This window comes from Harpegnathos saltator, unplaced genomic scaffold (assembly GCF_003227715.2).
Source record: "Harpegnathos saltator strain DR-91 unplaced genomic scaffold, Hsal_v8.6 scaffold133, whole genome shotgun sequence".
Classification (NCBI taxonomy): domain Eukaryota; kingdom Metazoa; phylum Arthropoda; class Insecta; order Hymenoptera; family Formicidae; genus Harpegnathos; species Harpegnathos saltator.
Window position 1 is genome coordinate 262652 of NW_020229910.1, and position 144179 is coordinate 406830.

General features: G+C 40.6%; 4 protein-coding genes across 7 annotated transcripts in view; 2 read left to right on the forward strand and 2 right to left on the reverse strand.

Annotated features, from left to right (window-relative positions):
- Positions 1–7214: 7214 nt before the first annotated feature.
- LOC105184924 (uncharacterized) lies at positions 7215–12573 on the reverse strand. Of its 2 annotated transcripts, none has more exons than XM_025307968.1 (3): positions 12197–12573; positions 11646–11747; positions 7215–8592 (listed from the first exon to the last, which is right to left on the reverse strand). In XM_025307968.1, the coding sequence occupies exons 1-3, from the start codon at positions 12251–12253 to the stop codon at positions 8236–8238; spliced, it is 516 nt and encodes a 171-aa protein (XP_025163753.1). In that variant the 5' UTR covers positions 12254–12573; the 3' UTR covers positions 7215–8235. The 2 variants fall into 2 exon arrangements, with proteins under 2 accessions (XP_025163753.1, XP_011142354.1); XM_011144052.3 differs by having other exon boundaries at positions 12207–12571.
- Positions 12574–22441: 9868 nt separating this feature from the next.
- Positions 22442–31825, forward strand: LOC105184918 (serine-rich adhesin for platelets). Its single transcript, XM_011144042.2, has 3 exons — positions 22442–22566; positions 24707–27113; positions 29893–31825. Exons 1-3 carry the CDS (start codon positions 22495–22497, stop codon positions 30843–30845), a joined length of 3432 nt encoding a protein of 1143 aa, XP_011142344.1. The 5' UTR covers positions 22442–22494; the 3' UTR covers positions 30846–31825.
- A 7977-nt stretch (positions 31826–39802) lies between these two features.
- On the forward strand, positions 39803–103111 carry LOC105184910 (uncharacterized). Of its 2 annotated transcripts, none has more exons than XM_019842172.2 (4): positions 39803–40318; positions 72227–72361; positions 81359–81571; positions 99679–103111. In XM_019842172.2, the coding sequence occupies exons 3-4, from the start codon at positions 81387–81389 to the stop codon at positions 102209–102211; spliced, it is 2718 nt and encodes a 905-aa protein (XP_019697731.2). In that variant the 5' UTR covers positions 39803–40318; positions 72227–72361; positions 81359–81386; the 3' UTR covers positions 102212–103111. The 2 variants fall into 2 exon arrangements, with proteins under 2 accessions (XP_019697731.2, XP_025163780.1); XM_025307995.1 differs by lacking the exon at positions 39803–40318 and adding an exon at positions 45180–45805.
- Positions 103112–111049: 7938 nt separating this feature from the next.
- Positions 111050–144179, reverse strand: part of LOC105184900 (probable glucarate transporter) — a 59095-nt gene continuing 25965 nt past the window's right edge. The window contains exons 2-10 of one of the 2 annotated variants that reach the window (XM_011144021.3): positions 131879–131995; positions 126406–126529; positions 123958–124110; positions 123704–123814; positions 123448–123610; positions 121235–121436; positions 119426–119704; positions 113272–113469; positions 111050–113082 (exon numbers count right to left, since the gene is read on the reverse strand). In XM_011144021.3, the coding sequence (XP_011142323.1) occupies positions 112877–113082; positions 113272–113469; positions 119426–119704; positions 121235–121436; positions 123448–123610; positions 123704–123814; positions 123958–124110; positions 126406–126529; positions 131879–131984 (1542 nt within the window). In that variant the 5' untranslated portion in view covers positions 131985–131995 and the 3' untranslated portion in view covers positions 111050–112876. Of the gene's footprint in view, positions 113083–113271; positions 113470–119425; positions 119705–121234; positions 121437–123447; positions 123611–123703; positions 123815–123957; positions 124111–126405; positions 127157–131878; positions 131996–144179 lie in introns of those variants that run through there. The other variant, XM_019842157.2, reaches the window with a different exon arrangement.

Here is a 144179-nt window from a genome sequence, read left to right on the forward strand (position 1 = left end):
ACATTTTTTAAATATTCTTTTTCTGATTGGGAATACAGGATTTTCCTGTCCAGTTTGATTCACACAAGCATTGCCTTTTATTAATTTTGCCTTTTATTAATATTTTAAATTGTTCTTCTCTCTTGTAAAATCGTTCTATTAGAATTATTGTACTTTCTAAATAATATATATTATTAAAAAAAGGAAAAATACATTATCTCTTTTATAAAATACCTTTCTATTATCTTACATAAAATTAATTTAATGTATAATTAACAAGTTAATTATTTAAAAAAACATATAGCTTAGCATAATTAATTTTTAACCTTAATAAGTCAATTTAATTTTTTAACTTAACTTTTATTCGATTTAGGCCAGTATTCATAGTCGAGTCTTATATTTAAGACTGTCTTAAGTTCACCTTCAGATATTCCGTAACCAATGAAATAATTTGTACAGCATCTGAAGATGAACTTAAGACAGTCTTAAATATAAGATCCGACTATGAATACCGGCCTTGAGTAACTTTAAATGTGAACTTAATTGATGAATCATTTAGAATTAACTTAATTCATAAAAAAATTAACTTATCTCTAATCCTGTTAAGGCGTCATTCTATCTTTATTATTCATTACAATAACAAAGCATTAATTACAACAATAGTACAACAAAGATAGAATGTGCTAATGTGGTGATAGCTCGCTCCCCCGAACGCACCCGCATGCATACGCTCCTGTGCCGAGCCTAACGTCCTGCGGCTTGACGGTCAGGGACTTTATTCTCGAAAATTTGTGAAAAATATCGTATACGATATTTCATCAATGGGACAATTTAGTCCTGGTCTACAATATATGTCGTAAGTCGTAAGAACTGACCAATTATAGCCGATTATTTTTGTAATAATCGACTGTGATTCGTCAATTCTTACGGCTTACAACTTACGATACGTATTATAGATCAGGCCTTAATTAGCTGAGAATTGTGATATCTAGTAACATTCATGAAATATCGTACGTGATAATTTTCAAAAATATGGTCTCAGTTCGTCGTGTTGACGAACGCGATCGTCAGATGTCGTTAGCTAACATTTTCGACAGCCTGTGAGTGAGCGCGTAAGTCACTTGCTCATGAATTCTCGCGGACGATCTGCAGCTGCAGGGCGAAAAACCCCAAGAACTCACCGAGAATAGATTCTCGAAAGGTGATTCGACGGCAAGCTCGATAAGTCAATAAACATGGCAGACAATAATAGCATCCTTGTGAGAGCGTCCGCGTGATATTTGGAATGGTGAAGGTTGTCTGAGGTTGTCTCTTCGCACCTCACTCCGTTTAGCTCGTATTATCAATTATGTAGCGACATTTGCGATCTATTTAGGGACGAAGCGAACAGTCGTACAGTGAGGCCAGATGACATTCTTTGGTTCAAAATTCTCTAGAGACCTGAATTTCCAACCGATCATCGACACCAATGGATGAGGTTGATCCTAAATAAATTCCGAAGAGATCTGTCTTGCCAAAATTAAAAAAAATTTTTTTTCTCGAATTATTAGCCCCAAAAGAGGAAAACTTATCGTTAAACGCGAGAAACTTGCGAAATAATCATTATTCGACACTTATTTCTATCTAGTAGCGTATTCGACGGATTGAAACTATGAAACCAGTCAACAGATACCTCGAGATTTATCGATCTTGAATCAGAAACCCATTAACCCAAAACTCATATGCCCAAAATACAAAAACATCAAATATAGACCCGTTAAACACAAAACCGAAAGATTTTGAGTCTTAATTCATCCCATCAACCTAGGAATCTATCAATCCGAGAACTTTTTAGTTTGTGGATGCATAAAGCCGTATATATTAAAAGCCTCAAATAGTCCAAAAACCCAATCTAGCCATAGCTCGAGAACCTAATAATATTCGACGTTGAATATTCAACTATAAAACATTAAGTTCGAGCCTCGAAACTTTTAAGACAAACCCTAAACCCATGAACCCTGAACCGATAATTTTTCCAAATTTCGGCTAGACAGATCTCTTTGGGATTTATTCAGGATTAACCTCATCCATTGGTGTCGATGATCGGTTGGAAATTCAGGTCTCTAGAGAATTTTCAACCAAAAAATGTCATCAGTGGTGCGATTCTGTAACTCGTTATTGGAGTTAACGACACTTTCGTTATTGTTGCGCAGCTTTTGTATACCGTAGAAAAGCTGCGCAACGATAACGAAACTGTCGTTAACTCCAATAATGAGTTAAAGAATCGCACCACTGGCCCCACTGTGCGTCGATGGTGGATCGCGACACCTAAGTCGCGCACATAAAAGAGACCAGACGTGCGCGCGCGTTTCGCTGAAAATTTAACTTAAGATTTCGCTCCTGCGTGCATTCTCGGCTCTGTTGAATCGATCTTCTTTTCCTCCCCTCTCTCTCTCTCTCTCTCTCTCTCTCTCTCTCTCTCTTCTTTTTTTTCTTCTTCGCAAAATAAGTCTCGGTCTTTGACAGTGTAATCAGATATTTAATTACAAAATAGCGTTACACAGATATCTTCGGAATAACAATGACATTAGCGGTAATTATGTTATTACATCCACGACGGAATGCGTTGCTTAGAGTATTCATTGTACGTAGCTTAAAATATAAGTTCGTTTGTCTAGAAACAACGTTGTTATTAGAAACGTGTGTATCTCGTAGCATGGTGGATTACATCAGATTAGATCGCTTCTTGCGACGTATTGTTGCAGTAGGGGAGAGTTGAAACGTGTGTCCGTATGTGTGTGTAAGTACATATAGCAGAAGAAACGAAGCTTGTAACCTCTTTGCAGGGATTAACATCGTTTGTGTACAACACATCGTAAGATCAATTCTCTCTCTTACGTAATAAATCCAACGATCGTGTCGGAGGGTCGACGGAGACAACGACGTTGTCTATCTTTAAGGACGTACTAAATTTTATTCGATTTTCACCACGGGCCTGCTTTCGAAAAAAAGTTACCTACGCCTGATTTGTTCGGAAACGAGAATAATTTTTTTCCGAAGGATAATTTCCTTTCCGTAGGGGAGACTGCGGATGCATCGAATCGCTATGCCTCACGCGAAGGGATAATCGAAAGCAAGGCACTTAATATAATTTATTGCTTTGAATTGTGCAACGAGAAATGCAACGAGAAACGGCGAATATATGTATACGTGTATATCGACTTACAGATAGCCGCTATCGCTAATATTATTGATACGACGTTGCTAAGTTTAGGCAGAGACAGAGAGAGAGAGAGAGAGAGAGAGAGAGGGGGAGAGAGAGGGAGAGAGAGAGAGAGAGAGAGAGAGAGAGAGAGAGAGAGTGAGAGAGAGAAAGGAGGGGGAGAAGGAAGAAAGAGAGGGAAGGGAGAGATAGAGCAAACTATATTCGATAATAAAATATAGTCCTTCGCTTTCTCTACACGATATTTACGCGATGTCGAAACTTATCAGTCTAGAAAAATAGAGCGCAAACTATTCGAAATAATAAAATATACACAGATCGTAGGAGGTCGTGGAGTGCGATCCCTAGATCGATGTAAAACAATTATCACATTGTTCAAAGAGTAGGAAAGTTTATCACCGGCTCGAGTCGTGTGCGAGCGCCTCTTTTCAACAACCTGTCCACTTGTATCTCTTACACCTGATATGTCGATATTGTCAATGATCCAAGCACAAAGCCCCGATATTTACCGGATATATAGTCGGTACATCTACATAACGATACTAGACTCGTCAACAATATTCGTATGTATATATACATACATATGTATATATGTATACATATACAACACACGTATATTATTGTAACAATATTGGGCTCTTAGCGACAAAGGGAACGTCGCGCGACATATACAGGTTGGCTCATTTTAATTTATCCACTCAAATATCTGAGAAAAATATAAAAGATACGGAAAAATGTTTCAGATAAAAGTCTGGTTCGAAGGCGGACACAAGACAGCGATTTATATTGTAAATGGCGTCACTACCGAGATATTCACTAATCATCACTTTTCTTAAATGGAACCCCAATTTTTTATTATATCATCTTTTCCAACTGATTAATTTGAACAACTTTTGTCTGAAATATTTTTTATTAGCCTAATATTTTTTTAGATATTTACCCAGATAGACAGACATGTTGGCAATAGCATGCATGAATTTAATGTATATTTTATGATACCATTAAAGCGGCATAACATGTTTGTAATATGCTTGCTATAAAAAATATATATTTATTATTCCATACTTTGCAGCAAAATATCAGTTCGTTTATATTGCTGATTAATTGTGTCCTCTTGCCGGCACAATTGTGGCAGGTGCCGCAATTTTCATGGTATCAGATTGCTTCTTTTATATGCTACTACAATGTTTCTTGTATGAAGATGCATTTTTATGTAGTTATGCTACTATTTTAAATCTCGAATTTAGTCTCTGTGTAGATAATCTGCCGAAATTTGTCTATCTGGGTTAGGGAAATATTTGGTAACTTTTTCTATATTTAGTTTAAGATATCTCGATAACTATTTGTCGGAAGGAAAAGTGGTACAAGACTTTTTTATTTTATTTAATCTTAAGAATATACTGTTACAATAGTGCTTTAACATTTGTTAACTTGATGATTTTGAAATTTCTAAGAGTTAATAAGTTAGGGCATTATTGTAACAGCATATTCTTGAAACTAAATGAAGTAAAAAATCTAGCACTTTTTCTTCCGATGAATAGAGATATCGTAAGTTAAATACTGAAAAAGTTACCGAGTTCTTCTTAAATATCTCAAAAAATATTAAGCAAATAAAAGAAAATGTTTCAGACAAAAGTTGTTAAAATTAATTGGTAGAAAAAGATGATATAATAAAAAATTGGGATTTCCGTTTAAGAAAAATTATGATCGGTGAATATCTCGAAAGTAGCGCTATCTATAAACAAAATAATATCGCTGTTCTATATGCTCCTTCAAATCAAGTAATTTTTGTCTGAGACGTTTTTCCATTTTTTCTTTTATATTTTATATTTTTCGAGATATTTAAGCGGATAATTTAAAATGAGTCATCTTGCATATATAGATATATATCTATATATAAAAGAATCAATAACAATCGTCCGCGATAGTTGCTCGCCCGTCGGCAAAAATATACCGCGGTAAAAATATTCGGTTCGTACTCGACAGCAACAATTAAACTTTACACGCGCAATGCGACGCTCGTGACTCGAGACTTCGCAACGAACAGTTCTAGGTTTTTTACGACGGCTCTTTATCTCGCGAACATATGAAGTTCCCTCTTCACATCGCTGTACGCGTTTTCATCTACGTGAAACGCGACAGCTTCGTCGTTAACTTAATCATTCCTCGGGTTTTTTAGCTGTTAACGTCGAATCGACAGAATCGAGGACAGTCGTCCGCGACAGTGGCTCGCGCGTTGGCAAAAATATGCGACGATAAAAATATCACGATCGATATGCGATAGCGACAATTCTACTTTATGTACACAACGTAACGGTCATGACTTGAGAATCTACTAACGGACCGTTCTAGTTTTTGGCGGCACTCTATTTGGAGGTATTGCACTCTTTACATTGCTATACGCGTTTTTTCACCTGTGGCAAAATGCGACGAACTTGTCTTTAATACACTCGAATGAAAAGGAAGAAGAGCTAACGCGTGGGTAAAAAATATACACACATACATGCTATACAGAGTGAGCCACGCAATTGAGATGGGTTATATCTCGAGTTTGGTTAGTAATACAAAAAAGTTGTGGAGAGAAAAGTTGGATGATTTAGGGAGGTCTATTTTCCTACGAGTTTATGTTTTCATAAATGCAACGATGTATCTAAAAGATGCAAATACACTCTTTTTTAAAATAAAATTACATTTTTTTTATGTAAATAGGTTGGTTCTCCGGAACAACCTGCATAAAAAAGTATTGGGGTAAAATTGTATGAAATAATTTAAAATAATTAGTAAAAAAATTAATAAGTCGCGAGATATTTTGAATTTTTGATAAATCGCATGTTTCATTGAAGATGTCCCGTAAATTGTAAATACTTGCAAATATCAGCGATCAACAACATTCGATTGTTTAAGGATATAAATTTTACAAGATCAACAATATTCTATTAGTTATAAGTAATTTATCGCCACAGGAAAATCTAATTCATACAGAAGCGAAACTATCATGAAAATGTTATTATACTAATAGTGAAAAAGTAGATACTTGTTTACTTGTTTTGTGTTCTGCAAGAAAAAAGCATTCTGTCGACGCTGATGCAAGATTGATAATGATATGTATCTTGAACGTGTTTAACCTATGTGACTATATTTTCATAAGCTTTTGAACATAATAAGGCATACGACTTACTAAAAATTTGTAATATCTCAAGTTTTTAAATTGCAGAATTTTTTTTTACATTGTACCTTAATACTTTTTTACGCAGGCTGTTCCGAGGAACTGACCTACAAAAAAAATGTAATTTTATTTAAAAAAGGAGTGCACGCACTTGGACACACATACATTTGCATTTTTAGGTGCACCGTTGCATTTATGAGAAAAGTAAATTCCTAGGAAAGTAGACTTTCCTGTACTATTCAACTTTTTATTCTACAACCTTTTTGCATTACTAACCAAACTCGAAATACAATCCGTCCCAATCGCGTGGTTTACTTTCTATATGCGTATATACAGCGTAGATCATTTTATTCAATATACACGCGAATATCTTGGAAAGAAGTTTTTAAAAAAAAGTTTCAGACAGAAGTCTTATGGCTTCGAGGGGGAAAGATGATGATATTATCAACTTAATTGTAAATGGTGCCACTTTAGAAATTTTGACATGACGGTTATTTTTTAAATGAAAATCAATTTTTTTCTTGAAATAAAAATTATAGCTAACAATGAAATGAGTACAATGGTTGTTTTGTTTTTTGAACTTCAACTTTTGTTTTTTGAATCATTTTTTAATAAGTTACAGTGTTCCAAAGTTTATAATTTAAAAGCTTCCATCCCCATACAGTGTGTGTATACGTTTTGTGACTCTAACCACCCTCTACTTCTCTCTTTTTCTTTCTCTCTTTCTCTCTCTCTATGTGTGTATGTGTGTATACGCGCGTACGTGTGTGTGTGCGTGTGTGTTGTTTCTACTCGTTATCTGAACTGATTTTATTTGATAGCACACACGCACACGCACGTGCGCGCGTATACATATATATATACACACACACACAGAAAGAGAGGGAGAAAGGTAAAGGATAGAGGTAGAGAGAGAGGCAGTTTGGAGTCACAAAACACATACGCACACTATATGCGGGTGGTAGCTTTTTAATTTAAATTAAATTAATAAACTTTAGAACGCTGTAACTCACTGAAAAATGATCCAATTTCAAAAAACAACAAACCATTGTACTCGTCTCGTTGTCAACTGTCACTTTTATTTCAAGAAAAAATCGAATCAAAAATTTCCATTTACAAAAAATGGCCACCATGATGAAATTTCCAAAGTGGCGTCATCTACAATTAAATTGATGATATCCTCATCTTTCCCCCTCGAAACCATAAAACTTTCGTCTGAAATATTTTTTTGAAAAACTTCTCTTTTTCAAGATATTCGCGTGTATTGGATAGAATGGTCTATTCTGTATATTTGCTGTCTTTCATTTCAATCGCAGAGCGTTTTTACAAAGAGAATACGGTCTCGTCTTACTGACACACACACACACATGCATATATACGTTCTATCCGCGCATTTACCTACCCTCTTCTCATTCAGAGTGTTAATGACGAGTCCGTCGCATTTAAAAGAAATCGCACATAGCGATGACAATAAATCGCGATACGAAATAAAGAGTCGTCGAGCACTAGAATTACTCGTCATAGATCTTCTAATCATGATAATGACAGTTGAGTAAACAAAGCTGAATTGTTGTTATCGAACATCGAGCGGATATTCGTATCGTCGCGCATTTCTGCCGACGGGCAAGCGACTGTCGCGGACGGTCGTCATCACCGATTCGCCGACTCGTCATCAACGGTCGAATAAGCTGACCGATTTACGCGCGGAACGCAAGTACCAGAAAAGACCGTCTCGTCTCCTCTTTGTAAGAGGTCTCTACGCTCGATACGGGAGATAAAAATGGACCTATGCTGACGATCGATCCCGCGTTCGTTCGAGCTCGTCGTGGTTCATTCAATCAGCGATGTAATTCTTTAAGAGTGTCGAGCGCGCGATTCGGCGCGACCTTTACTTATTCAAGAACTTGCGCATCTGCTTCGTCTGATGCTGCATGCTATATTGAGCGTTTTCAGCCTTCGAGATCAGCGAGTCCAGCTTGTCCAGGTGGGAGCCCATCTTCTGATTAAGGTCGATAGGCTTGGGATTGCTGTTCGGCTGGACGTCGCTCTCGGCAGCACACGTGTTACCCTCTATGAGCGTTTCCACCGCCATCACCTCGTCCGTCGCCGCAGGCTCTGCGGACCTCGGCTCCTGGAGCTGCTCCTGCTTTGCGTCGGGCTCCAGGTCCTCCGGCTTATGATGTGGCGTGCCGCTACGGGAGCCAACCTTCACTTTGAGCAACGTGCCGAGACTGCCACAGACTGTCTGCGAAATTTGCCTTACTTCAGCCGAAGATCTCTCTCTTCATCGTCGCTCTCGCGACGAAGGCGAATCACTGTTGAAGTGCGCGTAGCGGCGGTTTGCTCTTTTCCGAAGAACTCTCCGAACTGGTGCACAGCCGTGCGATAGGTTGGAACTAATTATGCTCCCGTCATAGCTTCAAGATCACAATGAGATAATGATCACACCGAAGCCACGGTGACATTTAACCCATTAACGTCCAAAAGTCCTAAAATATTAGTCTTACTTTGCAACTGTATTTTATGTAGAGAAACATATTATATAAGGTTGGAATAGCATTTCCTTGTGTTTTCGGGGTCGTTCTACAAGATTCTGGCATCAGAATTCGTTTAGATTCACAATAAAATCCAATATGCCGGAATTTTTTGAAAAAAGTCGTGAAAAATCGACAATTTTATTTTTTATAAGCTTGATTTCGTATCAAAAATATTACTTTGATACAAATACAAGTGTCACATCTTGTCTAAAAAATATTGAACTTTCAAGGTATGCATTGGTGAAAATGTGAATTCGAGATGGCTGCCTCAAAATGACGGTTTGAGCGAAAAAACTTAAAAAATAATATATTTTTAGAATAACTTTGCAAAATCCTAGTATTTAGCATCAATTTAGTATCCAGGGTATCCTGATTTTAGGATATTTGCTGACAACTAATTCATATTAGAGAATCTCAAAATGGCGGATCCAAGATGGCGACTAAAAAGCAGTAATAATCGTGAAAACTTCCAGATTTTCATGAATTTTCTTCTATTATTTTCATATTCATGAATTATTTTCGAGACGTACACACGCACACATACAGGGTGGGTAATTATAAACTTACAAACTTTATAAAAAACATAAAAAATATCGAGATAAGTACAACGGACGGGAAAAAATAAAAATCGACTACGTAAAGTTTTGAGAAAAATTGCTAAATAAATGAACGAATAAACGCTCAGTGGGCATGCGTTGTGGGCATCGCAGGCATACTACTCCGCACGGCTTGGGCCGGATTGGCAGGCATAACAGCGGACTGGCGCACGCCGTTGTTGCCTGTCAATCCGGTCCAAGCTGTGTGGAGTGGCAGGCCCGCGATGTTCGACCACTGCGCATTTATTCGCTCATTTATTTAGCAATTTTTCTTAAAACTTTACGTAGTCGATTCCAATTTTTTCCTGTCCGTTGTACTTATCTCGATATTTTTTATGTTTTTTATAAAGTTTGTAAGTTTATAATTACCCACCCTGTATGTGTGCGTGTGTACGTCTCGAAAATAATTCATGAATATGAAAATAATAGAAGAAAATTCATGAAAATCTGGAAGTTTTCACGATTATTACTGCTTTTTAGTCGCCATCTTGGATCCGCCATTTTGAGATTCTCTAATATGAATTAGTTGTCAGCAAATATCCTAAAATCAGGATACCCTGGATACTAAATTGATGCTAAATACTAGGATTTTGCAGAGTTATTCTAAAAATATATTATTTTTTAAGTTTTTTCGCTCAAACCGTCATTTTGAGGCAGCCATCTCGAATTCACATTTTCACCAATGCATACCTTGAAAGTTCGACATTTTTGAGACAAGATATGACACTTGTATCTGTATCAAAGTAACATTTTTGATACGAAATCAAGCTTATAAAAAATAAAATTGTCGATTTTTCATGACTTTTTTCAAAAAATTCCGGCATATTGGATTTTATTGTGAATCTAAACGAATTCTGATGCCGGAATCTTGTAGAACAACCCTGAAAACATAAGGAAATGCTATTCCAACCTTATATAATATGTTTCTCTACATAAAACAGTTGCAAAGTAAGCTAATATTTTAGGACTTTTGGGCATTAATGGGTTAACCCTTTGTTGCACGTTTTTTTCTAGTGCATATAATTTTGTGAAACCTGTTACCCGGAAGTTTCTGAGGTCGCTAAGTACGAATCCAGTTAAAAAAAATACAAGATTCAAAATAGCGGATCCAATATGGCGGATGTAATTTTCAAAGTCAATCGGATCCGCTTAAAACTTGTCACTCGAGGGATTTTGGGGTCTCTGATTACGAATCCTATGTTAAAAATACAAGATTAAAAATGGCGGATCTAATATGGCAGATGGAATTTAATTTACGGTCTGTCATTTTAAATCCGCCATTTTGAATTTTGAGAATTTGATAGCAGATTCGTAGTCGGAGATTCAAAAAACTCCAAGAAACCAAATTTCATAGAAATTGGAAAAACTCTTAATTTATGGTCTGCCATATTATATCCGCCATTTTGAATTTCGAAAATCAGACAACGGATTTATAATCAGTGACCAAAAAACATGAATATATACATTTTTCCGTAAATGTTTATTACCAAATTTTTCCAAGAACGATTTTTGAAAGAAAAAATATTTTTGCAATTATTTTGTTTATAACAAATAACTAATACAAAATAATAGTTGTACGACATGATGTATGCAAAGAATAATATCCGAGGATCCCGTAAAGACTTATTACATGATAAGAAACCCTTAACCTAAAATTTAAGAGACATTAAACGATGGCTAAAAAGGTGTCACATATATGTTGACTTGTGCAGCAAAGGGTTAACATCGCTTTATCATCAGTGTGATGTCTCTGTGTCATCATACTGGCGACAAAGCGGACATTCGCGCATTACTATGACCTCGGTGTAACCTCACTGTGATCACTGCGACGTTGATGCTGCGAGGTTTGCGCCTCAGTCCGACTTACCGCAGCGGCGTGCACCGGAAGTTGCAAAATTCGGCAAAGGACTTCTTTCAAAAGAGAGCCGCGAACGCGAGCGGCGTGTGACAATTTGTCTAGGCTGATCGATATATAGGCGCAGCAAAGTGCAGCGGCGCGGAGAGCAGCGGGGTTATGAATTTGAATGGCGTAAAGCATTCCATCGCCGTGGTATCGGCGTCGTAAATGCGACGCGAGGCGAGCGCGTTACGACGGAAATAATAATTAGCTCTCGGCACCGAGAGTGGATCGATCGGAAGGTGTGCGATTAATTAGGCCAAGTCACCTTGAATCTGTTGAGCTTCTTCTGCGTGGTGCTCAAGATGCTGTTCAGCTCGTCCAGCCCGCCGCCGATGCGCCCGGTCGCCTCGTCCGCGTAATCCAAGTCCTGGGAGATAAGACGAAGCGCGATGGAGGAATGACAGCCAGTCCCGGCCGCCGATGAACCCGCGCGAGATCGGCCGTGTCGGCGATACGTTTTCCGACGACCTAGCTCGCACGTGGACGCGCAACTCGACTCCGCCGCCGCGTCGAGGTAACGCGAGAGCGCGGCTGCCGTCGCGTGCGACGGTGCGTGGACACACGCACGGAAATCGCCCGCGGAGGCGATTTACACCTTTTTCCGACAACGCACGCACTTTTGACAGCACCTTGACGGCCGAGCGTCTCTCGCACGGTCGTTCATTCGGCCGCTAGATTCCAAAGAGAGAGAAAGAGAGAGAGAGAGAGAGAGAGAGAGAGAGAGAGAGAGAGAGAGAGAGAGAGAGAGAGAGAGGAGGAGGAGAGACGCGCGGTTCTCGCGATTCTCCCGGCGGGCAGCGGAAGCGAACTACATACATGATTATACCTGCAATGCACCGTTGTTTTCGTCGTCGTCGTTGCGATGGCTTTCATCGTCCGCCGCCTGCGCCTGCTGCCACTCCTCCACGCTCGGCTTCGGCAAGCCGAGTAATTCCGCCCTCTCGCAAGCGTGCTGGTAGTCCTGGGACATCACGCGTTCTTGCCTTTTCGTCTTCCAATGACGGTGTCCGCTCGGCACCAGCCGGTCCGACCAGGTGGAACGCGATCTCGTCGCTCGACGTGCTCTCGGGACCGAGTGCTTGTGTCCGCGAGCAGCCCTGGACGCGAAATTCCGTTAAAATCGTTGCACCCTCGGCCGAGGGCGTGCATCGCTCGGGGAATCCATATTGGGCGAGGGACTGCGCAAGCTCGGCCGACGGCGAGCGCCGCCGTCGAGGTGAGCAGAATTCGAGATGAGGCTCAAGGAGGGACTTTACACCGCGCGACCCGTCGCGCCAAGGTCGATCGCGACGATTAATCCCATTCGCGTGTAACTCTTTCCGATAGGATCACTACGCGTACCGATCTGCCTTCGCGTGGCGTATTCCCTAAAGGATAGTCGCCGGCGCACTAAGAAAAAGACTCCTTGTTGTCGTAACAACCACCCAAAAAAAGTAATTTCAGAACAAGTGGCATCATTCAAATTTTAGAAGATTTTATTCTTATATATGGACTCAAGAGGATTCCTCTAAAATTAAGAGGAAAATATTATAAACACATTATTCTTAATGTTAGATAAATTATATCAAATTTTCCAAAAATAACGGATCCTCCTCCTCCCCCCTATCTCAGAAGCTATGCATTATAACGAAAAATGACAGAACAAAAGTTTTAGGGTTCATAAAGTTCTGTTTTTTGTGACCTCAGATTTGACCTTGACCTCGACCTTGAAGGTCATTTGAAGGTCAATTTGCGGTGTTTAAATGGTAACCCCTATTTTTTATTACACTGTTTTTTTCTACCAATTAATTTGAACAACTTTTGTCTGAAAGATTTCTTTATTCGCCTAATATTTTTTTAGATATTTGAAGAAAACTTGATAACTTTTTCAATATTTAACTTACGATATCTCGTTAACTATTTGTCGGAAGAAAAAGTGATACTGGATTTTCTTGCTTTATTTAGTCTCAAGAATATATTGTTATTGTGCAATAGTGCAATTTGATGATTTTGAAATTTCCAAAAGTCAGTAAGTTAACAAAAGTCAGGGTGCTATTGTAACAATATATTCTTGAAACTAAATAAAGCAAGAAAGTCTAGTACCACTTTTTCTTCCGACAAATAATTAGCGAGATATCGTAAATTAAATATTGAAAAAGTTATAAAGTTTTCCTCAAATATCTCAAAAAATATTAGGCAAATAAAAAAATGTTTTAGACAAAAGTTGTTCTAATTAATTGATAGAAAAAACCGTGTAATAAAAAATATCCCATTTAAAAAACACAAGTTGATGTTCAAATGACCTTCAAGGTTAAATTTGAGGTCACAAAAAACAGAACTTTATGAACCTTAAAACTTTTGTTCGAGTCATTTTTCCCTATAATGCATAGATTCTGATATAGTGGGGGGGTCTGTTATTTTTGGAAAACTTGGTATGTTATATGTATAATGCAAATCTTATTGATTTTAATATAAACTTCCTTTTATACACAGATTACTTAAACATTTTTTAAGAGGATTATTATTCGTTTTTACTGTACCTTTTTATTCTTACTGGTTATACTATTAGATTATATTATTAGTGTGAATTAATTCGGTCCGTTTTTTTCTTCCAAAAAAAGACTTTAATATAAAAAAACATGAAAAAGTACACTAATCAAAGTATTTGCCATCGCTTGCTATAATTTTTCCCATCTGTCTGACAGTTGTTGCATTCCGTGACGGAAAAACGACTCGTTCTTCGAAGCGATCCATTGATTGAGTCATTTCTCTATTTCTTCATAATTGTTGAAGTGCTGGTCCGAAAGCCCATGTGCCATCGATCTGAACAAGTGATAATCGGATGGAGCAATGTCTGATGAATACGGCGTGTGAGGTAAAACGTCCCAGCCAAGTGCTTCCAAGGTAGCCTTCATAATCTTTCCAACATGTGGCCGAGCGTTATCATGCTGGAAGATCACTTTGTCGTGTCTCTTTGCATATTCCAGCAGCTTCAATGCGTTGTTTAAATGGATCAATTGTTGTTGGTAAAGTTTGGCAATGATGATTTAGCTCTGTTTTAATAGTTCATGATACACTACACCCTTTGGTCCCACCATATACAGAGCATTATTTACTTGCCGCGAATATTCCGCTTTAGTATCGATGTGGATGGTTTTCCTGGATCGCTAATGGATTTTCTTCGTTTGGGATTATCGAAATCCATCCACTTTTCGTCTCCAGTCACAATACGATGCAAGAAACCTTTTCTTTTTTGCCTGGCAAGCAAGATTTCAGACATGGCTTTTCGCCTCTCGATGTCTCTTTCTTTCAGTTCGTATGGCACCCATCTTCCTTCTTTGTAAATCTTTCCCATGGCTGCCAAACGCACAGAAATTGTTGATCGATCAACATTTAACAATTGCGCGAGCTCATGTTGCGATTGACACGGATCTTCATCGATTAGCGCCTGCAATTCCTCGTTCTCGAACTTCTTCAGCAGATCTGGACGAGGTTTGTCATCGACACTGAAATCATCACTTTTGAAACGTCGAAATCATTCTCTGCATGATTTATCGGTGGGAGCACTTTCATCATAAGCTTCTGCGAACATTCGATGAGCTTCAGCGGCATGTTTTCTTCAAATGAAAACAGAAAATGAGAACTTCCCGGAAATGATGTTTTTTTTGGTTCGAATTTCGATATTTTCGAATCAGATAAACACGATGTTATTGTTACAAATCCAAACATTTATCAACTGAATATTATTGACAGATATCAAAACTAAAAAATAAAGCCTTTTGTAGACATTAGAGGTTAGAAAATTACATACTACAGCAATTGACCGCTAGATGGACCGAATTAATTCACACACCTAATAGTTAATTTGAAAAAAATTTATCGTAATGTATAGCGAAAAATAATACATATATAGATGTACTTCCAGCTCCAGTTCTACAATAAGTAGGCACGGATGAAATTAGATTATCATAACAAACAAAGGATGGGTCTCAATAAGGCCGTTTTTTGGGCCCTCTTTGATTGGCTTGATACTATGAGAAATTATTACTGTTGACGTATCTCACAACCCCCTGAAACCCGTTTTTCGGTCGATCAATTAGAATCGAAGATAGAGCAGTTTGAAGATTCTCGATGTGCTACACTTTAATTCAGAATTCGTCATAGTTCTCTAAATTATTAATCGATCTTTTCTAGGTTCTTCTAAGTTTTTCTAAGTTATTAATCAATCTCGGCCATCAAACTTTTTCAAAAACTATGATGTTGATGAATAGTATGAAACGCGATGAATAGTAGATTGCTACTTTTTTTTACAAACCATACATTTCTTCTCAGATATAATACATCTTTTTATATTTACCGCCACTTTTGCAGAAGTTAACGGAATATCTTGCAAGTCTGAAGATTCTGACATTGTAAGTACTTTATTAGCATCGTTAGTGTAGTTTTCGAAGAAAAATCAGTTATTGCTTTTTCCTTGACTTTAGTACAAAATGTCGGCACTCGCGCCGAATAATTATCAATCGTTTGAATATACTATTATATTTTCTTTTCTTACAATATCTACATTAAGAATGGATCGACCAACAAGAAGTTCAAAAGTACTTTTTACGTACTTACCACATACCAAATAAAATACTTTTCTTTTGAGTGACTGAATGTTTGCTGTTTGCTAATTGTACCGGGGAACAAATCAAACATAGTTACCGCGACAAATCATTTTTCGTTATTTGTAATTTTAAGAAATATACGTCACCGGGGATGCAAATCATATATCAGGTATGTAAATATGAAACCGGAATTTTTGTATAGAAAATATACGATTATTGTATGAAAATGATAAAAAATATGTCATTCGAAGTGTTGCCCATCGCTAGCTATACATTTTTCCCACCTGTCTGATAATTTGTGGATGCCACGGCAAAAAAACTGTTGCTCTTTTGAGGCAAACCAGTCATCGAGCCATTTTCGTACATTTTCGTAAGAAGTGAAGCGCTGCTCAGCAAGTGCGTGTCCCATCGATGCAAATAAGTAGTAATCGGACGGAGCCAAGTCTGCTGAGTAAGCCGCATGCGGAAGTATTTCCCAACTAAACGCCTCAATCGTTTCCTTCACCAGTTTTGCTGTATGTGATGGTGCATTATCATGAAGCAAAATCACTTTGTGTTGCTTTTTTTGATATTCTGGTCGTTTTTCACGCAAAGCTTGATTCAAATCGATCATTTGTTGTCAGTAGCGTTCAGTATTAACGATTTCGTCAGGTTTTAGCAGCTCATAATAGATCACACCCTTCTGATCCCACCAAACACAGAGCGTCTTCCGTCTTCCGTCCATAGCGATTTGGCCTTGCAGTCGATGTCGATGGTTCGCCTGGAGTTACCCATGATCTTTTATTAGGATTCTCAAAATATATCCACTTTTCATCGCCAGTCACAATTCGATGGAGAAATGACTTTCTTTTGTACTTGGCGAGCAGCATTTCGCAAGTGGTTTTTCGGTTTTCCTGCTGTCTTTCATTCAGTTCATGTGGAACCCATTTTCCCATCTTCTGGATCTTTCCCATGGCTTTCAAGCGTATGGAGACAGCTTCTCGTGTCACATTTAATTGATCCGTGAGTTATTGTTGCGTTTGAACGTCATCCTCATCCAACAATGCTTGCAATTCGCTGTCTTCAAACTTTTTCGGTGGTCTTCCACGTTCTTCGTTTCTCACGTAAAAATCGCTACGTTTGAATTTTTTAAACCACTCAAAACACTGTGATTTACCAAGAGCATGTTCACCGTAAGCTTCGACAAGCATTCGATGCGATTCTGTAGCAGTTTTCTTCAAATGGTAACAGAAAATCAATGCTGTCCGCAAATCGTAGCTTCCAGGCACAAAATTCGACATGTTCAACGCTATTACAAACTATGCTGTTGTATGAAACTTGTATTGTTGTGAGTTGAAAATCTTTGTCAGATGTCAACAAATGGAAATGGCGCCAATGACGCGGTTTGACGGTAACTACATTGACAGCCAGGGCTATCTGTGGGCAAATTCCGGTTTCATATTTACAGACCTAGTATGTTTGTTGGATGTACAACTTCTAGTAAAAATAATAGCAACGTCGTAATAGCGTAATATACACAGGGTTCGGGATCTTTTAGAAACGACTCAGGCAGAACAGAAAATGACGAGAAAATGACCGAATCACCGAACCGATGAAAAATAAGTTTTCCTCATCATTTTGACGTCATTTTGATGTCATCATGATTTTCTATTCTGCCTGGGAAAAATTGTGAAGATTAATCAAATCAAACTAAGAAGAAAAGTAGCATTTTGCACAAATAGCAATAGTTATTAATGGTTGAAAATGACCACATCTAGAAACTTTTTTAATTGATAAGTTGAAAATTTACGTACTTATTTGCAAAATGGTAAAGGACTTTTTTGTTCAGAATGACTTAATCTACAATTATACGACGGCTATTGCGTCTAGCAACAGGTTCAAGATTCAGGGTTCAAAGTTCAATATACTCATATCTAACGCTAGACACAAAAGTCGTCATATAATTGTAGGTTAGGTCATTCTGAACAAAAGTCCTTTACCACTTTGCAAGCAAGTACGCAAATTTTCAAGTTATCAATTAAAAGACCTTCCAGATGTGGTCATTTTCAATCATTAATAACTATTGCAATTTTTGTAAAATAGTACATGACTTTTCTTCTCAGTTTGATCTGATTAATTTTCACAATTGTTTGTTTTCAAAAGATTCCAGGCACCCTGTACATAGATGTGTGTGTACTTTTCTGTGGTCTACATTCTGAACTCTTATATATAGGTAAAAGTATCTCTGAAAGTGTTATATCAATAAGCTTTTTTTAAGTAGCTACGAACTACTTTTACAGACTTTTTTTTTTATAAAAGTAGATTTGCAGTACGAGCCTTTGTATGTATATCCCTCTTAACCTTACTTAACCTTATCTAATAGTTTATTAATTTTATATAATATGTTGTGCTAAAAATAAAGATTAATGTAATAATGCGTTACTTTATTTCTTTCTCTGAATTCCTACAAAACACACACATAGAATTATTATTTTGTTAACCCTTCTTTACCAATGTTTGATTAGATGTAATGAAGCTATATTTGAATTATCTGGTAATTATAATACGCGCTAGTATAGCCTCGCATATATGGTTTCAAAGTAAAATATTTACGTATTTTGCTATATCTTATACATTAGTGAAGAAGAGTTAATAGAGTTAGGTGTTTCGGTTAATTTTGAGGAATTTTTTGCAAAAAGAAGACATTTATTTTTGCGAGACATTAAATTATATTTTATTCAAAATATTTTCCATCATTAGCTATTACTTTTTTCCACTTTTTGAACAACAAGTGAATTCCGCGATAAAAGAAATGTTTGTCCTTCGAAACAATCGACTCATCGAGCTATTTTTGTATCTCTTCATATGATTTAAAACGCTGGTCAGCAAGGCTGTGCTCCATAGATCGAAGTGGAAGGAGCATAGTCTGGTGAATACGCGGCGTATGGTAGGATCTCCCATTGAAGTGCCGATAACGTATCTTTAACTGTTTTTGCAACGTGCGGTCGAGTATTGTCATGCAACAAAATCACTTTGCGTTTTCTTTGAACTATTATTGGACGTTTTTGATTTAAAGTATGATTCAAATCGATTAATTGTTGTTGATAGCGCACAGCAGTGACTGTTAGATTCGGTTGTAGCAACTCATAAAATATGATGCCTTTCATATCTCACCAAATACACAATAAAACCTTATTTCTGTAGATGTTGCGTTTTCGGAGTCGATGTCGATGGTTGGCCTGGACTTATCCAGGACTTTTTATGGTTAGGATTATCATAGTAAATCCATTTTTCATCTCTAGTTATAATTTGATACAAGAACTGCTTCTTTTTGTGACGAGAAAGCAATGAAATGCAAATGGTTAAAGGATTTTGAATAGGCAATTCAGATAATGTATGTGGAACCCATTTGCCATCTTTTTAAATCTTTCCCATTGCGTGTAAACGATCTGAGATGGTTGATTTGTCAACCTTTAATGCTTCAGTTAGTTCTTGAAGCGTTTGAGCTGAGTTTTCATCCAATAATGCCTGTAATTCGGCATCTTCAAACTTTTTCGGTTGACCTGAACGTTCTTTGTCTTTCAAATCCAAATCACCAGGCCGAAATCGCCGATATTAGTACTCGCATGTTTCAACCGATGGAGAAAAGTCAGAATAAGTTTCTGAGATGAATCGGTGGGCTTCAGCAGCCATTTTCTTCGAGTCGAAACAATAAAGCAGTAAATGTCGAAAATACTCCTTACTACTTGCTATTTTCAACCGCATAAAAAAGTGTGGTTATGTTCACGAATGCACATGCCATGTGTCAAATTATTTGTAGAAATGTCTAAGCTTTGAAATGGCGCACCAACTTTCAAAACATCTCTAGTAGATTTGTAGCTATAGCCATCTGTATTAAGCCCTCAAAACTAACCGGAAAGCCTAATACAACTGATTCGCTTGTACATAATTTCTAACCTTTGCTCATACTCTATATCGCCAACAAATAAAAAATTCATGATTTGTTGGATTAACAATACCATTTGTTCCGATTGTAAGGTTGTCGGTTGGAGCAACAAATTATATAAGTAAAAAATAATTTGTTCCCACAACGGAGTCATTTGCTGTCCCACGTTAACAAGCCGTTTGTTGCGGTTACTGGCGTTTTGTTAACCCGACAAAACCTTTTCTCTCCGTGCAGAAGTGGGGCATTAGGAGCCGCGGTATATAAATAGAGCTCTCACGAAGATGGGTCATAAAAATAGTATCGAGACTCTGCATCCCGTGCGAGGAGACGCGAGGATGAAGCCGAATGTCACGAACGGTTGCCCTCCAGCGAACTTAACAGGCGGAATATTGTACGGATTATTTTTCCGTCGTGGAGCGTGACAAAATGGAGAGGAACTCGATTTTCCGTCGCGACGTTTGTACAGACGCTGGATCGTGCGTCACGCGTCCGGCGGAGTATAAATTGAAAAGCGTGCGTTCTCGCGCACGCACTCGTAAACTGCGCGAAAGCCAGTGGTATCAGATGGCGAGAGATGAGAGGGAGAGCGGGAGTTGCGCGGTTCTGTCTCAGGGCGGCGCACAGTGAGGTGAACGCATCAGAAATCGGATATTGGACAAAAAATTAAAAATGCATAATTCGACTTTGTGACGAGTGTTTTCTTTAATATATATCATGAACTATAAATAAATTTGTTTATAAATGATTATATGCCTCCTTCTTTCCTCAGAATGATCCGATGATGTGTGGCATTTTCGTAAATATAGAAATTCCGATAATAAAATAGCTTACCTTCTAAATTTTTTGTAGAAAGCACAACTGCAAATATACCATAAATGCTTATAAGAATTTGTTTATTAGGTTTTAAAGAATATATTTATTTTAGACTTATATCATTTGAGTACTATTATGTATTAATAAATATATGACGTATTCGACAGATAAAAAGAAACTCTTACTCCATTATTCGAAGATGGAGAAAGTTTTTGGAATGGGATGGAATGAGATGAAGTTTTTATCATTTGTTAGAGCAAAGTATCTAATTTCTTAATATGCTTGATATGTATCCCACTTCGTCCCCCTTTTGTAAAAACATGTATAATTAAAGTTCATTCGATTTGGTCAAAAGTTCTTCATTGAACCATTCTCTCAGCAATATTCCAAATAGGAACTAAATATCGACGTTACTTCGTTTGCAGTATTGTATATATCGTTATTTTGTAAGAACGATATGACAAAAATTTTAGTATAACACCAATATAAGATATCTAATGTCGCTATCATATTATCCATATTATATATCCATATTATAGAAGATTTAATAGAGCATTCCATCTTGTATATTGGTCTTGTTAAAGTAAAAATAATACATATAGAGAGGTTTAGCAAGAATTGTATACAAGGTAGGATATTCTATTTTCGAAACTTGCTTTGCTAATAATTTTTTAACAAATAATGAGCGACACAGCTAACTTTTTGAATAAACCTAGTCGATTTGCATTGCATTGTTTTTTTTTTTTCAGTAAAAAAGTCTTGTACTTTACTTTGTATATTTCATTTTTTTGTACTTAACTTTTTCCATTTTCATATACGTCTTTTCAATAAAGGCCTTTTTATAACTCTCCTTTCATATTTTGCCTAAATAGTACTTGCCGTTCTATGCAATGCTTAAGGTATTATAAATAAACATTGGTTACATTGAATGGAATTTTCTTTTTCGAACGAATTTTAATTCCTACTTCTTCACGTGTACTTCTTAATCTAGAAATTTCGCAGATTTCTCCGAACGATGTAAAAGAATCACAACTCAAAAAATACGAAATACTCCGGAAAAGATCGATTTTATCACTCAAAAAAAGTTTAAATCTTATGATGCTTTTATGAGGATACTGTTCAGAAAGATCCAGAACATGTAAAAAAATGAGATAATTTTGTGAAAAAATCGAAAGTGGAACAGATTTGATTATTAAAAATTGCACTAAATACCTTTATATTTGCAAAATTAACATGCTGTTAATGCAATATTACTCGTGACGTTATGAAATTTACTTCATACTGTTACAGAAAATTATCTATACTTTTTATCGATAACAGTAAAAGGCATGAACGTATATGAACATAGACTTATTGAAGACAGCCGCATTTTTCTATATATTTGACGGCGTGACATTATTGTGCCACATAATATAGATGATTTTTATTTTATACACTAAAAATATATCAATTGTACATTATTTGTATTAAATTTCAAGTAATTCCATTGAAAAATGTAGGAGTTATAAGCAAATGACCGAAAAATGACACATTCGCCCCACGGTGCGGCGGCACCGTGTCGTCATGGCCGGCCGGCCGCTCATAATTAATTTCAATCTCATCGATACCCAGCGGCCCATACAAATACCTCTCTCTCCCTCCCCCTCTGTCTTTCTCTCTCACCCACGCGTAGGTCGTAAAGGCGGACGGGTGCGCTTATATAAGCTACGCGACAGCATGATCGGTTTGCATTGTTGTCGCAGCGAACTGCATCGCCTTGCGCGAGCGACGCGCGAATCACGGCATTGACAATGTCGTCCGGAATCGCGACGCGACGGATCGGCTGCACCTTGTTGAGCCTGTTGCTCGTGTTCTCCGCGCAGGTGAGAGAGACGGGGCTGTCCTGGATTCATGGCGAGAGGAAGTTGAGAGGACCTGCCGGAAGAGGCAGATCTTTCCGTCGCGATTAGCGAAATCGCCGTCGTGCGAATGGCGTCTTCAAACGGGTATTTCCGCAAATGGAGGACTCGAGCTTTCTCGGGTTTCCGGTTGCGGAGGTTAGATTTTTTATGCCACACGTTGATCGCTACGGAATTCACGGTGACTAGGCTTGGGAAGTAACTCGTTACTTGTAACGAAGTTATGGTTACAATTATTTTTTTATGGTAACTGTAACTTAACTTCGTTCCGTTTTTTCCATCTGTAACTGTAACTTACTTTAGTTACATTTGTTTGATAACTAGTAATTAATTTAATAAATACTTTAATAGTTACTTTATATATTTCAAACTTAAGTTTCTGGTAGACCAGCATGATAAAGCGATGTGCGATGCTTGATATCCAATAAGCATACAGTTATTCTGGCTGTATTTGGTAAACGCGCTACTACGTCATCTATCTTTATCGTTCATTAGATGTAAAATAAGGATAAAATGACGCAATAGCGCTAATAGTCTCCTCTCCGAACGCAACCTGTATTTCTTTCAAAAAAATTGTACGCCTATTGGACATTTCCGTTGCGCATCGCCAGTCTTTATTTATTAACATAACCTACGTTCAGCGTAAAGTGCGCTGTGTGGTTTCAGTTATATAAAAAATTCAAGCAATGGTTAACATTTCAATTTTCGGAGAAGGATTGAAAAATGCCATGGCCAGTATATACAGAAATATTCGAGTTGCAGCAAAAATTTGGAAATAAGAACAACTGGGCAAAACATGCACCGGCAAAAAAATTATTCATGCAAATAGAACTTCAACTGCAAATTTAAGAAAATATATGAGTGTAGATCTTTATTTACAAAATATATTTTTTAATGAGTAAAATCTAATTTTTCATATTAAAATTACTTTTAATATTTTTAGTATTTATTATCCTCATCAAATTCATTCACTTTCTTATAATTGTTATTAATAGTCTTAAAGAATAAAAGTGAATTGCTTATTTAAATTAATGAATCTAATTTGTAAAAATTATACGAGAAATATAATAATCAATAAATTACTTTCATATAAAATTGAAGGAATTTATACAATTACGAAATTTAACATAATAGCACAATTATTGTAAAAAAGTAACTGAAAAGTAACGACTCGTTACTTTCTAAATAACTATAACTGTAACATGTTATTTCTGAAGGTCAATAACTTGTAATTGTAACTGGTTACTTTTTCAGTGAAAAAACTGTAAATGTAACTAGATAGTTTTGCAAAGTAGCTTTCCCAATCCTGACGGTGACACATTTTTTACGGCTACATTCGAAATCCGGTAATCGCAACTTGTCGTTTGCCTATTTCTCAAGATTCATTCTGTTGTTGGTCAAATTAAAGAGAGAGAGAGAGAGAGAGAGAGAGAGAGAGAGAGAGAGAGAGAGAGTGAGTGAGTGAATGAAAGAGTGAGAGAATGAGAGAGTGAGAGAGTGAGAAAGTGAGAGAGTGAGAGAGTGAGAAAGTGAGAGGGTGAGAGAATGAGAGAGTGAGAGGGTGAAAGAGTGAGAGAGTGAGAGTGTATGTGTGAGAGAGAGAGAGAGAGAGAGAGAGAGAGAGAGAGAGAGAGAGAGAGAGAGAGAGAGAGAGGGAGGGAGGGAGGGGGGTGGAAGGCAGAGACCAGCTTCTAGCATTATCGCGGATTTCGGCGTGAATTCGGCAGTAACAATGCCGCCAATATCCGTACGATCGCTCCAATATTGCGGCGTGTTGTCGAGTCGCCCGGCATCGGGAACGATGCTCGCGGCGCGAGTCGTTAAGTTCTCCGTGACCTTCGCTACAATGAAAACGCCAAAAGTGATCGCGCGGGCCTGGGGATGCAGAGAGACAAAGAGAAAAAGAGTCGCGCTCGCGATTATCGCGCTCGCCACGTGTAAAACGGATAATTTTGTTCTCCGACTAGTTCTCGGCCGGAAGAGGGAAAAAAGTCCGCTGGCGTGCGTGCGGAGGAAGGCCGAGCGCTCGGACGGCGCTCGGGCGAACTCCGCGTTCCTAGCTAAACGATAAGTTTCTCACCAAGGTGCAACGTCCTTTCTCCAGGCGCTCGACCACGACTACGAGGCGTACTGGCGCGACGATCGGATAAAAACGCACCCGAGGAACGATACGATCCTGAGCAGTCGCGAGCTCCTCCTCGAGCGGCTGATTCACGTGGAGCCGAAGGCGAGCTACGGCCTGCAGGAGGCGACGGAGCAGCTGCTGCACTACGGCGCGCTACTGCGAACGCAAGTCTTGGACACCTTCGGCAACCTTCTGTACATCCACTACGACGACTTCAGCGTGCGGGAGGTCGAGGCTGTGCGCAGGGTCTACCGGGAGACCCTCGAGCGGCGCTACAACATATTCCAGCTGGCGGTGAGCATGCTGAGGAAGCCGGACATGAGGCCTTGGAGGATCTGCGCCGATATCTACGCGGAAGCGGAAGCCTGCCTGAGGAGCAGCGCTGATGTATGCCGCGGCATCAGGAAGCGACATGACCTGTCACATCCCGACGACCACCTCGTCATGCACGCCTCGAATGTCACGTACTTGGTGTTCCGTTCGTCCAAGATTGCGAGGCAGTACCCTGGCGGGTTCTCTTTACCAGCATTGTTGACATTTCTGCACCGGGGAGTCCTGTCGATCACGCCCGGCCTGTTGTCTGGGCTTCTTCATCACGTGAAGTACGACGATTATGACGCTGACGTTCTCCTCGCCGAACGGGAGCTCGTACGCCATTTAAACGAAGTTGCGAGCACCAGCAAGCGTAGTTCTCAGGCCGTCCTGGAGCCGATGTCGCCGAAGGACCTGAAGAGGCACCATAGTGTGGCGTCCTTGCTCAGGTACTACATCAGTATCCACGTAGAGAGTCTCGCGAGCAACGAGCTGAGGAGGCACGCGCTCCTCATCGTCAAACACTTGATCGACGACATTGGCGTGATCGATGAGAATATTCACCTGCTCGGCAACGTCTACGAGAACGGCACGATTCACGTCGGGTATCTCTTCGACCTGGTGTTGCCTGACGACGTGCTGCACGACGACGTAATCGAGGCTAAAAGATACCTGGTAGATAAGCTGAACGAGCTCGACGTAGTCGAAAGGTACCTCAGGGTGTCCAAGTATCAACAAGCCACACCAGCTCACCTGCTAATGGAGATCACCGGCCAGCTGCAGGATGTCGGCTTCGCCGAGAACATCGCGATGGCTCTTCGGATACATGCGAGATTCTGGCGCAGGAGTTACATGGTCGAAAGTCTGCACGAGCTGCTTAGGCTGTTCGACGCGTACGAGAACCTGCGACGGGTAGCGCGCTACAAGGACATAATGAGGAACCTCGACAAGATCAGACAGAGTCTGTCTGATATGCAGGACGTGCCCGTCGAGATCCTCTGTAACGCGCCGCGAGCTTGTCTACGGAACGGCCTGCGGATGCTCTTAGATTGCAAGCTCGTAAGCCCCGAGATCAAGGAGCTCATCGGGGATTTTCTCAAGCAATTATCACCCAAGGGCGCTCCGTTGGATGACGTGTGCCTGACGAGTTCCATGAAAGTGATAAAATTCCGACGCACGACGGATATCCAGGACGTGGATGTGTCGGAAAACAGCCTCCCTGTGGAGAGCTCCGAGGCTCACGCGGAAACACCGGACTTGGACGATATATCCGAGTTGGAAACGACGGAGATCGACACGACGGAGCAGGAAACGACGACTCGATCCACTCCACGGAAAGAGGAGGACGATCTCAGCGCGGCCATTACGCAGAAATCGGAAGAGAGCTCAGAGTTACTCGTTGAAAACTCGGATGAAACCACGGAGAGGCTTTCAGACGAGACTGGATCGTCTCTGGAAGAGAGCGTGGAATCTCCGAGCACGAAGGCGGCCGAGAGTACGATCTATGAAACAACTGAACCTGTCTTAACTATGACGACGACGAGGACGACGACGACGACGACGGCGACAACGACGATGATAGACGACATATCAGAGTCTCGTCAGGAAGAGACGACCACAGCTGCGACAAGCACAGTAGCAGCGACAACGACCACGACCGCAGCGACTACTACATCAGCCACGACCGTAGAAGACGAAGAAGTGCCGAACATTGACATAGAATTGGAGAAGAAGTTGACGATCACGATGAGCGCAATTCACGACGAAGACTCGGACTCGGTCGGTGCCACCTCGATGAGCCCGATGACGCCTGTCGTGATCGCTTTGAAGAGCTCCTGCGAATTGGGTGAGTGCAGTGCCGAGCGAAGCTCGGAAGAGAGCGACGAGCACGAGGACACGTCGACTACCTTGGCGGAAAATGCAACCACGACGACGATTGTGCCGACTACGCAGGGTCTCGCTATCTTCGAGACTACGAGTGAAACTTGGACAACATCGCCTGGACCGTCGTCGAGCCAGAAGGTCTCGGGGGAGACGACAGCGCCGGTGGCGAGCGAAACGCTCGTCGCTGAAGGTAATAACATTATATTACACTTTGCAAGATGATGCTTAACGAGATAAAGCATATCTCTTCATTTTACAACGACGCAACGACGTACACCGGTAACTTAGAAATAGTGTTATATCTAGATGATTTCAAAATTAGCCGGATGACGAGATAACACGAAACGTGTAAATTTCTCTCTTAGCACTTTATTCTAGATAAATCCCAATGCAATCTCAGTCTCAATTCCGCCTGACACGCAACGCCAACGTAAACATCACGCGATGTGGAAACAAATATTACTATATTTTACATGTTCGCAACAATGTAGGCTAAATCATTCGTGAACGTCATCTTGGATAACTTCATGAAGATAATACGTTTGCCAATTTAAAAGAGAGACGCAGGTGAAGATAATATACACATACATTATTTGAATAAAAAAATAAGTTGGCACCAGAACTATGTCTGAACGATTTTATCCAGCTAACAACAAATATTGCTCGGAAAATATATTCCTCATTGAGCGTTAAATAGCGTTAAATATATATCAATCACAATAGACAGACCTTTGACATTACAACATTACATTGTATACTACAACAGACCTTGAACCCTTTGTGGTCGTAGCGGCATCCGGATGTCCATTAGTTGGAAACGAACAACACGGCTAGAAACTTACGTTCAGTCAAAAATTTTCTATTTATGATCTTGAAATTTTGAAAAATCAACAAGTTAATAAAAGTTAGGACACTATTGTAACAGCATATTCCTGAGACCAAATAGAATAAAAAAGTCTAATATCATTTTTTCTTCCGACAAATAGTTACCGAGATATTGTGAACTAAATATTTAAAAAGTTACCAAATTTTTCTTAAATATCTCAAAAAATAGTAGGCAAATAAAAGAAATATTCCAGACAAAAATTGTTGAAATTAATTGCTAGGAAATGATGATGTAATATAAAATTGGGTTTTCCATGTAAGAAAAGTGGTGATCAGTGAATATTTCGAAAATAGCGTCATCTCTAAACAAAATGATATCGCTATCTTATGTCCTCTTTCAAAACAAACAAGTTTTGAACATTAGTCCGTATCTTTTATAGTATCTTTTTCGAGATATTTGAATGGATAAATTGAAATAAGCCACCTTGTACATATATATGTATATATATATATATATATATACACAGTCATTTTCTATTTATTATTTTTTTCATCTTGTTACAATATTTTTTAGACGCGGATCAATCTATTATTATAATACTTGTACGCGAAAACCTTAAAAATGACCACATCTGGAGATTCTTTTAATTGATAACTTGAAAATTTACGTACTTATTTGCAAAATGATAAACTTTTTTTCTTCAGAATGACCTAAGCTACAATTATATGACTGTTATTATGTCTAGCGGCAGGTTAAAGATTTAGGGTTCAAAGTTCAATATACTCACATCTATTGCTAGATATTCATTTCAATAATTAATAACTTAATAACTACTGCGATTTCTGCAAAATGGTACTTAACTTTTCTTCTCAATTTGATCTGATTAACCTTCACAATTTTTCACGATTTTTTTCAAAAATTCCCGGGCACTTTATATAGAGTGAAGCATGTAAAACAGACTACCTGGATAACTTTGAAAATATGCAAGATATAAAAAAATGTTAAATACAGAAGTTGTAGAAGTTTTTTAAGCGACGCATCATATAGCAGTAATAATATGATTTTGAACAGTATCATCAAGATTACGAGGTCACCTTGAATTTGATTGGAATAGCAGCCCCAATTTTTTATTATATCAATTTTTTTCCACCAATTAATTTGAAGAACTTTTGTCTGAAACATTTTTTTATTTACTTGATATTTTTTGAGATATTTAAGGGAAACTCGGTAACTTTTTCAATATTTAGCTTACGATATTTCGGTAACTCATTCATCCGAAGAAAAAGCAGAGAAAGGGGATACTAGACTTTTTTATTCTATTTGATCTCAACTATATACTATTACAATAATGTTCTAGCTTTTATTAATTTGATGATTTTGGAATTTCCAAAAGTCGTCACGTTGACAACAGTTAGGACACTATTGTAACAATATACTCTTGAGAGCAAATAGAGTACAAAATTCTAGTATCACTTTTTTCGACAAATAGTTGCCGAAAAGTCGTAAGTCAAATATTTAAAAATTTACCAAGTTTTCCTTAAATATCCCAAAATAATATTAGGCAAATAAGAAAATCTTCCAAACAAAAGGTGCTAAAATTAAATAATAGTGGAAAAAGATGATATAATAAAAAATTGAGGTTTCCATTTAAGAAAAGTAATGATCAGTGAATATTTTAAAAGTGGTGCCATCTGTAATCAAAATTATATAGTTGTTCTATGTCCTCTATGAAACCATATAATTTTTGTCTGAAATATTTTTCTCCAAAATATCGCGTTTACAAAAAAAAAAAATCGGGTGACCAGGTGGTCTGGGACACCTTGTATATAATATCGAGGTTTCAACTATTAAAATATTATTGTTGGCTATTCTGCAGTAGGAAAGAGATTAAATCAGGCTCTTGCGACACTAGCGATCACTTATCTCTCTCCTTAGTTTGCGACCGTCATTTGTTCCTACTTCTCTTATCTCGACATTGCATCGTTCCGCCTAAACAACCTGTAAACAAACAAATTACCTATGCCGGGCATAGCCCGACTTGTAACTGCAAAGAATTAACATCCGCGAACGCGGTTTTTTACTTTTTAACGCGGTCGGCCAAGTTCCTGTAGCGATTAATTTAACCAAACAAAACACGATGCAGGCGAGAAGTGCACGGAGTCGTCCTGCTCGGAGGAGTGCGCTGGCTCCAAGAGTGAGAGCGTCGAGTCGCCGAGCTGCTGGCGTACCGGAGACTGCTCGGGCAAGTCTTGCTCAGGCTGCGACTCTTTGATGGAAGATTGCGATGACCAGAGCAGCGACTTCGAGGACTCGAAGACCGAGAGACCAGCGAACAGCACCGGTGTCGAGTGCCGGCCTGAGGTCGTCTGCGAGAAGGAATCCTCCGCGAAGTTCCCGGCAGGGTGCGATGCGCCGAAGAGCGGGAGGAGCGACAACGAAAGATGCGTGAAGGTGTGCGCCTCGCGGGAGAAGGCGCGGTCCTCCTGCGAGGACCAGGATGGCGACTGCTCAGGCAACGCTGAGCTGCCGACGGTGGAGCTGAAGCTGGAGCGCGCGCGAAATCGGAGCGTGTGCGAGATCCCAGACCCTCATCATCGTCGGCAGATGCGGCGCCTGGCGAGGATGCGAGCGATCAGCGCCGCGACGTCGCGCCAGGACGACGTCTCTGCGTCGCTGAGGAGGTGGCCACGTCGAGGTCGAGGTCGGCTCGCGACCGAGGAGCTGTACGAGCTCCTGGCGAACAGGCTGCCCCATGACGAGAGCGACAGGACGAGGACGAGGACGGGGACGGCGGAGGAGCAGCCGTCGCCGGGCGCGATGATGAAGATGAAGTTGGAGACGGGCGGAGGTCGGAAGAAACGTACGTTCGGTCGCAAGCAACGGCACCAGCTGTACACGTTGAAGGAAAAGCTGGCGAGGAGACATGGCGGCGGAAAATCGAACACCGCGAGGCAGACGTATCGATCGACCAGGACCAGGTCGGCTCGCCGCGGTCACACGGACAGGATATCATCGTCCTCCAGGAGAGACCCGAGGTCGATCGTCGTCGCGCCGCTTCGCGAAGGCGCGATGATGTATTGGGATCTGTCGGTGTAAAATTACGACGTCGTATCGCACTTATCGGCAGAAAATGTCCCGCGGAGGTTAACGAAGCCCCAGTCGAAGTCGGCCAACTGATTATGTTTGTGAACAGGGCGTTTGTCGAATTCGATTAAATGATTACACTGGAGACGTTGAGATATTAATATAGTCGTCTATATTTAACTCGCCGCTATCGCGCTAGGAATGATTCCGCGATTGAAAACCGCGCCACGGCGTCCGCGGTTAATTCGCGTTACGGTTAATGAGCTTTCGATCGAGAGCTCGCCGAGCGGCGATTTGCGCTGCGAATCGGCCCGCTTGAGACGCGCCCTCCCCCTCCCGTCCCTACCGAATTCGATTCTAATGTCGATACGTTGGAGACCCCCGCGACTTTCGCTGGTCATCGAGGATAATTCTACGATCCAGTGCGATTTATTTGATTATTTATTTAGGGGACAAATTTCTTCTTGGGAAAGGAAAAGAAAGGGAAAGGGAAAGAAAAAGAAGAAGAAAACATCACCCCTCCCACACACACACACACGCACAGTATGCACACAGCACACGTGCGCTGCATGCACGCACACTCCTCGATATCTCCTCGATCAATGTGCGGTTAATGACGTGCAATGCTGACACAACGGCGTGTTGGAAATTAATTCATTATCGAAGGGGGGAAGAGAAGTCGCACATGGAAATTCTTGCACGCGAACTTGTCGCGCGAGCGGAACGTCAACCATGTGTGAAAAGTTATACACGAAAGTTTCAACGGGTCACACGCACGAGCGGAAAGCCGCAATTATTGCATATTTATTAATCACAAGCTGTTTCTCTCATAGTAGCCGCTCATAGTGGTCTTCCACGTGGCTTCAGCTCGCTCGATTAACTCTCATCGGGCGTTAGAGTCAATTTGTGACCCTCTTTGAAATTTGAAATTTGAATGGAACTCTTTTCATACGATCCAATTAAGGGGACTGGAGAGTCAGGTTGCTGAAAAATCGTGCTTGCTTTTGATAATATTTTGTGACGAACTGAATAAATGTGCAAGAATAAAAATTTTAGGTATATTTATACAACATATGAAGAGTAGAAAAATTTTGTTTATTAACAAATACTCATATAAATATACGATATATATAGCTGAAATATGCTCTCCTTTTTTTTCACGTTGTTTTTGCAGTAATATCTCGGCTCTCGGTGGTCCGATCAGAGTGAATTTTAGCTAGAAATCTTGAGGAGGCTTATCATTATCCGGTGAACCACAAATACAATACAAATAATATACAATACAAAAAAAAATGGAACAAGATTAACAATGTAGCAGCTATTATTAGGAAAAGATTCAAATTTTTCAGTTCTTTTACAATAAAAAAATTAATATCTCGAAATGAAATATTTTGACGGAGTTGTCCATGGTTCACCTGAGAGCCAGATGAACAAATATTATTGCTTCAAAACTTCAAATCAACACGAAGCTCAGTTTCGGAGAAATCACTGCAAAAAGTTGAACAATAAAATTTCGAGAAAACTCGTTTAAAATTTAAGTGGACGTATATTTATATGAATATTTGTTAATAAACAAAATTTTTCTACTCTTAATATGTTATATGAATATATCCTAAATTTTCATTCTTGCACATTTATTCAGTTTATCATAAAATATTATCAAAAACAAGCACGATTTTTCAGTAATCTGACTCTCCAGTCCCCTTAATTTCGTTCTTTGACCCCTGACTCTATCAAATTATGGGACTACCGTCGTTGTTACCTGGTTGAAATTTTACAGATAGAATTTCAATTAGCGTATCGATCTTCTGGTAGCGATCAGATGGATTTTAACATCGAATTTGAGTTTTGAAACGATCGTCCGATGAGAGTTACGATCCTTTCGTCCGAGGCGGCTCGCAAGTTTCAGCGTCGCGCTCGCGACGGCGAGGAGGCCGGCGGGAGAACGCCATAAAGCGGATAAGCGGGCCGAACGGCGGCACACAATGAGAAGTAAATTTGACATGGCCGGTGCGCGGCGCGTAATCTGTCTTATTAAACGGCCGGCTCTCGGCGCGCGACGCGATTACATTTGAATGCACGCTGCGTCCGCGTAAGCGCCCCTCGTCTATCGCGCTATCGCCGGCCGATTAATTGCTGCCCGTGGCAGGACACCTTTTTTACGACCACAGCGAATCCGCTTCATTTCGCATGGGCGCACGCGCGATATCTGCCGCGATAGGAGGGGCAGAGAGGAGGGCACGACGAACGTCATGAGGCCTGTTCCAAAATCGGTTTCGGGAACTTGGGTTTTACTTATAAGGTTGGTAGGCCTTAAACTACGACTCAGATGTGTCCCATGATTGATCGGCTGATCAATTATTAAGATAATAAGTAATAAAAAATTGATTCCTTTCGCCAGCTGATATTACGAAATTAACAGCTGAAACCAAGTATGTGGATGGAAATGGAAATAGTACTTGGCTGTGAACGTTCAAGCGTAATCAGCTGATCAATTACGGAACGTATCGAAATTAGTTTAATCCTTTATATCCTGAATTAATTCACCTAAGACCTTCTTATTGAATTTCTGCGTAATTAAATAGCTTTCGGTATATTATATTAGGAGTGTGACTTATAATAGTTTTGAGAGACATTTCAATCACAGCTATTATTTCTTCATGCTTTAATATTAATCCGTGATATTTAGTCACTTACTAACAATAGACGCAATAAAAATCGTGTTAATACCGTCTTAAAAATAAAGCTTCCTAAAGAGCATTTTCGATATTTGCGTTGTTTTTGTTTTTTAATCAGAAGAAAACGGCGACTGAAAGTCATAGAATTCTGGTAGAAACTTGTGGCGATATTGTTCCCTCAATTGACACGTAAATATTGGTTTAGACGATTGAAAAGTGATGATTTAAATGTTAACGACAAAGATCGCTCGGGACAAGCAAAAAAACTTGAAAATACAGATTTGCAAGCATTATTGGACGAATAATCCAGCACAATCCATTTTAGAACTTGCCAGAACATTAAATGTTGATCATACAACAGCTACTAAACATTTACACGATGTGGGAAAGATTCACAAAGAAGAAAAATGAGTCCCACATCAACTATCGAAAAATGCCACTGCGAATCGGTTGAACGTTTGCATTTCGTTAATTGTCAGACGAAAAATGAAGAGTTTTTTTATATAAGGCGCAATATTCACGGTCCAAAGGTATTGCTGTGTATTTGGTAGGATCAACAAGGTGTTATATACTATGAACTGTTAAATCTGAATGAAACTGTCACCGTTGATCGTTGTTGACAACAATTATACAAATTGAAGCGAGCATTGGACCAAAAACGATTATCAATTGCGCGAGTAAACGACGCAAAGTCATCCTTCTTCACGACCATGCTCGACCTCATGTTGCATTATCAGTGAAGCAAACGCTATTAGAACTGAAATGGGAAGTCTTATCGCATCCCGCGTATTCTCCAGATACTGTTCCATCCGATTATCAGTTGTTCCGGTCGATGTGACGTGCTCTAGAGGATATACACTTTCATAACTTTGAACAAGTACGAAATTTGTTGAAAATTGGGTCAACTTCAATGAAGAAGCTTTTTATCATCGTGGAATCCATCTCTTGCCAGAAAGATGGGAAAAAGTTGTAGAAAACGAAGGAAAATATTTTGATTAAGGTATTCGTTCATTATTTTATCTGAGTAAATGAGTTTTTGAAAAAAAAATCCTCAAAACTAAATGACATTCCTAATAAATATAAGGAATAGAAAAATAAATTTTACAATAATTTAATGATTAAATTTTAAGATGGTAGCTACAAGTATTAACAAGAATATAAGGTAAGACATAGAGAAAAGAGTTCAAGAACATATGAGCGCTTATTCAGGATGCTTGGGATCTTTTGGAAAAGGAAAATGATGAAGATCAGATCAAACTGAAAAAAGAAGTCGAGTAATATATTTGAAAATTACTTGATAACTTCAAAATTTGCGTACTTGTTTACGAAATAGTTAAGGACTTTTTCAGAATGACCTAACCTACAATTACATGACGACTATTGTGTCTAGCGATTGATATGAGTATATTAAATTTTGAACTCTGAACCTTGAATCTTGAACCTGTCGCTAGGAATTCCGCGGTGTACATTTACCATTTTGCAAATAAGTACCCAAATTTTCAAGTTGTCAATTAAAGAAGCTTCTAGATATGGTCATTTTCAATCATTAATAATTTAATAACTATTGCGATTTTTGCAAAATGGTATTTGATTTTTCTTCTCACAAGAAAAGGTAGGGAACCCGAAAATTAAAAAAATTATGTGAAACTTCGTGTGGAAGTAAAGTAGGTCATCTGTAATGCAAAACTATTTCTTGTTCGTGCGGAATTCTATTCTTAGGAAGTGAAACCACCCTTCGAAAAAAACCATTTTCATTTTTAGTGTATATCTTTTAAAATACATATGCAAAAATGGTTTATATAAAAGTTGTAGTGTATTTCATACTCTTTGCAACTGTGTATTCAGATTTTGCAAAATTGGAGGAGAGCGGAGGAGGTTTCAAAAATTTTTCAATGAAAAATATATCATTAAAAAATATATGCTAAAAATGAAAATGATTTTTTCTTTGAAGGGTGGTTTCATCCCCTCAGACTAGAATTCCTCACAAACAAAAAATAGTTTTGCATTACGGATGAACTGCTTTACTTCCACACAAAGTTTCAGAATCTGTTGAATTTCCGAGTTCTCTATGTTTCCTTATCAGTTTCATCTGATTAATTTTCACAATTTTTCACTTCCAAAAGATCCCGGACACTCTGTATAGAGCGGTACTTTCAAGTACCGTCAGGATATAAAGGGTTAAGGCTTACCAAGCTTACAACTAAAATCAAAGTTTCCGAGACAGATTTCGGAACAGGCCAATGAAAGAAAAGAGTATAATCCCCCTCGCGCGGAATCGACAGGCCAGAGGGCGCTACGTTCGCGCCCGGCACGTAACTCGCGCGATGATGCTTTCACCTGTCCCGTCGGCGATGCGAATCCAAGCGCGTTTCCAAGCAAACGCAAATACCTCTGCCACGCGGGCGGCTCATGAGCGAAACGCGCTCGGGATTCTCGAAGGCTAATCGATCCGGCGCGTTCGCTCGGCTGCGAAATTTCGCTCGGAGGTATAGGCGATACAAGTGGCCGTGGCGGCGGCGGAAAAATATATACGTTGTCGGCGGTGAATTATCGCGATAGGCGCGGTACTCGCGAAAATAAATCTACGCTCGGCCGTGGGCAGAGGTGGGGAATCTCCATGCGAGAGCGGGATTCTCGGACTGCAGGATCTTGTTGGAGCGCGCGAGCCGGTTGAGCGTCCCCTCGCTGTTGGTAATTCCTTTTTCGATGCGCGCGCGAGATGTATATTTTCCCCCTATTACTTCTCTCTCTCTCTCTCTCTCTCTCTCTCTCTCTCTCTCTCTCTCTGCCAAGCGGCGTTTCTGACACAACCGCCGCTATTTTCGCCGCGACCTTGACGGCGTGCAAGAGCGCGTGTAAGTATCGATTACGTATGCTCGAAATTCTAAGGACCTTGTCCTCGGTAAGCGCGACACGTGCGGTGGGAAAAGAATCGAGACAAATTGCAGGCCATAATCAGTACACGTGGCAGACTGATATTTGAAGTATCGCTCGTCCTGAATAAACTACGGTGCGCGATCCGGCACCCCGCGGTGTACATTTACACAGCACGCGTCCTCACACAGGCACGCTCACGAGCGCTCAGCCGCCATGAGCTGAAAGCTGAGGGAGCGTGGGAATCAAATGGAATGGGAATGAATCATGGAGAGAGGGCAGGGGCGCCAGGGGATGGAGCGATTTGTACCGCCGATCGCACTCAACCCTCATCGGACGTTCATTCGAGAACTCAAATCCGATGTTGGGGTCAGTTCGACACTGTAAGTAAATCGACATGCCAACTGAAGTTTCACCTGCAAAGTCTCGACGAAGTAACGATGGCACTCTATGGGTTCGATAGAGCCAGGAGGCAAGATATGAAATTGGTCGGATTGCAGGAAAAAAGGTTCCATTCAAATGAATTCGTACTAACCTCCAAAAGATTGAACATCACACGAGCTACCAACGGCATCAAAGTTGCATCCCCTTTTCAACGCGGGTCGCTTCGTTCGAATGATGTCCTGTATGTCGACTCGATCCAATCTGACTGATTCACCCTGAAACGCTTCTCACATTCGATTCATTCATTCCTTGCAGAGTGGGTTGGTTTCGGCTATTAATTAACGTTATTCGTCAAGCATTAGGTCGTTAGATATGAAATGTCCGATTTCCTTAAGTATTAAGTTCGACAATGGATATCTCTGATATTTCACTTTTACAGTTCTTAGTTTTTTTTTTGTTATGAAGGTACATCACTCTTTCAAACGTATGTTTTGATGTGTGATTATCTTCCGAGTCTCTATTATAGCAATTTTTGTGTAACCATGGATAAATCAAAAGTTCGTGTTATTTCCGAATATGAGTTCCATCGTGGAACCAATGCGGCGCAGAGAACTCGAAACATCAATGAAATGTTTGGTGAAGATGTGAAACGCACACTAATGAACGCACAGTACGTCGATGGTTTGAGAAGTTTCGATTTGGCGATTTTAATTTTGAAAATGATCCACGTGGGCGACCCGAGACCAAGATGGATAATGATGAGCTGAAAGCTGTAGTGGAAGTGGATACATCTCAAACTATGCGTGAATTAGCGGCAAGATTTAATGTTACTATTTCAACAATATTGGAACATTTGAAACAAATCGGCAAGGTAAAGAAACTGGATAAGTGGGTTCCGCGTGAATTAAACGAACGTCAGAAGAGCAATCGTCTCGAAGCTTGCCTTTCTTAGTTATCACGACGCAAAGGCGAACCATTTTTACATCGTATTGTTAGGTGTGATGAAAAATTGATTCTTTTCGACAATCGCAAATGTTCGGCACAGTAATTGGATGAAGATGAAGTGCCGAAGCACGGTCCAAAACCGAATATTCACCAATAAAAAGCTGTTGGTGTCTGTTTGATGGTCCAGCGTTGGTATTATCCACTACAGTTTCATGAAACCTGCTCGATCGATTACAGCGAGTATCTACTGTAACCAACTTGACGAAATGATGAGGATGCATGCGATTAAGCAGTCGAGACTAGTCAATAGAGATAAGCCAAACCTCTTGCAAGACAACACTCGAGTCACTCGACCACATATCGTACAAACGACATTGCTCAAACTACAGGAGCTGGACTTGCAAATTCTCCGTCACCCACTGTATATTCACCAGACCTTGCACCAACTGACTACCACTTCCTCCAGGCATTGCTCCACTTCTTGCAAGGAAAAATATTCAATTCCCATCAAGCTGTGGAAAATGCTTCCCGCGATTTCATCGCCACTTGCTCTTCAGGCTTCTTCGTTGCTGGCATAAATGAGCTACCGTTAAGATGGCAGAACTGCGTCGATACTTTAGGCGAATACTTTGATTAATTATTATTAAGCACTACTTCTAGTTTGAGATATAATAAAGCAAACTTTTGACTCGAAATCGGACATGTCATGTATTTAATGACCTAATATAAACTGATAGATGATCGCCGTCTCGACTCGCAGTCGACTCGGTGCAAGCCGCTTGCGGTCGAGCAGACTCGTGATTTACGCGAAGTGTTACGTCGCGCGTCATACGACGAGAGATCGACACTTGCGGTCGCACGTCGAGCACGCGGTCGTTCCGCCGGTTCAAGCTGGTCAATTCTCCGGAATACACCGCGCGACCCGCCCCGCTAGAGCAAGCTGTCTTTTTCTGGATTTTATTTGACCCGTCACGTGGCCGCCTAAATAAACCGCCTCTTGCACGCGCGAGCAGTCTAAAGGCTTACGCCTTTGCACGTAAAAAGGCGTTAACCGTAACCGTAATTTTAATAGTTTAATATGTTACACATACAATTCAATAGAGTAACGCAAGTGAAATTCCGTCTGAAAGTTACGGTTACGGAATTTCACTTGCGTTACTCTATTGAATTGTATGTGTTGGAAGCTACTTAAATTACGATTACGGTTATTTTACGCTTTTTCGCGTGCAAAGGCCTTAAGAGCGCGCGACGTGTTTGCGGCGTTCGTTAAACTTCCGCGGCTAACAGGCCGCGGTTGCCGGTCGGCCTCTCATGTGATCGGCGACCGGCAATTTGTATCGACGTACAAATTGCGATTCGCACCGCGAGGAAGACGACGGCGGCGCGCGGCACTGCGTCACGCGGCACTTTGTCATCGCGAGGATTCGTTCGGGTGCGAACCAGGATGCGAGGCGTTGTCGCGCGACGCTGGAGCAAACAATAAATCACGATCACGCGCAAAGCGGGAGATCCCTGACGACGACGATGGTCGCACGCGCGCGAGAAAAGGAAGGAGACAGAGAGAAAGAGAAAGAGAGAAAGCTGCAGCACGCAATCGGACATTTCCAGAGGACATTCTTTTTTCGGCGATACTTAGCGAGGAATCATCATCCGAAACGCGCGCGAGTTTCCCTTTCACCTTGCTTGAGCAACAAATTGCGCCACTCCGCCATGGGACAGTCGTACGCGGGGAGACACTACTCGCAGCTCGCCCTTCCCCGGTGGACTTTCCCTCCAGGGGCCAAAGGCAGTCGGGGATCTCGTCAGAGATCGAAAGGTTCAGCGAGTGCGTCGAAGGGCTTCCACCGACGCACCGCGTTTCGTTGCTAGGTTGCGTACGGCCTCCCATACGCGGGAGAGACGGAGACGGTTGAAAGGTAGAGAGAGAGAGAGAGAGAGAGAGAGAGAGAGAAGGAGCAAGTGAGTCGGCACGCTGCCGTGCGAAGGAGCGAGAGGAAAGCCGCGCGTGTTTCGACAAGTTTCGGCGGCCGGTCGCGCGGCGATCGGGCGCGCTCGGCGAGGCGGCGGTTCGCATCGGCCAATCACGGCGTGCGATCTCTCGCTCGGCCGACTCGGCGTTACGCTCGCTTCAGTCCGCTACGGTGCGTCAGTCGCCGTGTATGAGAGTGCGGTTGCTTTCCTTGGCGGCGGAGGAGGACACGCAAGACCGTTATTGTCGCGCGCTATTGCAGCGTCGCTGCAGTGTGAAGGGACGCACGCACAGGCAGCGGTACGTCCAGGCGAGCGACTCGTTCGACTCAGCCGCGGAGTCACGAGGGCGAACGTAGCGCCTTGTTCGGAAGACACACCGCGTTGGCTGTCCCTGACATGAGGCCGATCGACACCGACTGCACCAGCGATCATTGTGCAGGCAGTTTGACACGCGGAGCAACGGCCGGTCGCTCAGGCTCCCCGTGCAACTTGGCTGAGGGAAGGAGCACGCGGTGAATCCGGCTCGAACGGCTCGGGAGAGAGGAGGTCGACGACGCTGAGGAGGAGAGCAGCGAACGGCCGCAACAGCGTCGGTGTTTGGCCACCCGGCGCCGAAGCGGGGATATTTTCGAGGTGAGTGTTTATTGTGTCAGTAAAGATCCGAGTTTAACTTTTTGCTATTCGCCCGGCGGAATGATCCACCGGTTCTTGCTCTTTCTCTCTCTCTCTCTCTCTTTCTCTCTCTCTCTCTCTCTCTCTCTCTCTCTTTCGAGGTGGTGAATTCCGCGTGAATCATCGCGCGGCAGCGTCTAGATCGAACCTCGTCGTTCGAATTTCACCGTTAGCTCACTCGCAGGTATCGCAATTTTTCGCCGCGGTTTTACGATATGATGCACATTAAGGGGGGAAGGGGGGTCGTCGCCGTGTCGTTGACTTTCACACGGGTCACTCGCGAGTTTCTGCGTACGCGACGCGTATTTTTTCTGCCGCGGAAAGATTCCGACGCGCAACCGGGGACTCGTTACGCGCGCCATTACGGGCGAACGAGGAGGTGCGAGTTTCCTCGCAGCCGACAGATGAGTCGTGCAAACGCGAGCCGCGCTGTTATTTTAGTCGCTATTTCTTTCGACGGCGTTTACCGTAAAACAAACGTTATCCTGACCCTTGTCAACAGCGAGTCCCGACGAGAGACGACGTCGCGAATCCTGGCGGGCAAATTTTTCGGACATGTCGCACCGCATTGACCGTTTCGAACGGCCGTCATTTTGAAATGTTCATGTCGCTTCCTCTCGCATTCGAACTCGCGTTGATGCAACTTTGTCGTGGTCCCGATCGTCCGATTCGGCGCTCCGGAAATTGGTGATTTTTTATCGACGTGATAAATCGTCGATAGGAAAAAGTCGCGCGATAAGCAATAGAATGATTGCGTCAAAAACACGCTTGATCCTTTTAATGCCAATCTCCGCGGAGATCGAATTACCTCGAGCGCTTGATAACGCTCGAACGGACAAACGTGATAACACGCTCCCCGACTTTCCTCGTGCGATTTTCCGCACAAATTGCGCCCTCGCGCGGCTCGACTGTCTGCCGAGCGCGCTCTGTTACGACCGTCCCCGCTATGTGTTGCAGCGCAACGATCGTTGATGGAGGAACTGTGAAATGACTTTGACTTCGACTGTTGATATGATTTATTTTGTCTTCAAATCGAGAGAGCACGTTGCCGCTTATACGTACAGAGTGGATAGCTCGAGAATTGGCTTGAAACTTGATGTGTATCAGACGACAGCTAACCAGAAACTGAGAGGTTTTTGTAGGGAACAGGAAAATAACGATAATAAGTTTGCAAGAGAAAAGATAAAATTCTTGCAAGGGTAGTCGATGGCCGATGACGAGAGATTCGACAGAAATTCGGGGATATGATAGCTATTAGTTTGTTATTTTAGGATGAGGTTGGTCATTGGAATTAGGTAAGATAGATATGGAGGAACATGCGTCATCATCGTCATTGCGACTGTCTACATAAGATAATACAAGTTAAAATAAACAACAAAAATATATGTTGCGGCATGTAACAGCTCGCGAACCGGCGTCTCTCCAGCGCCATATTTTTTCTCCCTTGATGCGAAAATAAGAGACGGAAGGTTCCGTTGGCTGAACGGGTACCGTTGCTTGCGTCGAGCAACATCACGTAACGTCATAATTTTCGACGAGGCGTTCAAGTCGCACGCGCGCGGAACGAGCGAGGCGTTTTGATCGTTCTACATCCGTAGGCTGAGAAATCAAAGATCGCAGATCGCAAAGCGCGATTGGGATCGGTGGGGCAAGTGAGCGAAAAATCCCGGTGATTGTATCTCTCGGAACGATCAGGAAATCGCCAGGTGACACGCTCCGCTGAGTAGTTTTATTATTGGCTCGCACTGCGCGCGTGGAAAGTCGTAGAAAATGTCGGAACCAGCAGCAGCCGACACGTCGCATTCAATAAACATATATCTAGCGAGGATCAAAATTAGAAGAGAGGTCCGCGCGATATCAGAGTTGGGAAGTAACTCGTTACTTGTAACGGAGTTAGTTATTTTTTTTTATAACTATAACTTGACTCGGTTCCGTCTTTTTCCATCTGTAACTTAATTTGGTTACATTTGTTTGATAACTAGTAACTAATGTAATAGTTACTTTATATGTTTCAAACTTTTTCAAAGTTTCTGGCAGACTAGTACGATAACGCGATGTGCGATGCTTGATATCTAATGAGCGTATAGTTATTCTGGCTGTATGTAGAAAACGCGCTATAGCGTCTATCTTTATTAGATGTAAAACAAGGAAGGAAAATGATGCTGATAGTCTCCTTTCCGAACGCAATCTGTATTTCTTTCAAAAAATTGTACGCCTGTTGGACATTTCCGTCATGCGTCGCCAGTCCTTATTTGTTAACATAACTTGCGTTCAGCGTAAAGTGCGTTGCGTGGTTTCAGTTATATAAAAAATTCAAGCAATGGATAAAACATCTCAATCTTCGGAGAAAGATTGTAAAATGCCATGGCCAGCATATGCAGAAATATTCGAGTCACTGTAAAAATTTGGAAATGAAAACAACTGGGCATTTCTTTGTAAAATTTGTGCTGGCAAACAAATTATTTATGCAAGTAGAACTTTAACTGCAAAAACAGTTTAAGAAAACATATGAGTGTAATTCTTTATTTATAAAATATCAATATATTTTTTAGTGAAAAAATCTAATTTTTGATGTTAAAATTACTCTTAGTATTTTTAGTATTTATTATCCTCATCAAATTCATTCACTTTCTTATAATTGTTGTTAATAGTCTTAAGTAATAAATATAAACTGCTTATTTAAATTAATGAATCTAATATGTAAAAATATAATAATCAACAAACTATCTTTATATAAAATTGAGGGAATTTACACAATCATGAAATTTGGAACAATAGCACAATTATTGTAAAAAAGTAACCGAAAAGTAACGACTCGTTATTTTCTATATAACCATAACTATAACATGTTATTCTTAAAGCTCAGTAACTTGTAACTGTAACTAGTTACTTTTTCAGTGAAAGAAACTGTAACTCTAACTGGGATATTTTATAAAGTAACTTTCCAACCCTGCATGTTACATCATCTGACCGAGCGAGACATCCTTTGGACATTTGAAGAGGCGATTCCTCACGGCTCCTCTTGCCGCTCCATTTTCAATCGGCCAATCGTTTGTTTCGGGGAATGTTTTTCCCTCCTCCTTCCGGTGCTGCCGTTAAGACCGTTTTATCGCCGTGACCGATAGTTGGCGCTCGTGCGATTAGCGAGTCGAGCGGGATCGAGATCGCATCTCCGGCGAGCGGCGAGTCCTGCGATCGTGGCTGGCCCGCGCGTTTAGAAAGTTTGAATTTCTGCCGACTTACGTAATCCGTCCGGGATCTTTCCGGCGACCTTTGCCTCATGCAATGGCCGCTTTCGTTGTCGGCGGAGCCCCGCGGAATTTTCGCGGTTTATTTTGGTATTGGATTATAGCCGTTATAACTGCAGAGCGGCTGCAATGCGCGCTTTTCGACGTTACATCGCGACCGGAAACTTCGAGGGGAGGATCCGCGATGCTTCAACGCGGATGGAGTTCAAAAATAACGAGCGACCGTATTAACTTTCTTGCGGTTCTATTTACTGGCAGAAATTAGTATCAAAATGGTTAAATTGTTTCTGCGGAGGAAAATATTTACTTTCATGTTTTATAATAGTTTTCGAACGTGCTGATTTCATATTTGAGGTTGTTGCAAAATTCAAAATGGCGGATCAAAAATGGCTGAAAGTAGTAAATTTTACCCCGAGTCAGACTCGGGTCTAACCGTAAGTCGGTGGACCTCTCGAGGATCGTTCGAGAGAGGAGAGAGGAGAGAGAGAGAAGCGCGTGACTTAAAAAATCTCGCCTAAATGTCTGGCTAATTTAAACGATCCGCTTTGAGCGAACATTTGTATTGTCGGAGAATGCGGTTATCGACACAACGGTCGCTCTCGTGGCGAATTCGCAAGGTGTCGTCGTGATCGGAGAGAGGTTTTTTGATACCGGAATGCCCTGCGTGATTTATCTGCACAACGTATTATCAATAGCATAATCGCGGCCATGAATTTGCAACAATTTCTTCACGTTCGTCACTCGTTCTATTTGAAAATGATTAATTCGCCCTCGCGCCCACTTGCGTGTACGGGCGGCCGCTTGTTATGTATTTCATTATTCGTGAAAAATTAAAGCGAATGGAGGTGGGAAAGGCAGAGGAGGAGGGAGAGGGAGGAGGTATAGGGTATTTTCTATCACAAGTTAAATGCAAGGTTTAATGACTCTATAATACATGGTGGCGTTCACGTTTAAGGAAGGTGCACGATGATTCACGGAGTCTGTACATGGTGCCCATTTGCAACCGGCTGATGTCATCATTAACGATGTAACCTTTTCGCGCGTTGAATGCAACAATAAAGTCGTTAGTTTCGAAGGCATCGATTCATTCTCGTAAAAGGTTGCCTTGCTTTCAATAAATATTTAAATAAATATATTTATATAAACATTTCAATAAATATCTTTTTACATAAGATATTTAATGAACATTTTAATAAATATTCTTTAATAAATATTTAAATATTTATAGACTCGATATACAAGATCTTTGAGTGATCAACGGACGAGCAAAATGTTAGTTAAAAATTTATCAATTGCAAACAATTTCTGTAATATTTGTCATAATATTTGTTGAGGACAAAAATATCTCATGTGATTTACAAGTTTGGCATCATTTACAAGTTGCAAATTTTATGTACGTTGCTCGCGTAACGGAAACAAAAAAATTAATTTTTACTATTTTTTTTCTTTTTGTATACTTCTTATCTCTTCCTATCTCTCTTTCTCCCTCTCTCTCTCTCTTTCTCTCTCTCTCTCTCTCTCTCATTTTAATGAGTTACAGAATATTCTCATTATATTCCCGTTCGTTTTCATTGCCAGCACGTCCGAAAGGCGTCGGAAGCCAAAAAAAGGTCGTTCGAGTCTGCTTATCTATACCGCAACGTCGGTCGCCGATAATTATAGCCGCGCGAAAGATCGGCTCTCATTCGGAGATGCTCCCCTGTGAGCCGATTGACGTCAGAAAGCCGTAAAAAATTCGCGTATGTGAGAGAGAGAGCATGATCGAAGGTATTCCGCTGTTCGATAATACGTAGGTATGCAAGCGAAATTAGACGTCTGGCGGGTCACGATTGACCGGCCGACGCTCCGACATATTTTTATAACAGCCGCGCGGACTTTTAATAGAACGCACACACCGTCGATCGACACCGTACGTGCGAAAATTGATCTAAGCGCTTTCGCAGCGGTGTACCGCGCGATGGAGGGGGCACGGGAGAGGGTGATGGGAGGTGTGAACAATCCTCAAGGTCCACGCGGAACGAACGATCTCTCCCGGTAGCCGCGATGCAGTTTTCCGACTCGGCGCGCGCGCGCGACAAGAACAGAGAAACTTGATGAATTCGCAGTTGTTATCCGACCTGGCGTGTCCGCTAGGCAAGAAAGAAAACGCGAGTGCTCGCGCAGTGAAAGTGCCGTGCGAATCCAATGATCCCTCGACCAGGTAATGTATGCGCGAACCGCCACGGCGCGGTGCACTTTGCGCTGCGAAGTAATCGCAGCTAACTGCGGGACAGCGGAAGGGCGAGGAGGGGGAGGGTAAGATCCGAGGGAAAAAATATGTAGCGCGTGGAAAATCACTTTTGATCGGAGACTGCTCTGCCGTAAAAAATGTTTGTTTACGTCGCGTAGTAAAATTTTTTTCTTTTGTCTCGGAAGTCGCCGCGGACTGTTTTTCTTCGTAGCGACGATCAATCAATTCGCGCGGGGACAAGAGGAGAGGTGAAGTAACGTCACTCTGTGTCTCCTGGAAGCCGAGCGATTCCTGAGACTCGCATTCGCTCGGGCTTTTCCTCGTATCTCTGATTCTCTCATACGCCCGCGAGTACTTAGTCCGCTCGTTATAAAGGAGATAAACGTGTCTGGTATTTGCGACCGTGATCGCACAACAAGTACAAGCTGCAATCAGACGAGTCATTTTTGCAATCGGTGTTACTACTACACGGAAAAAATGGTTGGTTGGATGAAAGCACATTTTTTGGTGAAACGCGAATGATTCCGAAATTCCAGTTCGAATTGTGAGAATTCGGTCTAAATATTAAGATTTCTCGTTAACTCAGAATTCTGGTACTCCCGATTGGAATTTCCGAATCATTCGTGCTTCAGCAGGAAATTGACTCATCCGACTAAACATTTTCCTTCGCGTGTATGGCGTGTTAGTGAGATAATAACTTTCTGTAGGTATTGCTAATATTGTTTTTCGGTTGGAACAACAAGAAGGTACACTTGACGCCAAAAGCAACTATTAGGAGTATGCGATTTAGTTTGGAGAATTTTTTCCTCAAAAACTGATTTACTTCGACAAGATAATGAACGAATACCTTAATCAAAATATTTTCCTTCGTTTTCTACTTTTTTCATCTTTCTGGCAAATTTCGCGACGATAAAAATATACTTTGATCCAATTTTCAACAAATTTTTGCACTAGGTCTAAGTTGTGAAAGTGTGTATGCTCTAGAACAGGAGATGCTCACACCCCCTGGAGGTGCGGAAAAGCATTCTTGCAGGTGCGAGGAAAAATGATTGTAATTAATAATGATTACGATGAACTCTGGAATAATCCGGCATTTTTACCATCAAATAAAAAAAATGTTATTAAAATTATATATTTTTTATTATAAAATTATATAATTTTTATTATCAAAAATTAAATATTTTTTTTATTTTTAACTTCTTACCTTAAAACTCTAACTAATTTTTACCATAAAGCATACGAATAATTTTTTTTGTAGGGGGTGCGAAGGTTTATTAATAAATTTTTAGAGTTGCGAAATACAAAAAAGGTTGGGAAACCCTGCTCTAGAGCATGTTGGATCGACCGGACCAAGTGATAATCGAATGGAGTAATGTCTGGAGAATACGCGGCGTGCGGTAAGACTTCCCATTCCCGCTCTAATAGCGTTTGGTTCACTGATAACGCAATATGAGGTTAAGTATTGTCGTGAGGAAAGATCACTTTGTGTCGTTTACTCGCAATTGGTGATCGTTTTTGGTTCAATGCTCGCTTCAGTTTGTATAATTGTTGTCGATTAGCAGTGACAATTTCATTCGCATTCAACAGTTCATAGTACGCAACACCTTTTTGATCCCACCAAATACACAGCAATACCTTTGAACCGTGAATATTGTGTCTCGAAGTGGATGTTTCTGGTTGGCCTGGATCAGTCCATGGTGTTTTCGTTTGGGATTATCGGAATAGATCCATTTTTCATCCTCAATAACAATTCGATACAAAAAATTCTTTATTTTTCGTCTGGCGATTAACGAAATGCAAATGTTCAATCGGTTCGCAATGACACTTTCCGATCATTGATGTGGGACCCATTTTCTTTCTTTCCTTGTATCTAATTTTCCTTGTATCGTATAAACGTTTACGATCAACAGTTCATGCCCTGGCAAATTCTGAAGTGGATTGTACTGGATTTTCGTTCAATAATGCTTGCATATCTACATTTTTAAGTTTTTTTGTTTGTCCCGAGCGATCTTTGTCGTTAACATTAAAATCATCATTTTAGAATCGTCTAAATCAATATTCACATGTCTTAATTGATGGAGCAACATCATCACAAGTTTCTATCAGAATTTAGTGATCTTCAGCCGCCGTTTTTCTTTTGATTAAAACACACAAACAACGGATGTCAAAAATGCTCTTCAGGAAGCTCCACTTTTAAGACAGTATTAACACAATTTTTACTGCGTCTGTTGTTAGTAAATGACTAAATATCATGGATTAATATTAAAGCATGAAGAAAAAATAGCTGTGATTGGAATGTCTTCGACAAAACTGACATTAATGCCATCTCTTCCAAAGCCCTCGAAACTAAATCACATTCCTGATATATTTTTAGCAACATTAATCACTTTTTGCTCTCATTGTGCAGCTGCAAGTAACCGTCGTTGTCGTGTAACGGTTACATTGCAAATATCCGATTATGGAAGGATCCCGCGTTTCTCTCTCTCTCTCTCTCTCTCTCTCTCTCTCTCTCTCTCTCTCTCTCTCTCTCTCTCTCTCTCTCTCTCTCTCTCTCTCTCTCTCTCTCTCTCTCTCTCTCTCTCCCCTCTCTCCCCTCTCTCTCTCCCTCTCTCTCTCTCTCTCTCTCTCCTAAGTCACAGATCTTCATTCGAAATCTAATTGACTTTTCGATTATACATCCCCGATAGAACAAGTTATCCGTTATCGCGCGCTCGCGAGCGCATTAATCATTCTCTCCAGACGTTTGACAAATGCTCGCTGCGCGCGCGACTGTCGTGTCTCGTGTCTCAAGCTTCGATCTGCCGAGCGAGCCTTAGGAAACGAGGGGGCAGCAGGCTGGAAAAGTACCGTTACGACATTTCCTCGCGCTCGCGCGCGCCAGCTCGCACGATTATCGCAGAAAAGCTCGCGCGCGATGCGATTCGCTGTAGTCTGAGTGCAGTTAGTGTTAATGCCTGATAAGAATCTGACCCGGTCAGCAGTGATTCTCATTCGCCTTAACCTAGTTCGCAGGCTCGTCGAGTCCCCCGATCTGTGCCATGATTGCGGCGCAAATCGTGCCGGTGGGCGATAACTGGCGGCGCGCAATGCCACTGCCAGAGAACCGCGCAACCCTGATCTAGCGCGGTGGTGCGCGCATGCGCGCTAGATCGTCCCTCCGAGATCGTCGTTCCCTTGTCGCGCGCGAGTCGCCGCCACCGGCGCGGCGGCGCGGGCGGAGGGATCACGGAAGGGGAGAGAATCGCGAGAAAGCGGACGGATTCTTGCGACGAGCTTTGACGCGCGCAGCCCGCCGCGACGTCAAACGCGCCGGGATCAGGCGCTCGTAAATCTATTCCTCGCGCTTTACGCGGACGCGTTTTACGACAATTCGGCCGTTCGGTAATGCGCGACTATTACGCTTCAACTATTGCACAACTCGCTCGTTAACGTTGCGCAACGCCTCGGGCATAATTTATTTCTTCCTGTACGAAATATACGTCCGCGGCCTATCGTCCGGGTGAGAAGAAAATTTTTGCCGATATCACGCAAGCGATTCTCGCTTTCCGCCGCCGGTCGCCATTATTCTCCGTGAAGGACCACTGCATATTTATTTTTTTTTCGTTTGTTTTTCTTCGTTTTTTCCCTCTCGACCATTGTTTCGCGACGAGAGCTGCGTGTCTTCGCGCTTGCTGCCGTCTCAACTTTGACCGATGTTGCATCACGCGGCCAGTGTCCGGTTGAATAGCAGAGCACCATCGCGGAAAAAATCGTGTCGGTTATTCGACGCGGAGGGGTCACAAGGTCATGCGTTAGGACAACGACGGGGGGGAGAGTTCGGGGAGGACCGGAGAGAATATCATCTCTCGGGCGTTGCGTCGCGCGCGTGCACACGAGAGAGAGAGAGAGAGAGAGAGAGAGAGAGAAAAAGAGAGAGAGAAAGGGAGAGAGAGATGTGCGTTGTAACGCATTAGTGCCACATCATGGCGCATGCCGATACGATAAGCCGCTCGCAAGTTTTCCACGATGTCCCGAAATAGCCGTTACCCGACGCTAGCTGGATTAAGGAACTTTCCTTCGGATGATACGAGACGAGCGAGAAGCACGAACTCGATAACGTAATCGCGTCGCGAGATGAGGTATGCAACAACTTGGCGTGAGAGAGGGGAAGGGATGAAAAAGAGAGGGAGAAGAGAATCACGACGACACCGTTGCAGCAAAGTCCAAGAGCAACAGACGCGTCTGGAATTCTCGACGCGAGGACGTGGAAACGCCATCCAGCAAATTCTCTCCTTCCCCCCGGATAATGCCCCCTCCGATTTTCCGAGCTTTTTCTTGTCCGGGGAAGACTCGGCCGTTCATGATTGCTCGGATTATTGCGCTACTGATCGCGTTCTCTCGTGGTATTCTTGGCATCACGGCTCTGGCTGCCGAAGTGCGAACGATGAGGCGTCCGTGAATTCGGCAACAACAGCGGATAGTGTCCGGCGAGGAAGATACGGCGAGATATACCGCGAGAGAAATCCCTGTTGGATACTGGTCGAACTATTTGCTTTCTCATGCGCTTGAGACTCTTGGTATGGCACATTTTTTTTCTACCTGACGGACTTTCGCGAAACCTTGCATTTCTACGTTTCTCGGATCGCTGACTACTGAAATCCGAAGTCAGATTTCAGAAATTCAAAATGACAGGTCAATACGGCTGTCATGTGAACCCATAGGGGCCCGTAGGGGTGAATTAGTGTAAATCTGAATAAATGTAAATCAGATACGTAATATAAGGGTTTTTCTGATCGTTAATTACAGATTTGAAGTCAGATTTACAGAATTCAATGAAGTGATTTGTTTATAAAAAAGATCTAGCATATGTGTGGAAAACTCCGGAAAAAAATACATTATATCTTGACATATATATAAAATATGTATAGAATATATATTATATTTGAAAATATATATTATATTTTGACATGTGAAGAATATCCAGCAAAATTTTAGCCTCTAATCTTAACCTAATACTTTTCAAGATATTATATTTTTTTAATCACCTTTTTCCAAATTTATTTGTTCATAAATAATAATGAGCAATTGGATATAAAAACCATGAGAAACAGGTAAACTAAGCATTAATATATTAGGAGTCTGATTTAGTTTTGAAAGTTTTTTTCTCAGAAACTGATTTACTTAAACTAGATAATGAACGAATACCTTAAGGGGTTAAGCCATCTTGGATGGATCAAAATCCCTGTCATTTTCAGGAATTTCTTTTGAGGACAACAAAAGAAAATATGAAAGAAAAGAAAAAATGAAAATAAGATATTTATTAAGCAACTTTTTAAGAGAAAAAAGTAATTTTCTGTAAATATTTTAAACAAAATGGCGGCATTGTAGTCGGGACACTTTTTGATCGACGCTTTCAGTGTGGTGTTCAGTCTCACGGTTATAGCATTGGACGTAAAACAAAAAAACGAAAAAATTTTTATTACCTAAATATCAGAAACTGAAGAAATACATATGGATTTTGCGAAATATTAAAAACTTTTTTGCAATTAACACTTTTGCAGGAAAATTTTAAGGTTAAACATGAAATTAAAAAAAAATATATACCATTTTCACAAAAATAAATATTTCTAAATATCCATATGTACTTCTTCAGTTTCTGGCATCTAGATAATAAAATTTTTGTTTTACTTTCATACGGCTATAACCGTGAGACTAAATACCGCTGACAGAATCAGTTAAAAAGGGTTCTCAGTGTCTCGCCTTTCAACGCCGCCATTTTATGTAAAATATTAAAAAAAAATATTTTTTTTCCTTAAAAAGTTGCTTAATATCTTATTTTCATTTTTGTATTTCTTTTATATCCTCAGAAAAAATTCCCGGAAATGACAGTGATTTTGAGCCGGTGACTTAACCCCTTAATCAAAATATTTTCCTTCTTTTACAATAGCTTTTTACAACTTTTTCTCATCTTTCTGGCAACAAATGGATTCCGCGACGACAAAAAGATTCGTCTTTGAAGTTGATCCAATTTTCAACTAATTTTCGCACTTGTTCAAAGTTATGAAAGTGTATATCCTCTAGAGCATGTTGCATCGACCGTAACAAGTGACAATCGGATGGAACAGTATCTGGAGAAAACGTGGATATGGTAAAACTTGCCATCCCAGCTCTAATAGCGTTTGCTTCGTTGATAACGTAACATGAGATCGAGCATTGTCATCAAGAAGGATCACTTTGCGTCGTTTAATCGCAATTGGTGGTCGCTTTTGGTCCAATACTTGCTTCAATTTGTATAATTGTTGTCGACAACGATCAGCGGTAGCAGTTTCATTCGGATTTAACAGTTCACAGTACACAACACCTTCTTGATCTCACCAAATACATAGCAATACCTTTGAACCGTGAACATTGTGCCTTGAAGTAGATATTGTTGATTGGCCTGGATTAATCCATGATCCTTTTGTTTGTGATTATCGAAATAGTCCATCCCCAGTAACATTTCGATACAAAAGAACTCTTCATTTTTTATCCGGCGATCAGCGAAATGCTAATGTTCAACCGGTTCACAATGGCATTTTTCGATAGTTGATGTGGGACTCATTTTCCTTCTTTGTTAATCTTTCCCATATCATGTAAATGTTTAGTAACTGGTGCACGATTAACATTTAATTCTTGGACAAGTTTTGAAGTGGATTATGTTGGATTTTCATTCAACGATCATTGTTGTTAAGATTGAAATTATCACTTTTGAATCGTTTAAATCAATGTTCACTTGTCTTAATTGATGGAGCAACATTACCATAAGTTTTTATCAGAATTCTGTGACCTTCAACCGCCGTTTTCTTCTGATTAAAACACAAAAGCAACGCATGTCAGAAATACTCTCTAGGAAGCTCCATTTTTAAGATGGTATAAGCACGATTTTTACCGCGTCTATTGTTAGTGACTAATGACTAGATATCACGGATTAATATTAAAACATTAAAAAACAATAGCTGCGATTGGAATGTCTTCGACAAAACTGACATCAGTGCCATCTCTTGCAAAATTCTCAAAACTAAATCGCCCTCCTAATATTAAGGAAATATGAGATCATATTTAGATCATTGTCATTAAACTGTAAACAATAACGTAAAAGCGACAGATGTATAATGTAAAAATGAAAGAAAAAAAATGGCGAGCATACTATCACTGGTACAGAAGAATTAACGATCGGCGGATACGGAAGGAACAGAGCGTGCAGAGAAGTATTTCGTATTCCATGTTATTACGGATCATATAGGGTGAGGAAAAAGGATGGAAACCCTTAAAAATCTCGAAAGATATAAGCTTTACAGAAAAGTATTTCAGACAAAAGTTATAAGGCTCAAAACGATGTATTTACTGATCTTATCAGTTTGACCTTGAGTGGCGTTGCCAAGGTCAAGTCAAGGTCAATTTATTTTTTTTAAACAGAAATCTCCATTTTTTATTACATTATCTTTTTCTACCAATTAATTTGAACAACTTTTGTCTGAAACATTTTTTTACTTACCTAATATGTTTTGAGATATTTAAGGAAAACTTTTTCCATACTTAATTTACAATATCTCGCTATTTGTCAGAAGAAAAAATGGTGCTAGATTTTTGTTCTCTATTTGGTCTCAAGAACATATTGTTACAATAGTTTTCTAACTTTTTTAAATTTATTGACATTTCAAAATCATTAAATTAAGGATTTTTAAGGGTTTCCATCCTTTTTCTCACCTTGTCTATTACGTTCACTATGGTCGATACAAAAGTGATAATCCCGACGAGTGGACGAAGAGGAGGACGCAGTTGGTAGTGCCCGCGGCGTGCTCGGCATGTCGGAGAAATTGATTGCAGAGAGAAGGCTGTTATCGGTCCCGATGCGATGTTAATTCACTCACGATAAAACCCCGCCGGCGAGTAGTGAGCTAATCGTAGAGCGAACCGGTGATTAATGCGACACGTCGCGCGACCGTCGCCCTAGCGACCTGCCTTTAAATCATTCCGTGACGCGAAACGCCCGATGGGACTGTCACACGCCATGACGTTGTTAGAACATCCCGATGACCGTTGTCATTAAAGTTCGAAGCTGTTCCTCGTAACGTCGCGACGGGCTCGGCCGCAGATGAAACGCGATAAATAATCGGCCGCTGTTCGCACGAAGTCGCGGCATTCCGCGAACGTAACGCTGACGTAACGGTTGTTCTGAGATCGCTCGGCAGATTTGAATTCAACGTCTCGCAGATCGGCTGATACTACGGGAAAGATCGCTGATAACAATGCCGGTACACACTCCGGCTTCCCATTGATAAGAGTGTCTCGAAGATAGCAGGTTTGGGGAAGTAACTCGTTACTTATAATTTTTTTTTTATTAACTGTAACTTAATTTCGTTCCGTTTTTTCCATCTGTAACTGTAACCTAACTTGGTTATATTTGTTTGATAACTAGTAACTAATGTAATAATTATTTTAATAAATACTTTATATATTTTAAACTTAAGTTTCTGGCAGACCGGCACGATAACGCGACAGTAACTTGTGCCATGTTTGATATCCAATAAGCATACAGTTGTTCTGGCTGCATTTGGAAAACGCGCTATTGCGTCATCTATTTTTATCGTTTATTAGATGTAAGACAAGGATAAAATGCATTAGCGCTGATAGTCTCTTCTCCGAATGCAACCTGTATTTCTTTAGAAAAAAATTGTACGTCTATTGGACTACGTCTATTATTGTTGCGCATTGCCAGTCGTTATTTGTTTTATTATTGTTTTAACCTTATTATTTTAACCTAACATAACCTGCGTTTAGCGTGAAGTGCGTTGCGTGGTTTCAGTTATATGAAAAATTCAAGTAATGGATAAAACATTTCAGTCTTCGGAAAAAGATTGTAAAATGCCATGGCCAGCATACGCTGAAATATTCGAGTTACAGCAAAAATTTGGAAATGAAAGCAACTGAACATTTCTCTGCAAAACATGCGCTGGCAAAAAAATTACACAGGCACACAAAAAAAGTGGTCTGTTCTTTTGATCAGATCACTATACTCCAAAGTATTTTGGCTCGCTGAACATGAATCTGGTGTTGAAATTGCTTCATCATCCTCCAGTTTTTGTAAAACCGCAAAAAATGTCCTAAAATTCCAAAATCCCGTCAAAACTCCATTCCATTAAAGGTCGCCGTTAGACGGAATCCTGAAAACGGATCACAACACCATATTCTTATATATTTAATAATAAATGAATAAATTACGCGTTTTCGTACGCGTAAATGACATAAACATAAAACAGTAGAAAAGTATGAAAGTTTGAAACTTGTTCTAGAGAAAATAAAATATGCAGAGCATAAATGGAAAGTTTTTGGCTATCTTAAAATTTCAAGCATGATCCTGAGACAGCAATCAGGATTTACAAAAAATTTCTGTTTTTTATGTTTATGGGATAGTAGAGATAGGCAAAATCACTGTAAAAAGAAAGTATGCCCAACGAGAATAGAACTTTAATCCAGAGTCGAAGAACATTATAAACGAACCTCTGCTTGATCCTTCGAATGTTTTGTTTCCCCCCCTCCATATTAAACTTGGTCTGATGAAACAATTCATCAAGGCTTCAAACAAAGAAGGTGAATGCTTTCAATACTTGGAGAAAAATTCTCGGAAATCAGCGATGTTAAGTTAAAAGAAAGTGTATTCGACGGACTGCAAATTCGTACAATGTTTCGAGATAAAAAATTCATTACGAAAATGAATAATATTGAGAAAGCAGTATGGCTCAGTTTCAAAAAGGTTGCTCAGAATTTTTTGGGGAGTCACAAAAATGAGGATTACGAAAATCTAGTCGCGGAAATGTTGGATAATTTCAAACAGTTAGGTTGTTTGATAAATCAGAAATTGCATTTTCTGCACTCTCACCTCGATTACTTCCCTGAAAACCTTGGAGATTATAGCGAAAAACAAGGTGAACGATTTTACCAGGATATAAAAGAAATGGAGCGTCGTTATCAAGGAAAGTGGGATGTAAACATGATGGCAGATTTCTGTTGGATGTTGAAAAGGGATATTAGAACGAAAGAGAAGAAAAGAAAGAGGAATCCACTGTATAGATCATTTGAAGATAAAAGAGTTCGTTATAAAGGAAAAAAAGAAGACTGAAAACGTCTTTTTTTACCTGAAAAAAATCCGATTTTTATGGCATTTTTCTTATTTTTGCAGAATTTGAGGGTGATGGAGTAATTCTGACACCGGATTTGTCTTCAGTAGGTTTAAATATATAAGGATATGGTGTTGTATGTAGTTCGTTTTCAGGACTCCGTCTAACGGCGACCTTTAATGGAATGGAGTTTTGACGGGTTTTTAGAATTTTAGGGCATTTTTTGCGGTTTTACAAAAACTGGGGGGTGATGAAGCAATTTCAACACCGGATTCGTATTCAGTGGGCCAAAATATTTTGGGATATAGTGATCTGATCAAAAGAACAGACTACTTTTTTTGTGTGCCTGTGTTATTCATGCAAGTAGAACTTCAACTGGAAATTTAAGAAAACATATGAGTGTAAGTCTTTATTTATAAAATATCAATATATTTTTTAATGAAAAAGTCTAATTTTTCAAGATTACTTTTAGTATTTTTAGTATTTATTATACTCATCAAATTCATTCACTTTCTTACAATTGTTATTAATAGTCTTAAAGAATAAATATAAATTGTTTATTTAAATTAATGAATCTAATTTGTAAAAATTATATACAATACGAGGAATATAATAATCAGCAAACTACTTTTATATAAAATTGAAGGAATTTACACAATTACGAAATTTAAAACAATAGCACAATTATTGTAAAAAAGTAACTGAAAAGTAATGACTGTAATTACTTTCTAACGAAAAATAATTACTTTCTAAATAAATATAATTGAAACATGTTATTTTTGAAGGTCAGTAACTTGTAACTGTAACTAGTTACTTTTTCAGTGAAAAAAAACTAACTTTAACTAGATATAGTCCCGGCCAAAAATATATCACCTTTAAGATGTTTGAGGATAACTTGGTTTAAGATGTACGGATATGTACTAGGTCATAACATGTTTTGATAACAGATGCAGCTTACCGAACAAAGTACTTTTAATCAAATAATATAAACAACTCGTGAAAAATTTGAATCTAGTTTCTTTACTGCGAAGGAAGTTATGCTCAAAAATCCTAAAGATGATATATTTTTTCGATCGGTACTGTACTTTTACAAAGTAACCGACCCAACCCTGGAAGATAGTCCTCGTCGTGATTGTTGCCGTCGCGTCGAAGGCAATCTGCGGCTCTTTCGACGCGATTCGCCGAGATCGGCGCGTATGTCATCGCGATTTCACGCGAAAATTGCCGCGAAACGGCTCGCTTTCTCCTTCTTCCGCTCACGGCCGATCGGCGCGGATATGCGGATAACGAGATCCCGCGCGCTCGCGCGCATCAAGCAATTAGCGATGTCCGCGGCTCGACGCGGACGCGCGTGTCATCGTTCCTCTTTTTGTCTCAATGTAAATATGATTGTTCACGACGCGACGCGACACGCTTCGGCGAAGCGGATCAAAGACGCCTCTCTCTCTCTCTCTCTCTCTCTCTCTTTCTCTCCCCCCTCTCTCCCTCTCCCTCTCCCTCTCTCTCTCTCTCTCCCTCCCCCCCTTCGCTACTCGAGACGCGTCAGTATTCACTGTAATTATTCCACGCGTACAAGCGCGCGCGTAAGTGCATCCGTGATCGCGACGCACTTTTTCCCGGAGCTCCGACTTCGTTAATAACGAGCTCGTGCGTCTCGCCACGTCGGATTATAATGCGATGAATTTGACGCAGGCGTCGCGTCGGGACGATATTTCAAGAGCATCAGCGGAAGACAAAAAAGAGGGAGAGGGGAGGATAAAGAGAGAAAGAAGAGCACCGTATTAAAAAATCGTAACCTTGGTGCCGACATCGGGACGACACGGCGCGGCAAGACGCGGCCGATAGTCTCTGAATGAGACAATGGAACATAAAAATAAGAAGATGCAGAAAGAAGGGACGGACGTGACGAAACGAGAGGAGCGAGCCGCTGAAAATCGCGGCGAGGCCGCGGGGTGTACTAATTCAGTCGCACCGCTAATGCCGACCACGTGTTTCCGCTATTAGCAGCGGTGAACATTTCCAGCGGGCTTTTTCGCACACGCGAGGTTTGTCTCCCGCCGGTTAGAATCGCAGCTTTTCGCTGAGCTTACGGCGCATAAATATTTGAACGGAAGGGTCGGCGGGAAGAGGGTGGGGGCGAGCTTAGCCGAGTGGAAATTAGTGTATCCCACGATCGTAGCTAAATACAGCAGCGAGCGTTCATTTTTTTTCTTTCCGAACGAGATTCTCAGCCTCGTGAACGGCTTCGAAATGGCCCGGCACTTTGTTCTTCCTCGCTTTCTCGCTCTCTCGCGCGGGGAAACCTTTTGATGTCGCCCGACGACGACGTCGGCGACAGACGCATCGGCGGACGTTGCGAAACGCCAGTGGCCGCGAGCCAGCGTGTGTCGAAGGTGTTAACGAGCCCGTAAAACACTCGCGTCCGCCGATATCTCCTCGTGGGAATTCGCTAATTGTGTGGCGCGCGAAGCGTGTTTTCGTCGCGGTTACGAAACGCGCGCCGATGGGCGGCTCGAAGGAAAACCGGCCGGCCAGCCGCAGGTTTGAGTGCCGCTGTGTGGTGGCGTACTGCGTCGCGACGAACGCGGATTTCCGCTGTTTATAATCGCGCGATGAGACACAGAAGTCCCGTGCCTCCTCGCTTCTTTCCGCTTGTGCGGCCGCTTCTCCGGTCCGCTCGCGGAAATTGACCCTTTGCTGTCGTAGCTAGGGTTGCCAGATGGCCGGGATTTCCAAGAATGTCCTGGAATTTTTGAGCTTGTCCCGTATCCCGGAATTTAAGTCTTCTGTCCCGGAAAATCAGAATTTCAACAAAATCATAATCATAACATTCATGTTTCTAACTGGTACCAGGGAGAAACCTGGGATATAGTCTTCGATAGTCTTTATAGGATCGAAAAATTCAATATGCCACCTAAGAAAACTGGTGTCAACTAGGCCATTCGCACAGTAAAAAAAAGAAAAGAACTTTGCTGGCATCTAATTCACGCATTTGTTTGTCGCGTGTGCATAGTGGCATCTCTTAGCCGCCTTACCCCTCTGTCTCAATTTAACTAAAATTCCCTAACAATCTATTTTTCAACCGTCGCCTAAAAAATATCTTGGAAATAGCCATTTTGCATCTGGCAACTCTAGTTGTAACGCCTTGAGCATCTTACTGATTAGGGATGTGCGAAAGTTTCCGTCATTTTTAAAGTAATATTTTTTATTAATGTTATAAATGACATAGTATTTTCAATCAAAATATTTTCCGGCATTATCTACATATTTGCCATCTTTCAAGCAAAAGATAGGTACCACGATGAAAGAAGTCTTGGCTCTTGGAATGAATGAAGTTATTGGTGAATTGTTGCACTTTCTCAACATTGCGAAATCGTGTATCAGAAGGACCGTGCATAGAACAAAATAAGTGAAAATCCGATGGGGCCATATCTGGGGAATATGTCGGATATGGGAGGACTTCCCATTGCAATTCTATTAAAGCTTTCTGGATCGTCAATGCAACATGGGGCCTGACATTGTCATGCAGAAAAGTCACTTTGTTTTGCTTTGTCGCCAAACATGGCTGTTTCTCGATTAATAATTGCTCATTCAACTGCCTCAATTCCATCGACCGTATAATTCCGCGGTGATAGTCTAAGATGGTTTTAACAATTCATAATATTCCTTGCATATCCCATCAGATATACAGGAGGATCCATGGATATTTCGTTTTGTCTGTGACGTAAAAGATTCTCCGGGATTTATCCACAATCTTTTGCGATTGGAATTGTCATAGTAAATCCACTTTTCTCTCCGCTCACAATTCGATACAAAAGAGACTTGTGTTTGTGTTTATTGAACAGCGAAAGACAAATGGTGACTCGGCTGGCAATAGCGTTCTCGGGTAGTTCGTGAGGGGACCCATTTTCCTTTCTTCAGAATTTTCCCCATCTCATGCAAGCGTCGATTTACAATGTTCTGATTAACATGTAACCTTCTCGCAAGTTCTACACTCGGTTGAGTCGAATCTTCTCCCAATAACGCTTCTACACAGTCTGTCCCAGATACGATGAGACTGGTTTCATCAAAGTTCTTAGTGCAGCGATATCTATGAGTGAATGATGGTAGGGGAATGTTCTACCCTTCATCTACTTAACCTCAAAATTTGAGCGAATTCGGTTGATATTTTACTGTGGTTTAACATTTTATGTAAAGTCACTTTGTGTACGTCGTCGAAAAACCAACTTTTAAATTGGTTAAAGTGGTGCAGAAACGTACGAGACGCTAAAAAATGTGTACGGGGATGAATGCATGTCCCGTGCACAGGTTTTCCGTTGGTTTGGCTGATTCCGTGACGGTCGTGAGGACCTTGCAGACGATGACCGAGCACCGCCGCCAAAAACCACTCGCAATGAAGAAAACATCGAGAAAGTCAAAGAAATTCTTCGAAGCGACCGCTGTGTGTCTGCCCAGATATTATCTGGAAGTTCTACAACGATTGTGGGCCAGAATTCGACGAGTTCGACCGGAATATCGAGAGCCAGGCAGTTGGTTTTTGTTGCACGATAATGCACCATCGCACAAAGCCATCATGGTACGTGAATTCTTGACCAAAAAAGGCATCATTGTTATCGATCATCCACCGTATTCACCTGATTTGGCTCCGTGCGACTTCTGGCTATTTCCCAAACTGAAATTGCCGATGAAAGGAAATCGTTTCGATACCATCCCGGTTATCCAAAATACTTCGACCACCATACTAAAGGCCATTCCAGCCGATGAGTATAAAAAATGTTTCGAAAAATTTGTTGAACGTTTCCAGCGCTGTATAGACTCAGAAGGAGACTATTTTGAATAAACAAGAATAAAAAATCAAAATAATAAACGCTTTGTACTTTTTTTTAGACCAGTCTCATTGGATCTGGGACAGACTGTGTAAGTCATCCAAATTTATATCTTTCCGTCGCCCAATATGCTCCTTGTCTTTCAAGTCAAAATCGCCATTTTTAAAACGCCGAAAGCACTCAGGACATGAACTTTCAGCTATCGTTCCTGCGCTATAAGTTTCGTAAATGATTCTGGTTGCTTTGGCAGCTGTTTTGCTGATGAAATAAAAACAGCATACAAGGATGATCTTCAATCTTCATACAAATTAAAAATGTTTATGTCAATGAATATGTCTTATTATGCATCAATTTCTATGCGAGTTGACCAATGTAACCAATGACATAATGTAACAAAAATGCGTCGCAACTTTCATGTAAATAATTTACAATACCATCTATACGTGAACGATGGAAACTTTTGCATACTCCTAATATTTTGAAGCGGACGACGTGGTGGTTACATTTAATGAAAGATTAGTCTGTGAAATCTATTCTTTTTTATTATAAAAGGTTTTTTTATTTAGATTGGAGATAAAGTTTTTCTAATTCATTCAATTAATTGTATTGCGAAATATAAGATATATTTATATTTATATGTAATTTTACTTTAATTTTGACTATTTTTATTAAAAATGTCCAGTTGATCCTCTTGAATGATTCAATTTTTTTGCAGATATTGATTAGTATTATTTTTTTCTTGAACACTGTACTCTAAAGTAAAAAGTCCTAAAAGCGTTTTTTCTCCCTCTTAGAAAATAGAAAATAGAAAAAGTTACATATTTATAAAGAAACTCACCTTTCTTCTTCGTTTGTGTTCATAATTCATTAAAAATAAAATATTCATTAAACAGTTTTTACCAAAATGACATCGTCAATTACAATGTTGAGAGATACTCATGAATTTTTTCAGACTTTTTTAAATGCTTTAAGGTGAGATGAAGACTGAGATCGCTTATGCTCTCCGCATGTCGGGCATAACCCAACTCACGACCGGAACGGTAAAAGTGTTTTATTGGGCGATCTTTTAGTCCGCCTAATGAGCGTAAAAGGTTAAAACTTGCGGGACGAAAGCGGCGCGTCGAATACGCGCTGCGAATAGCGTACGTGGATTGGTTTCCTCCGTTTTTTGCCCTCCCCCCCCCCCTACCCAAGTATTTTCATGTCGACCGATATTTTTGCCAACGTCGACGAGCTTCGGCGTTTTGTCGCTCGGACGAATTATTAGTAATTATACATTACGGACTAACTATTCCGGCGCTTCCGCGAGCGCGCGTTGTCTCGGAAAAAGCCGTTCCAGTGATGTCAGAAGTACACCGATGTCGGAAACCCGCATAGAACGGCCCGCTGTGTTCGTTCGTACATAGTTCCCTTTGTTCGCTATGTACACGCGCTGCATAGAGGGTGTCCCGGAACCACCTCGCTATCTCGACGGCGCTATATCAACTCGTGGTAGAGACGGAGAGAGAGAGAGAGAGAGAGAGAGAGAGAGAGAGAGAGAGAGAGAGAGAGAGAGAGAGAGAGAGACCGAGAGAGAGAGAGACCGAGAGATGGGAGAGTAGGAGCGGAGGTAGAGAAATCCAGGCGGGATATTCGAATATTTTTTTAAGTAGCCCGCTCCTCCCACGTAGAGAGCTCTCTTTGTCCGTTAGACGCGCTATATAAAGAACGTCCCAGAATTACCGCGCTTTCTCGACGATACCGTTAGCTGGTAGGTGGTGGCTCGAAAAGCGTGTGCGAGGCTTAATCGCCGAGATTTTCGAGGAATTCCAGTTATCCTGAGGATGGAGAGATCCGCGGATGAATCAACCTTCAAACTGACATGTCGGTCTCACAGACTGCTATTGAGACTTTATTTATCGATAATCCCCTTGATACCCGCAAGAGGCACTCTTAACTCAGAGTACCTTCGCATGTCATGTGTCTTCACCAGACGCTGCAGCGGTCTCGTTTTCATTCACTGGAAGCGCGTAACACGAGACCTTTAAAAAATTGTAGCGGTCTCATAGACCGGGTTTACCGTTTGCGTCATTTTTTTGCAGCAGGTAATTAATGCCAATGAATGTAAGCCACGTAATATGCCAATCAACGTTCTGGAAGAAAGGGAAAGCTGCGTATTATGCCACTATGAATTAAAACGTAAAGCGGCATATAAATACACAAAATGCGAGATGCTAGTTTACCTGCAACGTTCGCGGAAGGTATGCGTTTAACTGGTACACCAACGAACTTGTGTGAAAATTTAAACAGTTCTTAAAAAATATAATAAAAAGCTATACAATAAATAACTACTAATATTTTCGTTTGTGTTAGATTAATTAATTCTTTTTAAGCGAATTAATTACTGAAATGAAATTTTGAATGAATTATTGAAATATTTTATTCAGTTTTAGATTCAGGCACAACTTGTAAATCATGTTTGCCATCATTTAAATATATTTTATTTCTTTTGTATTAGAAGTGTGACTTAGTTTTAAGGCTTTTTCTTAAAAACAGATTTACTTAAACAAGATAATGGACGAATATCTTAACCCTTTGCAGCATGGTGGTCGATATATCGACCATCTATCTCGAAGTCATTTTTTTAATTTTTCCAACACCAAATAGTGCATTTTATTACTTATTTTGTAATTTTGCTTCAATAAGAGTTTTAGTAGTATTTGGTAGGGTGTAATTTTTTTTATTAGTTAATTTTGTTATATAAATAAATAAAATATAAAAAATAGTATTTTTTTCACGAAAAATTCATGTCAGAATTAAAGAAGAATCATGAAGCTGCAAAAATCAGTATATTAGAAAAATACAAAACTTTTGAGTCCGCTAGCAACATCAAACCTTAAAATATCATAAATATTTCTGAAAATTATATATTAATTTTTTCAGATCTTTGAATACAAACAACTTATTATAGTTTCGAAATTAGCGGGGGCAGAAACATAAAAATTAAAATTATTATTATATCCAATAAATAAAGTTTCTTTGAATACTTGTTAGTAGATTCTAATGTTTGAATTCACTGAACTAACATTGCATATTCAAATTTCGTAAAATTTAATTTCAAAGTCGTTTATCTTCCGAAAGCATATATTTTCATTAATTTTTATAAAAAAATGAAAATGAGTATCTAAAATAGCGAGATTGATTGTTTTTTATTCGAAAAAACATCAGCAACAAAATACATTTAAAGTTCTTATGAATATTCTCTTTTTTTATAAAAGTCCGTCTATGCTTCTAGGGATTATATTTTGAAGTTATAACTTGGTATTTGATCGAATTTGAATATAATATCGTTAGTAATAATACATTGGAAGTGCCCACCAAACCGACGAAAAATATCCAAAATCGTGAACTGCCACATTGAATCCGCCATTTTGAAAGAGGATCGTCAAAATCTGATAGCGGACTCGTAATCGTAATCGGTGTAATAATCACGCAAAAGACCCCTGTATATCAATTTCCATAAAAATTCGATTAATAGAAAAATGTGTGCCCTAAAGGGTTAATCAAAATATTTTCCTTCGTTTTCTACAACTTTTTTCCATTTTTCAAGATGAACTCCGCGACGATAAAAAGATTCTCGTTTGGAGTTGATCCAATTTTCAATGAATTTTCGTACTGGTTCGAAGTTATAAAAGTGTATATCCCCTAGAAGTGTATATCCCCTGTTGCATCGACCGGAACAAGTGATAATCGAATGGAGCAATGTCTGAAGAATGCGCGAGGTGCGATAAGACCTGCCATTCTAGCTTTAATAGCGACTCTAGCATTCACTGATAATGCAACGTGAGGTCGGGCATTGTTGTGAAGAAAGATTATTTTGCGCCGTTTACTCGCGATTGGTACAATGCTCGCTTCAATTTGTATAATTGTTGTTGATAACGATCAGCGGTGAGAGTTTCATCCAGATTTAACAATTCGTAATACACAACACCTTTTTGATCCCATCAAATACACAGCGATACCTGTGAACCGTAAATATTGTACCGCAAACTAAACGCTGCTGGTTGGCTTGGATCAACCCATGATTTTTTTCGTTTGGGATTATCGAAATAGATCCATTTTTCATCCTCAGTAACAATTCGATACAAAAAATTCTTTATCTTTTATCTGGCGATCAACGAAATGCAAGTATTCAACCGGTTTGCAGTGGCATTTTCCGATAATTGATGTGGAACATATTTTCCTCCTTTGCGAATCTTTCCCATATCATGTAAACGTTTAGTAAGTATTGTACGATCAACATTTAATACTTTGGCAAGTTCTGATGTAGATTGTGCTGGATTTTTATCCAATAATGTTTGCAAATTTGCACTTCCAAGCTTTTTTGCTTGTCTCTAGCGCTCTTTGTCGTTAACATTTAAATCACCACTTTCGAATCGTCTAAACCAATATTCGCATGTCTTAATTGATGGAGCAACATCATCATAAGTTTCTATCAGAATTCTATAACCTCCAGTCGCCATTTTTTTCTGATTAAAAAACAAAGGCAACGCGTGTCGAAAATACTCTTTAGGAGATCCATTTTTAAGATAGTAACACGATTTTTATTGCATCTATTATTAGTAAATGACTAAATATCATGAATTAATATTAAAGCATTAAGAAATAATAGCTGTGATTGGAATGTCTTCGACGAAAGTAACATCAATGCTATTTCTTGCGAAACCCTCAAAACTAAATCACACTCCTAATATATGAGAGATCTTTTAATGACCCTCACATTAAAACATCTCTTCTCCTCCGCGAGTATGTAGAATAATTGAAAGATACATTTTTCGTTGTAAAGAATTTCCAAAATTGGGTGGGAACATGATAGCGGTCTGTGAAACCGACATTACCGCTGGTATGATTTTTCCGAATCAGTTTAGAGGTTAAGGACACGATCGTTATGGGACACCCTGTATTGCCCGTGGAATCGCAACACCCATTGAAACGCACAGTCGTCGTTGTTACAGCACCGTGCAATTAGACTCTGCGAGTTGTATCATTTCGAGTGATGCATCGCGACCTTACACGCGTGCCACAGATACGGAGACTTTATTCTTATTAGTCTGACGTGTAATTATCATAATGGGATAATCAGTGAGCGATCTCGTAGTGATACGTGGCGACGAGACGCTTTTGCCAGGAGAACATACAGACGGCCGGTCGATCGGCTAACATTATCCGTGCCATTACATCGCGGTGTTTTATCGGCACTGGAGAAAAAGACACGAGACTCGAGAAATGTGAGGAGCAGGAACGACGCGGGAGTTTGCGAGAGCGGCGGTGGCGGCGTATCGTGTCGTATCGCGAGTGTACGAAGACGCGTTTTTACAAGTGATTACCGCCTGCGATAATTCTCCCGACGGCGTCGACGAGCGCGCGAGCGGGCGAAAGCGCCGTTCATTCAGCAGCTATTTTCATCAGCGCGAAGGAGATAAAACAAGCGCGAAAGAGAGGAGGAGGGAGAGGGAGAGAGAGAGAGAGAGAGAGAGAGAGAGAGAGAGAGCGAGAGAGAGAGAGACGTGTCGTCGCATTTGCGCGAAGGCGGATTACTTCGAGTCAACGCATTCTTCGGACAAATCGGCTTGTTTAATCGACTTATTTAATTTGCATACCTACGCGATTCCGCAAAGTGTGTGCGCGCGCGTTTGTGTTATCTGAACCTGCGAGGAGAGGAAGCAAAAAAGAACAGAAATGGAGGAAAAAAAAATGTCACTGCAGAAACGGGACGCCCCGTCTCGCCCCACCTCATCTCGCCTCGCCTCGCGGCCGTCCGAACGAGGAAATGAAAATATTCGATGCGCGTCGGCGACACTCTGGTTTCTCGGGAAGGATCGTAAATTTTCAACCGGTTTAGACGCGCGCGCGCATGACGTTCGTGTCGCGAAGGAAACGTCCTCTTCTTTTTGCCGCAATATGAATCCTCGAGGCGGTTCGCCGGCACGTCGCCGGGGGATCCCGCGACGGGACGCCGCTCGCGTCGTAAATTTTTTCTTCTCCCGCGAGTCTCGTGACTCGCGGAAGTAACGAGAGTACGGCGCGCGGAGGCCGCCGTAATCGCGTAAACGAGGGCTTTCGCTTCCGCGAGAAGAAGAACGGCAAAAAAGAGGAGACGAAGAGCAGAGAGACAGAGAGAGGGAAGAAAAGAGCCAAGGGAGGCCGACGATGCGCGCGAACGCGCCGAACGCGCGACGGATGATCGATCCTGTCGATCGCGCGACGCGTCGCCGTCGTCGAGCCGTGCGTAATCGCGACGTAAAAGGCGCGTCCGCGCGAGCCTCTCCCCCTCTAGTCCTCTACGCCCCTTGCGACAAAGCTCGGTTTCGTCGGGGGGATTAATAGCGCTCTCGATCGAAACGACGCGACGCCGAGAGCAGCGCGATCGCCGTCGTCGCAGCCGTGTCAAGGATTAAGGACGCATTTACGTCGCAGGTCAGCACCGAGACCGCACGTGCGAACCGCTTTCTACGATTTGTTGTTACTCCCCCTCCTTTGTCTGTCTCTTTCTACTTCGCCGGCTGGATCATCTTAGGTGGGCCAGATCGATCTCGCGAGGCCGCGTCGTAGAACGAAGCGAGCGCGTGGCGCCTTATCTGCGAAGTCGATAAGAGACGATACTGTCATGGCCGAATATCGTACGATACTCGCGTGGGCAACATTAGCGCTTAAATATAACCCCCCCCCCATCCTCCTCCGTTTCTTTCCTCAACGACGACTTAAAACATTCCGCCGATGGCCCCCAGCGGAGGTTCGTTCAGTAGTATCGCGTTATTGTTTGCTCGTGACAGGTCGGTCGGCTTCCTCCTCAAGCTCGCCCGCGAGATCCTTGTCACGTCCCGAGGCTTTCGCGCCGTTGTATTCGACGATCGTCTGAACCCTCCATAAGCCCGATTGATCCCCCGGCGTCGAGCGGGAGACGATTGCTGTTTAGACACGCTCGCGGGGAACGCTCGTCGGGGCGATCCCCGTGCCTACAGGATCGCCAGCTGGACGAGGACTTCGACGTGATCGCGATGGTACGTGTCGCTCCTCGAGGACTCGCGTGGGAGACGCAGAAGCCTCGCTTGTAGCGGAAGCCGGTACATCTCGTGCATCTCGACGCGGAGCGATAAGGAAAGAGAAAGCAGCGATAAAGAAAAGGAGAGAAAAGCGAGGAGCATCTTCGAGGAATCCGCCAAGTCTGCGCGCTGCGGCGACGGCGCGGGGCGGCGCGGAAGTGACTCGCCCGACGACGACGCACTTTTCGTATTAGTGGTTTCGATGCGTGACCGATCGGCGGAATTCGTCGCGGTTCGTTGATTTCGATGATACCGCGTTTTCTAGCGCGCGTGCGCGCGCGCGGCGAGGTTTTCGATTACCGACTCGGCGAGCCGCGAGGCTCTACGCGAGGCGCGCGCGATCCTACACCCTGAAATTTTCCACCGCCCTGAGCGATTCGCCTTCTTCGCGCGAGCCTGCATCGGGGATCGATCGGGGAAGATCGTCCGCGGAGAGATTCAAGGAGATCGACCCGTTGCCGGGAGCGGCGGCGGTATCTGGGGAATTTCTCGGAGAGATTCGCCGATGGCGAGCGTCGCTCGATAAACGCGATAAGATCGCTTCGTCAGCGTGCAGGCTGAAGAAGGCGCGAGAATGCATCTGCGATTTGCGGATGCACCACCTGCGCGCGGATCAGGCTTCTCGATTTGTCATCGGGCTCGGCGGTCGGATTCGACGATCGCGCTCGCGAGGAGCGTCGTTTGAATCGAGATCGGATCCTTTATCTTCATCTCGCCTCGCGGCTTTCTCGCTCTTGGACTCTGCGAGATCGATAAGATGCTAAATATGTGCGTTGCGAATAATCAATCGTGAGCATTACGAACGGGAACCACTGCCAAAAGTGGTGATACTTGATTCGTGTTCATCGGGGGGGGGGGGGAGAAGGAAGGAGAGTGGCGTGCCCCAAATTCGCCAAGTTGGCTTTTCATTTTTGGTTTTTGGTCTTTTGATTAATGCGGATGTAACGTTGTTTTATATTCAGTTAGGAATTATGGAAAGTGCTACTACTTATTTTCTTATATTAATGAAATTAAAAACTTTATATTATATTATAATATATAACAAATATTAATATATAAAAAATATTAAAAATATATTAATATATGAAAAATTATATTAATATATTATATTATTATAATATATATACGAGGGTAGTCTCAGAAGTACCTGACTTGACCTGATATAGATAGCGGTTGTTGTTTGAAAAGAATGACTATGGTAGAAAGTACCAACCTTATAAAGCTTAAGTTTGAAGTTTGACGACGCTACGTTGTTTAGTATTTGTTTGGCAGCCATCAATAGTGAACGCTCTCAGTGAATTTGTAAACATGGAAAAAATTGGTCATCGTTATGTGATACAATACTTTCATTTGAAAGGCCTCAGTCCAACCAATATCAAAGCGGAGCTAGATTCTACTCTGGGGGAGTCTGCTCCTTCGTTTACGTTACAGTAAAATATTGGGTGGCAGAGTTTAAACGAGGCCGTACGAGCTGCCAAGACGAACATCGCAGTGGTCGACCAAATGAGGTGACCACGCCAGAAATGGTGAAGAAAATCCACAAAATGGTATTGGATGACCGTCGACTGAAAGTGCGCGAGCAGACATGGTAGGCATTTCAAAAAATGCTGTGCATCGCATATTGACTGAAAATTTGGACATGAGAAAGCTATGCGCAAGATGGGTGCCGCGATTGGAACAAAAACAGCATCGTGAGGATGTTTCAATCGAGTGTTTGGCGAAGTTTCGCAGCAATAAAGCCGATTCATAACCATGGATGAAACATGGATCCATCATTTCACACCTGAGACGAAGGAACAATCAAAACAATGGAAGGTGGCTTGATGGCTATTTTGAGGAGCTCGACGATTTCTATTATAAACAGGGTATCGAAGCTATTGAACATCGCTGGGAAAAGTGTATTGAGCTATGAGGAGACTATGTAGAGAAATAAAGATATTTTTTTTTCCCACATTTTTTGTGTTTTCTTTGTTAGGTCAGGTACTTCTGAGACTACCCTCGTATATATATTAAATTAATTATTATTATGTTAAGTGTTTCGGTTAGTTTGAGGAACTTTTTACAAAAGGAACACGTTAATTTTGAGAGACGTTAAGTTATATTTTATTTTAAAATATTTTTCATCGCTAACTATAACTTTTTCCCGTTTCTCGGACAAGTGAATCCCGCGATAAAAGAAATGTTCGTCTTTCGAAGCAATCCACTCATCGAGCCATTTTTGTATTTCTTACGTATATGATATGAAATGTTGATCAGCAAGGCTGTGATAGCATAGATCGAAATAAAAAGTAATCGAAAGGAGCACAGTCCGTTAAATGCGCGGCGTGTGATAAGACCTCCCATTGATGTGCCGATAACGTATCCTTAACTGTTTTTGCAACGTACAGTCGAGCATTGTCATGCAACAAAATCACTTTGTGTTTTCTTTGAGCTATTACTGGACGTTTTTGGTTTATTAAAGCATGATTCAAACCGATTAATTGTTGTTGATAACACACAGCGGTGACTGTTCGATCCGGTTGTAACAACTCATAAAACACGATGCCTCTCATGTCCCACTAAATGTACAATAAAACCTTATTTCCGTGGATGTTGCGTTTCGGAGTCGATGTCGATGGTTAGCCTGGACTTATCCACGACGTTTTACGCTTAGGATCATCATAGTAGATCCATTTTTCATCTCCAGTTATAATTTGATACAAGAACTGCTTCTCTTTGTAACGAAAAAGCAATGAAGTGCAAATGGTTAGACGATTTTGAATAGGCAATTCAGACAATGCATGTGGAACCCATTTGTCTTCTTTTTGAATCTTCCCCATTGCGTGTAAACGACCTGAAACGGTTGATTTACCAACATTTAATGCTTCAGTTCTTGAAACGTTTGAGCTGAGTTTTTATCCAATAATGCCTGCAATTCGGCATCTTCAAACTTTTTCGGTTGACCTGAACGTTCTTTGTTTTTCAGATCGAAATTACCACGCCGAAATCGCTAATATCAGTATTCGCATGTTTCAATCGATGGAAAAAAATCAGAATAGATTTCTGAGATGAATCAGTGGGCTTCAGCAGCCGTTTCCTTCGAATCGAAACAATAAAACAGTAAATGTTGAAAATGTTCTTTGCCACGCTCCATTATCAATAGTACAAAAAGTGTGGTTATGTTTACGAATGCACATGCCGTGTGTCAAATTATTTGTAGAAATGTCCAAGCTTTAAAATGGCGTACCAACTTTTAAAATATCTCTAGTAGATTTGTAGCTATAGCCATTTACATTAAACCCTCAAAACTAAGCGGAACACCTAATACAGGGTGTCCCATTTTTAATTTCCCAGGCAAATATCTCGAAAAATATGGAATACAGAAAAATGTTTGAGACAAAAGTTGTATGGTTTCAAGGGAGACATAAAACAACTATATCAATTTGTTTACAGATGGCGCCGTTTTCGAGATATTCACGGATTACTTTTCTTAAATGGAAACTCCAATTTCTTATTACACCATCTTTTTCTACCAATTAATTTGATTAATTTTTGTCTGAAACATTTTTTTATTTACCTAATATTTTTTTAGGTATTTAAGGAAAACTTGGTAACTTTTTCAATATTTAACTTACGATATCTCGCTATTTGTCAGAAGAAAAAATAATACTAGATTTTTTTACCTTATTTGATTTCTAGAATATATTGTTACAATAGTGCCCTAACTTTTGTTAACTTATCGACTTTTGGAAATTTCAAAATCATCAAATTAACAAAAATCAGGATGTTATTATAACAATATATTCTTGAGACTAAAGTAAAAATGCCTAGTACCATTTTTTCTTTCAACAATAAGTTAGCGAGATATCGTAAGTTAAATATTGAAAAAGTTACCAAGTTTTTCTTAAATATCTCAAAAAATATTAGGCAAATAAAAAAATATTTCAAACAAAAGTTGTTCAAATTAATTGATAGAAAAAGATGATATAAGTAGCGTTATCTGGAAACAAATTGATATAGTTGTTTTATGTCTTAAAACCATGCAACTTCTGTCTGAAATATTTTTCCGTGTCTTCCACATTTTTCGAAATATTTGCATGGGGATTTTAAAATGGGCCACCCTGTATATTAAAAATTATGTTTATTATATTATATTAATAAATCGCTAACGCTAAAGTTTCTTGCGTCGCGCGCAGACACATGAAGCGAATTTTCGCGCTGTGGTTGTCATTTTCAAAGACGCGCTCCTGTGACGCTAACTGCGCCGGTCGTGATAAGCGCGTCGAAGTAACAATTGAGAGATATCGCTTTAGCGAAGAATGCCAGCCGCAGGAGAATAACCGTAGCCGTGTCTGCTTTATCTTCAAGGTCCTCAGGAGCATGGAGCACACGGCAAGTCCATGTGAAGGCAAGAGAGATTAGCCAGTGCGATCGGCACCGGCGTGCGATGTCGCGTTCCTGCACCGTCGAGATCATCGTCGCCGCTTGATTTTCACGCATCCGGTGAGTTATCGAGCATGAGCACGTCTCCCGGTTAACCGAATCCTCGGTCGCGGAAGCGGGTCGTCCCGCTTCCGCGACGTTTCTCCTCGCGCCTCGCGAAGCGAATAAATCACTCGGCACCGCGCTGGACCACCCGCGCGGCATCGAGCCGAGTTGGACGTTCTTCGTCGCGTCGCGACCGTCGTCGAAGCCGCGCTGTTACGATCCCGCGCCAACGGTAATCCTATCACCCTCAATCTCCCTTGATCCTCGCCGACTCAACTTTCGCAAGTAGACGGCCGAAAGCAGATATCCATCCACGCGTTCGTGCGTGCGTGCGCGCGCGCGATTCGCAGGAAAGCACGCGCGCGTCGGAAACGCGGAATTGCGTTATCGGAGCCGCGACGGAGGAGGCGTATACGCACCGCGACCGGCACCGACGTCGCCGATTTCTCGATATACATTTCCGCGCACCCGCATCGCGCGGCCGTCGGAGATGTCGTCGTTGTTCGATGTCGCGGCGTGGCTCACGTCGGCGCTCACGTGAGCGCGCGACACGCTCGCCGGAATGACAATGACATCTGTTTCGAATTCCCGCCAGCGCTCTCTCTCTCTCTCTCTCTCTCTCTCTCTCTTTCTCTCTCTCTCTCTCTCGTTGTCGTGCCTTAAGGCGCGTATACACACTATACAGGGTGTTTAGAAAAAAGGGTTCAGGACAAGGACAACCTGCTCTTGTCCTGAACTCACAAGATGGAGGAAAAAAAGTCCTAATAAACATGAGTCGAAAAATTGATATTGTCAGAGTTATGAACAATTATTTATTTCAATTAAAGCGAGCGACTTACTCGCTTTCGGCTCACAGTCATACATGAAATGCATTTCTGCCATTTCTTGGTTAGAGTAATATGATGTTTTACTGCTCTCTTTTATTGCTCTTTTTAAACCTTTTTCATGCCAGTACAGCTGGCATCCCGAGTTGCCGGAATAAATGCCAGTTGTGCTGGCATTTTGAATGCAAAGGGTTAAAGTTCTGAATTCTTTTTTTTTTTTTAACACTATGAGCGGACGGCGAATTCGGCGGATTAGACCGTCGCAAGTTGGAACGCTAATAAACGTTCGTTAAAGCGTTCAGTCCGATTTGCCACGAAACGGTGTAGCAAATGAAGTTCGTGTACAGCGCGTGCACGGGGAGTCGTCGACGCTTTGCTGTTGACGTCTGTTCTTGAACACCGGTGGTAACTCGAGAGTGCAAACAAGAAATTCAAGAGATCAGCAGCGAACGCGAACGCCCGTCGCTGTTCGTTCGCTCGATGTACATTAGTTTGCCAGATGTCATCTGGTAAGGATTGTCCTTCCTAGCCAAAATTTTCATTTCCTGCCAAGGACGCTATTTATTCTTCTTTCTAGTCAAAATTTTCATATCCTACCAAGAACGCTATTTGTCCTTCCCTACCGCATCGAAGTTCTTTTTTTGCTTGCTACATATGCTGTCATAGTGATTTATAGTGTATATTAGCAGTGTGACTTAGTTTTGAGGGTTTTTTTCAAAAACTGATTTACTTAACAAGATGAACGAAGACCTTAATAAAAATATTTTCCTTCATTTTTTACAACTTTTTCTCATCTTTCTGGCAAGAGATGGATTCCACGATGATAAAAAGATTCTTCATTGGAGTTGATCCAATTTTCAATAAATTTTCGCACTTGTTCAAGTTATAAAAGTGTGTATTCTTCAGAGCATGTTGCATTAACCGGTCGAGTATTGTGTCGCGAGGAAGAATCACTTTGCGTCGTTTATTCGCAATTGGTGATTGTTTTTGGTCCAATGTTCGCTTCCATTTGTATAATTATTGTCGATAATGATCAGCGGTGACCTTTTTGATCCTACCAAATACACAGCAATACCTTTGAATATTGCGCCTCGAAGTGGATGTTGCTGATTGGTCCGGATCAACCCATGATTTTTTGGGATTATCGAAATGGATCCATTTTTCATCCCCAGGAACAATCTGATATAAAAAGCTCTTCATTTTTTATCTAGCGATCAACGAAATGCAAATGTTCAATCGGTTCGCGATGTCATTTTTCGATAATTGATGTGAAACCCATTTTGTTCCTTTGTGAATCTTTTGTGTATCTTATAAACGTTTAGTAACTGTTATACGATCAACATTTAATACTCTGGCAAGTTCTGAAGTGGATTGTGCTGGATTTTCGTCCAATAATGCTCGCAAATCTGCATTTCCAAGTTTTTTTTACTTGTCCCGAGCGATCTGTGTCGTTAACATTGAAATCACCGTTTTCGAATCGTTTAAATCAATATTCGCATGTCTTAATTGATGGAGCAACATCATCATAAGTTCCTATCAGGATTCTATGACTTCCAGCCGCCATTTTTTTCTGATTCTAACAAATAAAAGCAACGCGTGTCGAAAATGCTCTTTAGGAGCTCCATTTTTAAGACAGTAGCACGATTTTTATTGTGTCTGTTGTTAGTAAATGACTGTTAGTAAATATGATGGATTAATATTAAAGTATGAAGAAATAATAGCTGTGATTGGAATGTCTTCGACAAAATTGATTATTATTAATGCCATTTCTTGCAAAGCCTCCAAAACTAAATTACACTCCTAATACACCTGTCTCTTTACACGGTGGGTGCGTACCGTGAAAAAAATCGTATAAAAAAGGTAATCGCATAAAAATCGATTTGCAACAAAGTATAAAACTTGTATTGAATATAAATTATGCAAAATACAATTTAAAATATAAAAAATGCATTGACTAAAGACATTTTATTTAATATATACATAAGAGAAAAGTTAATATGTTGAGAAAAATGAAAAAAAGGAATAATATTATTTTTTAAATCAATTTAAATTTTATTCATCGTCGCTTTTTATTATAGTAGCGACTTCGTTTTCTTCTTCTACTTGATAAACAAAATTACTTTTATCGCTCAGAATATCTTCTGTCTTATCGTTTTGTGTCAATTGTAACGACATTTATTTTGTTGTGAAATAAAATCGTTGTTAAAAAAAGTCACGTAACTGTGAAGAAAGCTTGTTAACCAAACCTTGAATACAACGTGTTAAAATAACCATATGTAAAAAAATACCATGTAAAAAGAGACTCAGGTGTACAAGTAAAACACACACAATGAAATGTATAATAAATGTATAATGAAGTCGAAAATTGACGTTCGAAAAGGTGACAGGCGCATTCCATTTGTTTTGCTCGTTAAAATTTTCAGTCGTTCTTCCCTGCCAACTTGCAAATCTGTCAACTCTAGTGTACACGCACCTTTAAACGACGATCAACGGATCGGACGTATTAGAGACGAGCGCAAACAGGCTGCTCTCTCTCTCTCTCTCCGGCTGTTTCGATTCATACGCGCGTTATTCTTAGCCGAATATGAGCGAGAATCCGCCTAATCGCCGGCGCTGGGAGGACTTATGCTTCATCGGCTCGCGAGCGCGAGAATATCCGCGTCGTATAATTGCGGCCGTGTTGTTGCGCGCCGGATTACCGGCATAACGCGCCTTCGGCCATTTATAGTAAAGCCTCGCTATGCCGGCCTGTGGCGCCGAATCGCTCGCATGTCGACGACTGCCGCAACGCTTGTTGCGTTCCCGGCGAATGCCAAGTGAAAATTGAGAGAATCGGCCTGACACACGGCAAGCCGCGTCTGTGAAAGATTTTTGCGCGCTGAAGTTTTCTTGCAATTTCGGCGATCTGTCGGGAGTTCCAGTGACCCCCCGAAGAATTCTACAAATTATCCTTATAAATCGTCCGGCTGCAACGGACGATAACAAAATGATAACCTTCCAAAGTTTCGACGTACGCGGATTTTTCCAAGTCCCTTGGGCGTACATTTCTTTTCGGAATTTTGGCATTCCGTTGAGAGTTCTGATAGCCTCCCGAAGAGTTCTACCGATTATCCTTAAACATTGTTGGGCTCAGATCGAAAATAGAAAAGTTACGGCTGTTCAAAATTCCAGCGGACAAAAAAATTTTGTTGCAATTTCGGCGTTATGTCGGGAGTTCCAGTGACCCTCCGAAAAATTCTATAAATTATCCTTATAAATTGTCCGGCTGCAATCGACGATAACAAAATTATAGTCTTCCAAAGTTTCGGCGTACGCCTAAAGGACTTTACGAGTTTTTTTTTCGGAATTTTGGCGTTCCGTTGAGAGTTCTGGTACCCCGCCGAAGATTCTATCGATTGTCCGTAAGGATCGACACTCTTTAGTTTAAGATAAAAAAGTTATGGCACTCTTTAGTTTAAGATAAAAAAGTTGTAGCACTTTGAAACACAATTGTGAAGTTGATGTTTTGACCGCTTTAGTCGACGGAACTATTTTTGATATCAATAGAGAACTCTTTGGAGACAGCCAGAAGTCATGTCATTTTTGTGTAATTTAAAAATCGTGGAGCCACCTTCATAGACATCGGCAAGCCGGACGTCGCGATCGGTCTGATGACCGCGCGAAATTTGCACAGCTTTTATTAACGGCCAGGACGATAGAAAGCAAAATCTCGGTTGGTTCATTCGAACGAGCGGTTTGTCGCGAAGGAGGAACAATGCCCTGCTTGTCGGCAGGAGGGAGGAGGAATTAGAGGTCCCCAGAATGAATTAACCCTCATTGTGAACATTAATATCAATTTGTCCCTTTTTGAAATTCATTCGAATGGAATGTTTTTCCTCGCAATCTGATTAATTTCATCTTTCGGCTTCTGATTCTATCGAACTGTAAATTATGTCATCGTAACTCCGTTTAAATTATGCAGGTAAAACCTCAATCACCATATCGATTCACTCACGGTAATCGGATTGACCCTAATATCGGATTTGAGTTTTGAAATAAACGCCCGATAAGGGTTAATCGCGCATTAATCTCGCCGAGACTCGGAAGAAGCGAATCATAATGAGGATTTCGTTATTCGTCAGCGACCTGAGCGGTCAGCAATGTTTAAAGGTCAACGAATATCAATAACAATAATAACAATAATCCGGTGTAACACCGCCGAGTGTTTGCATCAGCGGATGTTTGGCGTTGAAACGCGGCGAGGCCGAAACTTCTTACCCTGCAGTTTCCTCGTCGCGTTTACGAGAGCTCGAATTTTTACCGTGGAGCGAACGCTCCGTCTCGCTCGCGAGGCGGTCATAAACCGCCATGGGCACGTCCGCGCGACAGAAGAAGAGAGAGAGAGAGAGAGAGAGAGAGAGAGAGAGAGAGAGAGAGAGAGAGAGAGAGAGAGAGAGAGAGAATGCGCCCCCTGCGCCGTTCCGAGGCGCCGTCGGAGGCTCGGAACGATGGAATAAAATCCGACGAATAGGGAGCCGTGTTGAAAAAGTCAGATTACGCCTTTATTGTGTAACGGTAATGACGCGCGCGCGTTATGTAGAAACACTTCTCCCCCGCGAGGCGTGTTGTTATTGCCGCGATGAAAGACACACAGAGATTATTTGTTTCCGCTAGCGCGTCTCCCTCCGTGGTGTTTGTGACACGAGGAATGCAATAACGCGCGCGCGCGCGCGCTCACTGAACGGATAAGGTGAATCATCGGGGATTCGGCGCGACTCGTGACTCGCGCGATCCGATCATGAGCGGCACTTTGCCGAGAGAGAGAGAGAGAGAGAGAGGGGGGGGAGGGAGAGGGGGGTTCATTAAAGGCAGATAAGTGATCAGCAGCGCTCGCGTAGATCGTGCGGATTGACGGTACCGCGAGACGCTCCTCCCTCTCTCCTCTCTTGCTCTCCACGATCGAATCTTGGAAGACTGCCAAGTCGCGAGGCGATCGAGTGGAAGATCGGTCGCGATCGACCATCATCGGCTTTCTCTTTCCTTCGTTCGTTGACGTGAGGAGGACGAAATGCATTCAGCGACATTCATTGGATGAAGATCATATCGCGCGCGTTTCCGGCGCGGCGGCGTCTAGTTTTGCCGGATGCGCTGCTCAATTCTTTTCTCAGACATGTCGCGCGTTTCCTGAGGAGTCATCGATACGGTCCGTGGACGCGATAAAACGCGATGCCTGTTACCAGCGACGTGAAATATCGATCGGACGGCGTAAGATTCTCTCACGCGCGTAAAGCCCGTGTCACACTACGGATTGCGGATTGAAGATTGACCAATCGGAATAAAGCAAATCAAAACCGAAGTTCGTTGATTCGTCGAAATCTAATCTCCAATCTGCAATCCTTGATCTTCAATCCGTAGTGTGACACGGGCTTAAGAGCCTCTCGTCCATCCGTCAAACACCATCGAGAGCATCGCGCGCTGTACTTCGGCAGATTTCCGCAGCAATTTTTGCAATTTTTGCTGACGATATGCCGGTCTGCTTTTCTGGATCGACGCTATCCCAGTGATATATTGAGAAAACCGCATCACTAACAAAGTAAACCTATATTTGTGTGACTCGCCGATTTTCTTGAAACTTAGTACGTTCTTACAGTAATAAAATCTAATAGACACGTATTTTTTTATATTGGCAATGGTGCATTCTCAAGGGTGGAAATCACTCTTGTATTTATACCCACGAATAATTAACTCGTTGCATTTATAATAAGTTGATGGCATTAGAACTATTTAATTGAGTTTGATAAGGAAGATGATGAGAAGTTTTTATGTCGCTGAAAGCAAATCCAACATAAAAATTCAAAATGACGGATTTAATATGGCGATTTGATAAAACATTTTTATCTCTTTGCCGAATCCAGGAATAACTGACGAGGAAGTGGCGACAGTCTATTCCTATTTGTGTTTTTTATTTATTTATTTATTATTTATTTATTACATACATAAAAATTATGTTTTGTGTTTAAATTTTATATTTTACTTACATTTACGAAACAACACTATCAAAGTTCAATCGCTTGTTTATAATCAATTATTTTCTCCTCGGTTTATAAATCTGTTTAAGTATTTATGGTATAAAAGCGGATATTTACAAGAAAAACCACTTAAATTTGATAATCCTGTAGATTATTGTTTTAAAAATTGCGAAGCTATCTGTAATATAGCAGTCGTAAAGTGTGCTTGATGCACAAATTCTTTGTGTATAAAACATTATTTCCTTGCATATCATCTCTGTAAAGAATATAAAAAGTGAAAATAGGCGATGAATAAAGTGCGAGAAGTGACGTTATTGTAAAAAAAAAGTAAAAAAAAAATCAATAAAAAATATATATAAAATAAAAATATAAAAAAAATAATAAAAAAAAATGAAATGGGAATGAACTCTCGCCACCTTCTCGTTGGTTATCCCTGGATTTAGAGCAAAGAGCGAGATAAAATTGTTGTGATTTATCAGATCGCCATATTAGGTCCGCCAATTTAAATTCTATAATTTTTACATTAGATTTACCTCCAGCGACATAGAAGCTCCTTGATCTCCAAAACTCAAACATAGCTCTAATACAATGAACTTAAATGCAATGAGTTACTTATTCGCGGATAATAAATAAGGATACTTTTCATCCTTAAATGTGCATTATTGCGGACATAAAAAAATACAAGAATGTCTATTATTTTTGATTACTCTACAAGTGTACTGAGTTTCAATAAAATCGGCGAGTCACACAAAGATAAGTTTTCTTATAAGTGGATCTTTAAAAGTGAGGGAATAAGAGGGGGAGAAAGAGAGAGAGAGAGAGAGAGAGAGAGAGGGAGAGAGAAAGAGGGGGGGGAGAGAGAGAGAGAGAGAGAGAGAGAGAGAGAGAGAGAGGTAAATAAGATGTGCGCGATAAGGATTATTGACTTAATCGCGGCGGATCGTTCGATCGACGGTGGCGCGATAGCCGCGAAATAAAGAGGGAATTACGATAATGTCTGTCGAAAAACACTAGTTGACGTCAATCGCGCGATGACTTTGTTTTCTCAATCAGTCGCGCCCCCTATCCCCGTCTCTTTCTCGCTTTCGAGAGCGGAACGAACGAAAGCGCGCGTCCTCCTCGGCCTCGGCCGAAAAGCATGTCCCCCGCGTGGCGAAATTAACATTGGCGCGTTATCGGCGACGACGAAGACCGACGACGACGTCAAAGCGGACCCTGGCTTCAACTTGTCGGCCCGCCGCCTCATTAGGTTATCTCATCGTAGAAGGAAAACACTGGCCGTAGTGCGCGAAGACAGATTACCGGGTAACACAGGCCGCGTTATTTTTAGAACGCGCTCGCATCGCGCGTTGAACCTTAATAGCCGCTTTCTGTGCGACTCTCATCCGCTTTGTTATTTAAATCGAACCCGAGTCGACCGGGCGGCCGACGATCCGCGGCGCCGTTGATTTTCGGTTGGTTGACACTCGCTCTTCGGCCGATAACGGCGGACTCGCCCGATGATTATCGTGCCGCGCGCGCGAGTGTGTGTCTCGTACGAAGCACGGGCATGCCCCGCTCGCCCCTCGCGCGAGACTCGTGTTCGCCGAATCGTTAAAATCGCGGAGGCGATTTTCGCCAAGGAGGCCGCGCGCGATCGTCGTTCGAGACGCGACACACACGCGCGACGTCGCAATATATTTTTGCAGCACGTGTGCGTACGGGGAAAGCCGCGTCTAAAAATACACACCCACGGGGAAGTCCGTGAGCCCCGCCTGCACCTTGTACATCGGGGTCGCAGTGTTCTCTCGCGCCGCGTCTCTTCTCGCGCAGCAAATTGACCCATTTCGCGAGAGCGTCGTAATTCCGCGGTAAGTAGCCGGAACGCACGAGTCGAGGGCGGTTCGCTCGCGCGTCGTAAGTTGAATTCTCCCCGGGGGAGAATTCATCCAATTTTTGCCGGTGAGCGCGCGTGTCAAATCGGCTCTCTCCCTCGCCCTCTCGCTCTCGTCGGCGAGCCGAAGGAGGAGATCGCGCGCCGTGTCACCGTGTCGACGTGAGACATGAATCCGCAGACAGCCGAAATTGAACTTGCGCGCGTCACACTTGCGACATCCGACATCGGCTCTCGATCAAGAGGTTCCGTCGAGGGTAATGCCATTCTAACGCGGGAACGACGCGTGCCTTCTTGGCTGTTACAGGCCCGTAGCGCATATTTATTATTTATGAATGGATGGAGCTGCGACGGGGATCGTCGGAGGAGGACCGGTTGAGGACCTGGGAAGTCTGGAGAGATGGTGGAACAATCCGGCGATCGCGGCCTGGAGCTTCGTCCTCTTCGGCTGCTTCCTGCTCAACGCGACCCTCTTGCTCGCGTTTCTCGTACGACCAGGATTGCGCACCATCTCCAACAGGTGAGCGAATCAATCGCTTCGGCGCCACTCGATGTGTAATATGGAAGCTCTTCGCCTGAGAAAACCGTCGATTTTTGCAAGATGAGCATTGCCGTGTCACCGGTTCTCCGGCTCTCCGGCAAGAGAGACACAAAGTGACACTGCGTATTCTCAACACAGTGCTTTCCTACCGCAACACAAGGTGACGCAAGTATGCACAGTTGAAGAGCAGAATCAGCGTCTGTGTGTTGAACTCATGGCTGACAATTATTTGCAGGATATGATAAATTTCTAAATATTGGTAAATTGGTTAGCAGCGTTGCTTTTCTGTAAGCGCATATACAGGGTGTCCGGGGTCTTTTGGAAGCGAAAAATTATGAAGATTAATCAGATGAAACTGAGAAGAAAAGTCAAGTTTACCATTTTGCAAAAATCGCAATAGTTATTGATGATTGAAAATGACCACATTTAAAGGCTCCTTTAATTGATAATTTGAAAATTTGCAAAATGGTAAAGGACTTTTGTTCAGAATGACCTAATCTACAATTACATGACGGCTATTGTGTCTAGCGTAGATATTGAATTTTGAACCCTGAATTTTGAACTTGTTGCTAGGTACAATAGCCGTCATATAATTGTAGATTAGGTTGTTCTGAACAAAAAAGTCCTTTATCATTTTGTAAATAACTATGCAAATTTTCAAGTTATCAAAAGAGCCTTTATATGGTCATTTTCAATCATTAATAACTATTGTAATTTTTGTAAAATAGTACTTGACTTTCTTCTCAATTTGATCTGATTAATCTTTACCATTTTTCGTTTCCAAAAGATCCCGGATACCCTATGTATAAACTGCTTAAAACAGAAAAGGTTTCAGAACTTGAAGGGCAATTAGTATTCACAAGATGGAGGAGAAAAATTCTAATAAACATGGATCGAAAAATTGATATTGTCGGAATTATGGAATTATGGAATTGATATTGTCGGAATTATGGAATATTTGTTTGAATTAAAGCAACTGACTCGCTTTCGATGCACGGTCATACATGAAATGCATTTTTGTCATTATTTGATTAGAGTAATACGATATCATTCTTTATGATAGGAATTTTTTGGGGGGATTTTTTATCCTTTATGTTCTAATAGTACTTAAAAGTACCGTTCTATATATAAATGTTCGTATGTTTTTGAATTTTCTTTTTCTATCTTCCTGGCGATATTTATAAATATCACCAAAAGGTTATCAAATTGTTATAAAATTAATTTTCCTACTTTTTATACTAATATACCAAAGGCTGTTTAATTTTCTAAAGTTTAATAAGGAGGTAAACTAATTCAGGATATTAAGGGCTGAAACGTGGTGGGGCTACTCTCTCTTTACCGATAAATGACGTAGACAAATTACGCCAGAGAGTACAGAACCACCAGAGTAAGTACTTGCTTTAATTAAAATTAATAATTGCTTATAACTCCGATAATATCAATTTTTCGAGCCATTAGGACTTTTTTCCTCCATTTTGTGAGTACTATCTGTCCCTACAGTCCTTAACCCTTCTTTGAAAACATGCTGTATATGAGAGTGTTCCATGTTTAAGGCGGTTATGTATTCCTTGTTATTTAATTAATAAATTAAGAGGATGCTCTACCGTAAACATTGCGATATTAGTTTGCTCGATGAAGTACCGAAATATAGTTGCTTTATTGCAAGAGAAGTATATTCAGAGGATGGAAATATACTTTGTACAAAGCTATGATAAAACATGAATTATGTGTAACCGTGAAAAGCAACTTATCTCTTGCATTGAGAACCAAATGATATTCCAACAAGCAGCTGTACGCGCAGTCTGTGTCTGTTTCTGTGTCTGTGTCTCCTTGCTGTAAAGCAACCTTTATTGCACGTTTCAAATTCCTGTGGCCAAATGGGCTATCTCGATTCGATTTTCAGGAAATCGATCTTTTCCTCGAAAAATCAACTTATAGATCGATTCTTTGCTGGTTGATTTTTGTACAAATCGATTCTTTCAAACGTTCGCCCCGGTTGAACTAAACAAGACAACACTGATTCTCAATCGAAAGAACCGATTTGAAAAGGTTACAGTCTGTAAAGTAAGAGCGTGCACGGGTTAATGTGTAGAAACATTTATTTTAATGATTTTTAAGTACATGGATTTGTTGTACTTCATGAGAAGAAAAATGCTATACCATTAATAATGAGTCCAGTCACACCACCGGTTGATTGATAATTGCCTGGCATCTCCGAGACATACTTTCCACTAAGTTGACTGCGTATTCGTTCGGTAAAGACCTCCAAATGAGACGAATTTGTCGTGTCAGCTGCTTCAAAGTGCACACTCTTTTTCCTCGAAGCTTGTGCTTGAGATATGCCCACACATTTTCAGTGGGATTTGCATCTGGCGACTGCGATGGCCAATCAAGTGTGACGATGCCAGACTGCTCTTTCCACTCGGTGCAAAGCTTGCTCCGGTGTTTTGGGTCGTTGTCTTCCTGTAAGATCCAGTCCTCGTTTCTTTTTTATGAAGCATCGTTCAGCAGTCGGCAACAAACACTTCTCATAAATTTTAAGCATTAAGGTCGGGTTCCGCTTAAACAAATTCACAATTTTTTTTTCCATATTCGGCGTCACTTTGCCTATCGAGCCACGTTCTGGCAAGTCATCGACATTTTTTATCTTATATTGCTGAACCCGCTTAGCGACGAACGATTTTGACTTTCCCATGTATTTAGCAGCCACTGCATATGACATTTTTGGTCCTTTGGAGTGGAAACAAAGGAACACAGCCTCGTAGCGCGATGCGTATGCAGCACTCATGCGGCGGCGGTTAACGTGTTTCTCAGGTTGGAGTTCGACGCCAACTGAATCTTTTGTGACAAAGCATTCACGACAAAGATTTCATCTATCGGCTCACAAAAAGACTAGGACGACATTTGAAGCCAACTGCCATTTATGCCGTGCACGCTCTTACTTTACAGACTGTAATTCTCTAGAAATCGAGAGAGATCGCCCGTCACTATATCTCGAGTCTTCGCTTATGGCTTCGTTCGCGTCACCTTTCCCGCTTGCTTGATATCTTCATTCCCCGCTGATGAAACGCCAGCTTCGAATCTCACTCCACGTGCCCACAGATTGACGCTACATACAGAAAGGGAGACGGGTTTCGCAGTTGGCGCTCAATGTCGTTGCGACATTAGCATGGCGTTATCGTCGATAAGCGTCGGCGCTCGTCACTCGGACGTGAACGACGTTTATTCCTTGCGTTGTGAGAGGGTTTCGCAAATTCGTTAGCATGATGGACATGTTATCGCACGTTACGATCTCGCGCGTCATTTCCGAGCTTCCACGGAAACGTGCGCGAGTTGTGGACAGAGAAGCGAGCCTATTTCGCAGACCGATTATCGAGAGTCTCTTTTCCGAGTCCGCAGCGACGCGCCAGCGGCGCGATTCTTTAACTCGTTATTGGAGTTAACGACAGTTTCGTTATCGTTGCGCAGCTTTTCTACGGTATACAAAAGCTGCGCAACGATAACGAAGTGTCGTTAACTCCAATAATGAGTTAAAGAATCCCACCACAGATGGAAAATAAATCGTGCTAACGTTCGTGCGGCGGAGAATAGAATGAGAAAGAGAGAGAGAGGGGGGAGAGAGAGAGAGAGAGAGATGGGACAGGAGAGAGAAAGATCACTGATAAAAATAACATATCTAGACGTCGCGTTAGCTTCCACGTAATATTCGCGGGGTTTCTTCGAGATCATAAATAATTTACTGTGCGCACCGTTTATTTTACGGGCGCGTGCCGCGTGTTCGTGCCAAGTTTAATAACCCCTCGCGTGCGCATCGACAAGAAGAGAGGGCGCGCGGGAAGAAGAGAGGGCTTGTACTTTTGCCGAACGGCGAATCGCGGTGATCCATCATACATCGAAGCTTCGCCATCGCGATAAACACGTAATGACGGTAGCGCGACTTGCAATGTCATATTTGCGTCCGCCGCAAAATGTTTGCTCGAATGACGGAGTTTCCTGCTGAAATACGAACGATATGTCGAAATGCCGTTTGAAGTTGCCAGCGTTCAGTGTTCAGTCTAAATCAGTGTTCGACGTTACTTTCATTTTTCAGACGATTTTCGGGAGTTTTCTCTCACTTACTTCCCGAAAACCGCCTGAAAATTGAGAATATTAGGACAATCGGAAAGTTCCGTTCGTTTTTTTGCAAAACGTATGGCATTATTTAAGAAACAAAATGAAAAAGTACATCAATCAAAATATTGTCCATCGTTAGCGATGACTTTTTCCTATCTTTCGGTCAGCAAGCGAATTCCGTGGCGAAAGAATGACTCATCTTTGGAGGCTATTCAGTCAGAGACCCATTTTTCGACGTCTTCATAAGAATTGAAGCATTCCTCAGCAAGTGCGTGTGCCATCGACCGAAACAAATGGTAGTCGGAAGAGGCACAGTCTGGTGAATAAGCCGCATGGGGTAACACTTCCCAGCGAAGTGCTTCTAACGTTTCTTTGACAGATTTTGTGACGTGGGCCGAGCGTTGTCATGAAGCAAAATCACTTTTTTTTTTTACTGTTTGATTACTTTTTAACATCTCATAATACAGCACACCCTTCTGATTCCACCAAATATAGAGCATTCCCTTCTTACCGTGAATATTTCGCTTTGACGTCGATGTTGAGGCTTGACCGGGATCGCAAATAGTTTTTCGACGTTTGGGATTGTCAAAATAAATCCATTTTTCATCCCCAGTGATGATGCGACGTGAAAACCCCTTTCTTTGTTGCCTAGCGAGCAGAATTTCGTAGGTCGTTTTTCGCCTTTCAATGTCTCTTAGCTTCAGTTTATATGGGACCCATTTTTCTTCCTTGTAAACCTTTCCTAAGGCTTTCAAACAATCGGAAATGACAGATTGAGCGCAATTTAATGCTTCTGCAAGTTGCTTTTGCGTTTGACATGGGTCTTCGTCCACCAATGCCTGCAATTCTTCGTCTTCGAATACTCTTGGCCGTCCAGAACGCTCTTTGTTCTCTACATGAAGTCACCAATTTTAAAGCGTCGAAACCATTCTCTGCATGTTTTATCGGAAGGAGCATTATCACCATAAACTTCTACAAGCATTCGATGAGCTTCAGCTGCAGTTTTCTTCCAATTGAAGCAAAAGATTAACACTTCGCGCAAATGACGCTTATTTGGTTCAAATTTCGACATTTTCGATGCAGTGAAAAACAATGTTATTGATGTAAACGTATACTTTTATGTACTGAATGTTATTGACAGATGTCAAAACAAACTATTAAGCTTCGTTTCGACATTACAGGTTAACGACAGTTCTAGCTATAGCTACTTGCCGCTAGATGGACGGAACTTTCCGATTTACCTAATATATTATAAAATTATTATCCATGGTATCGAGCTTCGCATAGTGATACATAATGAATATATACGTACAGATATGTAAAAAATATATAATTTTAATAATATTTTTTTTAATTTAAAAATTCCGGATTATTCCAGAATTCACCTGAATTAATTACATCATTTTCATCAATCATTATTAATTAGAATCACTTTTTCTCGCATCCCCGGTTGAGAACCTCTGCTCTAGAGGATACACACTTTCATAATCTCGAAGTGCGAAAATTTGTTGAAGATTGGATCCAACTCCAAAGAAGAATCTTTTATCGTCACGGAATCCACCTCTTGCCAGAAAAATGGGAAAATGTTGCAGAAAACAAAGGAAAATATTTTGATTATTTTCGTTCATTATCTTGTTTAAGAAAATCAGTTTTTCTTGTTTAAGAAAATCAGTTGTTTGTTTAAGAAAATCAGAAAAGAAATTCTCAAAACTAAATCAAAACTAACTCTTAATAATTCCGAACATTGGTCTAAATAATCGGGATTTCTGCTGAATCTGAAGAGATGATTCTGGTACGCTCAATCGAATTTTCTGCACCGCTCACTCTCAGAAAATTCCACGGAACACTTTTCTCCACGAGAGCGATTTTGTTCCGGCGGCGCGCGCTGGTCGGGAACAAAAGTCAGACGCACGGTAAACATCGCGCAAGTCTTCGCGATTAATCGGGCTTTTCGCGCGCGTCGCGTTTAAAGCACAGCCGGCATTTTGCGTCCGTTCCGACGGTCGCGCGTATCTTCGGTGTAGCAGGAAAATTATTTTCGTTCGTGCGACGTTCTCTCCCGCACGTCCTACGTGTCCTTCCGCGCGGACTACGTGGACGCGTATTTTCCATCATGCTCATAAATAAAATCGGAGGTACCGTCTCGGTAGACTGCGTCTCTCTCTGTTTCTCCTTCCCGTTCTCTCTTCGTCCCACCCCTTCCCCCCTTCTCCTTTTCTCTCGCTCTCACGTGGGACACTGCCAGCCTAAATATCCCACTTTATGACCATGTCGCGTCGTTATAGTGGGCGCGCACGCAACGTAATGCGGAAAGACGAAGGTAGCTGCATCCTCGCGTAAGTTTTCCTTGGAAATTCACTTTCGTCACGCTAGAATGACCCGCGACTTATTTATAGTCGATATAAAAATAGTCACGCATGAAAAAAGCCGATAGAAATGACTGACGTGCTGCCGACTCGTTCACGACACACACACACACACACACGCACACACACACACACACACACATCTTTGTTTACTGTGAAAATAAAATCTACCACATATTGGACCCTGTCCATCGCGAGAGCTGTTTCGCGAACTGTTTAGTTTTCCCTCCCTCTGCCTGGCGCGTAGCAACCTAACCTTTCGTACTTCCCGAAAATCGACCGGTCGGTCGGTCGGTCGGTCTGACGATCGATAAATAATCGATAAGTACAATCGCCGGCTCGCGCTTATGCACGGTTGCCGTCGATCGAAATTTGATCGGCGGGACTCGAGTAACCGACTTCTACGGAAGCAAACGTTTCGCGATGGATGTTAGCGAGCGGGTATTAATAGTCTCCGCCACGCGACGGCTGGATCCATCATTGTTATTGCGTAGATATCCACCTGCTGAGAGCCGGGCAATCGGCAGCGAGCGCTCGTCTCCGCCGATTCCTGGCAGCCGCTGCAGCCTACAGGTGTAATAATAAATCTTCGTATTTCGAGAGCGCCCCCCTCCCCCCTCTTGCTCGCCGCGTTAACAGCGTTAGAAAGTGTTACGGCTCGGTCTGCCGCTGCAAAAAGGTGGAAATCAATCTGTCATCGGGCGTCTGACATTTTACACGAGATCGCCGATGTCTCGGGCTAAACTTAGATGAAACGCGGAGGACCGCGCGGGCGCGCCCCTCCTCCCTCTCTCCCCGTGCCTGTGGCGCTCTCGTGAGCGAGTCGGCCCGTCAATCATCCCGTTGACAGCGGAAACAAGCGGAACGAAACACACCGCGGGATTCGTAAGTGTCCGGCCGTGTTCCGACTGATAAATTCGTTACATCCACGAGAAATCGCGAGGGTAGTCCGCATAGGCGACGCCAAAACTATTCATGCGGGTGGGCCATAGTGGGCCTGGAAACTTGGACAGAATAGGACAGCATAATTATGCTAAAATTGTCGAAAAGTTTAGGATGGGCCAAAGGGTGGGCCAGCGTATTTTTAGGCGAGCCAAGGCCCACCCTTTGCGCCGCTACTGGTAGTCCGGGAGAGAAGAGCGAAATTGCCTCACGATGAGGTTCACGAGGTTTGTTGATTCGGCGAAGTAACTGCGAGGCTCGCGATTGATGCTCGCCATGCCGCGAGAGAAGCGCATCGATACGCTATGAATGTAATCCACATATGCAAGCTAATAACTTTATCGCCTCTCCGGCTGCTGCTGCTATTTTTGTCTCCTTGCCTCTGTGTGTGCTTGCGTGTGCAATTATCTTTATTGTATCCTGCGATCGACGGAGAAACGCGTCTCTACTCCGCTGCCTGCTCCGTGCAGTCTCTAAAAGCGATAGCGGAAATACTGCCACTCGAAAATGGGCTAACTGTTTCACTGCCGAGATTAAAGTAGATTCTGACTTGGTAATGGAGCGGATGTCTCGAGTGAATATATTGCTGTACCGGTCGAGTACATCAGATTCATCTCAGTAGTAGATCAGAGTAGATCAGATCAGTCTTCAACTTTGAGTAAGGATATTCACCCGGCGATTCACTCCGCATCACTGTGGGCCAGGAGAAAATGGCGGTGAAACTGGCAAAAATTCATATTTCGTTAAACACGTATAAATATCTAACAATGACATGTTTATATAAGGTTTTCGACATCGCTGATTCCATTTCTGATGTCAAAATTTAGAAATTTAAAATGGTGGGTTCAATATGGCGGATAAAAATGCTAAAAGTGATCCGATTATGCTGAAATTTGGTATTACTAGGTTTTCGGAGCCGCTGATTTCGCATCTGTACTGAAAATTTAGAAATTTAAAATGGCAGATCCAATATGGCGAACGAAACATGCTAAAGATGCTCTGATTGTGCATGGGAAAGAAATTTCAGTTAGTACAATCGAATAGGAACCAAATTGAAAAAATGAAAATTTGATAACGAAAAACATTTCTATTATTACAACCGAAAATATTCGTCTGAACATTCAGTGACATTAAAGCTCAGTTGCGGTAACTAAAGAACTAACAATTAAACCTTGTACAAGAGTCTTTCTTACAACCTCTTTTGTTCAAACAATCGAGTTTCTGTCGAGGTCTCCAAACAATTAAACATTTAGTTACACTAATGGAATTTTTTCCGTGTAAGATAAATATAGTAAAACAAAAATTTTTTTGCTGTTATATTCATTTCATAAAGTTGATGGTTTTTCAGTTAAAAAAATTATCGAATTTGATATATTTTCCATTGTTTAAACATGAATAACTACTAATATTGTATATTAATTTTTAATACTTTCTTATTAAACATACTAGTTAAATCAATTAAATAAATAATGCCATCAGAAGCATGTAAATTTTGAGCCAACATAAATAAATGCTTCAACGTGTCACGCGTAAAGAATGATGAATGGGGCCAATTCTTTGCGCGCGCGCTCTGTGATATATTTACACTTTTCTGTGAATTAGCCAAAAAAACGCAAAAAGCGCAGACTCAGTTTCAAGTTTACACTGAGAGGAATACAGTGATACCTCATTTTTATAATTTAAATGCGGTAAGTCGCGGTAAGACGTTTCGGATGAGTGAGCGGAATTGGAAAACAGAAAGTAACGCATATAAAATCGCTTGCAGGTATGCATTTTATGAATTTTTGAGCTTTCTGTGCTGCTGTTATAATAGATATACACAATGAGATGAAGAAATTATCGATGTATAATTTAATTCTTTAATATACATTGAAATTTTCAAAAAGTTGCAGGATAATTGTTAGTCATTCTCAAACGCATTTTCTCAATTTTAAAGACTTACCAATGGAAGACTAATAGATAAATCGACTTGAAATTTTCACAAACAATACTTTAACTTATATACTTGATACCAGTATACTTTATTAGACGAAAATCTGAAACTGACTTTTGGCCAGTTTTCCGGGCCTGCTGGCTCACAGTGCGCACGAATGAGAAAGCAGCCGAACTCGAGTGACTCGCTGGCCACTCTGAAAAGTGTGCGAATCGAGAATCCTCTCTGTGTCGAGTCGAATAGTTGGACCTAACTCTTAATTAACAACATAATTGAAAACGTGGCCTACAACACGTTCCGAGCCATAATTATTAATATTAGAACTTCGCTACCCTGTTCTAATTATTTCAGTTTCAATTGATTCTTTCCAAGAGTTGCGAAAAACACAGTATTAACTATAATAAGAGTCGATGCTGCTACTTGCCGGGCTTGGAATATCAGGTGACGGAAAAAGCTCTGTCGCTTCTTGAGATGTAAATAAAAATACTTGTACTTTTTTTATTTAAAATGACTTAAATTATTTTATTTAAATGATTGTTTCATTACTTACTTATACTTGAAATTCTTTAGCAAGTGTTTGACGCGTCAAATTTGAATTCGTTTCAATTATTGTCCTTTCATCATTATTTAAATTTGATTGTCTTCCTGACCTGGCTTCGTCTTCTAAGGATTCATCTCGCGAAGCAAATTTTTTAGCTCTTTAACACCCGACTCTTTTATAAATGTTTTAAGAATAAAATTTGAATTTTTTCGAACTGAGACTATAAATAGTGATAATAAAAAAAAATATCAGAATTTTATATTGGCTTTTTTTGTTCGTTTTTTTGTTTATCGGTAAATATGACTTGGATCCTGAAAGCATATACGAAATAATCTGTACAGAGAAAAATGAAGGGTAATCTATACGACATAACTCTGATAGTCAATTTGACATTTCCGAACTGAAACTTTACTATATTTGTGAGTGAAGTTTATCATGAATGATAAAAGCGTCAAGCTCTGAACTATTTCAGAAGAATATTTTATAGATCACCATTTAGATAGTCAATCGTCCCTTCATTTTTCGCCGCATAAAAAACTGTAAATCACCAGATTTCACAAAAATAGGTTGATTTCTTGATTTTCGTATCCACCATATTGAATTCGCCATTTTGAATTTCTGTATTCTTTTAATTTCACATTTTGCATCTGAGAAAGCTTCCAAATGTATAAAATTATAACAACCATACCAGTCTATTCATTTATAATGCACTTCTAGATGTCAATAACAATGCTAACTATGCCTACTTGGAATTTGACAAAACATGTTATCATTAAAACTGAGCTAAAAACAGACTAAACCGAATCTACATACAATCTATATATCACTTTTTAGAAGAAGAATTCACCTTTACAGTGGTGCAAAAAAAAACAAAAATATCTCCTTTTTTGACTAAGTTATGGATTCTTAAATGCGTTTCTGGTAACTGTAGTTACCAGTAGGCGTTAAAGGGTTAAACCAGTAGTAGTCTGAGTAGTTTCTGATGTTACTGCATCTTCTCCAAATGCGGTACAAATCTCTCTAGAAGCCTCGGGGGCGTTAGTTTCAAGTTTGAGTTCGTAAAATAAACAACACTATGTGGCACATACATTTTGAAGGGTTGAAATATCACTTTGAAATTGAAATCACTTTAAACTGATGTTAACGGCTTGAAACACTATGAATGAACAAAAATATAAAATTTATTATTCGGTTAACAAACAACAGAAATAATGAGTTATTATGCTAGACATTTAAAAAAAGGATTCAGGACCTTAAGGGTAGATAGTACTCACAAAATGAAGGAGAAAAGTTCTAATAAAACAGTCCTAATAAAAGTCCTAGTAACCTCGGTCGAAACATTAATATTGTCGGACTTATGGATAATTATTCATTTTATAACTAAAGCAAGTTATTAGGAGTACAAATAAGTTTCCGCCGTTTTCTATCAAAAATTAGGAATTTATTGTGAAAGAATGGTACATTACGTTTTATTCAAAGTATTGGTCATCACTGGGTCATCACTAGTCATTATTTTTTCCCATCTTTCTGGCAGCATTTGGATACCACGTCGGAAGAACTGTTCATCTTTTGAGGCTATCCACGAATCGACCCAATTTTTAGTATCTTCATATGATGTAAAGCGCTGCTTAGACAGGCCATGTGCCATCGACCGGAACAAGTGATAATCGGAAGGGGCAATGTCTGGTGAATACGGCGGGTGGGGTAGGACTTCCCAATTAAGTGTTTCCAAATAGGTTTTGACCGGTTTTGCAACATGTGGCCGAGCGTTGTCATGTAGGAGAATAATTTTGTCGTGTCTGGAGTAGTAATGGGCGCGTTTTTCCTTGAGCGCTTGCCTCAATCTCATTATTTGTGTTCGGTAGAGAGCTCCAGTAATGGTTTCGCTCGGTTTGAGCAACTCATAATACACGACACCAAGCTGATCCCACCAAATATACAGCATAAGTTTTTTTCCATGAATATTCGATTTGGCTGTCGATGTTGAAGCATGGCCAGGTGGTCCCCATGATTTTCTCTTCTTTGGGTTATCGTAGTGGATCCATTTTTCATTACCAGTGACTATACGATGCAAAAAACCCTTTCTTTTATGCCTGGCAAGTAGCATTTCACACGTGCAAAATCGGCGTTCAACGTCTTTCGGCTTCAGTTCATATGGAACCCAATTTCCTTGTTTTTTAATCATTCCCAACGATTTTAAACGATATGAAATTGCTTGTTGAGTCACTTCTAATGTAAGTGCAGGTTCTTCTTGCGTTTGTCACGAATCTTCCTCCAATAATGCTTCCAATTCCGTGTCTTCGTACACTTTCGGCCTTCCATTACGTTCTTTGTTTTCTACGTCAAACTCACCGTTTTTAAACTTTTGAAACCACTCACGACAACTTCTCTCACTTAAAGCGGTCTCACCATATGTTTCTACAAGCAATCGATACGCCTCAGCTGCAGATTTCTTCAAATTAAAGAAGTAAATCAAGAGTTCCCGCAAATGACGCTTATTCGACACAAAACTTGACATTTTCGCACGAAAAAAATTATGTGATGCTGATACGGAGTCACTAATACTTCAAGGTTATGTTGTTACCAGATGTCCAAACTTATGATATTACGTTTTACATCTGACAATTTCAACATAACCTTCTGGTGGGGTCATCTTTTGTCAAACGGCGGAAACTTATTTGTAGTCCTAATATTTACAGGCTTCTGATGTATATTTACACGGCTGTGTATATGAAACACATTTCTGCAATTTTTTGATTAGAGCAATACGATATCATTCTTATCGAACTATGGAAATTTTATGACAGGGATTTTTTTAGGGATTCTTTTTACCCTTTATATTCTGACGATACTTAAAAGTACCGCTCTATATAAACGTTCATATGTTTCTGAACTTTCTTTTTCTGTCCCTTATCCTAATTTATAATAATTCATCACCTTAAAGTGAAAATTAAATTGTTATAAAATTAATTTTTCTACCGTTTATATTAATATGCCAAAAGCTACTATTTAATTCTCTAAAGTTTAATAAAAAGGTATGCTAATTCAGCTTAAAGGATTAAAGCATGGGGGGATACTTTCTCTCTCATGGTATTGTAATATGATGTTATTCTTATTGTACTATGAAGACTTTGCGATAGCTCTGTATAATTGTTCATTGTTCACGAATATATGTAGCTAACAATTGCTTGGGATGAAACGTGTATATAAATACGAAGTAACTAGATATTTGTTTACATTCGCAAGAGCGAAGAGACTTTTCAGGGGTTCATTTAAAGCATGGTACCGCTTTTCACCGGTAAATGAAATAGATAAATTACATCAGAGAGTGCAAAAGTACCAAAACAATATTAATTTTTCGATATTCGAATATTAATTTTCCGTATTTATCAGGACTTTTCCCTCCATTTTGTGAGTATCATCTGTCCTTGAGGTCCTGAGCTCTTTTTTAACACCTGTATACAGGGTGTCCCATTTTAATGTCCCACCCCAGATAACTTTTCAGTATAGAAGTTTCAAGGAAAATGATCTAAATAAAAGTTGTAGGGATTTAAGTGAGCTACCTTATGATGACCTTGACTTTGTCCTCTATTTTCAAGATTATTTGAAGGTCAACTTGCGTTTTTTAAATGGGAACTCTTATTTTTATTACATTGCTTTTTTCTATTAGTTAATTTGAATAACTTTTGTCTAAAACATTTTTTTTATTTGTCTAATATTTGTTGAGATATTTAAGAAAAACTTGATAACTTTTTCAATATTTAACTTACGATATTTCGCTAATTATTTGTCGGAAGAAAAAGTGGTACTAGACTTTCTTGCTTTATTTAGTCTCAAGAATATATTGTTACGATAGCGCCATAACTTTTGTTAACTTACTGATTTTTGGAAATTTCAAAATCATCAAATTAACAAAAATCAGGGTGCTATTGTAACAATATATTCTTGAGACTAAATAAGGCAAGAAAGTCTAGTACCTTTTTCTTCCGACAAATAATTAGCGAGATATCGTAAGTTAAATATTGAAAAAGTTATCAAGTTTTTCTCAAATATCTAAAAAAATATTAGACAAATAAAAAAGTGTTTTAGACAAAAGTTGTTCAAATTAACTAGTAGAAAAAAAACAGTATAATAAGAAATAAGGATTCCCATTTAAAAAACGCAAGTTGACTTTCAAATGACCTTGAAAATAGAGGTCAAGGTCAAGATCAAAGTCATCATAAGGTAGCTCACTTAAATCCCTACAATTTTTATTCAGATTATTTTTCTCGAAACTTCAATACTGAAGAGTTATTTGAGGTAGGACATTAAAATGGGACACCCTTTATAAACGATTATTCAAATTGACTCACGCGCGAGCGGATTTTTTTGGTTACGTGACATATCTTCTGCTCAAAAAGTACTCAAAATCGGGCAATAAAACACAAAATATTCAATTATTCAAGTAAATTTATTTTGTCGCCTTCAAAATAATTCCCATTCTGTACAACACACGTATATCAATACTTAATTCAATCTTCAAAACGCTTTTCGTGAGCCGATTTTGGTATGGCCCTGAGTTCCTTCAGCGAATTCTCTTTTACTGCCTCAATCGTCTCAAAACGCTTACCAACCGAACGAAACCGTATTTTAAGTTTTGGGAAAAGAAAAAAGTCACAGGATACTATATCTGGCGAGTACGGTGCTTGCGGAATGATGTTAATCGAGTGTTTGGCCAAATAGTCACGTACGAGAAGCGATGTGTGCGATAGTGTATTATCGTGATGCAAAGTTCACGAGTTGTCTTCGGTCAAAATGGCATGGACAGAGCCATTTGATATGTTAAGTTTGGCAGCAATCCTTTTTTTTACTTACACGGCGATTTCCAAACATTAATTTCTTCACTTTTTTAACATTTTCGTCGGTATTTGAAGTGGATCGGCGACCAGAAGCCTTCGACGGCCATACGACCCTCTTTGAACAATTTACACCACTCATACGCCTATATTTTTGAAATACATTATCCCCGTATGCTTTTTGTAATATTTTCAACGCGTCAGCACAAGAAATTTCGTTGAAAACACGAAATTTAAGGCAAACTCTTTGCTCCACAATATTCGTCATCATAAAAATCACAGATGATATTTGAAGTCGACTGACATCAGTGTTGCTACATGAAAAAATTAAAGATCCCCACAATTTATCTCTAATTAAGCAAAAAATCTCTCAATTTTTTAAATTTGATTCTAATGCCTTTAAATCTTAACGTATATAGACATGAAGGAGGAATTGCTTATCCCTCCTGTAATACAAAAGATGAAGCAAACATCTGCGCGAGAGGGAATAATATAGATTTCTACTTGTTATCTGTGCGCATGCGTTTCTATGACCACGCATCTTAGCCGCGTATTTCTGATTGGCTGGTCCAGTGAAAAGAATCTGATAAAAAAGATGATCAGAAATTGGGGTTTCCATTTAAGAAAAGTAATGATCAGTGAATATCTTTAAAGTGACAGTGATTGAATATCAAACTCATCTTTATCTGCATAAGCTTTTAATTACCTCCATTCTTGGTCAGTTGTAGTCGCTTTCTTTTATTAATAACGGAAAATGAGGATATACGTATGTTGAGAGAAAAGTTTTTTCTCTGATAACTTTAGGATTCATAAAATTTAAAGTTGCAAGGGATTTAAGTTTCTGCAAAGGAAGTTGCTGATAAATTTGATTGGCACTTTCAACAAAAAGAAATAAACAATCCAATCGAAATATTCCTAACCCTTTACACTCGGATGTCCCTTCTGAGGGGACATCGTAAGTTTAGTAAACTACTCGGATGTCCTCTCAGGGGACATAAAGATTTATTAGTGATTATACAGGATAAACTTATGCGAGCGCAAAGTTTTCAAAAATATATATTTTCTTTGTGATATATCACTTGATATGGTGCCATTTGAGAAGATAATAATTGTACCTTAAGAGAAAGAGACTTTCAAAGCTGAAAGCAGATGGTATTGAAGTATCTAGCGGCATAGATCATTATCTGCACTAAGTCAGAAAAGTAAAATTGGAAAAGTAATATTCTTTTAATAAATTTCATTTTGTGATTTCAGTAATTCACAGTTAGAAATTTCTGACCCATTTATTTAGTTTACAGAACAATGGCAATGCATACGGTGACCGTTTCATATGTTACCAGACGTTAGAAAAATATAAAATATAAAATTTTGATTTTTTGTCATAAATGTGTTCCTCAATGTCTAAAAATTTATATAAACCAAATATCATTACAATAAATTACAATCAATTACTTGGTTTCAAAACTACGCCATTTAATATGATACCTATTTATTTAATATGATTCCTATTTGCATATTTTCCTAAAAAGCCGCCGAACTGGCAACCCGCGAGGGCTCCGAGTGCAAAGGGTTAAACATGTTTTAAACATTCGATAATTTTAAACATATGTTTTTTTAAACATGTTTCTTTAAGTGTTTAATATAGATTTTGGATATGAAGTTGTTGATAATATGAATTTGATCTTTTCACAAAATGTTTTTCTTATATTTTTGCATATTACAATATTACACACAAATATATACATTATTGCATAATTAAGAAATAATTATTACATATAGTACACGTACATATTATATGTACAGGGTGTCCTATTTTAAATGAGCCAGGCAAAAACCTCAAAAAATATGAAAGATACTAAGAAACGTGTTAGACTAAAGTTGTATGTTTCAAAGGGAACATAAAACAACTATATCATTTTGTTTACAGATAGCGCTACTTTCGAGATATTCACTGATCATTACTTTCTTTGAACGAAAATCCCAATTTCTTATTTAATATATTATCCTTTTCTACTACTTAATTTGAACAACTTTTATCTGAAACATTTTTTCATTTGCCTAATATCTTTTGTGATTTTGTCTGGCTCATTTAAAATAGGACACCTTGTATTTACTTAATAATTCACATTTTGTTTATATATATTTCGTAGTTTATTTGAATGAAATGATTTAAACGTTTTTTTCGATGCAATTCAGAACTTAGTCGATAGTTCAATTAAACAAATTATCTTTTATAAATTTCTAGAGATAAAGTTTTCTTATTAAACCATTGACTAAATTCCAAATTGCATATAAAAAGTTAAGTTCAAACCGTACTAAAAATCAAACGCACGTATGTTTAAGACATGTTTAGAACATGTTTCTCATGTTTTAAACATGTTTTCTCCTTGTGTAAAATATTTCCTTGTTTAAGCATGTTTAAAACATAAAAGACCGTTTTAACACGTTGACTGCCGCACGTGTTTGCAACGAAATCTCCGTCAGGCCACGCGCGCCGCTGTACGACGCGTGCGCTGCTGTCTCATTTTTGTTCATTTGTTACTATCGATACATTCCTAAAGTCTTCACTTGTCTCACCTCGCTACTCTGCATGAACAGTTCGAATCTTTGCCGAGTACCGAGTGGTATAACTTAAAATCTCTGTCCTAATTTGTTTCAATATTGAGAAGAAAAATAGAAAAGTTAGTTCTTAGTGAGTCATATAGCAGTGAAGAAGAAACCTGTTACGATATTCATACAAATTCGGATAGCAGCGATGAGGAAGAGATCAGATTGCCCAGAAAGAGAAATATAAATAGAATTACATCGTCAGATTCTGATTCGGATACTGATAAATGCAATCTTAGTGATAGTGAATGTAATGAAGATACTATTGACGAGATTTTACGAGAATTAGTCTTGGAAGAAGAAAGAAATGTTGATGATACCGAGGAAAGTACAATTCAACTTAGTGAAAGAAAACAATAACTTTTTGTCCAAAATGTCCTGACCAACCTCAGCTTTGCATAGAATGCTTTAATGTTTTACACTCCAAATAATTTTTTTAATAAACCATTTTTATAATAATTCAATAGTTTTATTACATCCTGTGGAATATCTGTCCAAATATTTTCGAAGATCCTTTGTAAGTAGTCAAATAAGCGTCACCCGAATACGGCCGAAGACGCGGCCCGATGAGAACTTTTGCTGTCACCCGAATACGGGTGACGCGGCGGTCAACGTGTTAAACGAAAACCTGATGTTTTGTTTTCCTTTCATTTTAAATGTCTTTTGTCTTAATATTTTTTTATCAACCCTGCCCAGGACGCCGAGCACGACGTGCGATTGAACCGCGGGATGTTCTGTCTCGATTCCAGATTCGTCATGAACCTGACTGTCTCGAACCTGCTGACGTGCGCGTTGCTGAACCCGCTGCAGATGATGGACGGCCCGACCATCGCGGGGGCGACGTTGACGACGACAACGACGACGTCGACGACGACGGCAACGACGACGACAATGGTCTCGGCGACGGCGACGGCCACGTTGAACGCGTCTTCAGCGTCGACGTTCGCATCGACCGGCACGTTCAGGTCGGTCGGCAATATCTGCGCGTTATCGGAAGGTGCGACCGCGCTCGTCACCACGTCGTCAGTGCTATCGGTGCTGCTGATCGCCATTGACCAGTACTTTGCGGTGGTGGACCCGCTGCGTTACCGCGCGCGAGTAGACAAGCTCAAGTCCGCCGTGCTGATCGTCTCCGTTTGGCTGGTCTCTGCAGCGTTCGGCCTAATTGCGTCCTTAAACCCGAGCCCGCGCAGCCTCTGGCTGTCGTGCACGACGCTCAACAGCAGCGACAACAGCTACCTGTTGAATACGTCATCGTCGTCGGTCGATTCGGCATTCGCGTTCTTCAGTAACACGAGCGTATTGGAGGAGGAAGAGGAGGAGACGGAGTTGATGGAAGAGGAAGTGATAGACGTTGGAGGCACAGCGATGCCGGCGTTGTTGCGGACAGTCGAGTCGATCAAGATCAGCCACGGCCTCTTCGACAACTCCACCGAGTTCTTCCGCGGCCTCGCCAACGACTCCATCACCTACGGCCTCGTGTACGCGCTCGTGCACAGCGTGCTCGCCTACCTGCTGCCGTTCGCCGGGGTCTGCTGGATCTACGTCAGCATCTACGCAGCCGCGCACCGGAACTCCGAACGAACCCGCAGGACCGGCTCACGGCCGATCCTGTCATCCGCGAGTTTCTGCGAGGATCCTTATGGCTACGCGCGACCACCGCAGCAGCAGCAGCAGCAGCAGCAGCAGCAGCAGCAGCAGCAACCGGCAGACGCGTACGCCGAGGAAATCCGCAGGATACCGAAGATCTCGAGTCTGTCGTCCATTGACGAGACCAGCGAGACCGCGCATTCGGCCAATCAAGCGTCGCACAGGAGGTCCTTCTCGTCGACCTCGGACACTGCGCCGTCGACCGACGACAAGGCTACCTCGGCCGGTGGCGCAGTCGTCTTCACGGTGGGCCTGCAGCCGGTAGAGGTGACAGGCGGGCGCGTTCAGGATCGCAAGGACGGAGGATCGCAGAGGGAGCAGCCGGTGACGGTGCTGAAAGCGCACTTCCTCGAGGACGAGCGCAGCGTCGCGACATATCACGAGGAGGATCTCGTGAGGAGCAAGTTCCGGGACTCGCCGGCGGACCGGCGGCGAAAGTCCTCGCATGATCTCGTGTACGAGGCAGTGTCGGCCGTGGAATCCTCCGGCTGGATCGCCGGCGACTCCAGCGACTCCGAGTCGGAGGACGAGCGGCGGCGTTACGGCTATTTCGACTCGTTGGAGGTGCCGGCAACTGTTCACCGGCTGGGCAGCCGGAGACCATCCGACTACTTCTTGTCGTTGGCGGTTTGCGAGACGGCGAACAGCCAGGGCGACAATTCCCGGCGGAGCTCTTTCGAGAAGAAAGAATTCGTCGTTCGCGTGGACGAAGAAGAGGAGGACGAGGGCGAAGGGGAGAGTTCCATCGAAAGGAAAATCCCGGGAGCAGAAGGCGCCTCCGCGACGCCGCTGAACCGCCGAGTCTCCGTCGGCGACTGCTCGTCTTCGCATCTCTCGACGGGGATTGGCAAGTTGGACGGTAAGAAGTCCCGGCGACTCGGTCGTCGCTCGTCCAAGTTGTCCGGCGCTGAAGAAACGCAAGCTGCCGGTAAAAACTCCGAGAGCAACAACATGAGGAGCGGCCACGCGGAACCGTCGTCGTGCCTCCTGACGCCGGTCGTGACGATCACGCCGGCGCCGAACAAGCCGGGCGGCCTGAACCGAGTGTCCAGCGTGCGCAGCACGTCCAGCAGCTACATCAACTCGTTGAAATATCGGATCAGCAACGGCTCGCTCTTCAGGTACCGCGAGGAGACCCGGGCGGCCAGGATCAGCGCACTCGTGATCGTCATGGGCCTGATCTGCTGGTCGCCTTATATGCTGTTGAGCTTGATGAAGAACTTGCCACAGTACTCGAGCCACGAGTTCCCGCACGAGTACGACGTGCTGGCGCTGAGCTTCCTCATCGTAGCGGCGTACGCGAGCCCGTTGCTTTTCGGCTACCGATCAAGACGCGTGAAGAGGGAGCTGCGCCGATTCTTCTGCTTCCGGCGCGAGCTGTCGTATAAAAACAACCGCAGCCTGATGGCGAAGAAAGTGCTGAAACGCCGGCATAGCAGCACGCTCAGCCAGCTGGAGATGGAGCAGCGTTACAACATCTTCAACTGTGTGTACGGTCGGAGCAGATGGCCCAAGGAGAAGGTGCAGTTCGTGCAGGTGCCGGACACCGCGCTCGCGGTCGAGACCTGCAGGAGCAGCTTCTCCAGCGGCGCTAGCACGCAGATCTCCAGCACTTCCACCGAGGAGTGTTGAATCGCGATGCGCGTCGTCGCGCTTCTCGCCATGGCCTGGCGACCTCGTCGTCGACGAGCGAGGATCGGCGAGCGAGCGCGGCGAATGCACAAGCAGTGCGAGAGGCAGTTCTGGATGTTTGCACGCTTGTGCGCCGCGTGGTACAGTTTCGCGGAGAGGCAGCGGCTGCGAGCGGTCGCGGGACAATAACGAGGTAAAGTGTCGCGTTACAAAGAGAGAAAAAGAGAGGTAGAGGAAGAAAAGCTGTGAGTTCGCGTCTCGCCCTTCGTCGGGGCTCTTCGATTCTGGAAGAACCCTAGAAAGAAATAGAAAAGAAGTACGGACACGTCGCTCTGAATTCTGTTTTTGGTAAACAAAAGGTAACATCTCACCGATTTTCCTTTTTTATTTTGAAATATATTATAAAAGGAAATTATGAAATTCTGAGTAACTTTTCTACAACTACATAAGGACATACAGCAATTACATGGTCAATCCGATATGGAAGAGCGGACTTGATCGTATGTTTTCAAGTAATATTCAAATCTGGATTATTCGACGAATGTTTAAAAACAATGCAACCTCAGGAACGTCCTGTACTTTCAACCGTTTTAATGGAGACAGTGTTATAGCTAAGATTCAGCAAATTCTGGGTAGAGATGTGCGTCCTGTTATCAACATTAAAAATGAATTCAGGTCTCTAAGACCATACAAAACCTTTAAATGTATTACTTAACGTAATTCGTTTTTGGTTGTCTTCAAAACATTAAAGAATATAGACAGTACGATTGAAAGCAGTAGTCAAAATTGCATATAATTATAATATATTTCCACTTTGGTGAGACTTTGGTTTGTCGCGTATATTGTCTTGTTAATTAAATCAATTATTCTCCGAGTAAATAGTATGCCAGGTTAATTGTGTACACAAATAAATTAAAATTTTCTTAATAGAACTATGTATGTGTGTGTGCATGTGTTATATATTTAAAAAAAAATATGAAATATGTAAACCACTTGATAGTAAACATATTTTCTTTTTCCCAAAAGTTATTATAAGAATTTCAATTGAACAATAAGCAACTTTTGAGAACGCATAATTGCAGTACTTTAAGTCAAATATCCGGAAACTACGAGCAACTCCCATATAGTTGTATTATGAAAAGTTACTCAGAAAAAAAAATGTCGCCCTCTGTAAAATATTTCCAAAATGAAAAAAATTCAGTGAAGTGTTATCTTTTATGCATACTTGTTCTTTTTTATTCCCACGACGTTTCTCTTATTGCGAACGTCGCGTCGGCGACGCAGAACCGGCAGCTTGCAACCTCTTGTGTCTCGGGATCGGTGCGACCCGGGTTCTCGGATCTGCGCATGCGCGATAGTCGGTCAATGGCGCATGATCGTAGCAACATTTCTCCTCGAACGCAACGTACTCGCATATACATAATAACGAAGTCTGATTTCACGAGCGCACCGCGAAGCGGGCTGTCGCGACGTTTTTTCGCGTTTTCGCGTTGCGCGTCGGTGTCGCGACTCAGCCCGGCGCTGCGAGCGACGTTACGCGAAGTATCCGTTAGTATTAAGAGCATTATGGTTAAGTTGTCGGGTGTTAGCCAGCTTGAGAAGTATTAGAGTTCGCCGAACCCGAGAGAAGGAGGCTTTTAGTCTTTACGCTTATTTCACGCGCCGCGCGTCCTCGACGTCTCACCTCGCCCGCGTCGCGGACGTTTGACGCAATTGAGGACCACGGCGATGTGCGTGTCATCGTCCGCCAGGTGGATGATTCAAGTCGCACGCACGTACGCACGCACGTCGTTGTGTGCATCACTTATTCTGCCGTACGCGAGCATGCGAGAACATCAGAAGTTTGTTCTTTTTCGAAGAACGAAACTGCGAATTGAACTGAACTGAACTAGGACAGGTGAGTACAGTATGGTTCACATCAGTACAGAAGTGCGAGTAAGAATAAAAACGCCACAGTGTAGTAGGCATCCTGGCGCATTACGTAGGATTGTGTTCTATGTTTATACTAGGTGCGCAACCAAGTTTCCGGGTTTCACACATGGATGGCGCTAACGACACATGTAGTCGACATACATGTCTGAAGTTGTGTTTTTTTTATAGTTTGGACATCTGTTAACAATAATCAGTCGTAATACCAACACATATCGCAACGTAAAAATATTTTTTCTAACAACGAAGACGTCGAGTTTTGTGCCAAATAAACAGCATTTGCGGGAAGCTTTGTTTTTCTGCTTTAACTTGAAAAAAAAGTGCAGCTGAAGCACGTCGTTTGCTTGAGGAGGCCTACGGCGAACATGCACCATCGAAAATTACCTGTGAAGATTGGTTTAAACGCTTCAGAAGTGATGATTTCGACACTGAGGACAAGGAGCGCTCCGGAAGACCAAAAACAATTGAGGACGCCGATCTGCAAGCGTTATTGGATGAAGATGATACGCAAACACAAGATCAACTTGCGGAGGCATTAAACATGACTCGCCAAGATATTTCCAAACGTTTACATGCCATGGGAAAAATTCAAAAGGAAGGAAAATGGGTGCCGCACGAGTTGACTGACAAGGAGATGCCACGAACTGCTAACTCTACTTTTGAATGAGCTATAGTGCATTCGAAAGGGGAGGTCGAGAGTATAAACCGTGTCAGAGCTTTTGGGTGTATGGGCTTTAGTTTCGGAGAAAATTTATTGTAAAATGATGTAATTTTCAGCTGTACGGTAAGTACAATGGATAGCCATAATTTTGCATGAAGCGCGCTGGCTGTGCAGGTTAGGCGTGCGGCTACTATTTTGCGTCCGTGCGAGCAGAATTCAATTCCCCGTAGTGACAATTTTTTTTTGTTTTTTTAGAATAAATGATTGTTTATGAATTAATTGTAAATTTATTTATTTATTATTCGTTATAGTAAGAGAACGTATACATAATGAAAAATATCAATAAATTTTGTGTTTTTATTGTACTGTGTCTTTATTCATTATAAAATTCCGACATCACTGTACAATGTTGCGGGTGATAATTTATATAAAAATATTCGAAGCATAAATGGATCGCACACTATGAACATTTTATAAACGAAAACTGCGTATTGCAGATACATTTTTTCTTATGTACATCCGGTGGAAAACACAATTGATTAACATTATAAAATATGTCACGTTTATCTGCTAATTTTGACGCGTACCAAGCGAATTCAATCATTTTTACATATCGCGGAGCACATAATAAATAATGAGTTAATGATTGAATTCGAATTGCATCATATAACGGACTTTTTAAGAAGTTTCTAGTATTTGTCTGTGGCACATGCTCACAGACAACAACCGTTAGGACCGTGACCCTAAAGTCCGTTGGATTTCCCTCACTGTTCTCACGTGTGTCGATCAGTAAGCAAGTCTGCGAGCATCCTTTGTGTTAAATTGATTTTATATAATAAAAATGGAAGGGTCAAGTGTGGATTTGTTTTTGAAAGAACATATCCAAGCATTGGCAAAGTGTGATATTACAAAAGAAGATTTAACTGACAGCATTGCATATTTTAAAGGTAATAAATAATTAAATAATTTAATAATCAAATAACAATAATTAAATAATTTGTGTGTATATTTTTATAAACACTCACATTTGTGAACATATGCAGAAATATACAAAGATATTTCCTGTTTTGCAGATATGCTAATAAAATTTGATTTGATTTATGCTGAAGTACCCAAAAAATTTATGCATTCGGCTAAAGAGGTTGCTGGAAAATTATTCGAAAGCTTCGTTTCAATGTTAGGAAAATGTATGATGGTAGATGTGGAATATTTTTCACCAAACGAAAAAGAAGTAGAGAATATTCAAGAAGAGGAACTGCAAGAATCGACATCATCAACATCGGAGGAAGAATATGTGCCACCTGAGAAAGTTTCATATCAGGATAGAGTGCCTTTTGATACAAAATTAAAGATTGTTATGACCGCAAACGAGCATCCAACGTGGAGTTTTCATGGTCTACAAAAGCGATTTAAACAACATTTACGCCACAAAACTGATATTGCACAATTTAGAAAAGATGTAATAAATGGTGGCACTTATGCAGTGAAACTGGATAATGTAAAAAAATGTGTCTATGATCGATTTTCTGAAGCACGTGACCATAAACAATTAGTAACAAGGCGACAATTACAGCAGTGGGCTATGGCTACTGTAATGCAATTTCGAGATGCAGACAACGAAACAGAAGGAAACGTTTTTCAATTTACAGCATCGGCATCTTGGGTAACGAATTTTATTAAAATTATGGCATTTCTAATCGTCGCGTCGTTCGCTATGTATCCAAAAGAGAAATGAAATCGCCAGAAGAAGTTTCCAAATCTGCAATACAATTTCAAAACTTGATACAATCAATTTCTACGGATTACGATTCTGATTATATTATCAATACAGATCAAATAGGTTGTGAGTATCGAGCTAATGTTTCAAGAACATACACACATAAGGGTGAAAAAACAGTAGAACTTTTTATAGGCGACTTAAATAAGATAACTCATTCGTATACTGCTCAATATTCCATGACAAAATCCGGAATATTATTAAATAAAGTTTTTGTATGTTTACAAGAACCTGGAGACACATTTGGAGTCCGTGTCAAAGCAGAAGTTGACGAACTTGTAAAATTATGTAAAAATGTTATTGTCGTTTGTTTAAAGTCGGGTAAACTGACCTCTCAATTGTATAAAGAATATTTAAAAACAGTTGTAAAACCGTATGTTGGGAACAATTCCTTCTTGATGATTGTCGACTTGGGGAGGTCAAAAAAATATTCATATGTACAATGAAATTTTTGTAAATGATGAAAACAAACCAACATGCAATTTGCAAATAATACCGCCAAAATGTACTCCAATCTGTCAACCTTGCGACGTTTATTTTTATAGGCAAGTGAAAATTATTATAAAACGTATTCAAAATTGTCCGGATTATGGTTAGCGAAGAAAAGAAAGAATTAAATTCGCGATATGATGCAATTCGAATTCAATCATTAACTCATTATTTATTATGTGCTCCGCGATATGTAAAAATGATTGAATTCGCTTGGTACGCGTCAAAATTAGCAGATAAACGTGACATATTTCATAATGTTAATCAATTGTGTTTTCCACCGGATGTATATAAGAAAAAATGTATCTGCAATACGCAGTTTTCGTTTATAAAATGTTCATGGTGTGCGATCCATTTATGCTTCGAATGTTTTTATATAAATTATCACCCGCAACATTGTACAGTGATGTCGGAATTTTATAATGAATAAAGACACAGTACAATAAAAACACAAAATTTATTGATATTTTTCATTATGTATACGTTCTCTTACTATAACGAATAATAAATAAATAAATTTACAATTAATTCATAAACAATCATTTATTCTAAAAAAAACAAAAAAAAATTGTCAAATTACGGGGAATTGAATTCTGCTCGCACGGACGCAAAATAGTAGCCGCACGCCTAACCTGCACAGCCAGCGCGCTTCATGCAAAATTATGGCTATCCATTGTACTTACCGTACAGCTGAAAATTACATCATTTTACAATAAATTTTCTCCGAAACTAAAGCTCATACACCCAAAAGCTCTGACACGGTTTATACTCTCGACCTCCCCTTTCGAATGCACTATAGCTCATTCAAAAGTAGAGTTAGCAGTTCGTGGCATCTCCTTGTGAGAGATAGATGGAAAATCGAAGAGCCACTTCCGAAATTTTGCTTTTGCGCCATGAAAGAAAAGAATTTCCTGTATCGAATTGTTACTGGCGATGAGAAGTGGATATATTTCGAGAATCCCAAACGCAAAAAATCGTGGCTTTCACCTGGCGAAGCATCAACATCGACGGCACGGCCAAATCGCTTCGGAAAGAAGACAATGCTCTGCATTTGGTGGGACCAGAAAGGAATCGTGTACTATGAGCTGCTGAAACTGGGCGAAACTCTCAATGGGCATCGCTACCGACAACATCTGATCAATTTGAACCATGCATTGCTCGAAAAACGGCTAGAATGGGATACGAGACACGAACGAGTGATATTGCAGCATGACAACGCTCCGTGCCATCGCACTTCCATCGTCCAGGACACCATCAAAACGCTGAAATGGGATCTGCTACCGCACCCGCCGTATTCGCCAGACCTGGCCCCTTCCGATTATCACTTGTTCCGGTCGATGGCGCATGGCTTGGCTGGGCAACACTTGGCCAATTTCGAAGAAGTGCAAAATTGGTTGGATGAATGGTTTCGGTCCAAAGACGCGTCGTTTTATCGTCGCGGTATTCATGTATTGCCAGAGAGATGGCAAAAATGTGTAACTAGCGAGGGACGATACTTTGAATAAACCATTTTTTGTATTTCTCTTGAAATTTTCCATTTTTCATTGATCAAAAAAGTTCGGAAACTTAGTTGCGCACCTAGTATTTTTATGGTTAGGTTAGATTAGATTTCGGTGCAAAACTGCATTGAACTGGCTGCACTAGTTCAAGACCCAAGATAACCAATGCAGTGAACTGTTTGTACTGACCGCTATGATACTTCGAAAAAGACCAGTGATGTCGCATTTCCGACAAAGAAAAAATACTTTAAGCCTAGTTTCTTCATATTTTCCAATAGCTATCTTCCAGATAAGGATATCCGTTATAACTAAAAATTCATTTCCTTCACTGAAAGTTCCTCACTCATACAGCACAAAAATTACTGCAACATTGTTGCAATATTGCAATGTTGCTGCAACTTTTGTACTGTATGGGCAGATAGACAGACATGTTGGTAATAGCATGCAGGCATTTAACATATATTTTATGATATTATTGGAGCGACATAACATATTTGTATTAGGTCACTAAATATGAAATGTCCAATTTCCTTAAGTACTAAGTTCGACAGTCGACATCTCAGACATTTCACTTTTATAGTTCTTGAATTTTTGTTGTTGTGAAGGTATATCATTAGTCTTTTAAACACATGTTTTGGTTTGTGATTATCTTTCGAATTGTCTTTATTATAACAGTTTTTGTATAACATGGATAAGTAAAAAATTCATGTTGTTTTCGAATATGAGTTTCATTATGGAACTAATACAGCACAGACAACTCGAAATATCAACAAAGTGTTTGGTGAAAATGTGGCCAATGAACGCACAGTAAATCGATGATTTGAGAAGTTTCGTTCTAGCGATTTTATTATTTCATGTGGTATGATTGATTAATATTAATATAGTAAAAACTGCGGAAGTATCTGATAACCTAATAACTGTAAGTCTGTTCTTTTCAAATATGCTGCCTGAACTGGTATAAATTTTGCCCTCGCAACTGAGCTGCTACTAACTCCAAATCTAATGCAAGCATTACAATGAACTGTTGCACTAAATTCTGCTGCATTGATGGAAAGAACATCTGACGTCACTTCTACTAAAAAGAGCACTTCAGTGTACACTTCTTAAAGTAGTACAGCTGGAAAAAATAAACCCATTATCTATGATTGGAGTGTTCTTTTAGATTCTTTAGATCTTTGACGGATTCAAGAGAACGAACGATTATCAAGAACGATAATCACTAAGTGCTTAGTAAGCAGCTTTTTCTGCGAATGCGGCTATTGATCTACGAACAACAAATCTATTACTATATTTGTGCTTTCACAAAAACGATTACATATTTTGTAGTTTCTTAGGCTATGTTGAAGCACTGAAATTAATATTTGTCAGATATCCGCTACTTCGAGGAGACGATAAGTTTATCTGCTGAATATAAATTTTACAAAGATGAAGGAAATCTATTCTGGGAAATATCGGATAAAGTTATCGAGAACTTATCTACGGATGAAGAAATTGGACATAAATATACACTCATTGCATTAGTGCACACTAGTGCAAAAAGTTCTTCGAAAAAGAATGAACCTCAGGTTGGTCGAAAAGTCTTCTCGCCGGAAACTCGCTGGACTGTCTAGCGAGAAATGACTCGTCAGTCGATGTTGAAACGATGTCGAATCAACGTCGGTTTGAGTTAATTTCGATATTAGCTTTCTCACTCATGGCAGCGTCTCGATGCGAAGACGAGTGCCTCTCAAGCGGAAACATTGAAGTGTGCCGAGAGAGCGGGGGAGGACTTTTCGGAATCAGTCGTAGCTTCGGTACGGCTGCACGTTAAGCATCGTCTACAATGGCAGCGGGAGTAGTGAATTGAGGCTGTAAGACATCGGAGTAAGCTGCTTTTCCAGGAGTATAGGACGTCGAATAAGGCCGTATTCGAAATGGTTGCATTCCATTTCCTACGGTTTGCTCCCTTACTCTCAGCCAATGAGAGTTCGGCAGCAACGTACGCGACAGGAGGTGCGCATTGACACTGATTGGCTTATTGTAATGCTTATTACACGGTATTACAGACATTCAAATGTAAGGTCTTAATTCTACAGCTTACGTCTAAAGACTACTCTTTTCGTCCATTACTTACTCTTGCTGTCATTGTAAACCCCGTTTTAGACATAACGCAGCATCTCATGACAGAGTTCCCCGTCGAAGTTGTCGGCACTCGAGTGCGCATGCGCGTCCTCGTCGGAGGATGCGTATCAGCAGCGTCCCTCAGTTGTCCCTCGTTTTTGTACATTACAAAGTGGAAAAGTAGACTTGTGTTGTATTATTTATATTAAATAATTTGTACATATATATATATATATATAGAAAGGAGAAGAAGACGGCGAATCTCACTCCTAGCTCGTAATCGCTCGCGTGTCACGTGTAAAGTAGAGAGCGTTCAATCACACAGCGTGATCCAAGTGATCCGTAACGCGCGAATGTGCAACGTGTAATAATATGTGTCGTCGTCGTGTTTCGCATTACCCGTCGCGGGTAAACGCCAACAGGCTGTCTACGATATGTGATATAACACACCGATACCAATCGTCTTAAACTTAATGCTAATTAATTTATGTGACTTTCTCAATAAAAACTTCTCTTTTGCGAGGCGCAATCGCCGATGTGTCGTCAGTGTCCTTGTCGCCACTTCCTGCGAAGACATATCCTTCTTCCGACGGGACGCTATCTTCGAGATCTCGTGAGATCTTGCGAGAGTCTTGTAATACGCGAGTGCGTGTCGTCAAGCGGGTACACTGCACAAATCCGAGCGTGTTGATCTGACATACGCGAGCGTGCAGTTGGCTGAAGCTTTCTTTACGCGTTACTTGTCGGTTGGAGTCACGACATTTAATGCGCTTGAACGCGTTGACTCGGCGTCTTGTTGTGGCGGTAAAATGTTGTACACACACGTCGAGGTGAGTCATGGTGACCCGAGTATCTTTTCGTTCACTCTCAGCGGTGTCAGCTATGGTTTTAGGAAGCTGGTTGCTTTCTCATGGAACAGTAGTCTCTCAATGTAGGTAATTTGATAAGATATTTAATGGGTTTAAAGAAACGTCTCTCGGGTCATTATGACTCAGCCTCAATGACGTCGGGTTAAATGTCTGAACGAATTAAATGACGTGATTTAAGAAACGTGCAAAAAACGCAGCTAATTATACGCTTATGCGTGTCAAATTAACACACGTGAATTTGCGACGTATGATCTCGCGCATAGAACTCCTTGTGGAATCTGCTCTTACTTAAAAAATCCCGAGCCAACGCGGGAAATCAGCGGTGAACAAGTGTTTTATCGAGGTGGAACGTGATATTAGCCGACGTCACGTCATGGGATTTTTCACTAGTCTTTAAGTTCAGAATTTGCAAGCTTATGCGGAGAGAGGGAAAAATGAACGAGACGAAAGTTCCGTTTGAAGTTGTCAGAATTCAGTCCGAGTCACCAAGACTTCCAGTTAACTTGAACGGAATTCTGGCGTTCTCAGTTGAAATTTCGGAATCGCTCATACTTCATTGAAAGATTCGTTCTATCGAACATTTTCCTCCGTAATAGAAATTCGTAAGATCGACTTTCCTCTTCGGGACCTCGAACTCGCGTGGTGCATGAAGACGGATATTTCGCAACCGATTTTGCGCTCGGAGCGAACAATTATTCTTCATCATAGCGACCGTCATTTTCTCAACGAGCCTCGAGGCGACGTAAAAAAAAAGCTATCATATCGATCCACACCGAGAACGGCGTGCAGCGTAGCTGCCAATGAAATCTTCGACCGCGAGCGATGACAGAATCCATATTTCGAACGCGTCGTTATGTTGTGAGTAATTCTGACATGTAGTAATTCCCGAACAATAGCATTGGGGAATTCGCCTTAACAAGCGTCTGGAGCCAATATTGAGACAGACAGACAGACAGATAGAGAGAGAGGGGGGAGAGGGAGGGGGAGAGAGAGAGAGAGAGAGAGAGACGTGGTAATTTTCCCCACGATCGATCAATCCGCAGTTGACGTTGACGGCGTTCACACCTTGGCAGAAGAGCAGAAACCAATCAGAACTCGCACTGGTAGTCTGCCTCTCTTCTACCTCTCTCTCAAAGGAGAGACAAACTATCAGCGCGACTTCTGATTGGATGTCGCCTTTCTACTTTCTGCTTTTCTGCCAAGGCGTGAATCTTCCTTTAATGTTGTCGGAAGGATATCTGCCCGGTTGTCGAAGCTACACGACCGTCGATTGAAAGACACGCGGAAAGCTAGAGGTACTATTTACAGAACTACTCTATGGAACGACTCCTGCTAGCCGTCTCATAATCGGGAGCTCTCATAGAGGGGTGGTCGCGGTGATAATCGCGGCAGTTCCAACGTTGGCAATTGGCCGTCGTCGTTAGTGAACATGCTATTGTCGTAAGCCGGCGGGGCCGTCTTGTCCAACTCCTGGTCCACCTGTCGCTTCACCTCCGTCTCCACAGGTCCGTCCATTAGAAACATGGTGAAGAAGAACATGATGGAACCTGCGGAGTGAAAGAGAAGTGTCAAACGACACCATCAACGCGACGCGAAGCGATTTGATACATTGGTATTATTACGGTGTCGTGTGTCGGTAATTAGCATCGTACGTTCGCGGAAGTCGCCGATGCTGCCGCGTAAAAGGCTGGACGACCGCGATTGCGATCGATCACGCGGCGCTACGCGATACTCACTGATGCCATAGAAGCCGGCGTAAAAGATGTATAACGACTCCCGGAAGCCGATGGCCGTCCTGGTGGGCTCGACGAGGATCGGTAAATTGCCGCCGATGTTGTTCATGACGAACAGGAAGATGCCCACGGTGGTGGAGCGCAGATTCAGCGGCACAATCTCCACCACGATGGCGAACACTATCCCGAACCACATCTCGGCTGCGAATGGAAGCGACGCGTATACGTTGCGAGAATAGTAGATGCGGTCGCGATGTGGTTTATTTCATTGATATCCGAATCGAAGAAATTACATATAAAATATTATATATAATTATACAGGGTGTCTCCCAGTTTAAATGCCGCAAGCGAATATCACGAAAGGTACAATATAAAAGGTACAAAAAAAAAGTATAAAAGGTACAGAAAAACGTTTCAGGCAAAAGTTGTTCGATTTGAATAGGAACATAAGACAGCGACATTATTTTGTTTACAGATGGCACTATTTTCGAGATATTCATTGATCATCATTTTTCTTAAGTGGAAACCCCAATTTTTTATTATATTATTCTTTCTACCAATTTATTTTCTTAAATAAGAAAAGTGATGATCAGAGAATATCTCGAAAGTGGCGCCATCTGTAAATAAAGTGATATCGCTGTTTTCAAACCAAACAACTTTGTGTGAAACGTTTTTTTATATCTTTTATATTTTTCCATTATATTTGCCTGCTTTTGCATTCTCTAATGTAATTTGCCTTTGTCATTTATTGGGTAAAGAGTACTATGCTTTAAAGAAATCCTTAAAAAAAAGTATCTTTGCTCTTGCTCGGGATGTAAACAAACATCTATTTTCTTTCTTTTATACACACTCTTTACCTCAAGCAATTGTTTACCAAATATTCTTGTGAACAGTAAACAGTTATAAAGAACCATCACAAAGTTTTCGCAGTACGATAAGAATGACATCGTATTGTTCTAATCAAGAAATGACAGAAATGTATTTCATGTATGGCCGTGCACGAGAAGCAAATAAGTCATTTGTTTTGATTAAAATAAATAATTGTTCGTAACTACGACAACATTAATTTTTCGACCTATGTCCGTTAGGACTTTATTTTGCCCTATTTTGTGAACATTATCTTAAAATCCTTAAAGTCTTGAATCCCTTTTCTTAAACATTCTATATAATTATATATAAATTATATAAAATCATATATAATTATATAGAAATCTGTATAAAATCATACATAATTATATATAAATTGCATAAAATTATATATATAATTATAAATTATATAATGTAATGTATATAATTATATATGATCCATACATGCATTTGTCACTATATGGTCATATGCAGGGTGTCTGGAAAATCGTCTGCAATACTTCGGGATTTGGGAGGAAAAAGAAGGAAAAAAAACTATATAAATATAGGTTCGGAAATAAGTCGTTTCTGAGTTATGGCAACATTATATTAAAACAATAATAATTTAAATTTTGATAAAGTGTCTTATATCATTGATTTTGTTACTTCGATTTCATCCGTAACAGTTCTAACATTAGTTCTAACAAGGTTATGCTCAAATTTTTCAAGTACTTCTTTCGTTACAACATCTACTCTAGGTCTGCCTTCTCGTTCTCTTTTTTAATGTTTTTTTTAACCAAATTCTCTCAAGGTTCTGTCTACACTTTGGAAAGACTCTCTTCCCAGTACATATCAATTTAGAAAAGACTGAGCATATAATCTTCTTACCTCGGTAGCATTACCTTAATCCTTTAACGCCCGACTTTTTTATAAGTGTTTTAAGAATAAAATTTGAGTTTTTTTAACTGAGACTATAAGTAGTGATAACCAAAAAAAATATCAGAATTTTATATTGGTTTTCTTTATCGTTCGTTTTTTGTTTATTGGTAAATATGACTTGGGTTCTAGAAGCATATACGAAATGAACAACCTATACAGAGAAAAATGAAGGGTAATCTATACGACATAACTCTGATAGTCAGCTTGACATTTTTGAGCTGAAACTTTACTATATTTGTGAGTGAAGTTTATCATTCAGAGCGTCAAGCTTACTATTTCAGAAGAATATCTTATAGATCACCACTTAGATAGTCAATCGTCCCTTCATTTTTCGCCGCATAAAAAACTGTAGGTCACCAGGTTTCATGAAAATAGGTTGATTTCTTGATTTTCGTGTCCACCATATTGGATTCGCCATTTTGAATTTCTGTATTCTTTTAATTTCACATTTTGCATCTGAGAAAGCTTCCAAATGTATAAAATTATAAGAGATACCAATCTATTCATTTATAGTGCACTTCTAGATGTCAGTAACAATGCTAACTATACCTACTTGGAATTTGACAAAACATGTTATCATTGAAACTGAGCTAAAAAAAGACTAAACCGAATCTACATACAATCTATATACCATTTTTTAGAAGAAGAATTCACCTTTACAGTGGTGCAAAGAAAACGAAAATATCTCCTTTTTTGAGTAAGTTATGGATTCTTAAATGCGTTTCTAGTAACTATAGTTATCAATAGGCGTTAAAGGGTTAAGCAGGACCATACATAAGATGCATGTCAGCTAATTCATTAAAACTCAAACAATCCATTGTTGATTACAGAAAGATTAGATAGAATCTCGAAGTATTTAAGATAAGTAAGGTGTTGCTATTAGGTAAATCGGAAAGTTCCATCCGTTTAGCGACAAGTAGCTATAGCTAGAACTGTCGTTAACCTGTAATGTCGAAACGAAGCTTAATAGTTTGTTTTGACATCTGTCAATAACATTCAGTACATAAAAGTATACGTTTGCATCAATAACATTGTTTTTCACTGCATCGAAAATGTCGGAATTTGAGTCAAATAAGCGTCATTTGCGCGAAGTGTTAATCTTTTGCTTTAATTGGAAGAAAATTGCAGCTGAAGCTCATCGAATGCTTGTAGAAGTTTATGGTGATAATGCTCCTTCCGATAAAACATGCAAAGAATGGTTTCGACACTTTAAAATTGGTGATTTTGATGCAGAGGACAAAGAGCGTTCTGGACGGCCAAGAGTATTCGAAGACGAAGAATTGCAGGCATTGGTGGACGAAGACCCATGTCAAACGCAAAAGCAACTTGCAGAAGCATTAAATTGTGCTCAATCTATCATTTCCGATCGTTTGAAAGCCTCAGGAAAGGTTTACAAGGAAGGAAAATGGGTCCCATATAAACTGAAGCCAAGAAACATTGAAAGGCGGAAAACCACCTACGAAATTCTGCTCGCTAGGCAACAAAGAAAGAGGTTTTCACATCGCATCATCACTGGGGATGAAAAATGGATTTATTTTGACAATCCCAAACGTCGAAAAACTATTTGCGATCCCGGCCAACCTTCAACATTGACGCCAAAGCGGAATATCCACGGAAAGAAGGCAATGCTCTGTATTTGGTGAGATCAAAAGGGTGTGCTGTACCATGAGCTGTTGAAAAGTGGTCAAACAGTCACAGGGGATCTCTACAGAGAACAAATGATCCGTTTGAGTCGAGCATTGCACGAAAAACGACGAGAATATGAAACGAGACAGCATAAAGTGATTTTGCTTCATGACAACGCTCAGCCTCATGTCACAAAACCTGTCAAGGAAACGTTAGAAGCACTTCGCTAGGAAGTGTTACCTCAGGCGGCTTATTCACCAGACTGTCCCTTCCGACTACCACTTGTTTCGGTCGATGGCACACGCACTTGCTGACGAATGCTTCATTTCTTATGAAGACGTCGAAAAATGGGTCTCTGACTGGATAGCCTCCAAAGATGAGTCATTCTTTCGCCACGGAATTCGCTTGCTAACCGAAAGATGGGAAAAAGTCATCGCTAACGATGGACAATACTTTGATTGATGTACTTTTTCATTTTGTTTCTTAAATGAAGTCATATGTTTTACGAGAAAACGGACGGAACTTTCCGATTGACCTAATAAATAATAATTTGGAACCTGTGCAAAACTGTCTTGAATGAGTGAATAAAAAATGAAAAAAAAAATGTACTCTGATTACAAACTCAAAATGAAGCTGGAAATAAACTTGCTTTCTACAGCTGCTTGCTGCTTCTGAGCCTTTACAATTGACGCTTGTAAAACTCAAAATTAAATATCGCTCTACTCGGCTCGAAATTTTCATAGCTGCATTCGACTTTAAGTAAGTGTTCGATTTCATAAATTTTTATCCCATATTCCATACAAAATTTAATAAACATATAAAAATAGTGGAAAATAAAATTAAAAAGATAAAAGAATCTCAACAAAATTTAAAAATGCGACAAAATTTTTAAATTAAAAAAACAAAAATGGATTACATTATATGAATTACGATATTTTTAATATAAAAGTGGCTATAACGAAATAGCTAATATCGGAAACGACTTACTTCTGGACTTATATTTATATGGCTTTTCTTCTTCTTTTTGGATCTCGAATTACTTTCCGAAATTCTGCAGGTGATTTCCCGGACACCCTATATATTAGGTGTAGTAAAAAGAAATCCATTATTTTTGCATGAAATTGAAGGCTTTAATTACCATAGTTAGAATGATCCGATTTAGATCAAATATGCGCCGTTTTGTTCGATAACTTGTTGCCATTTTGAAGGTAATTTCATTATGCCTCTCTCATAGAAGCCCTCGTCCCTATTGGCAAAAAATTGAGACAGTCGATTTTTACAAGCCTCTCTTGAAGCGAATTTTTCACCAGCAAAATTGTTCGCCATGGACAGGAACAGATGGTAATCACTTGTTGCCAGGTCCGGACTATAAGGTGGATGCATAAGAACCTCCCAACCAAGCTCCCGGAGCTTCTGGCGAGTCACTATCGATGTGTGTGGCCTGGCGTTGTCCTGATGGAACACAATTCCTCTCCTATTGGCCAAAGCTGGCCGCTTCTGGGCGATTGCTTCCTTCAGACGGTCCAATTGTTGACAGTATAGTTCCGGGTTAAGAGTTTTGCCGTAGGGGAGCAGCTCATATTAGATAATTCCCTGCCAATCCCACCAAACACACAGCAAAACCTTCCTGGCCGTCAATCCTGGCTTGGCCACCGTTTCCGCCGGCTCACCATGATTCGACCACGACCGTTTTCGCTTGACGTTGTCGTAAGTGATCCACTTTTCATCACCAGTGACCAACCGCTTCAGAAATAGGTCGATTTTGTTGCGATTCAGCAGCGATTCGCAGATGGAAATTCGGTCCATAAGGTTTTTTCTCGTTAACTCGTGTGGCACCCATACATCGAGCTTCTTTTTGTATCCAGCCTTATTCAAATGGTTCCAAACGGTTTTTTGTGCAATCTTTAGCTCTTGGGCAATCGAAACAGTGCTTATATGACGGTCGGACTCGACAATGTCCATGATTTTATCGATATTTTTGACAATTGGCCTTCCAGTGCGTGGTGCATCTTTGACATCGAAATTACCGGAACGGAATCGACGAAACCAAAATTGCGCGTGATTGGCTGTTACAGTATCAGGACCATAAACACTATTCACATTTTCAGCCGCCTGGCTTGCGTTTTCGCCTTTATCGAAGAAAAACTAAAATATAGCGTATTTTCTCTTTGCTAGTGTCCATCTTTGACGCGCGCTCAAACAAAACTGAGTCAACTAATCACAAAACTGTCAGAAAAGTTTTTTTAGTACGAAATCTCATCTTTCTGACGCCTAGTGGAACCCGATCGGACTTATACAACGCGAGATACAGATAACTAAAGCCATCTATTGGAAAAATAATGGATTTCTTTTTACTACACCTGATATAATCATGCATTTATACATGTACACACACATTGAGAAAAACGTTGAGTCAACTGAAGAGAAGAAAAAACGGTTTTAGTCAATCATACGGCATTATGCGTTGCCATAATTTGCAAAAGTTACTTTCAACAAGACTTGTGCAAATACAATTATGCAACAGCATTTTTTCCTCGTGGACATGCATAATTAGATATGATTGTGTATGGCCATAAAGAAACAAAGTTCACATATAATTATTTTTCGTCGCGATTCCCGTCAAATTTTTATCTAAATCTTATCAGAGGTATGATTGACTTGTGATGAACGCGGATTTGCTGCCGCGTGTTCTTTCGGGATTGCGGAGCTCGCGTTAATTGATTCCCGCCATAAAGTTACTCCTTACCGAAGAAGTAAGAGAATCCTAACGTGATCATGGCCCAGAGAGGATTAAAGTATACCGAGCCGAAGGCAGGCGGCGTCGCGATTATCTGGCTGATCGCCAAACAGGCCACGCGCGACCTGATTCCCATCTTCGCCACGAACTTGTCGCTAATTACCCCACCGACCACGACGCCGATACTGCCGATGACAATCGTCACGGCGAACAGCAACCAGCCGAAGTCGTAGTCCGGGAAGTAGTCTCTATAGTAGAGATCGCAATTGTATGCGAAGCACATGCCACCTGAAAGAAAAAACGTTCATGATTTAATCCCATTCGCGTAGCATCACGTGCGATCAAGAAAAACAAACAAAAAGAAAAAAAAAGGAAGAATTGTAACGTAGATAGAAAACGAGTCACTGATTCGTTGTCGCGACGAATTGAAGAGAGACGCGAGCTGAGGAGATTAAAGTCTTTATGACCTTGCGATTATTCTTGCGTTTAGGTACTTGCAGGAATCAAAAAATTTATATATTATATTAAAAAAGTCAGTGGAGAAAGGCTATGTTGACGTTCAATTAATAATGAAATAAAGAGAGCCAATAAGCCAACTTTTAAATGAATTTTTATCAAATAAAAACACGGAAAGGCCCTGCTGATGTTCAATTAATAATGAAATAGAAAGAGCCAACGAGAGCCCACATATAGCACAATACAACAAGAAAAATTGTGCTTCTCACAAGAAAATGTTCCGCAAATGTTCAGTAAATGTTGTTTCCGACGAATCTAAATTTTAATTAGAATATTGTGTCAGACGGAGTTTCCGATTTTCCCCCTTGAAGTCGTCGAATCGAATACACACATGTATGCAGAACTCAGGAGAAAGGTGCGAGATGTGACGATTTAATTAATTCCCGGAGCGACCGCGTGATGTCAGTTGTGTGGTGATTTGAATGGAGTCACGTGAATAATCATGCATAGACGTAATATACCTGGACTGTGCATTCTCCCAAATTTTAAGAGTGGGAGTAGAGCTCATATAGAAAAGGATGCACACTGTTTTGTCTATGCGTTCTCTCTCACATACTCTTGATGGAAGGAGAATAGGGAAGGCAATTGCTAATCTGTACGACAATACAGCGGCTGTACCGGTATATATCTCGAAGTGAGCTGAAGGCATGGTATGTGATCTAAGTTGATCACTATATCGGAAAAAAATAAAAAGACAGCGGCTGCACTGTTGTATAGATTAGCAACTGTTTTCCCTATTTCCTCCCCATCGAGAATGTGCGAGAGAGAACGCAAAGACAAAACAGAGTACATCCTTTTCTACGTGAGCTCTACCCCCACTCTTCAAACACGCATTCTAGGTATATGTGTTTCTAAGTTCTAGGTATTATGTGTTTGTGTAACTAATCCGTGCGTAAACCTCAGGTCGCTAGAGCCACTTATTATTATGACTGTTGCGAAAACAATAGAGGTCTGTATGTGAACTTTGGCGTGAACTCTTGTTCTCACCGTGAGAGGAAGTTTCTCACTCAAAAATCGATTATCCAATTAGATCATCCTATTTATTCAGAACTTAGCCCCTTGTGATTTCCGACCGGTATCCAATTCAAGATTGCTCCAAAGGAACGAAGATTTTCTGACATCATTGATATCTGCTTGTCTTTTGCAGATGCATTCCGGGAAATGAAATTGTCACGCCTCATTACTCGAAGAGAAATGAGAGTATTACAGCGATGCGCGTTCGTCAGATTAGTTCAAGCTCGCTTTAGACTCGCTAATGTACCCTCGATTTGAATCCTTTCGCGTCAAGGTATCACCCTTTACCGCAATGTCTAATGCTGGCGGCGAGGCATAAGAGAATAACGCGCGGTTGCAGTATCACTTTCCAAATCGATACTTGCTTCCCGTCATTGGCCGTCGTCTCCTCGCCGATTGTCTTTCTCGTCGGCTCAGTCAGCGTCAGACCGGTGAGAATGGCGATGACTATACCGATCACGCCGGCTCCGTAATAACAGACTCTCCAGCCCTGCCGATCAACACGATTCGCCATTATTATCATGTGACTCACGTCGATCAGTCGTCCTATAACTCGCGCTTATAAAGGTCATTACACATAAAATTCCGTAAGGACGTAAGACATAAGCATAAGGAAATTGACCAATCCCAATCGAGTATTCAGCTTTCCATAACCTCTCAACTTTTATCCGTAAGATGCAAAATATAACGTTGAAAAAAAACCGTGAGGATGAAATTCTTATACATACGTTTTCTGAATAGCCAGTTACAAATTATCACATGTTTATACTCTTTAGTTTGGAATTTGGAGCCAATATAATGAGGTGAGATTATACGTGCATTTGTTTCGATAAAGTGAATGATCACACAATCAATATTGTAATATGAACGATAGTAAAAAGTTCATGTCGTGAGTGAAAATGTCGACGCTTTAAGTGGTGATTTTGAAAGACAAGGAGCGTGCCGGGCGACCGCAAAAGATGAGTTCGGATGATTTGGAAGCGTTATTGCAAGAAGATTCGATACAATCGAGTATAGAACTTGCGAAAAGGTTACATGTTAATCAGAACATTGTAAATCGATGCTTGCATGAGATGGGGAAAATTCTGAAGAAAGGAAAATGGGTCCCCTCACGAATTATCCGGGAACGCTATTGTCAACCAAAGTCAAACAAGGCAAAGTTACCATTTGCCTTTCGCTGCTCAATAGACACAAACACAAGTCTCTTTTGTGGGCGAATTGTGGGCGGAGACGAAAAACTGGACTTATTATGACAATCGCAAAAGATCGTGGGTAAGTCCCGGAGAATCCTCTACGTTACAGTCAAAACGAAGTATCCATGGTCATGAGGTCCTGTGTATCTGGTAGGACATGTAGGATGTATTATGAGCTGTTAAAACCATCTCAGACTATCACCACGGAATTATATAGTCGACAATTGAAGCAGTTGAATGAGTAATTGATCGAGAAACGGCTATATTTTGCGACAAAGCAAAACAAAGTGATTTTTTTGCAAGACAATGCCAGGCCCCATGTTACATTGACGACCCGGAAAGTTTTAATGGAATTGCAATAGGAAGTCCTAACCCGGCATATTCTCCAGATATTGCTCCATCGGATTCTCACTTATTTCGTTCCAGCTACACAATTTTTCTGGTACTCGATTTCGCAATATATTGAGGAAATGCAATAATTCAACTTCATTCATTCTAAGAGCAAAGACTTCTTTTATCATGGTGTCTATTTTTTGCCTGAAAGATGGCAAAATGTAGTAGATAATGTTTCGATTAAAGATACTATGTCATTTATAATATTAATTAAAAACGTTGTCTTAAAACCGATGAAAACTTTTGCATACCCCTAATAGAATCCGCAGTTCAATCAATCAATTATATAGCATACTTTGTTCTGTTTGATGGAATGGCACACAGCATTGACACTCTAATGATCAGTTCTTTGTGTTCTTCAATGTTTCAGCTAGAAGCCTTGCTTCAATTGTTAGTGTTCTTTATAGCTGTACTGTTAACTAGTGCAGCTGCAAAGAATAGATCATAGATTAAACTTTTATGAATAGGAGGGAATCTTTCGTGTTTGCTATTGATTGAACTTTATGTTTTACGCCAACTGTGTGTCATGGACTTTATGTCTTAAGTTTACGTCTTACGTCCTTACGGAATTTTATATGTGGTGACCTTAACTCGATCAACGGTAATTGTCGAGCGCTCGTGTTGCTTTTCCGCGTCGACCTGCATCATCTAGGTCTCGGCCATTACACGAGCTCTTCCGCGCGGTTATTTCGCCGATCGACACAATTCCGATATTCAACTCCGTCTCGCGGCTCCTATTGTGTCTTCTTTTCCGGAAATTAAGGGAGTGGCAGCGAATAGAAAACAGACCGGCGGCGAGACGTGCCGGCTTCATGATTTAACGCGATAAAGAAAGAAGGGGGGAAGGGTGGGAGGGAGGAAAAGCAAAAAGAGATACAAAGGGGACAATAGAGATCGCAGAGAAGTGAAACTCACTAGGTCCCAGGCATTCAGCTGCGGCACGTAACGGCCGATCGGAAATGCGATGCCGTAACCGCCATAAATGCCCCAATTGAAAATAGACATGACGAGGCCTCGTTGCTCTTCCGGGAACCAGTCGGACAGTAGACCGGTCACCATCGGGTTGCAGCCCGCCTCTCTGCGCGGCCGCACAACTTCGATTATTAATACTCGCGGCCGGCTGAATGGGAACGTTACGCGAGCGGAAGGAAGCGTTTAGCACGGTACTTACCCCGCCGCCAGGATCATTCGCAGAATGACGAGCTGCCAGTACTCCTTCACCGCTCCCATCAGAATGATCGCCACGCTGAATATCAGAGTGCAGATCGCCAGCAGTCTCACTCTTGCGACAGGGCAGGGCAGACGAGAGCGTCAGTCAAGATGAAACGTGAGAGCGCGCTCGATCGGACAAGAGAGCAGCCTCGTGTGGCTGTCTTTCTCCGTCGAATCGTGAGGAGATTCAACATGTAACAATCATTAAATTACCTGTTGTACCTATCGGCTGCGATGCCCAACAGAACGCCCACGATCGTGAAGACCGCGATGAAGCTGGGCCCCGCCAAGATCTGATAGTCCAAACCGAGACCGTTGTAGTTCCACTCGCAGTAGGAAGACCCGTTCAGCTCCAGAGACTGGCAGCTGCGGCAATGAGGAGCATGTTGAAGTGGGAGTGGGCTGAATGAACGAACAACGAGCGAGGACGCGAACGTTCGTATTCACACGTTTGTTGTCTGTTTGGTTCTTTTTAAGTCGCCAGGTTGAGTCGAGTTGAGAAAACTGGACGAGCAATGAACGGAAATGTTTAAATGCAAGCGTTCGTTGTTTGTTTATCTTTTTTAAACTTTCCAAGTTGAAGAGAATAGACGGACAATGCCAATTTTCAGATGCTCGCATTTGCGTTTATTATTCGTTCAACTTGCCAGGTCGAGGAGAACGGACGAACAACAAACGCGAATTTTCGGATGTCATATTTACGTTCATTGTTTGTTCATTTTCTTTCAACTTCTCAAGTTGAAGAAACCGGACGGACAATGAACGCAGAGTTTCGGATGTTTGCATCCGCGTTCATTATTCGTTTACTTTCATCCAAGTTGAGGAGAACAAACGGACAACGAATGTAAATTGTTGGATACTTGCATTCGCATTCATTGTTTATTCATCTTTCTTCAGCTTTCCAAGTTGAAGAGAGCGGACGAATAACGAATGCAAATTTTTGGATGCTCGAATTCGCGTTTATTATTCGTTCAACTTCGTCCAAATCGAAGAGAATGCACAACAAACGCGAATTTTCGGATGTCGCATTCACGTTCATTGTTTGTTCATTTTCTTTCAACTTCCCAAGTTGAAGAGAGTGGACGGACAATAAACGCAAATTTTCGGATGTTTGCATTCTTGTTTATTATTCGTTCAATTTTCTAAGTTGAAGTGAATGGACAGACAATGAACGCGAATTTTCGCATGTTTACATTCATGTTCATTGTTTGTTCATCTTTTTTCAGTTTCCCAAGTTGAAGAGAGTGGACGGATCATAAATGCGAATTTTTGGATGCTTGCATTCGTGTTTATTATTTGTTCGATTTTTCAAGTTGAAGAGAGCGGACAGATAATGAACGCGAATTTTCGGATGCCGTATTCACGTTTACTGTTTGTTCATCTTCTTTCAATTTCCCAGGTTGAAGAGACCGGACAGATAACAAACGCAAATTTTCGGATATTTGCATTCGCTTTCATTATTCGTTCAACTTGCCAAGTTGAGGAGAACAGACGGACAATGAACATGAATTTTTGGATGCCGCATTCGCGTTCGTTGTTGGTCATCTTTTTTCAACTTTCCAAGTTGAAGAGAACGGACAGATAGCAAACGCAAATTTTCAGATGTTTGCATTCACGTTTATTATTTGTTCAACTTTCCAAGTTGAAGAGAGCGGACAGACAATGAACGCGAATTTTCGGATGCCGCATTCACGTTTATTGTTTGTTCATCTTCTTTCAATTTCCCAGGTTGAAGAGACCGGACAGACAACAAACGCAAATTTTCGGATATTTGCATTCGCTTTCATTATTCGTTCAACTTGCCAAGTTGAGAAGAACGAACGGACAATGAATGCGAATTTTTAGATGCCGCATTCGTGTTCATTGTTCGTTCATCTTCTTTCAACTTTCCAAGTTAGAGAGAGTAGACCGACAACAAATGCAAATTTTCGAATGCTCGCATTCGCGTTTATTGTTCATTCAACTTCGTCCAAGTCAAAGAGAACGAATGGACAACAAACGCAAATTTTTGCATACTTGTATTCGTTTCCGTTATTCGTCCAACTTTGTCCAAGTTGAAGAGAATAAACACACAATGAGCACGAGCACCTGAACCTGTTTGCATTCGCTATTTGCTCGTTGCTGGTTCGCATAATGTACACCCACCGTCACACGGGGATCAAATGAAAACAACGAGAGATGCGGTAATGACGAACGCGATAATCGCGCACGGGAAGCGCGCGTGTCGGCCAACCGCGATCGATATCTTCCGGACGACAATGAACGACGATCCCGATGAAGTTTTTCCATAGCGTCATGCATCCACGGAATTCTTCGCGGTATTCGGCTCGGAGATTGCCAGTAATCTTTCCTGGAGCTTTCCAACGACAGCTCCATCAATCTTTCTTTTTCTCTTATAAAGCTATGTGTCCCCCCTTCCCGTATTCTCGCGATCCATGATATCTTAAGTCATTATAGAGTAGCATGAGTTGGCGGTATCAACCTCGCTTCGATGAATCAATCACTCGCAAGGAAATCTAGTTGTCAACGGCCGCGGGAGAAGGAGGAGGAAACGACGTTAATTGCGCTTACTCGTGATTCCTCCTGCCGCTCACGCCGACTCTCGCAGCCGGACGCTTTCCGGAGCAGGTGGTCATTAGCGGACTTATTAACTGTACTTACTAGGTAGCATTCTTCGCGGCTTCGCATTGTATCGGAAGGTCGACCAACGTCAGCGTCGTCGAGTTGAGCTGGCAGGAAATATCGCCGTAGTGCAGATCCTCGGCGATCGCTTTGCTCGTCACACCTTGCCCGCGAGGCACATTGTCGGATAAATTAGAATCGTTATTGAATAGCAGGGGAAAAAAGAAGACAGAAGTAATAGGCGGGAAGAGCCTCGAGCAAGAAGAACGAAAGAAGTTCTCTGCTGAGAACATGCTGCGTGCGGAAGTCTTCGCGTCCCGCGATCGAGCAAAATCGTCATTAAATCTCGTCTCGACATTAAATCCCGAGCGACGATCGCGTCGCTTTTTTCTGAGAGCGGGACCTTGGGCGGAAACTTGAGAAGCGACAAGTTTCGCGTCACGCGATTTGATTCTTTTCGAATCTTTTCTTTGTTAGTTCTTGTTTAATCTCAACTTCTCAATCTTAATTCTTTGTTAATCTTTTTAATCTTTTCCTTATTCTTTCGCTCGAGCGATGTGAGACTTCGCGCTCTCGTCACGCTTCCGCTTCTACACGCAAAAAAATATTCCGCAGTGGCAACTGGAAATTTTCTGTTACGGCTCGGGGCTCGGTTGCGGCAACAGAAAATTCTGTTTCGCAAACCGAAGAATCGCATCAGCAACTGCTTTCGATTGAAGGAACTAATTTTCGATCTCGAAAATATATTGGGTTGCTCGGAAAGTAATTTCGGTTTTCTGTATAAAAATGAAAGACGATATTTTTAATAGGAAGGAAAATTTTATTCTGTTAAATATATTGACTATTCTGTTGTAACACCTTTTACCATCTTTGAGGTAATAACATGATTCCACGCTCGTAGAACTTGTGGTCCTTGGCAAAAAAATGAATTAAGTGATTTTTGACACCTTCATTTGAGTCGAAATTTTTACCATTCAAAGAATTTTGCAATGATCGAAACAAGTGATAACCGGATGCTGCCAAATCAGGTGAATATGGTGGGCGCGGTAGCAAATGCCATCCAAGCGCTAACAGCTTCTGGCAAGTTATTAAACTTGTGTGAAGTCTAGCGTTGTTATGATGAAACATATGTAACACCTTTTCTATTCATCAATTCTCATTTCTTCTGCTTGATGGAATCATTCAATTTGTCCAATTGATGAATACACATTCGAATCAAACGTTTGGTTGTTTGGTAGCAGTTCAAAACAAACCATTCCTTTCCAATCCCACTAAACAGAAAGTATTACCTTCTTTTGATGGATATCAGCTTTCGATGTGCTTTAAGTACTGGTTCATTACGTCTGCTCCATGATATTTGTGTTTAATATTGTTATACACAATCCATTTTTCATCTCCAGTTATGAGTAGCTTCAGAAATGGATCGTTTTCCTCATGTCTCAACAGCAAATCACAGATGATAATGCAATGAATCAAATTTCTTTCTTTGAGAACGTGTGGAACCTAAATATCGAGCTTTAAAGCGAAATCAAGTTGTTTCAAATGCTCATGCATGATCGAATTCGATAAATTCCATCTCTCAGCAATTTCTCATGTTGTTAAATGACGATTTGCGTCCACCAATGCTTTTATTTAGTCTTCATCAACCTCAATTGGCCTTCCAGAACGTGGTGTATCTTTGAGGTCGAAATTCTCAAAACGAAATTCCCAAAACCAATTCTGACATTGGCGTTCAATACCTCACATCCTCTCTATACATGGCACACAATTTTTTTCTAGTTTGCGCTGCATTTGCCTTTATGGTAATAAAAAAGTAAAATGTGACGAAAACGCTCACGTTGGTTTCCTATTTTTGATGCGACGCCAAACAAAAACAACTTGACAGGTTCCAAAGCAACTTTTTTTTCAAATCAAGCTTGAAATGTGCGTTGTAAAAGTGTAAAATTATTTTCTAGTTTAGAATGAGGTTAACTGCTTAAAAAAGCAACTAACACCGTCTTTTTTATTTATTTATCTAATTATTTATCTAATTAACACTATCCAAAAACCGAAATTACTTTCCGAACAATCCAATAGTTACCAGAGTATTCGGCTACTCTCGCAGAAAGTGTGGAACTATCAGGTTGGCAACAATGTCATGTCGTTTTTCACGGATAGATGGCTTTACTTATCATTAAACGCACTTCACTCCAAATTCTATAACCTTTATTTGATAACTGACGTTTCAAGCTTTCTTAAAAAGAAAAAGAAAACTGCGTCATCCGCTAAAGAATTGTTTGTTTAGCACTGAGTTAAAAGTGGAAAATCAAAACGAGCATTTCCGTCATATTTTACTTTTTTACTTCCAAGAAGGAAAGATCGGTATGCAAGCCTGTCAAAAGTTATATGCTAGTATATGGTGAGGAATCCTTAACAGAACACTAGCATGAGCGTTAGTTTGCTCGTCTTCGTTCGGGAGATTTTTCTGTGAAAGATGTATCATGATCAGGCCAATTGAGGTTGATGACAAAATAAAAATATTGCTTGAATCCAATCGCCATTATACGACGCGGCAGATCGTTGAGAAACTAAACGTATCGTATACGAGCATTGAAAACTATTTAAAACAACTCGAATATGTCAACAAACTCGATTTGGATTCCACACGAACAAAGAAATTCATCTCACCAACATCAGCGATTTTCTCTTGAAACGTGATGAACAAAACAATTCGTTTTTTAAACGAATGTTAACTGGCGACGAAAAATGGATTTTATGGATTGTTTACGACAATATGGAACGAAAACGAACATAGAGCAAACGTGATGAACCGCCACAAAACACTTATAAAGCAGACATTCACCAAAGGAAGATTTTGCTATCTGTTTTGCGGGATTACAAGGGTATTGTGTCTTTTGAACTGCTTAAACGTAATCGATCACAAACGATTGATTCGGAATTGTACAAGTTACACGAAGCAATCAAGCAGAAATGCCCAGAACTGGTGAATCGTAAAGGTACTGTCTTTCACCATGACAACGCTAGACTATATACAGGTTGCGTGAAAAATTCGCGGAGCGGCATCTATAAATAAACGGTAGAATTATAAATTGTAGTCGGTTATATAGAATCACTCTTCACATGAACCTAGATTAGGTTTCATTTCCATCTGTCAATTTTTCTGTGTTTACAAGCCAACTGAAGTTGACGTGTCAGTATATTTGTTTGCAATGGAAAATTTGAAACAGCGTGCAGTGATTTAGTTCTTTGTTAAAAAAGGTTTAAAGGCAATGGAATTCATTCCGAGATGGTAAATGTGTTAGGGGAATCTGCTCCTTCAAAAACAATGGTTTGTAAATGGGCACTTGAGTTTCAATGTGGTCGTACAAGCATTGAAGATGATCCACACAGTGGACGTCCAAAAAGCGCATCAACACCAGAAATCATTGAGCAAATACATGTTATTGTTTCTGAAGATCCAAGTGTGACTACGCGTGAAATTGCTCATACCATAGGCATTTCAGATGAACGGGTACGACATATTTTACATAAAGAATTACAAATGAGAAAGGTGTTTGGAAAAGTGGTGCCGCATACGTTAACAATTCAACAAAAACTCGCTCGAAAGCAAATTTCTCAACGTCATTTGAATCGTTTTAAGAAGAATAAAACCGATTTTGTGCGTCGTTTTATAACTATGGATGAGACTTGGATCTATCACCATGATCCGAAATTGAAACAGGAACGTTTACAGTGGACTGAAGCTGGATGTTCAGCTGCAAAGCAAACAAAGCATGAAAGATCGGCAAAAAAGGTTTTGGCATCAGTTTTTGGGATGTTAAAGGGATTTTGTTAATTGACTATCTGGTAAAAGGTAAAACAATTAACTCTGAATATTATTGCAACCTTTTGGATCAATTGGACGCAAAAATTCATGAGAAAATACCTGGTTTGCAGCACAAACAAATCATTTTTCACCAAGACAACGCACCTGCTCACAAAAGTGTTCTGTCAATGTCTAAATTCAATGAATTGAAGTACAAATTGCTTGATCATTCACCGTATTCGCCAAATTTGGCACCCAGTGACTTCTATCTGTTCCGAAACCTGAAACAATTCCTCCGTGGAAAGCATTTTTTGTCGAATGAAGAAGCTATAGCAGCCGTAGAGACATATTTCGCAGACCTTCCAGAAACACATTTCCGCGATGGAATAAAATTATTGGAGAGCCATTGGGCCAAGTGTATTGAAGTTAATGGAGACTATATTGAAGAATAAAATCATTTGTAGAATTAGGTATTCTTTATTTCAGTTCCGCTCCGCGAACTTTTCACGCAACCTGTACATCGTTGGTCACTCGCCAGAAATTGTTGCAGCTTGGGTGGAATGTGTTACCACACCCATCATGTTCGCCTGACCTTGCATCATCAGATTACTATTTATTTCGTTACTTGCAAAATTCTTTGAATGGATCAGTTTTTCGCTGATAAGGACCAGAAATTCTCTGAGGCTGGGGTCATGAAGCTATCAAACAGATGGCAAAAGGTCATTGAATTAAACGGACAGAATAAAGTTTTTACTTTGTATGAAAAAATCGCTTGTCATTTACATAGAAAAAAAACGACATGCCTTTCTTGCCAGCCTGATATATCATATATGTGAAGAAAAATCTCAGTTACTGCTCAGACCGGAAAGATTCATCTGACAAAGTTGACTGACGCTGCTAATAATGCGACTTCAACCTGGCCGCGCAAGCGTTTTCCCCCTCTATTTACATATACAGAGACGCTTTGTTTACCTGTATGAATAACGGAACTCGTACCCTTGACGATATTAATGTTCGGTTTAGGTGACCGAATGTACAAAGGCATTTAAAACAGGCCACCAAAATGCGCAAGATAAAAAAATATGTTACAGATGACCTTTGGAAATTTCAAAATCATCAAGTTAACAAAAACTAGAGGACAAAAATTATTGTAACAGCATATTCTAGAGATCATATAGAGTAAAAAAGGCCAATACCTCTTTTATTTCCGACAGATAATTATCGAAACATTATAAGCCAAATATTAAAAAGTTTTCCTTAAATATTTCAGAAAATATGAGACAAATAAAAAAATATTTTAAACAAAAGTTGTTCAAATTAATTGGTGGAAAAAGATGATATAATAAAAAACTAGGGTTTTCATTTAAAACATTTAGGTGACTCCCGTAACTTTGATGTCGCTGTTTCAAGGTCATGCACTTAAAACAACTTTTGTCTGAAACATTTTTTTCTGTCTTGCATATTTTTAAAGTTATTCAAATGGCCTGTTTTAGGTGCCTCAGCCTTTATTTCCGAAGCTTTCTAACGGAATTTCTCTTGTGCTGCAACGAAATTTTCAGTTGATTCCTAAGGGACGAAAGGTTTCGTTTGTCGTAACTAAAATTCAGTTACACCGACCGAATAATTTTCTGCGTGATAGGGATAAGTTTACGCAACTCGGACGAGATCCCGCGGAAAATCGAATCAGCTCACACTTCCGGGACTCACCTATCAGAAAATGGCCCAATTCCCCGAGAACGTAGCCGATCGACACCACGGCCAGCGCGTACGGCTTATAGAGGAACGCCAGCCTCTGCACCACCCAGCTGAACATCCTCGCTTCACCTGTAAGTGATATATATCTGATGAGCGAGTCGCGCGATTGCGCGGGCGGGAATTATATAATTGGCCTGCGATGGGAATTACGGTTGTCGCGATTGTCGGCCGGACGGCCTTTTCGTTCGCGAGTTTATCGCGCTACTTCAAATAGAACGGCGATAACACGACGCGCGGAGTCGCTAGGCGGTTTAATTACGGGCCTCAATTAGAGAATTATTGCTTTATCGTCTTCATGCATGAGCGCCCGGGAGAAAACACCTCTCGTGCGCGGGCGCGGGAGATAGCGCGAGTTTATTAGATTAAATTAATTATATTCGGTGTACACAGATTCTCTCACGACGAATAATGGACGCGCGATCGCAATCTCGAATTCCAACGGAAACGGAAGATGCCTGTGTTCGCGTGAATCGCCCGATCCGGTATTGTTCGCGCGTGATCCCGTCGCGATATGTTGTTATTATCAATTGCTAAATATACAGACGCGAGTGGTTGCTTGTTTATCTGCTGGCTCGTGAATATTTATCCGCGAAAAATGCCAGCTTCATTCCCTGACGTCGGTCGTCCGAAGGAAAGACGCGGGATACGCGATACGCGAATCGCGATCGCCGCCGCCGCCGCCGTCGCCGCCGCTTGCGAAACGGCGACTTCTTATTATTCACGATCTGTCGGCGGCATTTTAATTTCAATATCCTGGTGCGCGTATAGGCGCGCGAGAGTAGCGGTGTGTCGATATACGGTACCGGCGGTTGCTCAAGGTTCCCGTTACGCGCGTGTGTAACGCGGGAATTGCGCTGGAAGAACGGCGCGAGCCCAAAGCGCAATGGCCGCCGCCGAACGGCGCGTCTAATTGGGCGCGAATGTTGCGTTCGTCGTGAAGAACGACAAGACTTAGGCTGGTATTCATAGTCGGATGTTATATTTAAGACCGTCTTAAGTTCATGCTCAGATGCTCTACAAATTACCTCATTGGCTACGGAATATCTGAGGATGAACTTAAGACGATCTTAAATATAAAATCCGACTATGAATACCGGCCTTAGGCCCAGTTCCACAAATCCGAGTTCGAATTAAGCTTAGCTGAACGGCTATTACGTTTAACGTCATGATTAAACTCGTGTTGCGCTCCACATTGTATTTATAATTGTAGTTTATGTAAACCTATAGAATGAAGTTTATGTAAACCTGTACGAAGAAAGTCCCAAAGATATCTCCTTCTTGTCAAACATGGATTGTGATTAGTTAATAATAAATGGTCGGAAGTAAAACGGGAGGAAGGACGAAAACAAGTAGCTCGATTTCTGCTGGCACTGTTAGTAACAGATTCTTTGGATAAATGAAATCGTGCATGAAAATCGACGTCGCCAAATTCTTCAATATATAACGGTCATCTTTTTATAATTCTCGGTCGTTGATAAATGAAATTTTCAAAATCTTTATCTTCAGATGAAGATAATATGTATTCTAAAAAGCCATATCTCAGTATATTTATTCCTCATTTGGTATATATTATTTTCCTTTAATTCTTCGGCATATTCAAAAAATCATGATACTGCATTAATATAACCCCAAAAGCCAGATAGTAATAAATTTTATTTCTCAAATTGATGAGTGTTAAATTTCGTTTAAATTCATTAAACGCCCAAAGCTGGGAGTTTAACTTTAACCTCTTAGGCACGATGCGCCACTATAGTGGCTTTCGCGGATGTCATCTCTTTGAACGACGCGTCACTATAGTGGCTTTCGCGGATGTCATCTTATATTACGACGCGCCACTATAGTGGCTCACTCTAGTGACTCACTCGCTCACCGTTTGAATTAACTGATCGTTTTCATATGTCTTGTTTCACACTTTTTTTGCCTTCACAACGTTTTATAACAGTGTTAACAATATACAGACAGAATATACAGTCTTTGTTTTTGATACGCCAGTGTCAGGTATGAATTGTTGCTTTCTGTTTAAATAAATATACCATTTGCTCTTTTTAACATGCCGATCCGTATCCTTATAATTTTCCACAAAATCTAAAAAAGCATTATGAAATTGTATCGTATGTTCAAAGAACGATGTAAGACGAAGATCGCGTTATGAGTGTGAAGATTGTGACGTGGGTCTATGTGTCGTACCGTGCTTTAAAATATATTATATTCAATTGTATTATTAATTATTAAAGTAAATTATTAAAGTTAAAGTATATGTATCATATCTTTAAGAAAATTTTATAATTTAATCATCAAAAACTTCATTCCAATGTGCTTGCGTAGAGAACAGCATTGTCCGTCACACATTGCAGTGCTATTTACGCGTTTACGCGTAATTCGCATCGAACTCTGCCGTACAGAAAAATGCCCCACGCAAAATTCAGCCGTGCCTAAGAGGTTAACTGCGGGAAATCGACGTTAACCGTGGTTTATGGCAGTTGTAGAACACAACTTTTCCTCTAAACTAGGATTAACGAGTTTAACTCTGTTTACAGTAAGTTGTGGAACTGGGCCTTAACCTCCGAAAATTTGACCCATTTTTTCAAAAATCGATCTAGTCGGTTCTCTTCCGTTCGATTCTTCTAAACATTCACTCCGCTTGAATCCCTCATCAAACGAAGCAACATTGATGAACATGCTTAACATATTAATGGATCGAAATTCGACTTTCTGCTGAAAGAATTGCGCAAAAATCGATCAGGAAAAAATCGATTTTCTGAAAATCGAATCGAGATCATGCGGAATGACTCGCGTGCCCGCGGTCGATCCGTCGCTGCTCGTTGATAATTGTTATTGCGGGCGCGTTTGTGAATGTGTTATCGGTCGGCGGTTTTATCTGCGGTGGAATGTAACAAGTTGTCGTGAATTCGCCAATGACGTTGGTATGCATAAAGAAAAAACCGGGGAAACTAGAATAACTAGAAAGATAAAGAAGGTAAGAAGAAATAGAAGGTGCGATGGATGGAATTGGGTCGCGTGAAGAAATTTGCCGTGCATCGCAGATTGACAGGAACTCGCCATTGTGACGAAAGTTGGCGGGTCCAGGTCGGGTTAAGAGTACAACACGACGTGCAAGGTGGATGCTTATTCTCGCACATGTTGGCGTGATCGGCGTGCGATCGTTGTCGTCGTTTAAATTTTTTTACGTGCTGGTCGGCGAGGATTAGATCGCGAGGAAGAATCGCGATCGTGATCAAGAGCGCGAGCGCGATTGCGAGCGAACAGAAAAGCTCTCGCGCGCGCTTTAAGATTCGCGCGAGTCTTACGTACACGGCCAGATCACCTTGAGCCGAAATCATTGAGACGGAACGAAAATTATCATTTCGATGTCGTTGATTCTCGCGTCTGTCACTGTGCCGTCGAGTCGTCGTTCTGTGAAGTTTTCGCGGCGGAGGAAAATGCTCTTTATTAACCCTTGAAGATGGGAGGTTACTGAAAAAGGTAATTAGGCAAAATCTAATATTATGAAGGTTTTTAGGACTGCTGAATCCGTATTTGACCTTAGATTTAAGAAATTAAAAATGGTGAATCCAATGGCGGACTTTGTCATAGTGAAAAATGAAGAAATTGTCAGATTTTCATAAAATCTGAACTAAAAGGTTTGTTAGTGGTATTGTGATCGAATTTAGGTCGAAATGGCGGATTCAATATGGCGGATATAAAAAGGCATATAAATACTAAATATCGCTGAATTTTCATAAAACTAATATAAAGAATTTAAATTCATTAAAAAAATATGTTAGAAATAAGTTTCCTAAATGCACATAACGTGATGGGACCAATCAGATGACGTTCTTCTTCATTGCGAGGTCAAGCAGAGCAAAGTCAAAATAACTAATAGTAAATAAAATAATAATTTGAAAACAATTATGAAAAAAAATTACAATCAAACTCGATTTCCGGAGATATTTGCGATTGCTAAATTCAAAAAGGACAATAGAAGTCGAAAATTCAGTGTCTTTGGCTTGAAAAAACGACAGATAGTAAATAATAATTTATAAATAGAGAGAATCTGAATCTTGAATATAAAAGCAGGGATTATACGTTGATAAATTGAAAAGCTCAATCCGACATTTTTGTCTCCGTCCTGTTTGGAAACTTATCAATGAAACGCAAACTTTTATTAGTGACTGAATCAAAGATAGACTGAAATCAAAGATGTATACAATAAAGGAGGAGGGTCCCTAAGGCCTGTTTTCGGCACCCTTCAAAATTGGACCAAAATGGCTGGAATCACTTCTTTATACCCTTGGAAGTAATATTTAGTCAATTCCAGTCTAAACGGAAGTATTTAGAGTGTATACTTCAAGTATACAAGGTGCATCAGCGCGCCCGTATCAAGCATTTCTTTGAAAAACTAAGCGTTTCTGAGAAAAATGTTTCAGATAAAAGTTGTATGGTTTCAAGGGGGACATAAGATGGTGTCATTGGTTTGACCTTGGATGGTCATTTGAAGGTCACGTGAATGTCGATTTCAATATTTTATATAGAACCCCCTATTTTTACATATCTTGTAGCTTATCTCGAGAGCTTTCCAAAACACTATCGTAGATCACGTAGAAACACTTATTACAAATACTTCTGAAAGAAATGACTGACGTATTTTCTGCCGCAAGGCTAAATACGAAATTTTGAAAAGAACTGTTTTTAAGAACTGTATGCTATTGTCTACTTTTATATATTGTATACTTTTTGTATACAATATTGTATACTTTTTGAGCACTACGATCCCTTAAGCTTTTAATTTAATAGACCAAGTTCTACTTATGTCCATGGCCCTATATCAGACCCGATCTCACATCTTAATGTCAAAGATACACAAAATACGTATATGCGCGTACCCAGGGACCTGGTTACGATAAAAATAAAACTAGTTCTTGTCAGAGCTGCTTCTCGAGATTTTCTTATTACGCAAAAAGATATCTTGTTATTTTTGAGTTTTTTTTCTTTATTTTTTCTCCTTCTTTAGTTTTTAATCTTGCATAATTATTCAGATTTGTTCTACAGTGAATTGCAATTTATAATTAGGCATTTCCAATATGGCAGAAAATATTAATGTTCCTGCAAACGAAACAATAACTATTCCTTTTAGTAGACCATCTATGACACATAAATGCATTATCTGCAAAGCTAAGTCGCCGCTTGTTGTTGTACCTTCCTTGGCTAAACTTCGGGTTTTTGTTGAGCGTGGATTGATAATTGATAAAAAGTGACAGGCAAGGGGACTCACGTAAATCCAACATCCCACTCTACGTGGCTTCTTAAAGGAAGATTACGTTTACGATTTTACTATTCACGTGTGGAGAATCAACAAGAATAAATAACATGATTTCAATCTCGGATCTCCTTAAGTAACGTTTCTACAAATCTATCTGTAAGAAGCCTCATAACTCGCAAAATACTTAATGAAAAATGATTTAGTTATAAATGTTTTGGTAAGCTCTCGCGATAAGCTACAAGATATGTAAAAATAGGGGATTCTATAAAATATTGAAATGGACATTCACGTGACCTTCAAATGACCATCCAAGATCAAACCAATGACACCATCTTATGTCCCCCTTGAAACCATATAACTTTTATCTGAAACATTTTTCTCAGAAACGCTTAGTTTTCCAAAGAAATGCTTGATACGGGCGCGCTGATGCACCATGTATACTTGAAGTATACACTCTAAATACTTCCGTTTAGACTGGAATTGACTAAATATTACTTCCAAGGGTATAAGGAAGTGATTCCAGCCATTTTGGTTCAATTTTGAAGGGTGCCGAAGACAGGCCTTAGGGACCTTCCTCCTTTACACTCAATTGTACACCTTTTTATGCACGCGTACATAAGAGCTTGAACGACCCGACATACACTTGTAGTTACTATTTTGAATTTCACATCTTTTACTTCAGAATCGTGAAGATACCGTAATCATAGGGATATCATTAAATATCTCCGCATTTTTCTGATTTCCTTTTTACCTCCGCCATTTTAGGTCTGCCATTTTTAATTTACTCTTTCTGACCTCGAAATCAGAAAGAGCATCACTAAAAACTCTTGTATTATGAGTTTCATGAAAATTGAATAATATTTGCATTTTTAATTTATTTTGACGTTGGCCGTATTGGGCATCCGCTATTTTGAATTTCAAATTTTTGACTTTAGAATTCTAAAGAGCCATCAAATAACCTAACTTAACCGAAACTTGCCTATAAGGGATTTTTTAGGTTGTTGGTGACGAAACCAGGATTGAAATTACAAAATTCAACATGGCGGGTCCAATATGGTGGCTTCAAGAGGTTAATATTGACATTAATATTCTATTATGGATACATATCATATTCGGTTTTTTGATCACAGGTAACGACTGTCATAAGTTCGAGGTCATCAGAGCCATTCGGCAAAGAAATGGTTCCCTTCAACATTTCATTCACTAATAATGAAGGTAGGAGTATCCATAATGAAAAACCGTTAGTCAGTAGAAGCCATTATATTGGATCCGCCATTTTAGATTTTGCAATTTCGACTGGATTCATTATCAGCAACCCAAAAAACATGAACATATCGAATATGACCTTCTCTATAATAGAATAAAACAAACAAAATTAGTCTTTTGGAGCCATATCGGAATTGCTATATTGAATTTTGAAATTTCAACTCTGGGTTTGTCATCAGTGACTCGAAAAAACTTTCTATAAAGAAGATTTCATACAAAATAAAATGGGGATTAATCTTAATAAATATTTTCCAAAAACTGACAAAATTAAGTATTTCAGCACTGCCATATTGAATCCGCCATTATGAACTTCTTAAATTTGATTCTGAATTCATAGTCAACGACTCAAAAAACATGGGTATTCCAAGTTTGATGCAAATATGTTGAAAATTGATAGTTATTAATTGTGCTCATATATGAGTCATTACCGGTCTTGGCACGTCTTTTTTCACCAATATACAGAGTGGCTTATTTTAATCTATTAAATATCGTAAAAAAATAAAAGATACAGAAAAACGTGTTAGACACACAAAAGTTGTTCGGTTTGAAGAAAGACGTAACACAGCGGTATTATTTTGTTTACAGATGACCCCACTTTCGACATATTCAGTAATCGTCAGTTTTCTTAAATGAAAACCCCAATTTTTTATTGTATCACTTTTTTCCACCAATTAATTTAAACAACTTTTGTTTGAAATATTTTTTATTTACTTTTTTATTTTAATATTTTTGAGATATTTAAGGAAAATTTGGTAACTTTTTCTATACTTAGCTTACGATGTCTCGCTAATATTCATCGGAAAAAGAAGTGGCAATGGACTTTTTTATTTTATTTGGTTTCAAAAATATACTGTTACGAGTATATTCTTATAGTGTCCTAACTTTTATTAACTTGATGATTTTAAAATTTCCAAAAGTCAACAAGTTAACAAAAGTTAGGGTACTGTTGTAAGTATATTTTTGAGATCAAATAGAGCAAAAATATTTAGTATTATTTTATCTTCCGACAAATAGTTCTAGGACAAATAGTTCTTCGATAAATTGTCTGCCGACAATAATTACAAATAGTTACCGAGATGTCGTAAGCCAAATATTGAAAAAGTTGTCAAGTTTTCCTTAAATATCTTATAAAATATTAGGCAAGTAAAAAATATTTCAAACGAAAGTTGTTCAAATTAATTAGTAAAAAAAGATGATGTAATAAAAAATTATGATTTCCATTTAAGAAAAGTGACGATCAGTGAATATTTCGAAAGTAGCGCCATCTGTAAACAAAATAATGTCACTGTCTTCTGTCCCTCTTTAAACCAAAGAACTTTTGTTTGAAACGTTTTTCCGTGTTTTTTACATTTTTTGTGATATTTGAGTTGATAAATTAAAATGAACCACCCTATATAAATCATTACCAGCGAACTTGGTTAAGGGATGAATTAGTGGAACCTGTCGTGGCGTGAATTCAAAATGATAGAAAAATTTCTTTTTCAAAACGATAGGAACATTCTTTCAGATCGCTAAAGAAATTTCTAATCGTTACGTAATTTCAAATCATTACGAAAGTATTATATCTGTTATCCGTTTTGAATTATTCGGGAACTCATCTCTCGTTTTGGACGATCAGAAAAGCAATTCTTCTCTCAGAGATGCTGATGCATCGGGAAGCTTACTGATGCAAAGCTCTCTTCTTCTCTTTCATTCGTTGCACACATTTAGGGACTCTTTTGTCACTTTCCATCGATCGATTCGACGTGCTCGCCTTGCACCCTACCAATTACATAGCGCGGGTGACGCGAAGACACAGAGCTGATGGTGCAGAACTGGAGAGAAGCGCGAGCGAAGCTGGAGGTCGTGACGTTTCGCTCGAGGGCGCAGCGAGTAGAGCACGGGGAGAAGATAATGGCGTTTTCGACAGAATGACAATGACAGATTGATGTCGGAGGAGCCGGTTGACCGGTGGCGAGAGCCGGAGCGACGAGAAACGCGACCAAGACATGCTCCCCCGTCGGGAGAGAAACGCAGCTGGCAGCAGCTCTCGTCGATGATTAGCGGCGAATGCCAAGGCGCGGACTTGGCAGTGAGATGTCAAATGGCGATAATCGCGCGCGAGGGGCTCGCGTGACGGCGGTTTCGTTGCAGACGGCCGCCGATAGCTTATCGGATCGGTTTGATCGCTTTCCTCTCTCTCTCTCTCTCTCCTCTCTCTCTCCTCTCTCTCCCGTTCTCTCTCCCGTTTTTTCTCCCCCCCCCACCCCCCTCTCTCTCTCTCTGTCTCTCTCTCTCTCTCTCTCTCTCTCTCTCTCTCTCTCTCTCTCTCTCTCTCTCTCTCTCTCTCTCTCTCTCTCTCTCTCTCTCTGACATCGCACCGCCGGATGATGCATGATGCTATGCAAATCGGTCATTCGATTCCCCGTCATTACACACGCGAACGCGAGCACTGATACACTCGGCGATACCGGGCGTAGTGTATAATTATTATTTGCCGTGTTTACGCTGCAAATACGAGTGCGTTATTTCGATACTCGCGTGAGCGTGTAATTGTCTGGGCGTTCTCTTTATGCATTTTTGGCCTGCTTAAATCGCGTTATTCCGCTCGTTCAGCCATCATTTCGCACTTTTTGATCACGTATACCAAGTGACGTGAATCGAGACGTGAATCAAAAAGCAGTGCGAAAAAAACTTCAGCCTATTACACACTTATTACTGACGGGCAATCTCGATTCGATCTTCGGGAATCGCTCTTTTTTTTAAGTCGCAAAAGCCGAGTTTTTCAATCGATCCTGCTCTGCTCGATTTTCCACAAACTTCTTTCGATTCTTTTAAATTGAAGTTTCACTAAGAAAAAGATTTCTGTTGACATAACGAATGAACGTTTGCTGTCTAATAATGGTATGGGGAACAAGTCAATTACCGAAACAAATCATTTTTCGTTATTTTTAATTTTAACAAATAAGATAAACATATCGAATTACTCCACGTTAAGCAAAGACTAATTTTTGAGAGTTTATTTTTAAAAAAATAAAGTGATGTTAGAGAAAAAGAGAGAGAAGTAAGAATATGAATTTTATTAAAATTGTTATTGTAAATTAGCGAAAACACATATACAAATTAGAAATGAACAAGATTATTTATTTATATGAAAGAGTTAAATGTGAACTGCAAATGTCCCGAATTACGCTCACTGAAATTATGGGTCCCAATTTATGCCACTAATTATGCACCAAATGACGCCACTCTATATTATATTATATAAAAACCATATAACTTTATATTAGGTCAATCGGAAAGTTCCGTCCGTTTTCTCGCAAAACATATGACTTCATTTAAGAAACAAAATGAAAAAGTACATCAATCAAAGTATTGTCCATCGTTAGCGATGACTTTTCCCCATCTTTCCGTCAGCAAGCGAATTCCGCGGCGAAAGAATGACTCATCTTTGGAGGCTATCCAGTCAGAGACCCATTTTTCGACGTTTTCATAAGAATTGAAGCATTCGTCAGCAAGTGCGTGCGCCATCGACCGAAACAAGTGGTAGTCGGAAGAGGCACAGTCTGGTCAATAAGCCGCATGGGATAACACTTCCCAGCGAAATGCTTCTAACGTTTCTTTGACAGATTTTGTGATGTGAGGCTGAGCGTTGTCATGAAGCAAAATCACTTTATGCTGTCTCGTTTCATATTCTAGTCGTTTTTCGTGCAATGCTCGGCTCAAACGGATCATTTGTTCTCTGTAGAGATCCCCTGTGACTGTTTGATTACTTTTTAACAGCTCATGGTACAGCACATCCTTCTGATCCCACCAAATACAGAGCATTCCCTTCTTACCGTGAATATTTCGCTTTGACGTCGATGTTGAGGGTTGGCCGGGATCGCAAATAGTTTTCCGACGTTTGAGGTTGTCAAAATAAATCCATTTTTCATCCCCAGTGATGATACGATGCAAAAGCCCTTTTCTTTAGTGCCTAGCAAGCAGAATTTCGCAGGTGGTTTTTCGCCTTTCAATGTCTTTTGGCTCCAGTTCATATGGGACCCATTTTCCTTCCTTGTAAACCTTTCCTGAGGCTTTCAAACGATCGGAAATGATAGATTGAGCACAATTTAATGCTTCTGAAGTTGCTTTTGCGTTTGACATGGGTCTTCGTCTACCAATGCCTGCAATTCTTCGTCTTCGAATACTCTTGGCCGTCCAGAACGCTCTTTGTCCTCTACATCAAAATCACCAATTTTAAAGCGTCGAAACCATTCTTTGCATGTTTTATCGGAAGGAGCATTATCACCATAAACTTCTACAAGCATTCGATGAGCTTCAGCTGCAATTTTCTTCCAATTAAAGCAAAAGATTAACACTTCGCGCAAATGACGCTTATTTGACTCAAATTTCGACATTTTCGATGCAGTGAAAAACAATGTTATTGATGCAAACGTATACTTTTATGTACTGAATGTTATTGACAGATGTCAAAACAAACTATTAAGCTTCGTTTCGACATTACAGGTTAACGACAGTTCTAGCTATAGCTACTTGTCGCTAAATGGACGGAACTTTCCTAATAGTATTATACCTAATAGTATTAACCTAATAGTATTTACCTAATAGAAGAATTTATGTAATAGTATTATACCTTTTTATCACCTTTTATTATATTTTAATCATACAAAACTAAAACACTTTACTAGGTGCGCAACCAAGTTTCCGGATTTTTTTGATCAATGAAAAATGGAATATTTCAAAAGAAATACAAAAAATGGTTTATTTATAAAGTATCGTCCCTCGCTAGCTACACATTTTTGCCATCTCTCTGGCAATACATGAATACCGCGACGATAAAACGACGCGTCTTTGGACCGAAACCATTCATCCAACCAATTTTGCACTTCTTCGAAATTGGCCAAGTGTTGCCCAGCCAAGCCATGCGCCATCGACCGGAACAAGTGATAATCGGAAGGGGCCAGGTCTGGCGAATACGGCGGGTGCGGTAGCAGATCCTATTTCAGCGTTTCGATGGTGTCCTGGACGATGGAAGTGCGATGACACGGAGCGTTGTCGTGCTGCAATATCACTCGTTCGTGTCTCGTGTCCCATTCTGGCCGTTTTTCGAGCAATGCATGGTGTAAATTGGTCAGTTGTTGTCGGTAGCGATGCCCATTGAGAGTTTCACCCGGTTTCAGCAGCTCATAGTACACGATTCCTTTCTGGTCCCAAACGCAGAGCATTGTCTTCTTTCTGAAGCGATTTGGTCGTGCCGTCGATGTTGATGCTTCGCCAAGCGAGAGCCATGATTTTTTGCGTTTGGGATTCTCGAAATATATCCACTTCTCATCGCCAGTAACATTTCGATGCAGGAAACTCTTTCTTTCATGCCGCAAATGCAAAATTTCGGAAGTGGCTCTTCGATTTTCCATCTGTCTCTCAGTCAACTCATGTGGCACCCATTTTCCTTCCTTTTGAATTTTTCCCATGGCACGTAAACGTTTGGAAATACCTTGGCGAGTCATGTTTAATGCCTCCGCAAGTTGATCTTGTGTTTGCATATCATCTTCATCTAATAACGCTTGCAGATCGGTATCCTCAATTGTTTTTGGTCTTCCGGAGCGCTCCTTGTCCTCAGTGTCGAAATCGCCACTTCTGAAGCGTTTAAACCAATCTTCACAAGTAGTTTTCGATGGTGCATGTTCGCCTCCTCAAGCAAACGACGTGCTTCAGCTGCACTTTTTTTTCAAGTTAAAGCAGAAA

Excerpts from the sequence above, each read along its gene's own strand:
- LOC105184924 (XM_011144052.3), bottom strand. The coding sequence starts at position 12,350 with ATGTCCCAGGACTACCAGCACGCTTGCGAGAGGGCGGAATTACTCGGC. Across the intron at positions 11,748-12,206 it reads AAAACAACGGTGCATTGCAG|GACTTGGATTACGCGGACGA; the intron begins GTATAATCATGT and ends CTTATCTCCCAG. Across the intron at positions 8,593-11,645 it reads AGAAGCTCAACAGATTCAAG|ACAGTCTGTGGCAGTCTCGG; the intron begins GTGACTTGGCCT and ends CAAATTTCGCAG.
- LOC105184918 (XM_011144042.2), top strand. The coding sequence starts at position 22,495 with ATGTCGTCCGGAATCGCGACGCGACGGATCGGCTGCACCTTGTTGAGC. Across the intron at positions 22,567-24,706 it reads TGCTCGTGTTCTCCGCGCAG|GCGCTCGACCACGACTACGA; the intron begins GTGAGAGAGACG and ends TCCTTTCTCCAG. Across the intron at positions 27,114-29,892 it reads CGAAACGCTCGTCGCTGAAG|GCGAGAAGTGCACGGAGTCG; the intron begins GTAATAACATTA and ends AACACGATGCAG.
- LOC105184910 (XM_019842172.2), top strand. The coding sequence starts at position 81,387 with ATGGATGGAGCTGCGACGGGGATCGTCGGAGGAGGACCGGTTGAGGAC. Across the intron at positions 81,572-99,678 it reads TTGCGCACCATCTCCAACAG|ATTCGTCATGAACCTGACTG; the intron begins GTGAGCGAATCA and ends TCTCGATTCCAG.